Source organism: Glandiceps talaboti, chromosome 1 (genome assembly GCF_964340395.1).
Source record: "Glandiceps talaboti chromosome 1, keGlaTala1.1, whole genome shotgun sequence".
NCBI lineage: Eukaryota > Metazoa > Hemichordata > Enteropneusta > Spengelidae > Glandiceps > Glandiceps talaboti.
This window is the reverse complement of record NC_135549.1, coordinates 6206903-6351081: the sequence shown is the minus strand read 5'-3', so window position 1 is coordinate 6351081 and position 144179 is coordinate 6206903. Positions and strand designations below refer to the sequence as shown.

General features: G+C 35.3%; 13 protein-coding genes across 18 annotated transcripts; 8 read left to right on the top strand and 5 right to left on the bottom strand.

Moving 5' to 3' along the window:
• The first annotated feature begins 12 nt into the window (after positions 1-12).
• Positions 13-12626, top strand: LOC144441967 (interferon-related developmental regulator 1-like). Of its 2 annotated transcripts, none has more exons than XM_078131248.1 (11): positions 13-147; positions 4367-4474; positions 5332-5416; positions 6733-6857; positions 7378-7535; positions 8182-8232; positions 8742-8920; positions 9539-9647; positions 9849-9983; positions 10243-10461; positions 11003-12626. In XM_078131248.1, the coding sequence occupies exons 2-11, from the start codon at positions 4438-4440 to the stop codon at positions 11084-11086; spliced, it is 1182 nt and encodes a 393-aa protein (XP_077987374.1). In that variant the 5' UTR covers positions 13-147; positions 4367-4437; the 3' UTR covers positions 11087-12626. The 2 variants fall into 2 exon arrangements, with proteins under 2 accessions (XP_077987374.1, XP_077987364.1); XM_078131238.1 differs by lacking the exon at positions 13-147 and adding an exon at positions 941-1187.
• On the bottom strand, positions 12317-19443 carry LOC144436104 (MAM and LDL-receptor class A domain-containing protein 1-like). The gene is made up of 12 exons (XM_078124831.1): positions 19209-19443; positions 18801-18918; positions 18373-18626; positions 17461-17589; positions 16937-17287; positions 16515-16649; positions 15969-16231; positions 15424-15508; positions 15085-15144; positions 14755-14851; positions 14259-14295; positions 12317-13761 (listed from the first exon to the last, which is right to left on the bottom strand). Exons 1-12 carry the CDS (start codon positions 19441-19443, stop codon positions 13708-13710), a joined length of 1818 nt encoding a protein of 605 aa, XP_077980957.1. The 3' UTR covers positions 12317-13707.
• A 4161-nt stretch (positions 19444-23604) lies between these two features.
• Positions 23605-28438, top strand: LOC144438848 (neuronal acetylcholine receptor subunit beta-3-like). The gene is made up of 6 exons (XM_078128041.1): positions 23605-23779; positions 24176-24321; positions 25040-25084; positions 25789-25898; positions 26321-26847; positions 27135-28438. The coding sequence occupies exons 1-6, from the start codon at positions 23734-23736 to the stop codon at positions 27758-27760; spliced, it is 1500 nt and encodes a 499-aa protein (XP_077984167.1). The 5' UTR covers positions 23605-23733; the 3' UTR covers positions 27761-28438.
• Positions 28439-35254: 6816 nt separating this feature from the next.
• On the top strand, positions 35255-40983 carry LOC144437669 (neuronal acetylcholine receptor subunit non-alpha-2-like). Its single transcript, XM_078126677.1, has 6 exons — positions 35255-35352; positions 35699-35844; positions 36539-36583; positions 37464-37573; positions 37962-38488; positions 38856-40983. The coding sequence occupies exons 1-6, from the start codon at positions 35307-35309 to the stop codon at positions 39464-39466; spliced, it is 1485 nt and encodes a 494-aa protein (XP_077982803.1). The 5' UTR covers positions 35255-35306; the 3' UTR covers positions 39467-40983.
• Positions 40984-45185: 4202 nt separating this feature from the next.
• Positions 45186-49535, top strand: LOC144442225 (neuronal acetylcholine receptor subunit alpha-10-like). Its single transcript, XM_078131507.1, has 6 exons — positions 45186-45277; positions 45975-46120; positions 46760-46804; positions 47220-47329; positions 48002-48537; positions 48857-49535. Exons 1-6 carry the CDS (start codon positions 45220-45222, stop codon positions 49480-49482), a joined length of 1521 nt encoding a protein of 506 aa, XP_077987633.1. The 5' UTR covers positions 45186-45219; the 3' UTR covers positions 49483-49535.
• Positions 49536-51677: 2142 nt separating this feature from the next.
• On the top strand, positions 51678-59984 carry LOC144440534 (uncharacterized). The gene is made up of 9 exons (XM_078129913.1): positions 51678-51981; positions 53117-53337; positions 53822-53959; positions 54136-54472; positions 55779-56012; positions 56131-56239; positions 57690-57753; positions 59023-59073; positions 59467-59984. Exons 1-9 carry the CDS (start codon positions 51765-51767, stop codon positions 59893-59895), a joined length of 1800 nt encoding a protein of 599 aa, XP_077986039.1. The 5' UTR covers positions 51678-51764; the 3' UTR covers positions 59896-59984.
• Positions 59985-61935: 1951 nt separating this feature from the next.
• LOC144442428 (mitochondrial carnitine/acylcarnitine carrier protein-like) lies at positions 61936-73365 on the bottom strand. 3 transcript variants are annotated; one of them, XR_013481636.1, is made up of 9 exons: positions 72117-72481; positions 69669-69761; positions 69172-69299; positions 68241-68331; positions 67861-67981; positions 67387-67459; positions 65738-65847; positions 64472-65212; positions 61936-63090 (listed from the first exon to the last, which is right to left on the bottom strand). XR_013481636.1 is itself a non-coding variant. In XM_078131790.1 (9 exons), the coding sequence occupies exons 1-9, from the start codon at positions 73287-73289 to the stop codon at positions 63028-63030; spliced, it is 858 nt and encodes a 285-aa protein (XP_077987916.1). In that variant the 5' UTR covers positions 73290-73365; the 3' UTR covers positions 61936-63027. The 3 variants fall into 3 exon arrangements, 2 of the variants coding, with proteins under 2 accessions (XP_077987916.1, XP_077987903.1); XM_078131790.1 differs by lacking the exon at positions 72117-72481 and adding an exon at positions 73236-73365 and having other exon boundaries at positions 65088-65212; XM_078131777.1 differs by having other exon boundaries at positions 65088-65212; positions 72117-72478.
• LOC144442444 (glyoxalase domain-containing protein 5-like) lies at positions 73136-76780 on the bottom strand. 3 transcript variants are annotated; one of them, XM_078131810.1, is made up of 5 exons: positions 76637-76780; positions 76136-76197; positions 75238-75386; positions 74016-74299; positions 73136-73445 (listed from the first exon to the last, which is right to left on the bottom strand). In XM_078131810.1, the coding sequence occupies exons 4-5, from the start codon at positions 74289-74291 to the stop codon at positions 73329-73331; spliced, it is 393 nt and encodes a 130-aa protein (XP_077987936.1). In that variant the 5' UTR covers positions 74292-74299; positions 75238-75386; positions 76136-76197; positions 76637-76780; the 3' UTR covers positions 73136-73328. The 3 variants fall into 3 exon arrangements, with proteins under 3 accessions (XP_077987936.1, XP_077987945.1, XP_077987929.1); XM_078131819.1 differs by lacking the exon at positions 76136-76197 and having other exon boundaries at positions 76637-76764; XM_078131803.1 differs by lacking the exons at positions 75238-75386; positions 76136-76197 and having other exon boundaries at positions 73309-73445; positions 76637-76712.
• A 72-nt stretch (positions 76781-76852) lies between these two features.
• On the top strand, positions 76853-93379 carry LOC144442418 (ubiquitin carboxyl-terminal hydrolase 15-like). The gene is made up of 20 exons (XM_078131766.1): positions 76853-77007; positions 78706-78833; positions 79857-80114; positions 80480-80625; positions 81246-81379; positions 82850-83037; positions 83804-83937; positions 84722-84880; positions 85595-85825; positions 86258-86341; positions 87230-87324; positions 87764-87835; positions 88250-88378; positions 88894-88967; positions 89192-89470; positions 89925-89995; positions 90301-90416; positions 90817-90966; positions 91437-91629; positions 91988-93379. The coding sequence occupies exons 1-20, from the start codon at positions 76871-76873 to the stop codon at positions 92156-92158; spliced, it is 2949 nt and encodes a 982-aa protein (XP_077987892.1). The 5' UTR covers positions 76853-76870; the 3' UTR covers positions 92159-93379.
• Positions 93380-94726: 1347 nt separating this feature from the next.
• On the bottom strand, positions 94727-121417 carry LOC144439799 (leucine dehydrogenase-like). Its single transcript, XM_078129036.1, has 10 exons — positions 120878-121417; positions 119465-119571; positions 117024-117145; positions 102350-102475; positions 101569-101661; positions 101192-101298; positions 100355-100450; positions 99614-99757; positions 99094-99183; positions 94727-98705 (listed from the first exon to the last, which is right to left on the bottom strand). The coding sequence occupies exons 1-10, from the start codon at positions 121367-121369 to the stop codon at positions 98526-98528; spliced, it is 1557 nt and encodes a 518-aa protein (XP_077985162.1). The 5' UTR covers positions 121370-121417; the 3' UTR covers positions 94727-98525.
• On the top strand, positions 103258-109986 carry LOC144442507 (uncharacterized). Its single transcript, XM_078131871.1, has 8 exons — positions 103258-103652; positions 105552-106275; positions 106417-106609; positions 106944-107109; positions 107478-108302; positions 108567-108821; positions 109465-109530; positions 109785-109986. Exons 1-8 carry the CDS (start codon positions 103537-103539, stop codon positions 109984-109986), a joined length of 2547 nt encoding a protein of 848 aa, XP_077987997.1. The 5' UTR covers positions 103258-103536.
• On the bottom strand, positions 110117-112284 carry LOC144439810 (uncharacterized). The gene is made up of 6 exons (XM_078129045.1): positions 111814-112284; positions 111432-111521; positions 111174-111236; positions 110917-110991; positions 110485-110622; positions 110117-110245 (listed from the first exon to the last, which is right to left on the bottom strand). Exons 1-6 carry the CDS (start codon positions 111866-111868, stop codon positions 110193-110195), a joined length of 474 nt encoding a protein of 157 aa, XP_077985171.1. The 5' UTR covers positions 111869-112284; the 3' UTR covers positions 110117-110192.
• A 504-nt stretch (positions 121418-121921) lies between the features above and the next one.
• LOC144436223 (uncharacterized) lies at positions 121922-142197 on the top strand. The gene is made up of 13 exons (XM_078124962.1): positions 121922-122090; positions 124100-124288; positions 126333-126530; positions 129191-129583; positions 130076-130254; positions 131701-131774; positions 132135-132249; positions 132618-132736; positions 133416-133608; positions 134829-134897; positions 135530-135706; positions 136874-136940; positions 137432-142197. Exons 1-13 carry the CDS (start codon positions 121973-121975, stop codon positions 139381-139383), a joined length of 3843 nt encoding a protein of 1280 aa, XP_077981088.1. The 5' UTR covers positions 121922-121972; the 3' UTR covers positions 139384-142197.
• Positions 142198-144179: the final 1982 nt, after the last annotated feature.

Sequence of the window (144179 nt, the reverse complement as noted above, 5' to 3'; positions counted from 1 at the left end):
TTGGAGCCACGCAGAACCGATCTGGATTGTGGGCTATAAACACCGGCTCGTTGGGATATCTTTTCTACATGTCGATCTCGACAGGCTGTCGACTGCTATCTAGATACCCGTCTTGATATTCCAACTACGAAGACTTTAAAACTAAAGGTAAGCTTGTCTTTCCTATTCAGTACCTTGCTTTTCTCTGCCGATCCAGTATTTTTTATGTAATTGTAGAAAATGTCTTGGGAGAGGGAGAAATATCTCGAAATTGGTGTGAAAATTATTTATTTTGATAATACGACACAAAAATAAATGTCATGACCATTACAATTTTGCAAATATAAAAGCTGAACAAAACGAATTTAATTACCAACAGTTACAGTAAAGCTTACCTGTTTTGGAAGTTGTGTACTCGGCACCACATATGTTGCCCCGAGCTATAGGCTTTGTAATAACTTATGATTATAATAAAATAGATCTGAAAAAGAATTTAGGAATAGGCCTTTATTTCTCTCTAAATATGTATGGCTCGTTGATCAGTATGTTACAGTTCACCTCAAAATGACAAACGAATAAAAGGAAATTGACATTATGAAAACAATTCACGATAAGATGTCCGTATCCATCGCACGTTTCTTATTCCTATTTCGCCAAAAATAATTTGAAAAATTTAAAACAAGTCTTATTAAATTAAATGCCATAGTTTATTTTTTGCCAGTCAATGATCTTTCAAGTATTTTCATATGCTTCCGGACAAGTCGAGAACGTTCGGTTTTTTTCTTGTAAGTTGTAATCATGCGACGTCATAACAAACACTGAAGGTCTGGTTACGCGGCACGTGGATTTCCTGAAAGGTGACATTGCCTATATATGGAAACTCTACGTCATTGGTGATTGCAACATCTCACCATGTACCCAACAGCGGGAAACAAATGATCCCACAATGCATTAGAAAAGCAAAGAAAATCATGCCGCTTGAACCATTCATTCATCCGATACAGCTTGTGAGCGTGGTAAACGAAAATATGTATCATCAGCGGAAGCACTCTTTCTCACTACTCTCTGTAAATCAAAGGAATTTCTTGCGTATTCTTATACGAAACAACGTTAAATAACACGAACTATAGAAGGATAGATAGTGAAGAAGTGATCGGATCGCTTAAGACGAAAAATGCCGCGTAACAAGGGTAAAAAGAAAGGTAAAGGTACGTATCGGTTGTGTACGTGGTCTAGGAACGTTGTATTACTGGTGTGGCAACCTTCACAGATGGTTCAAACTTTACCACATTTTCCATCAAAACACGAATGTCCCCGCCCAAATTTCTCTTCTGGATTGATGTATACGATGCTCCTGTTGTTCTGATTGAGATGATTCACAGGATTACAGCTGTTATTGCTATAAAATGTGGAAAAGCCGGGTTTAGCAGGCCGCGGGTTTAGGGTGTGAAGGTCACTTGTCTTTACATGCTTTAGTCTTCAAACCGAGACTGTCACATTTCTTATTTCTATTACCGTGTAGTGCAGTGTGAACCCTGTTTTCTCCGTCAGAATCAGTTGATTACCGTGTTTTGATATATTGTAGGGCCTCGTTAGCAACACAACTTCCGGATAAAACAGGGTATTTTGATTATTTGTGATGTGTTGCCGCCCACAGGAGCCCGTCTCGTGTGGCCTGTTTAAATGAATAATACAAATAGTAGTAAAAGAAAACCACAAAAATTATAATATTATATCGACGCATTGTATGTGGGAGTTCACCGACAACAACCATCACGATGGCGCGGACCCGCAAATGTTATTGATTAGTATTTGTACGCGCCATTTCTTGTGTTGATTACGTAATATTGACCTCGTAATGTAATATGTAAATTTCAAAGAAATTATAAACATGAAATTGACAATATGCTACACCACCCTAAGCTGATGTATCTGATGTAGGAATATATCTTGATTCCTTTATTTCCTTCGTATGGTGTCGTCTGTTTTTTTATTATTTAGTTCTGGGTGTGACTGCCTTCTACAAACTGATGTATTGTAGGTATACAGCTCAACTGTGTAGAGGCAATCACACCCAGAACTACAAAGGTAAATAAAGGAACTGAGCCATATTCCTATATCACTTTTTTAATTAGATTGTACGCTATCCATATCGTGTATAAACATTGATACCCCATTTCTAATTTAAAAAAAAAAAAATTCTCCAAGTATTGTTTTCAATAGGATTGGTTGAAGAAACTTAAGACATTTAAGTTAATATTTATAAGCAACACTCCACTCCACCCCACCCCACCCCTGTGAAATTAGGTTAGGATAATGTGTTGTCAACATGTGTTTTAACCCATGCAACCGAGGAGTAAGATTATGAATATTGTGTAGCAGCCAATTCTTTTCATCAACATACCCCAACAGTTCAGTTGGGATGTTGCACCTTCTCTGAAATGTTGACAAGAAATGAAAGCCTTCCCCTTGTCTTAATGACAGCCATATAGATAATATATCAGCTTGAAAAAACCAACCTTCTGATTCATATTTTCATTCAGACTTGGTTGTTGTTTGTAAACCCTCATTGACTTTCAAAATATGTGCCATATGACAGAATGTGAATGCAGGACATCAACACTAAGGAATGAAAAGAAAATCTCCTAGTTGCAGAGGGGTATTGATGACGTGGCTATACTCACAATTAAGAATTTACTGAAATCCATAACGAGAAGAGACTGGTTTAATATCTGTAAATAGAGTAGGGATTATTGGGAATCTGATATGATATAATCTTATCTGACAATAATCCATTTATTGTCAAATCTTCCTTTTAGTAAGTCTGTTTAGAAATAGAACCCTTCGTACTGGAGAACCATATGCTGGTAAAACTTTAAAAAATGTATTTTGAGCACTGTTGGTAAATGGCATGGTCTGACCAAGTGTCCATGGAATAATAGAGGGTCATAGTCCATCATTTGATGGATTGGTCTCTGTATATACAGTAGTTAGTTATTCCCCGGATATAAGACTGAAGGTCAGTGTGACATATGATAAATTATAGTGTCATCAATTTCAATACACCTATTGTGAATCCAGGGGTACACTCTTGAAGTCCAGAGAACTAACATAGGTCAAAATGTGGTCTCACTCTTTACCGTACGCAGTCAACACTATTTCTTTGGGCTTCATGTATGTACAGCTAGACTGCAATAGATCTGGTATATAAGTACCCACCCTCATTTATGGTGTTGTCAGACAGTTTACAGAAGGTCACTTTCTAAATTAGTCTGTCTACTAGCATAATGTCGGGTGACTACAATGTTAGAATGATATTGTAGATGTGCTTTCACCTCACCAATAGACAGGCTAATTCTTATATAGAACCTTAGTAGTCTAGATCATTCACACTGGTGGATTTTGACAATTGAAATATCTCTTCCTCTGCAGATGTGTAGTCTTGTGCTGTCAATGTTTTACTTTAATGAAGTGTCGGTCACAAAACAGTGTAGATTCGTTACTGATTTTAAGACTACACACTGCATCAGATCATATCAGTGGTGTCACCACATGATCAGAATCAATGAGATTAGAGCTGTGCAACTAATCTGCATTGCTAGACATGATCAGCCAATCAGAAAGGAATAGGGATTTGATGATGGGGTTGAATCATCATTTTATGAAATCATAACTTTAGTTTGAATACAAAACTAGCTGTCACAGTGTCTGCGAAGGGACATTAGTTTAAATTCACTATTGCAAAGGATCTACGCTAGAACCTCGGTTGCTAATATTGAGAATGTTTATTGCTAAGACAGAAAAGTCAGAACTTGAAATTAGCAGTAGTGTAGGGCAACACAGACTATTGAACATCACATTGAAACTACCAAAGTTCTAAGTTGGTATCAGTAGTTTGTCACACCAGTGGAAATAAATAGGAAAGTGTAGCTGAAACATTTAATTACGAAATCTGACTACCAAGCCTAAACATTAATACAGTGATCCAAAAATATGTCATTGAATTTGAACTCTGCACTTCAGTGTCAAGGGTAGGTTAAAGTTGTGAAATAATAACCCTTTAATAGGAAGGATTTGCATACTTCGATATTGAATATTCATGAGTGTGAGAGCAAACAACATGAATTTGTGTTGTGTAATGATGATACATGTCCAGAAATAGAATATTTGTTCATAGTTAGAAAGTGGTTAGTTACGTAATACAGTGAAATTCATTTCCTTCTTTTAAAGTTTCATTGAAGCAATAACAGTGGTTTGGGATGTTCTACATTTCTCCTTTCTTTCGTTTTGTAATATTATTTGATGTCACTACTTTGGATAACTTGTATATATTCTGGAGAGTTACTATACGATACTAAAGTGCTCATAATTTTATATCAATATACAGGAGGGCGTCATAGTGCTGAAGTGAGTGAAGATGAGGCTTATGACGACAGAGCTAGTGTTGCAAGTAGCAAGATGTCAGACCATGAAAGTTTACCACCAATGGAAGATGGTAAGTGTACAGCTAGGAGTGTATCCCCTCTCTGTAAGGTCACGTGGTGGATTGTTCTATTTCACTGGGGTTGTCCAAAACCCAATGGAGGGTGAAAATGACAACATGCCAACATTGTACAAAGTGAAAGGTTATTTGTTTGTCAATTCTTCAAATATCTACAACCTGGACCAAACCCCATAGCAATGTACATTCGTTTAGTTAAGTTACAAAGTTTATATTCACACATTATGTACAAACCTCCAGACATTATTAAGGGTATGATGGCAGTGGTGCAGTGATGTTATCATTGGTGTTTAACTTAAAAGTTCACAGTACATCTCAGAGTTTATATCATTTTATCAATATGGAAAATGACTGACAGTGTATTTTATCGATATGTCACTAATGAGTTTGTTACCACTGAGATATGTCATCAAATCTTCAGATTTATCATTAATATCAAATAGTTATTTCTTTATCATCAAGTGTTTGTTACTGTCCTTGTCATCCTCCCACACTGGGAGACCCACATATCAGGTCACAGAGAACATACAACTTTTAATTACAAGGTCATGTATATTTAAGCTATTTAAAAGGTTTCCCTGTTGATGAAAGTTGTTGAATACATTAAAGAGTATTTGATACATGATAGAGAAGCCATCTTTCTATGCAGCATATTGCATAGAAAGTATAAAGAGGTATTTAGTTAATGGTTTTGTAGGCGTGGTTAATTTTTCACTTGTTTACTTGTTTAGGGTTACTGTTAAAAAACACCTAATCCTGTCACAGCCATTACCTCTGCAGTACTTGACGTGAAAAGGGTTTTAAGGTCACAGCTGTTTACTGATGTGTACATTTATCATGTTTGCCTGCAGGAGCAGAACTTGCAGAAGATGCAGAATTAACAGATGATTTTGAAGAGAAACTCAAAGATTACATAGATGGGACCACTCAAAAAAGGTGAGTTCAACTTGGAAATCAGTGTCAATTTTTGTGTATATATCAAATTACATATTTGTGTACTTCAAGTTCAATGTCAGCACTGTGTCCCTGTAAGTATTTAGTTATTTTAAATGTGAAATACTTAAACAATTGAATTGAAATGTATAAAAGTCATTATTAATAATTCTTATGTTATGAATAAATGAGTTTGATAAATACCATTGTTTACTACACTGGAAGGGTCAGCTAAACTGTTATTTTAGTCCTGTTACTTATTGAGTTAAAAATATTGGTCAGTCGGTGTCATAACTACATAAAAATATCTGAAAAAATATGAAAAGCTGGTGCCTGATTATGTCAACAAATGGAAATAGGATTATGTGTCAGTTGTGTTTGTGTAGACTCCATGTAAATACAACTAATACAATCACACTTACATAGACTAAGACATTACAATCTTCTACATCAGTAAAAGTGACCCCCCCCCCCCACACACACACACACTCACACCTCCTGTATGTTAAAGGGGCACAAACTGAGTTTGCAAGCTCTTTACTCAAGTGAAAATGTTTAAATAAAATTTCAAATCAATAATTCTAGTATAATGTTAATGCCAATACATGTCTTCTATGACATTACAATTGGCATTCATCTTCTGGCATTGTTAGAATACTTGATTGCATAGTAGGTATTTGCTAAACATTTTTTCATACATATAATAAATTACATCATCGGATCTTTTATCAGTTATATCTTAATACAAGGTTTGAGTTCAGTTAGTTGCAAGTGATGGTTAAGTATGGTTCAGTAAGTAGAATACCGTGCATACCTTTTAAGTATGCAGCAGAAATTATATCCCAAAATGTATAAACTCAGCTTGTGTCCCTTTAACAGTTGTATGAAATGATGAGAGTATTGTGAGATGAAGGATGTGAAACTGTTCATGTTGAGTCAAATGCTAATAAAACAATTTTGTTGTTATTGACCTTTGGTAATCCATTCAATTAGTCATGTGTATATCTGTATTGTCATGACTAATGTGACTTCCACTGTGGTTGAGAGTCAAAGTAGCACATGGGTTTTGTTGTGAGTCATTGTAAGAAAGGGTAGAGAACACCACATTGTGGGCCATCACAGTAATTTGAAGTGTTTTAGTTTCACTTCAAATTAGCCGAGAGGGCATGTTAGTTATTACATTCCTAGTACTCCCTTTAGTGTATTTCATTACCACAATAGTTGTGTTGTTATAATTACGATATGTCAATTTCATGTATGTAATATCTCTAGTTAATTGTTTGGATTGAATATTCTTCTTTATTTTTACACACCTGCAGTGCAAAAGGAAGACAAGTATGTCTTGAAGGAATCCAGCAGGCTCTATGTCGTCGGTATATCTATGATTTTGTGGTAGATAGGAAAGCCACTCTAGCAGACTGTTTTGAAAGGTGTTTGAAAAAAGGTATGTTTCTTCACTGGATTTAGGAAGGAAATCATCTGAAAACCGTTGTTATTGATGTGCTTGCCATAAATTCACCCCAAAAATGTAGAATCATGGAATTTAGGAGTGTCACAAAAAATTACTGAAAATTGTTGTCAATGAAGGAGGAAATTAACCATCATTGTTTGATTGTAAAAATGATTGTCTTGATTTCATGATTAATGAAAGCTATAAGACAAGTATGGAATATGTGTAGTGACTATGAAATCAACCAATATATCAGACAGACAGACAGACAGACAGACATGAAATACTTTACACAATTATCTAAGAATAGATTTCCTACACTTTCCTTAATATGTTTTCCTGAAAGAGTAAATATTGAAAGTAACAATCTTGATAACAATGGTGTAAGTTTCAGCCACATCTTTATATTGGCATATAGTTTATAGGATATCTCAAGCAATGTCTCATATCTACTTCTGAGCTATACTACCTCTGTTTTTAGCATACCTACATAATATAATATTGTAATTGGCAGGTAAAGGGGAAGAACAGTCTCTAGCAGCAATAGATGCCATTTTACTATGCTGTCAATTGGGCGCTGGGGAAGATAGTGAAGGGATATTCAATGAATTGAAACCAATACTAACAACAATATTACAAGATAAAAATGCAGGTGCCAAGGCCAGAGCAAATGTAAGTATAGTTTCTATAGAAATAAAGTTCTTTCACAGCCAACATAAGTACTCTACAGGTTCAAACAAACAATAAGGAATAAGTGTAGTATTTTGAAGACACCAGTTGTATCTTTTCTTCCCTTTTGTTTCTTCCTTCTTCAATCCCATTATACACAAATACCCTTGCCTCGGAGTCTCAAATATAGTCTCCTGCTCATTTCCTTACCATACACTGCTTTCCAGGTCATTTTTGCTCAAACACACATGCACACAGAGTTACATTCTTACACACACACACACACACACACACACACACACACACACACACACACACACACACACACACACACACACACCAGACATCTAAAAGTTGAGACAGAAGTTTCCAGCGAGTACCATCTGTGCTTTGTATCAGTGCATATGCTAACCCTCTATGGTAGCTTATTTTAGTAGCGTAGTGCATTAAGGAATTGACCAACTCATATTGTTCCAATATGCCGAAAAAAAATTGTAGAGGAGACCTATACATGTGTCTTGGCTTGTATATATCGATAAGGTTTGGGAGCGGACACATCGTTTGAATCTAACTTTTCTGAGTTGATAACTTTCAGCCATTCAATCCTCCTGTGTTTCTATGCTGATTGTCTGTATTATTTGTTTCACAGTGTTCAACAGCCCTTGGTTTATGTTGTTTTATTGCTGCTGGTGACATGCTGGTGAGTTGGACTTCCAAGTTTTCAACAATTTCAACCTTTCAATTGTCACTATATCTGTCATGTGTATGAATGTCTGATTGTTGGTTGGTTGACAACTCAGATTGTGTTGATGGACAGGTACTGTTATTTACAGAAAATATTTGCCTGTTTGGTCAGTAGGTTTGTCCGTGTCAAAGACTGAGATTTGAGTATGTTGTTGATATTTATTTAAAAAAGTAAATTGCAGATGAAAAGTCAGAATCACATTATTAGAAATGTTATGTCTGAAAGCGATAAATATTCCTGTAACAGTATGTTTTGCGATTAATGTCCAGTTATGTTCATGAAACATGATCATAAATTTTGCTCAACACACAAGGGAAACATTAGTAGTACCGGAAATATTGGACTAAAAAGTGCAGTCTTTGTCAACAGGTTTATGTATGTGATCCATCTTGTGACTTACTCTGACATGTCAAGTATCTCCAATATTAGGTATCTGATTTGTGTTAAATTATTCACCCCCACAGGTTGTCATAGAGATAATGAATTTATTGGAATCCACATTTAAAGCTTCATATCTGAAAGGAGATGGTAGTTCACCATCCCACTCGCCAAACATCTCAGCAATTCACACTGCAGCGTTGTCTGCATGGACATTACTACTATCAATATCACCACAGTCACACATACAGGCCATGATTCCAACGTGAGTATATTGCATTGTGTCTGTCTGTCTGTCTGTCTCTGTCTGTATGTCTTTCTGTCTGTATGTCTGTCTCTGTCTGTCTGTCTCTGTATGTCTTTCTGTCTATCGTTCTGTCTGTCTGTCTGTCTGTCTGTCTGTCTGTCTGTCTGTCTGTCTGTCTGACTGTCTGTCTGTCTGTATACATAAGTGTCACTAACCCATGTATACAAGGACTTGGCAACATTTTCGTTGTATGTAATATAAACTTTTCCCTCTCCTACTGGCACAAGTGTTCTCTAGTGAAAAGATCCAAGGTTGGAGACCTTTTTCTTTGGTGTCTGTTTACATTTACAAACACACACCACTATAGTCCCATTGAAAGATTGGATAAGATATGATTTGATGTCATATCCAAAACAATTAATTTGTGAAATTGAAATTACAGTTGAAAAGTTTTAACATCAGTCGATGTTAACTTGATTTGCTGCTTGTTGTATTTTTTTGCAAATTCATGCCATACAATTTGTATTTCTTTGGAAATTCATGCAACATCATGTAATGTAATCTGTAAAGAAAGAAACCACATTGTGACGATGGTTGGTAGAGATATGACACTGTGCGTCTTACATTCATTTTCAGTCATTTACCCAAATTAGCAGAATTACTAAGAAGTGATGATGTGAACCTAAGAATTGCAGCTGGTGAAGCTATAGCATTGTTTTATGAACTTTCAAGAGAACGTGATGAGGTAAGAAAACTATATCTTTATCAACTCATACATATTATTCTGAAATTCATGTTACAAATGAACCCATAAAAGCCTCGATGTTCAGGACTGCTTCTCTTTAAATGAATACAGATCATGAATGAATCTTTATAAGGCGATGACGTATTCATATTACAGGTAAATCGTCTGCAATACTTGACTTTCATTTGTTTTATATTTCAGAATTTTGAAGGTGAAGACATTGATACATTGAAGGTGACATTGAAAGAACTTGCCACTGACAGTAATAAGTATCGTGCTAAGAAAGACAGAAGACAACAAAGATCCAGTTTTAGAGACATACTGAGAACAGTTGAGGTGAGTTCTTCTATCAACATGGACAATTTAAATTAAAAACAAGAATAAAAACTGGATGGTTTCAACGAAAAGTTTCAAGAAACTGGCACGCTTTTGTCCTGTTGTCAGAGTATTGTCACGACTCAACAAATGGCAGAATAACTATAAGATATACAAAGAAAGAATGCATTTATACAAATATTTTCTGCACAAGCAGATTTCAGACTTGCTGGTGCAAGTCTAGCTTTGTTAGGCTAAAGATTTGATATTTGTGTTGCAGGATAATGATGTACCATATGAATTGATAAAGTTTGGATCAGAGGCACTAGAACTAGATAGCTGGATTAAACGAAGACAGTATGGAGCACTCAGGGAGGTTATTGGAGCTGGTATGAATCTACATCTGAAACAAAATGAACTTATGAGAGAAATCTTCGGTCTTGGTGCTCCATTGACTGTAGCTGATACTAAAGCACTCAAACTTAGTAAATATGAAAGGGTGAGTTGAGGTTTCATCAAAACTTGTTAACATCTATTTCTGCATTTCTTGTCAAATAAATATTGTGAAAATAGAACATCTGCACGTTCACTTATACACTTATAGCTCATATTCAAAACAGTGCTGATTTGTAATTATGTTCTTTTCTGTGCTAAGATTTTACCAGTGTTAGTTCTCAAACTCTGTACCAACTGATGTTCAGCATGACCAAACAGCTCTCTTGAAAGGGGGCTACCAGTAGTTTCAGAAGTGACCTGGGGTTGCAATATTTAGGTGTGACATATTTGTACCTATGTACTGTATTTCAAAGATATAGTGGCAGAGATGAGAAATATTCTTGAAACTGATTCAGATATTCAGTGAACTATTACTCAAAATGTGAATTTGTACTGTGAAGCTAGAGTCACTTTGTTCAATATGTGTGGAAATAATTGCCAGAAAAATAATGCCCGCTAACTCTCTCTCTCTCTGTCAACTGTATGTACTGACTTCTTGGTTTGATTGTAAACTTATAAATGTTTCTCTTTTTTGATTTTCACAGCATATGTACAACTCTGCCGCCTTCAAAGCTAGGACATTAACAAGAGGAAAACAGAGAGACACCAAACAAATCTCAACATATTAATCTGAGATTTTAAACATTGTCTTCTTGAAAACTTGACCATCATTCCTAACTCTTCTTTACAACACTTTTCTATTACATTTCATCACAGCCATTGTAAATCTTAAAATTCTACAATATCGCAAAAAGATATATCTACATAAGACAAATGTATTCAAGAAATTGTAAACAAAGAAAACTGACGAAAAGCCATATTTTCCTGTAATATATAGCATACAGGTACTTTTGAAACTTTTTTTTTTTTTTTTTTTGGCTTCAGCTGGCTTTGGGTGACTATATAGTCTGAAACCAATTTTTTTTTTTTTTTAAAAGTTGCTTGATTCTTCAGAACATTCAAATATGTGCATTTTAAATTATTTATTAACTATACACGAGAAATAACTATGCACCAAGTGAATGGGACTGAGAAAAAAGTGTAAAACTCCATGTCAGTAAAGTCTAAATTTTCTTTTATTTCTGTGGGGGTGAAACGAATATGTAATGAATACTGCGCAAACATTTACAGCATTGAGTTTTGGGAAAATATATTGGAAAAATCAAAATCGACCTTCAGCTGTTGGTAGTATACTTTCTTCAGTACATCTTTGGTATATCAAAACATCAGTAGTAATAGTGAGTGGAAAGTGAATGAAAGGATGGAAAGGTTAAACTCTTACTCTGATAATGAGTTGCTTTTTTAAAATGTGAATTTTTTTGTATTGATTTCAAATTTTTAGTCCTTCAAAATCCCTGAGAGTTTCAACAAGCAGTTTTTTGTGAAAATAAATTGTAATCATGTGTTTTTGAACTGACAACACCCAATGATAATGAATGCATTGAGCAGCATTACAGGGTTATGTGTGAAAATTTAATATTGTAATGATTTGATAGAAAATGATGAAATAGAAAGATCAGTGAACAATTGTAAATAATGGTTAAAACAGGGTTTAGTGGAATTGTGTTTTTGTTCCAAGCAGGTGAAACAACATGTCTCAGTTAGGGATATCCTTCAAATTATCAACAATGTCGTTCCAAAAGTATGGAACTACTGTCTACCCAGCTATGTAATCTCTACTTCATTGAGACAACAGCAGAAATGGATGACTCAGCCATTTTCTAAGATTTCTCGGCTGACAAATAGATGCCTGTGTCTGTTATCAGAACATGGTGTGTTCCTACTAACAAAAATATTCTGTCAAACAAGGTTCAAGAAGATTTTCAACATTTATTTTCACTTGATAAGGATTTATCAGAATACAATTCAGGGAAAGATACGTTTTGTGTAAGAAATACCACTACCAATATGTACCCTTTAGCCCATCCATACCATTTATACTTTGTACATGATACATCTAACAGTACAAAAAATGCCTTGAAACAGTTAGATTGGTGAAAAAGAAGTGTAATGTTTAATTTATTTATTAAAGAAAAATCTAATTTTAAATGACTATTATATTGCTGTCAGAACATAAACCAAGTGACGTACAAATATCCTGATTGCTGTATTTTTCTTTTTAAGAACAAATCAATAAATTACATAAAATCTTTCCTTTCAGTGAAGAAATTCTGTGAATTTTGTATTTTGTCTCTATGTAATGTGTGGATGGCACAGCGGTGGTATTGGAACCTCATGCTGATCAATGTAGTGAATGGGTGGATAAATGTATGCATAAATGATGTCCAATGAAAACATCAACTCAGAGGGCGCTATACTTGTGGCCAAAAGGCCACTATTCGTGTTTTGGTTGATGGTCTTTTGTATGTGTTCGCCAAAAACGTTCTTCGAATTTGTTAACAATCATCCCTTGAAACACTTCTTTATACAGTTCTCAATCAAGGACCACATTTTTACAAAAATGACTGCAAGGTTTCCATTTTGCCGGAAAGAAAGTAATTCGATGTTTTGCATTATACAGAATGTCATAAAGTGACTATAAATCACTGACTTGACTACACATGCTACATTCTTTGTCAAATTCTCATTATTCATAGACTTGTTTTACAACGTTTTGCTTACTCGTATGTCATTAGAATTTACCCGAAGATATTACATCAAACACGACATTGAACAAGTTCCCATATGTTTAACAATCTGAAATCTTCCATTAATCAGTATTGCTTTAAGAAAACATTCACATAGCTTTTCAATTTTCCAATACGAGTTGCTAACATGCTGTCATAACATATCTTGATTTACTAGTTCAAACTTCAACTCTACTTCACTGGAATTCAAAATCACACTGAAGGCATTAAATCATAAGTTTTCAAATGTAAAGCAACGTGTTTTTATCTGAACTATGAAAGATCATGGGATAGTTTGACACTGATTGGAGTGTTACATTTCAATGGGAATCGATAACCCAGACATACAAATATCTACCTATAGTATACAACAGTATGCATGAATCCTGTATCACTGTAACTCAATGTATCGTCTGATCATGATCTAGGGATGATTGTAATCTAGTCATGTGTATTAATGATTAAAGACTTGGGTATGGATTCCCGTTTATTTTCTCTTCTTTGTACGATCCCGAAAACTTTTCTCTTTACAATTTCGTGTCAGACAAAAGCACAGAATTGATGACGGTGTCGGATTTTTAGACAATTTTTCTATACACTATCAAGGCTCCTAAGTCTAGATTTTACTGGCTTCCAGCAGTCACTTCAAGTTGTGAAAGGTTCTTCGCTGACATACTCTGAAACAAGAGAAAAAAATGGCATGTGTAAAATATATATCTCCTATCTATATCCTCACTCCTGTCACATGGGTGGAGAATACATATACATTACATTATCTGCTTGGATGAATAATAATGTTATATACTGATCAATTAGATCTAGGTTTTTACATCTATACGAAGATCCGTTTAGAATCACTTTTCTTTGTGTTTCGAGTATGATATCAATTTCGTATATAAATATGTTAATTTAAACTGGGTCTCGGCAACTATCTTCCGAGTTCTTCCGAAGTGAATATTTACATTTTTTTCTCATTTGAGTAATCGCTTCTTTTTTGGATTAAACAAAATATTGTATTACCCTGAGATAATAGTATACTAAACTACCATCAATACGTCAGAAGTTGTACAATGTTTCAGTTGAAAAATTAATATAAAATAAGGTGCCTGTAAAGACCTGGATAACAAGTTTGACAGACGATGATGCATGTGCTTGTAAAAGCTGTTATTCTTACCTTGTCTTCGTGTTTGAAGGTATCATAACTTGAACCCCTACAGAGAGATTATAACCAACATTATTATCGGGTACAACTGTCTCTCTTCAACGATAGCATCTGAACGGAGGGGGGGGGGGCGACTTGCATGTGTTACAACTACACTATATATGAAGATTCGATAAAAGTCGAAAGTTACTGTAACTGACTGTCATGAATATGAAAAAGCGGACGTCATTCTACCAGATAAATGTATTATGTCTATATTCAACCAGTATGGCAAACTCAAGAAAGATTGGACACTCAGGTGCCACTCACACAGACCAACAAATTTAGTCTGTACGTGTCTTCTCTGTCGGTGGTCCAACAGTACCTGTTATTCTGTATGTATGATAATATCATATATCTGTATCTATATTTCAATGAACGAACGAATGTAAGCATTTGTTATCAATGATACAGGGAGTGTAACTAAACCAATAACTCTCAAGAGAGTAAAATAATTAAGTAAACTTACTGAGTTTTTCGATACCTGAACAGAAAGAATAAACCAGCAAAGACAACTGCAACTAAAACAGCAACTCCCACCAGTGTTCCTACGATGATCCCCACAACTGTTGACACCAAAGAGAGAATACTTTCATGTCTAGCATATTTATCTGAATCAATTGCAACAAGTCATATGGTTATAACCACAGCGTATTTCTTGTAATGAGAAAGATATGATCAATCAACTAATATATCAGTAATACCACAGATTCCAGATTCCGGACTTCAAGTGTGTTTAACTATATCAATAATACCACGGATTCCAGATTTGATGTGTGTTTTATTTTGCGTAACTTACCGTTTGTTTCTCCTCCCTCTTCTATTGGCTGTGGTGTGGGTTCGTGGAATTCTGGTATAGCTGTAAGGCACAATGAAATGCACAAAATGCTGATCAGCTGATGAAGAGAGAATCAATTTACTGTGAAAACAGTTTCTTTTTACGAATAAACGAAGTTCATTGAACTATTAAAATCAATGTCTGCATGTTCTACCTCTGTAAAATAATTTGAATGACGTCATGGAGTCACTCTTATGTAGTTGATTCACACGTCATGTACAGTTACTATTCCGACTACAAAAAGATGTGAACTCAGTCATCAACCATTACAAAGTTGTGACATTTTACGGAGATAATTACCTTCACAGAAACCAGAACTCAGTTGGATATCGTCTAAGGCAATATCGCCAGATGGACCGGTTCCTCGCACTGCAGTGAAGGTGACCTGAAAAGAAACGGTAAATAATTCTTGATGAGGGCAAAAGAATAATACGAAGATATTACCTGGAATCAAAATTCACTAAGTCTTGCTTTAGAATGATGCCTACTATAGATTGATGGCTGGATTGACAGCCAGACCAATTAATTTACAGTTGAGTCTACCTGTCGACAACTTATTCCCGGTTCCCAAAATAAAGAAATGCAGTCATAAAGATAAACCAGCCTCGCTTTTGTTCACCTAAAATGGCACCTGTGAAATGGCTAGATGATTCTACGTGTTTTAGTAGAAGATGAATAGCACAGGTAAGTTTCAATATGAAACACAGGTAACCATGGAAACCATAAAGTTAGACACTTTGTTCTTACAATGAGACATAGACATGCATGTATTGGTATTGGTAATTTAATAATTTGCATGTCACACACGTAAACAACACAATAAGTAATAAAATTACGTCTAATACCTGACAGTCCTTGCTACGTGGTACGCCAACTCTCCCATACAGCCACTCTTCGCCCTGGTCACCTTTGACTGACCAGAGCTCGGTAACTTTAACGTTTGTTTCGGTGACATGGTCAACACGTAATTCACCAATACCACCACCTCTCATGTGGTACCAGAATTCCAAACAGCTATCGTCAGTACTATCAGCTGGTACGATTTCACTGTAGATGCTACCATAACTATTTATGAGTGAGTTAGATGCCTCCACATACACATACGTACCTGTGAGGATACATAAGTGACACAAAACACATTTAGTAATGGTTCAATTTAGAAACACTGAATCAAATTTCTAAATAATGGATAGTTTCTAAGTAAGATTTGTCATTGAAGTTTTGCTAAACTTTAACTAATGCGGAAACTCATCAAAAGACAGTCACTTGTGTCGAGAGCTACGATATGACAAATGCGAATACATGTACATAAACTTAGATCAATTCTCAAGTTCTAAAGTTGTTTTCGATGTCTTTCCCACTTTAAGTTAATAATTCAAAAAAGCTCTTACCGTTTCCAATGGTATGATCATTTTTTGGCCCAGTGTTTCCAGTGCCGGTACCACCTTTATTCTGAACCCAGTCCAGATTATCAAATCTATATGTGTTTTCCCAGGTGCAAAGACCATCTTCAAAGGTACATGATGCTGTTCAAGACAAACGCACAGTGAAGGACCGGACAATAACAAAGACTACCAGCTCAAACATGACAGACAAAGAATAAATCTACCTTATCTCGTCGTCGTATGTATTGTTATGAGTGATATAAATTTATGGTAAGTTGACAAGGAAGTTGTCCATGTATATGTCGAGTGGTCAGCGACACATCGAATCGATAGTCAGATATTAATCATTTTAATCTTCAAATTCCTACATTTCATGTTTCCCAAATAAATCTATTTCAACGTGGATTATTGAATTATTGAATACTTACCGAGGGAAGCACATTGTTTATCCATCAACCTGATGTCGTCAACGCCGAGAAATCCTGCATTACCTTTTCCGCGTACAGCTTCAAAAATAAGCTGGTAGTTGGAGCTAACTGAGCCAATGTTAACCTGTGCTATCATCCAGCCTTCTCCCAACTGTGGAGTTCGAGACCAAATGGCATCCCCTTTAACTCCACCTTGACTAACGTATACATTCAATGTGGCTACCTTTTGACCTGTTACTTTAAAGAAGAACTCCAGACAATATCCACTTGTTGTGACGTCATAGGTTGACGTCATAAACCGTGCCGTTTTCTCTTTGGTGACGTCAGAAGCTTGCACATAAAGAAAGTAACCTGTGTAGGGAAAATAATTAAATTGAACTTATTCGGTATCAACGCTTACGTAGAGGTACTATTATTTTTAATGTATTCATATTTTAAAGATAGGAATGACAAGGCCAACATAAACACGACAAAATGCAATAACCGCTGAGAACCTTCTCCGCCAATAAAAGGTTTCGTCTTACCTTCAGCTGATCCATAGGTATGATCAACACCAGAGCCAAATGTGCCACCACTCATTGACCAATCAAAGTCGTCGTTACTGTCTTGACTACCACCACACCAAGCAGCGTCTTCAAAATTGCAAACTAGATCTGTTGAAATCAAAAGTCAACAATCTGATTGCAGATATCAATGACATCATTGTATTTACTTGGACATAGTTTCTGTAATCTAAGGTCATCTCTACTATACAAAGCTTATACAATGAGTTTTGTTTTATCTCAGTCAGCAAACACGCAGTTTTATAACTATCACTGTCAACTTTCTGTTGTTGGTACGAAAAAAGGTTTATTTTACTAACTTTAGACAGTAAGTCCTTCTTATCGTACATTTACATGTACAACTAGTCTCCATAAATTATTTGAACGCCTCCTGATAACTACGTTGATGATCTTCCTCTAGATTAGATCACTTAACCAAACCTGCAAACTTTTCCATATCTTTTAAAATCAATGATCCATTCCTTCAAAGTCACATATTTATGTAGTAAAATAGTTTTGGGAGTGTGTGTCATGTAACGGTGACCTGGGTCAAAACGAATTCAAACTTTAAAACTACTTTACCATGTTTATGGGAAAAAGCAGAGGCATTTTCGAACATCTAAAGTCACGGATCTAATTTAAGAGGATGGCAGTTGCGATATCTCTAGATCTCAAAATGAGATGTAATCAAAATAAGACTGAGTTGACTAGTGTCGAAAATCCTGAACCACTATAAGCACATGTAATTCAATGCATATCTCAACTACAAGCTTAGTTTCCGATCTAGTATCTTGATGGACAAAAGTCAACGTGTGAAGGTGTTTGGTTTCGTATCTCATTATATTAATACCTCTTTGGTCTCGTACAGATACATGTTTGCAATTCGCAAATTACCTTGAGGCAAACAAGCGCCATCTACAAGGCTGATGTCATCAATTGCAATATCTCCCTGGACAAGACCGCCATGGACTCCCTCAAAAATGATTCTTCTCATGCCCATCTCATCGCCAGTAACTATGGTAACCTGTGCCATTTTCCATTCATCCCCTTGTGTACCCTGTCTGAGCCAAAGTTGTCTGTTGTGTCTGTCATCATGTTCCAGTACATGAACACTGAGCTCTGCTATGTGGACACCATGCATGTGATACCTTGTAGTAAATGAAACGACAATCAGTTTTCAAATGTGACATGTACAAAGAAACAAAGACATATCTGGAAAAATAATCACAGGATAAATTTGACATCTCACCGTCGTTTTCCATGTGGTGAAGAAGACTTGCAAATAAAAAGTTAAATTTAAATATAATTTATTTGAGACTTACCAAAATTTTAGACATTTTGTTTGGTTGCTTTCAAACATAATTTCTTCACTAACTAACTTGGCTGTATCTCCCGTTGCCTGTGGACTGTTATTTTCGATATATACGTAATAGCCACCATCTGAAAAGACAACATTTCAGTCTTTAAATACCAGGACTTCGCACCCCGGTGTTTACTGTAATACTGAAAAGTGTCTGCCATTTGAAGGTTTTCGTTAAAATGGATTGTTATACATGTATAGCTTGCTGGTTTTTTTTTAATATTGAAATATTTGAGTATTGGGCATTATAGGATGGCCAGACACAATATATAACGTGTCTTGTTTACTCAGACTCTAGTGACTTCAGTCACAAATGTGGGCCATCAGCGGCGAGGCTGGATAACCAATTCCAGTCTGTGAAAATACTCGCCTCCAATGGTGTGGTCTTCACCGGGTCCCGTATGTGGAGTATTTGTTTCGCCTTTGTGTCGACTCCAATCGAATGCATCGTCCAATGCTTGTCTCCATCCACAAATTCCATTTTCAAAATCACAATTGACTTGAGCCTCTGCCCCTACAGAGATACTACTGGTTACTTTCACATGGTTCAATAGTGAATAACCTGGAACTTCAGGCTGACATTTATATGATAAAAGTAAAGACATAATAGTGGATGACAACCATACGAGTGATGACAGGCATACCATTTGAATGTAATACACATGTGAATACCAAAGTCATACAGAAAGCTTATCGTCATCGATAACGACCCCTCTGTAATTTAATGCATCAAAAATTTGTGTGAAGCAGGTATGATCTTGAACCAATGGTATACTGACACATTGTACTTCACCCTATACACAATGTTCTCTATAAAGACAAACTTTATCCCAGTTCTTCATCTTTAACCACATGTTAGGTACAATTACTTTTAAACATTGTTCATTATTCATTCGAGGTATTAAACACGTATGAGAAGATACTCGTATAAAGAAATGACAGAATATCATATTATATTTGGAAAAAGTACATAAGAATACATAAACCTTGATGGAGGTGTGTGTCCTCAGACCACACTACAGAAAATATACAGTGGTCTTTGGTTGACGACATTTTACATACACCACCGACAACCTAACAATAATGATTTCGGTTAATTGTAACTCAGACCATATAGTGGACTGAGCCAGTAACAAGTCATTCAATCATATGAGTGTTATAAAAGGGTATAAGAGTACTTACTTGATATGCAGAGAATGTGGAACACGATCACGGATATTCTACAGAACTTTGTCATCATGATAAAGTTTGTCTCCATTTGATGTACAGCAAAACAGGTAGTGTCAATTGAGAAGAATGTATTTTTCGGTGGGCGTTACAGACACACCCGTGACCGTCTCACCAATGTAATGTTATATTATGCCTTTATTGAATAATAAACCTTGAACATTGAACAGTGTATGTACATAACCATTCACATGATGCTTGTTTATAAGCAATTATTACTGCTTTATGTTTGTTATTGATATAAATACTTGCTATCGCCGTTATGAAAGGTTGTATATGATGATTACCTAATACTCGAACGAAACGTAGTTGGTACATGTAATCAGAAAATTTACATTTTACACTGTAATCTCAAATATCATAAAGAAAGTGTTACCTTGTGAGACCACGCAACTGGCTGATAATGTGACTTGTTTGTGTTAAATAACCATATTTCAATATCTTACTGACTGCACTATTAAGTGAAGTAAACTTAGTAGAAATAATGCATACGCATAGCCACTTCGGCTTTGCCAAATAGATCCAATCAAACATGGCAATTGCATACACTATTCACCAGTAGTTTGACCCATGTTTTTGAGGACCACCTTTTAGAAAGTGAAATCGGGAGGGTCACATTTTACGCAACACCCCGCGCTTGACTTTCCTGGCCCCTCCCCTTGTAAAGTACTGAAGGCGCCCATAGAAAAGTTCTTCAGTGTTTCATTCAAACAACATAATGCTTCAAAACATAGGCACTCGAATCAATCTGTATGATTTTTAAAAATGTATAGTGAATCATACAGATTGATTCGAGTGCCTATGCTTCAACACAACCACAATTTCCATTGGTAACGACACTGGTCTATCGCCAATCTATAATATCAAACACTAGTCTATCGCCAATCTATGATATTGCTTACTAACAGATATTATATTTTTGATTTATGGAAAAAACCAGAACACCAGCTTTTCAAATCATTACTTTATTACATGGCATCTTGTAGGGAAAATATATTTTTGGAAAGTAAAAAAAAAATGTAAACAATAAACAAAACATAATATTTGTAAAAAAAAAAAAAAAAAAAAAAAAAAAAACAGGGGGGGGGGATAATCTAAACAAATATGGCCCCTGTGGTCCAACTTGTGGCAGACATTTAACCCGTCGTTAAAAATATTACGTTTAGAACACAACTTTTAGTTTTGTTTGTTAATGGTAAGTCGGGTTATTAACCCAATCCGTCATTCATACAATCTGCCATTTGTTGTCCTCCACGCTGTTACACGCTGCATTTCCCTACGTTGATGTTAATTTATTCCGAATGGAGTTTACAGGTTAGACATCGGTGGAAAACTTGTAAACGACGGCCAATATGATACACACTTGCAAAGGAAAAATCGTACTCTATAAGCTTAGTGTATAACTTATTCAAGATATTTGAAAAAACTGAATACTTACAGGATGTCCACATGTACATCCAGCTAATAAATGGTTTAACGAGATATTGGAGTTTATTTTATCTAGATGATCATATCGCTTACTAACAGATACACGTATTATATTGGTCAGTGACTGTCTTTCTGATCAGCTCATTTTTTGTCAGTTGTCTCCGTAGGCGAAAAATATATGTGTGTGTGTTTCCAATAAACGTGCCCTCAGACAATAGAGTAGGTAGGTCGGGATTTAATTTGATCTCCTTTTATTTTTTAATTGTTTATATTTTCGAAAAATATTGCTTAGACCGAAAGAAAACGAACTGTCAGTCAGAATACCCCTTCTGTGATAGTTTGATGAAATACGTGCAGGTATCACTGATGCGGAAAGAAAACACGTACATGTACCTGAAGGTCAAGAAGACAAAGAAGTTGTCATCTTTTGTTTTCAAATGTTAAAAAATTGTTTTCATAGGGTCAGTCGAGTAATCGAAAACACAATTTAATTGTCTTTATTAAAATAGTATGCCCCGAATGTATTATCAACACCATATGGTACATTCATTAGCATATTATGTATTGCTGGTACTTTCATAAATTATTGGACTATTTTAGGATGCAGCGCGTTCAGAGAATTACAGTGAACAGTATTATTGATAAACTATCTTGCCCGCTGTTGAACCAGGATACTGAAATACTAAAATGTTAATCACCTCGACCATAACAAATAAAGAAGAGCTGATTCTTGGTATTTCATCATTGAATAAAGAGGCTTGTTGGGGGTCTTGAATGTTTGACATCACAAGTTAATATGATAAATAACGGAAGTTAAATCTATAAAAAAAATAATTAAAAAAAATAAAAAAATAAAAAGCAACCGAATGAAATATCCGAATCGATACTCATCTGAGGTTAAATTACAATGAAAGTGTAACCAGACAAGCAAATAATCTAACAGTTTCAAATTCGGTCATTGACATTTTTAGGAGATCAGGCTGATCATACGCTTCTTTTTACGAGACACAATAAATTTGAATTGATGTTAACTACGTACGTACTGATGAATGCGAGTAAATGAAAGCGTCACATGTTATTTTGTAAACAATCATGGTTTAATCACGTGATTTTACCAGGTGTCTGTATATCTCTTAAACCCACCCATAACCAACCTGGTTTCTACAGACATGCAAATGATTCCAAATAAGAGGGTACAGTGTGTTCCAGTCTGAATTTCCAAGCACCACTTTAACTTTCTCCTGTTTTCTCTGTCAGCCAACAATACTAACATTTCGAGGTCTATATATCTAGCATCTGCTTGCAAAAGAGAAGGTGTGTGTTGTATAGATGAACGATCATACTTATTTATTTATTTATTTATTTATTTATTTATTTATTTATTTATTTGTTTATTGACTAAAATCCAGCTGGTAAGTGTGGCTCCTGTATCACACGTAGATGTCATGTTTTATCTTTTTTAAATTTTCTAATGGCATACTCGGAATATCTCATGATCTCTAGCATCATTTGTTGACCTTGTTTGGCGATATTTACCTTACTGAAGATGCGGATTATTTCATTTTAGTTCAAATTATGTAAGTCGAAAGAAAACTAAGCAGGCCAGTTTGAACTTGCATATCATAATATTGGAATGTCTTCCCAGAATGTGAAAATGTATATTTAGATTTCGCCAAATAATGACGTATCTCTTCCATGTAATGGTTATTAATGCTGTCCATATAAGGAAATATACAGACAGTATTACAGAGGACAAGCTGTCACGTGACTTTCCCATTATGATGACACATGTTATCACACTGTAATGTGTAGATACGTAGCTTGAAAGAAAATATCAAAATAATGTATTTTTGTTTTCTTAGTTTATCTTGTCATATTTGAAGACATTATATACATGTTTATTACAGTGTCTGTGGGAATAAATTATAGCATTATGTTTTGTAGTCCATTGGCACACGTCTGGTCTATTCAAGCATGACATGTCTAGTCTATGACAAAATGACAATTGTATCATGTGACAATTGTATCACGTGACGAAAGAGTAACAGATGTCATGACTTATTTACTATATTTAGTTTTCACCATTCCTAGAAACAACTCTTTTATGTAAAAGATAGGGTACATAGCATCGAAACCGTTATATAAAGAACGACGGATGTATTTATCAGTGATAGAGAGAGCGCGAGAGACAAGAAGCAAAATCATTTAGTCACCTGAGCAAGAGGTTTTGGAAGTTCATCATGGCTTTGACTTTCATCGTTATCATTGTCTGCTTCGTACACATGGGTAAGGTTACGCTTGTATTCGTTGTGTGTGTCTCTTGAATGTGTTATCTTCCGTCAACACACTCTTCTCGTATTCTCCTATTTTGTTCTATTTTGTCTACTTTTGTGTTTTTTATCATCCATGGGTCTGTGTCTCTGGCGGGTTGTAATATCCTGAAATAACTAAATGCATATTATTGTCGTTCACCATATATCTGTATTGAAAAGTCATCAAACAACTGTCCTTCGTGTATCATATATCGTGCACTTATGAAGTTGGTTCAATGCTTTTAGTACATTTGACTGACGTGATATCAATGAATGGAAGAACCAACCAAGCAATCAAATAGGTTTCAACAGTACTTCGCCATCTGCTTCTACCATGGACTGATTATTTTATCTCTCATTTCTATTAAAGGTGATGGCATCCGTATAAACACTCCATACAGCAGTTTGACACAATTCTTATTAGATGGCTATGATAAACAAGTATTCCCAGTCAACCGTACTAATGATGTATTAAAAGTGGATTTCAGCATCAGTTTACACCAGATAGATGAACTGGTGAGTAACAAACGTGTGCACTAACTACGTATACTATTGTTTCATATTCTCGTTGCGTATATTGACTCAAGCTCTCAAAATACACATACATGTTAATGTGTGTGTGTGTGTGTGTGTGTGTGTGTGTGTGTGTGTGTGTGTGTACACAGGGGATGGATGTATACGTATAGACTACATCAAGAATGACCAAGACTGTTCATCAGCTTGGTAACCTACACGTAGCACTAGTCTTGAAGGGGGACTGACACTATATCAGCAATCACAACAGACACTTGTGTTTTTTGAATTTTATTCGTTGAGGACGGTGAGCGAAATCAAACAATTAACAATATCAGTTGTAATTGCTGAATCGATGTCAGCCGTCCCTCTAGACTACGGGTAGGCTATCAACTTGGTAGATCTAATGGGCTACACAGGTTATAACGCACTTTCAGTTATGATCCTCATCTGATCAGAATGACAAATTCCACAATTACAGCTGACGTAAGCTTCTGTGTGGCAAAAAAGATGGCATGGATTATCAATTTATACACATGCTTTATGTTCTTTGTGTCACTCTCATATTACGAGGATGAAGAAAATGCAGTAGAAACTGACGTGACTTCTGATTTTAAATTGTATGCCTTGAGACAATTTATATTTAAGGAGTTTGTTCTCTAATTAACAAAAGGTTTCAAATGATATTAATATATTATATGTGTTTCATTTAATTTGACAGGACGAAAGGCACCAGACAATCTCATTAACTGCACATATTCAACAGGTAATTGTTGAAATTTTATTCATGAGAACATGCTTTCCACTGAATGGCTATAGCCTACTTCGACGTCAACGTATATTATAAACTTTGATACTCCAAAAAACCCAACATTTTGTTAGAAGAAGTGTGATACATAAGCTATTTTGAAGCAATTTCTGCAGGCAATATGAATTTTTGCACGTGCAATGTCCCTTATTAACATGGAAGTACCCCCACCCCATGCTATTAGCTAGTGTTGACGCATATGTTTCTTAAATATGAAGATATTACAGCCCGCGGGGAAAACACCAGAGCGTTTGCTTGTATAAAGTGAGACAAGGAAAGACTTCACCTAAAGACAACATTGAGATAAAAACATAGACCCTCGAGGAAAGGAAGGTCTAGCTAGTGTTGACGCATATGTTTCTTAAACATGGAGATATTATAGCCCGCGGGAAAAAACACTAGAGCGTTTGCTTGAATAAAGTGAGACAAGGAAAGACTTCACCTAAAAACAGACCCTCCAGGAAAGGAAGGTGAATGGTGTTATAAAAATGTAACAGTAACAGTCGGACTTGTTCGTTATATGTAGAGTGTTCTATCCATAGCTTGACATGAATGAGACTGAAGCGATAAACAAACCGCCTGGTGGCTATGGCATAAAAAAGTATCCAATTCATTATAGTTTTTAGATTAAAAGAATTTCTTTAATTATGGTTTATCCATAGAGCTGGTACAATCTACATTTGAGTTGGAATCCGTCAGATTACGATGATATTACGGACATACGTTTACCAGCTGATAAAGTCTGGCTACCAGACACGGTTTTATATCAAAAGTAAGTAGAGGATTTACTTGAGAGATTAACTTTAGTGATCTTAGCTTTGAAAATATTATTTTAACAATAGACATTGAAGAGAAAGTATGTTATAGTCTATTACACCAACATTAGGTTATTGAGTGAGTGAGTGAGTGAGTGAGTGAGTCAGTGGGTGGGTGGGTGACTGACTGACTGACTGACTGACTGACTGAGTGGGCGAGCGAGTGAGTTCAGGTCGTTGAAATGACAGTCACCCACTATACAGTTTATCACGAGAAGATAAATATTTGATTTTAATATGTCCGACTTTATCAAAATTTCTTATATTACCCAAACTTCCAACTGAGCATGATCACGTTGTATGGTTGGAACACCAATCTAAAATCTTGATAACGTTATTGAGTATCTTACTATATAAAATTGTGATTTTTCCATTTTAGTGTCGATGAGAAGAACGGACTTATCGCAAGTGATCTTAATGTTGTTGTGTCATATAATGGTTATGTGACTTTGGTTGTGCCATCCATGTTACGATCCAGCTGTCAAGTCAACGTTGCGTATGTACCATTTGATACACAGCGTTGTTTTTTACATTTTGCCTCCTGGTCGTACAACAAAGATCTGCTAACCTTTGCTAACAACACGGTACTACGTGACAATTATAAAGACAATGGAGAATGGGGGTTAGTTAGTACAAGTATGGTACCATTCGTCGCCAGATGGACACTGAGTAATCATGAAATGGAGGGTGCTTCCTTGGTTCTGGTTTTAAAACGTCACTCACACTATTGTGTTCTGTTCAAGGTAGTCCCTTTCATCTTAGTTGCCGCTGTTAGCCTGCTTGTATTTCTACTACCTGTGGACTCTGGTGAGAAAATATCACTGGTCATTACCAATCTACTAACCTTGGTTCTCTTTTACGTTGAGGTTTCACAGTATTTTCCCGGCAAAGACTTTCCTTACTTAGGTGAGTAGAAATCCAATACTTCACTAGGTTTGAGACCAGTAGCCTATGAAGAGATACGCAATCTATGTGGGTATGCTAACGTAAAAAACAATGTCATTTGTTTGAGTTGAACTGCACGCAAAACATAAAAAGGGGTCCAGAAATGGAGAGAGAGAGAGAGAGAGAGAGAGAGAGAGAGAGAGAGAGAGAGAGAGAGAGAGAGAGAGAGAGAGAGAATTGTCTAACCAATCATTATTCGACGCTGTTTTATAAGGTTAATGTTGATTTGCATTATTTTTATTTTACAGGTGTATATTTCTTTGTAATTGTCTGTGTGGTAGTATTGTCCTGTGTGATGACAGTCTGGGTGATTAATACATATCATAGTCAGCGACCAGTACCATATTACATACACAATCTTTTCTTCGGTCACTGGGGTATACACCGCTTTGTATGGTACGTTCCAACAAAGAAGGAACCATCCAGTCGCCGTCGAAGTAGTTCACGTGGTTCACATGGCAAACTAGCCAAACTGCCACCTTTGGAACTAGGAATCAATCGTCGTGATTTGCCGGGTAACTATTCCATGTCGTGTTCCAGCCCCAAATCGCCATTACTTACGACGATGAAGAACTCTGAGGAAAAGGACAAAATCTTCGAAAGTGTACTCAACATGCAATATGACATTTCCCTGACATTACATCGAATTGAACGCATGGAAAGTCATTTGGGCACCGGTCGCAATGAACGAGAAAATGAACTGAACGATGGCTTCGAAACACTCTCAGAATGGAAGATCATTGCAATTATCATGGACCAACTATTCTTTCTCATTACGACAGTCGTCACCCTTTCTACTTGCACTAGTTTCATCCTAACGTTGATGTGTGAACAGGACATGAAGGAAATGTATAATGTTACCATGGCTATGTAATTGTCCTCAGCGTCCACCCAAGTCAATTGACATTGTCACTGACTTCTGACTGACTTGTATTTATCAGTAACCAGAAACAAAATAAGTCTGTAGGTAAATACAGGAAACTATTTGAATGGTATGATGAAATGGAACTTTGAGATTTAGATCTCCTGGTAGTGATTAACAAGTAGTATAGACAAAGGATATAGGAGATTTGAGAGATTAGCAGCATGTCTGGAGTGTCTCGAGTGATACCACAAGTTTGACCCACCAACTAGGAATACACTGCAGTTGGTAACAGTCATGAAAGAGGGACAATTGTCACTACATATACATGTAATAGACTCAGGAGAGAACTTTAGAGGTGTGGGTGGAACAGTGAGTATTAATGACAATATTACTGCAAGTTCAACACGTGAATGAAAACTAAAATTCACGAACAAACATCAGATGAAGTCTAGGTGGAGTAGATAGTAGGTCAGGATAGTATGAATGTTATCATGAGGACAATGTTTGGTGAAGTGTGAATGCTAACTATCAAACTATCAATCCCTGGACTGTTTCGTATACTTAGGATCAGACAAAAACACAATATTATAAGCTTATAAGGTGTACAAAACCACATACATTTGTTATAATGAAGAATACACTATATTTTCACCGATATTCTAGAACTAATTAGTATATTTATTTATTTATTTATTTATTTATTTATTTATTTATTTATTTATTTATTTATTTATTTATTTATTTATTTTTATTTATTCACTCACTCACTCACTCACTCACTCACTCACTCACTCACTCACTCACTCACTCACTCACTCACTCACTCACTCACTCACTCACTCACTCATTTATTTACCTATTTATTAATTAATTAATTAATTTATTTATTTATTTATTTATTTATTTCCAAATATGATCAACCTGGCCATTAACAGGCTAGGCTAGTCTTAAAACATGACATAGCGCTAAAAATTTAAAACGATGAGATTCAGAATTAATTTGCTAAAAGAATTGAAAGGAATATGAACATATTTACACCATTTAATGAACTTTCACGGTAAATTAGACAATGTAATGATTTGGGTTTTAGGTCTTGATGTGCAAGAATTACCATCAACGATACATGTTTTTGTTTAGCTTTCAACCCTTTTTTATAATTTGTATAATATTTTATGTGTAGTTGCATTAAAATGAATTGAGTATATACTTTCATGATAAATCGAGTGATGTGTAAATTAGTCCTATTTTTAGTACTAATTTAAAATAAATCTACCATGAGAAAACGACGATTCTATTGGCAAGGAATTGAGTCTTACACTCCGATAATGTGATACATTTGTACACAGTCCATTTATACTAGTTTTGTTTTAGCATCAAACACTTATTGCAGAACACCCAATGAGGAAATAGAGTTTTCTTAACGGATACAATATTCTATTCTATTAAGGACTTTGATTTGTATTGTATTGTAATGTGTTTGTATTTGAATAGTGATTTTAAATGTTTGCAAATAAATGTTTGTCGGTCGCCATGTGAAATCCGATACATGACACGACGTCATGATCCCGGGATATCAAAAAACGACTAAGATAAATGATTCCTAACTGAGGAATCATTCTATTTAACCTTCACTTGTAAAATGTTTTTATGAATTGTATTATTTTAAATTTACTTTATGGTATAAATTATTGTATATTGTATATAGGCATTAATAACGTTACATTACAGGTATATCATGTCGGTTTGTTAATGTGACGTAAACTTTTGATCTATCATTTTTCCTACTATTGTAGGGAATTGCACATTGAATATTGGAAAGACAAAATCTTTTTAGTTTTTACAATAAACTAAATGAAAAACAATTATTATATTACAAATCCTTTTTGTCGAGTAGTTTGTGAATATTGATTATGATGGGAAGGATCATTACAGCCATTTTCAAAAGAAAATATACGTTCTACGTGAGTCTGTCTGTCTGTCTGTCTGTGTATGTATGTATGTATGTATGTATGTATGTATGTATGTATGTATGTCTCTGTAAGCACGATCTCAAAAACGATGGCTGAAATGAAATAACAATTTGTTACACATAATTACTTGACGTGCAATGACAAGAGCTGATTAGTTTTTCGTTTTGACGTTTTTCTTTCATAGGCAATAGTTTGGGAATTACTGTTTCTGATTACACATTTTAAGATATAACACATAAGTGATACCCGAACGACACATTATTTCTTAACTTGCCTGCTGCCAATTTCCTGTACAGGCCATGCGTGTAGCCACATGTACAAGGATCACATGATTTTAATGTCTTGTCGTTAATGGGGGGGGGGGGGTTCTGTTTATATGTACATGTAGTTATTTGACGACATACATGCAATTTACATCACGTACATTGACGCATTGAAACAATGTCCATGTATTGAGTTCAGAGAGAGGGCAGATTATTTTGGTATATGTCGACGATTTTTATCAAGGTAGTACTAGCATATTTCAATTAATGTATTTCTTTACCAACAATGCATAACTTTTGTTGTTGGCACTCCCATCTGTCACTTTCAGGTTTTAATGAAAGAACCCCACCCCCACCCCCTCCCTGCAAAACACCCCAAAAACCTAACAAATAAACAAGCAATCCCCCAAAATACGAAAATGTACGGAATGAGCCGAAATTACGGTGTGCTGATCAGTGAGAAAATATTTCTTTAATTTATAAGTGGTCTATTTACCCAAGCGTATAAAATGATTACAAAATAATGGTAACAAAAATCAAAAGAGAGAAGGGTAAATGGGGAGTCAAGAAATAGCTTACAGCTAGTCTAGCCTGATCCCCGACATTGTATATTGCGAGTGAAAACAATACGAGGGTTCAGTCATTAAGATGACTGAAAACATAACTGGGAGAAAAAAAAATATCACACATACATATACATATACATATACATATACATATACACACAAAAAACAATTTTTACTACATGAAAAAGTCTAATACAATAAACGAAAAGTCAATACATCTGTAAGTTTACAATTTAATCACCTGTACTGCTCTACTAAATATTGTTTCAGAGATTTCCTAAAAATATGTTGGGAATTTTTCGATCTGATTTGAATAGTAATATCCATATTTTTGCACCTACGAATAAAATAGCAAACTGACCAGAATTAATGAAATACTATCTTATATTCATATACGATAAGTTGACTGGAATGTGAACCCTATCAACAAACCGTATACTGATAGTTACATGAGTAACTTGTGTTTTCTTTATTTACAATACCACGCCCTTTCACCGTGCTGAGTGCTGACATGGAAAACGGAGTTTTATTAATTCTAATATAGTTGAGGGCGCTAGTTTAAGCTCAATGTGGGCAATACTTCTGTGTATTAAAGACAAGAACCTTGTCAACTCATTTGTTTAGTAACTACATAAATTCACATTTCTGAGGATCGAAAAATATCATATGTAGCCTTAGAGTATTGAAATAATGTAGAGTGTGCTAACAGTTTTTTTATGATTGATTTCATGATGATATTTTTCGATCCACAGAAATTTGAATGCAATATATTCTGCTTTGTAGAGTTGTATGTCTATATCTAATGAAACGTCGAATTTGAATTCCCGGATTGACATCCACTCTAATTTAGGTGATTTTACAGATCTTTTTCTTAATTTTCAGTATGTTCAATTTATCCTTTCTATGTATGTCTAATATTACAGTGTGGTAGCTTCACTTGTATGTGTCGTGCGTGGTGTACTGCTATGTATATTTGCTGTACTTTACTAACTCCTAATCCCAATGGTCTCTGCTGGGACAAAAAGTTGAATGTGCTTTTTAGGAGCCTAAGATTTTATGTGGGATTTCTCCAGTTGGTTATCCTGGAATAACATTTTTGAGAAAAAAAAATTAGAAATAAATAACAAGTTGTAGTTTCGAGGAAATCATTAGCATCTGTTTTAAATAAACAGGTAAATAAACACCAAACACAGTAATTCGATTGAATCGTTCATAGTACGGGATTTCGAAAAATATACTATGTTTACATTTCTACGAATATGAAAAGGTTGATCAACTATTAAAGGAGTTATATTCAGCAGTGTTTTCATTGAGCTCTGGTCGGCTTTATACCACGCATTAAACAATACAACTGTGTTGATGTAACTGTAACAAAAACTCAAAGTGTGTTTGTTGTACAATAATTGAAACAAGAAAAGTGTACATGTTGACAGTAACATTCCAGATTCTGCTGTTTGTTTGTTTGTTTGTCTTGTTTATTACATTGTGGTGGACCTATCAAAATTGCAAGTACAGTGTTTAGTAGAGTGTACAAAAAAACAGACCCATTCCCACTGGCTTGCAGGACACTACATATACTAAATTCAATACATGTAAATAAATAGTTGTCATATGTCTCAATTGCAAAATTTATATTTCCCTCCCTCGTGAAAGGATAATAAAATCTCTCATAAATTAAACAAGGTAAAACACAAGCCAAGTTCCCTATTTCTCATATATCAAATTTATACGTGAAGCAAAGTCATGTTTGAATGAACTTGAAACATTTCGTACTTTCAAAGAAAATCTCGATTAGCAATGATCCTTACTTACCTGCTAACCACATCTCACAAATTCCTCCTGTATAATTTTCCAGGTAAAACGCTTGGCGACAATTCAATATACTGGGAAGCGTATATTGATGAGTTTGTTCATGATTAATTGGTACATATGATGACTAATTTGAAGGGAAATGATGTGTTATTTTAAGAACTACCCTGTGGCTAATAGGCGTGCACGTGGTGGATATGTAACAACAAAATGGTAGAGACTCACGTTCCGTACTTAAGGATAGTTGTGTGTCAAATTGATAAATCTCAGGAAAGTTCCTTAACATACCATTGTAATATAAACCTTTTATCACCAAATTGACTTATACCTTAAAACATCTCTGACTTTGTAGGAAAATTTATCACAGTTCTTTGATTTTTGACAGCTATTTGATTTCTCATAAAACGATTGTTACAACAATTTCGTTATGATCAAGAATATGGACAACTAAAATGTGCATATAGAATTCAGACATTATACCACATTATGAAGTAATAAGGTTATTGAGTTGATCACCAAATTAGTAAAATTGAAATTATACAGGTACTCGTCTAGTTCTGTTTCCCTGATATGCATGTTAATTACTTTTACTGCACAGTTATAGGGTATTGTAGTTCGAACCAAGCATCAATTTATCAAATTCTAATAAGAGTCTGTGATTAAAACACATTAGCGTGATCGTTTTACAGAAAGTTGAACTCGTAGCAATTTGAAAATATGGTTTCTACATTATTGTAGAATGTACGGTAAAAGACATTGTGAATCATTTTCCATTCTAGTTATATACAGTCAAGTTTTATCCCTCACTCCCCAAGTTGTGTAAATTGGTGTGAAAATAACGAATTACATCATCGCTTCTCAAAATTTCTCCTGAAACTTATCACTTGCATTTCCGTTCATTAATTTGTCCATTTTCATGTGTTGATGTATTTTAGTAGAAAAAGGAATTTTGTATTAAACTCGAGAATGTAAACATTCAAAGTTTGGTATGTCAAACTGATTCGATTCGTAATGTACTGTACTTATGATAGTCAAATAACAGAAAGTGTCTATAGCTTTGCAAAGTATACATGAATTAACCGTAATGTGTATTGACCAATTACATTACGTCTATCTGGTCGATGAAAGAAGGTGTTCCCCTGAATATATATATATATATCAGTAAAAACATACGTTTCAGACCTGTGTTGTGTTGAAGGACCTATTTACTGTAGTCAGACCTTTCAGTTCAACCAACGTTGGAATAATTTTCTGTCTTTACAATATTATTTTCCTTATTCACAGACGATATACATGTAATTTTTGTGTGTGATTTAACAAAACGATTCAAAGGACGCTGACCTTTCTCTTTTATGCAAATAAGTTCTTAATTTGGAACAAACAGCAATAGAGCAGGTACTTCCAGTATAGGAACGATGCAACGTATGAGTAGGCCATGTCATAGATCTGACCTTGGTAGTTTTATACCAGAGACTGTTAATTCTTTATCTATATTGTTCGTTTATATGACTATGTTTCTATACAAGATGGAAAATGAATTGATTATGGGCAAAAGATGCAAAGGAAGACTTTACTTGGTAATTAAAATGTAATAAATACAAGGTTGGTTATCTACATTGAATGGTGATATAATTGAAAAGACAAACTAAAGGACTACATACAGGTGGGATTTGTAAGAGTGGGTTACTTTAAAGTATTTCACTACTGCTGATTGTAGAATTTGCATTCAGAAAAATTCATGGAATCTCAAGAAAAACTATATAGTATATTGCATAATGTACTGTAAACCTTGTTGCAGTCATTTGAACAGGACACACCAGTGCAAGTTTTAAGTGGAACATATGTAATAATTGTCTTAACTAGCTTGTCATGATCATTTCTAGACTGAGAGAGAATTTTATGAAATCAAGAATTAGGCACACAACATGCGATGTATGCTATATATAATCAATTAACACAATTAATGCACGATTATTTAGATGAAATCGTTATCTAAAGATGAACCATTTCTCATGTAATTCTAGTGTTTGTTAGTAACAGAAAACAATAAAGATTTGAAAGTTAAATTGCGACCTATTTGGGGAATTAATCCCTTTTATTAATTAAGCTCTTTTAAACTGACGTAAGTAGGTAGGTAGGTAGGTAGGTAAGTAAGTAAGTAAGTAAGTAAGTAAGTACGTAAGTAAGTAAGTAAGTAAGTAAGTAAGCATGCAAGCAATCCGTCAATAATGCATGTAAAATATGAAACGATCCATATCTGATGTGGAATTCTTCAGACTTCAACGGTATCACAGAAGTAAGAGTACCGGCTAATAAGATATGGCTTCCTGATACAGCGATATTCAACACGTAAGTTTAACCACGGTAACGCTTCAGTCTGTCACTCCATCATCGTCTTCACCCATCTGTCATATTTGAGCACATTACATGTATATGTATATTTATTACAGTCTCTGTGGGAATAAATTGTAACTGAATAAACTACCTATTCTGTTCTGTTCTGTTCTATTCTATTCTATTCTATTCTATTCTATTCTATTCTATTCTATTCTATTCTATTCTATTCTATTCTATTCTATTCTATTCTATTCTACTCTATTCTATTCTATTCTATTCTATTATATTCTTGAATAAGTTATAGCAATATGTTTTGTTGTCCATTGGCACACGACTGGTCTATTCAAGCATGACATGTCAAGTCCATGACAAAGTGACAATTGTATCATGTGACAATTGTATAACGTGACGAAAGCGTAACAGATGCCTTGTTTCCTATATTTAGTTTTCACCATTATTAGAATCAACCATTTTATTTAAAAGATGGGGGACATAGCATCGAAACCGTTATATAAAGAACGACAGAAGTATTTATCAGTGATAGAGAGAGCGCGAGAGACAAGGAGCAAAATCAGTTAGTCACTTGAGAAAGAGGCTTGCGAAGTTCATTATGGCTTTGACTTCTATCGTTATCATTGTCTGCTTCGTACACATCAGTAAGGTTACACTTGTATTCATCGTGTGTGTCTCTTGAATGTGTTATCTTCCGTCAACACACTCTTCGCGTATTGTTATTTTCTTCTATTTTGTAAAGTTCTTGATTGTACTGTTTTTTATCCATGAAATACAAATGTATGAAATATTTTGAATGTAAGCTACAAGCTATTGTCGTTCACCAAATATCTGTATTGAAAAGCCATCAAATAATTCACTGCATGTCCTTCGTGTATCATATTTCGTACGTTTATGAAGTTGGTTCAATGCAATCAAATAGGTTTCAACAGTAATTCGCCATCTGCTTCTACCACAGACAGATTATTTTATCTCTCATTTCTATTAAAGGTGATGGCATCCGTATAAACACTCCATACAGCAGTTTGACACAATTCTTATTAGATGGCTATGATAAACAAGTATTCCCAGTCAACCGTACTAATGATGTATTAAAAGTGGATTTCAGCATCAGTTTATATCAGATTGATGAACTGGTGAGTAACAACGTGTGCACTAACTACGTATTCTATTGTCTCAGATTCTCGTTGCGTATATTAACCCATGCTCTCAAAATATACATGCATGTAAATTTGTGTGAGTACAGAGGATGGATGTATACGTATAGACTACATCAAGAATGACCAAGACTGTTCATCAGCTTGGTAACCTACACGTGGCACTAGTTTTGAAGGGTGACTGACACTGTCTCAGCAATCACAAGTACAGACATTTGTATTTTTTTGAATTTTACTCGTTGAGGACGGTGAGCGAAATCAAACAATTAACAATATCAGTTGTAATTGCTGAATCGATGCCAGCCGTCCCTCTAGACTACGAGTAGGCTATCAGCTTGGTAGATCTAATGGGCTACGCAGGTTATAACGCACATGCAGGTCAAGTGTTTAGCATTGGGCTTTCAATCTGTCGTGGTCGATGATCCTCATCAGAATGACACAGTTACAGCTTCTGTGTGACAGAAACAGATGGCAAGGGTTATCAATTTATACACATGCTTTATGCCATTTGTTTCACTCGCATTACGAGGATGAAAAAAGTGCAGTAGAAACTGACTTGACTTCTGATTTTAAATTGTATGCTTTCAGACAATTTATATCGAAGATGTTTGTTCTCTAACAAAAGGTTTCAAATGATATTTATTTATTATCTGTGTTTCATTTAATTTGACAGGACGAAAGGCACCAGACAATCTCATTAACTGCACATATTCAACAGGTAATTGTTGAAATCAATTGTTTATTCATGAGAATATGCTGTCCACTGAATGGCTATATCCTACGTCAACGCCAACATATATGATAAATTTTGATACTCCAAAAAGGATTTCGTAGAAGAAGCGTGGTGCATAGACGGCTATTTTGAAGCAGTATCTGCAGGCAATATTTTTGTACTTGCAATGACTATAGGTCCATTGCTTTTCCTTTAAACATTTGGCCCATATTAGCATGGCAGTACCCGTGATATTAGCTAGTGTTGAAGCATACGTTTCTTACTGTAAACATGGAGATATTACAACCCGCGAAAAAGCCACCAGAGCGTATTTGCTTGAATGAATTGAGCCAAGGAAATGCTCCACCTAAAGACAACATGAGACAAAAACATAACCCCTCCAGGAAAGGAGGGTTATGGTAAAAACAATAATACAATTAATACAAAAACAACAGCGGGTGCCTCTGATATAGGTTCACACAATGCTTTTATAAGTGTCTTTATATATGTGGAAGTTATAATGTAACTGTAACAGTCGGACTTGATCGTTACAAAATGTAGTGTTCTATCCTCAAATTTATGGGATCCGGGCTCATGTGATGTTTATACTTTGATAAGTTACCGCCACTAATTACATTGCATGTCTTATCTCATTTCCGCTTACCATGACTAAGCAAACGCATGTGTTTTTTCGCGGGTTGCAGTTGGTTACGAAGGTATGGTTTAAAATGGTCGAAATAATATGGCTTGAAATGGTCAGAAACATCCAAACAATTCGAGTCTCTATTTTAAGCACATGAATGAGAGTGAAATGATAAACAAACTCCAATTCACTCATGATAGGTTTTAGATTAAAAGAGTCTCTATAATTATGGTTTATCCACAGAGCTGGTATAATCTACATTTGAGTTGGAATCCGTCAGATTACGATGGTATTACGGACATACGTTTACCAGCTGATAAAGTCTGGCTACCAGATACGGTTTTATATCACAAGTAAGTAGAGGATTTACTTGAGAGATTAACTTTAGTTATCTTAGCTTTGAAAATGCTACTTTGACAATAGACATTGAAGAGAAAGTGTGTTACAATCTATTACATCAACATTAAAATATTATTGAGTAAGTGAATGAATGAGTGAGTGAGTGAGTGAGTGAGTGAGTGAGTGAGTGAGTAAATAAATAAATAAATAAATAAATAAATAAATACAGTTATCTCAGGTCGTTGAAATGACAGTTACCCACTATGCAGTTCACCACGACAAAATAAATATTTGATTTTAATATGCCTAACTTCATCAAAATTTCTTATGGTTGGAACACCAATCTAAAGTCTTGGTTGGTGGATATATTTCTACTTTATAACACTGCTTTTTCCATTTTAGTGTCGATGAGGAGAACAGACTTATCGCAAGTGATCTTAATGTTCTTGTGTCATATGATGGTTATGTGACTTTAGTTGTGCCATCCATGTTACGGTCCAGCTGTCAAGTCAACGTTGCGTATGTACCATTTGATACACAGCGTTGTTTTTTACATTTTGCCTCCTGGTCGTACAACAAAGATCTGCTAACCTTTGTTAACAATACGGTACTCCGTGACAATTATAAAGACAATGGAGAATGGGGGTTAGTTAGTACAAGTATGGTACCATTCGTCGCCAGATGGACACTGAGTAACCATGAAATGGAGGGTGCTTCCTTGGTTCTGGTTTTAAAACGGCACTCACACTATTGTGTTCTGTTCAAGGTAGTCCCTTTCATCTTAGTTGCCGCTGTCAGCTTGCTTGTATTTCTACTACCTGTGGACTCTGGTGAGAAAATATCACTGGTCATTACCAATTTACTAACCTTGGTTCTCTTTTACGTTGAGATTTCACAGTATTTTCCCGGTAAAGACTTTCCTTACTTAGGTGAGTAGAAATCCAATACTAGGCTAGGTTTGAGACCACCAGCTTATGAAGAGATACGCAATCTATGTGGGTATCCTAACGTAAGACCAATGCCATTTCAGTTAGTGATACAAAATATGTCTTACATAGCACGCAGAGCATAAAAGGGTACAGAAATTGAGAGAGAGAGAGAGAGAGAGAGAGAGAGAGAGAGAGAGAGAGAGAGAGAGAGAGAGAGAGAGAGAGAGAGAGAGAGAGAGAGAGAGAGAGAGAGAGAGAGAGAGAGAGAGAGAATCTTCTAACCCACCAATCATTATTTGACACTGTTTTATAAGGCGAGATTTAGTGAAATTGTTTCCAGTTGATTTACATTATTTTTATTTTACAGGTGGGTATTTCTTTGTAATTGTCTGTGTGGTAGTATTGTCCTGTGTGATGACAGTCTGGGTAATAACTACATATCATAGTCAGCGACCAGTACCATATTACATACACAATCTTTTCTTCGGTCACTGTGGTCTACACCGATTTGTATGGTACGTTCCAACAAAGAAGGACGCATCCTGTCGCCGTCGAAGTAGTTCACGTGGTTCACATGGCAAACTAGCTAAACTGCCACCTTTGGAACTAGGAGTCAATCAGCGTGATTTACCGGGTAACTATTCCATGTCGTGTTCCAGCCCCAAATCGGAATTACCCATGACAATGAAGGACAAAATCTTCCAACGTTTACTCAACATGCAATATGACATTTCCCTGACATTACATCGAATTGAACGCATGGAAAGTCATTTGGGCACCGGTCGCAATGAACGAGAAAATGCACTGAACGATGGCTTCGAAACACTCTCAGAATGGAAGATCATTGCAATTATCATGGACCAACTATTCTTTCTCATTACGACAGTCGTCACTCTTTCTACTTGCACTAGTTTCATCCTAACGTTGGTGTACGAACAGGACATGGAGGAAATGTATAATGTTACCATGGATATGTGATTATAACCACCAAAGTTGATTGACACTGTCACTGACCTATCAGAAACCAGAAACAAAATAAGTATGTGAGTCAACACAGGAAAATATTTGAATGGTATGATAAAATGGAGATTTAGATCTCCTGGTAGTGATATTTGATTAACAAGTAGTATAGACAAAGGATATAGGAGGTGTGAGACCTGGTTTACCAATACCATATAAATATATATTATATTATATTACATTCAATATTAACAAGTAGTGTAGACAAAGGAAATAGGTCTGGAGTGATACCACAAGTTTGACTCACCAACTAGGAATACATTGCATTTGGTGACAGTCATGAAACAGGGACAGTTGTCACTGATATACATGTAATAGACTCCGGAGAGAACTTTAGAGGTGTGAAGCAGTGAGTATTAATGACAATATTTCTGCAAGTTCAAAACATGTGAATGAAAACTAAAATTCACGAACTTGAACTTAGTAAACAAACATCACAAGAAGTCTAGGTCGAGTAGATAGTAGGTCAAATATAACAGTATCTTTCAGTGAATGTTATCACGAGGAAAATGTTTGGTGGAGTGTGAATGCTAACTATCAATCCCTGGACTGTTTCGGATCAGACAAAATTACAATTTCAATAAGCTTATAAGGTGTACAAAGCGAAGACTTAGATTATATCATGATTACATTCATTTGGTTACAATTATAATGAAGAACACATTAATTCGTATGTTTTCACCGATATTCTAGAGCTAATTGGAATATTTAAAACAGTGGATTTAATGAACTTTCATGGCAGATTAGATAGTTTAATGATTTTTGTTTTAGTTCTTGATGTGCAAGAATAAGCATAAATGAAACATGTTTTTATTTGTAGTTTAACCCGTTTTATAATTTGTAATCTTTTGAGTGTAGTTGCATTAAAAAGAACCGGGTATATACTTTCATGTTAAATCATAGACCCTCCATCAACTATTGGGTCTATGGATAAATCGAATATGTAAATTAGACCTATTTTCAATACTAATTTAAAAGTAATCTACCGTGAGAAAACTACGGCATGGGATCGAGTCTCACACTCGATGTTAGCCCCGATAATGTGATACCTTTGTACACATTCCATTTATACTAGTTTTTTTTTAGCATCAAACACTTATTACAGATCATCCAATGAGGAAATAGAGTTTTCTTAACGGATACAATATTCTATTCTATTAGGGACTTTGATTTGTATTGTAATGTGTTTGTATTTGAATTCCGGGATATCAATTGACTCTTTAAGTGAAAAGTCAATGCTTTAAGTTGACCAAGATAACTGATCCCAAACTGAGGAACCCTACCATTTAACCTTCTCTTGTAAAATATTTTTATGAATTGTATTATTTTAAATTTACTTTATGGTATAAATTATTGTATATTGTATATAGGCATTAATAACGTTATATTACAGGTATATCATGTCGGTTTGTTAATGTGACGTAAACTTTTGATCTATCCGTTTTCCTACTATTGTAGGGAATTGCACATTGAATATTGGAAAGACAAAATCTTTTTAGTTTTTACAATAAACTAAATGAAATAAAATTACACGTATTGTATTACAAATCCTTTTTGTCGAGTAGTTCATGAATATTGATTACAAAAAACAAACAAACAAACAAACAAACAAACAAACAAAAACAACAACCAAAAACAAAAAAAACTTGATTCTTATGTTATGTATATGGAAAAAATGAAAATCTTATAGATAATAAATTATACATTTTCATTAACTAGCCATGGGACAATTTGTGTTCATAATATATTCACGAATTACTGTAAAGTGGTTAATTATAGTAGTATGTATGACTAATTTACAGATTTTACGGAGAGTTATTTCTTTGAAGATATTACTATTTTATATTCATTTACAATAAGTTGACTGCAATATGAACCGTATAAAATAACCTTATGTTAATAGTTACATGAGTAACTCGTGATTTTTTTAAATTTTTTACAATACCATGCCCTTTCATAGACACATATAGCAAATGTGTGTTTTTAGAACTAAAATTTTAAGACTGTTCTTGCAATGTATTGTACGTCTATATTTAATGAAAAGTTGAATTTGAGTCCCCAGATTGACATCCTTTCTAATTTAGGTAATTTTAGAGATCTTTTTTGGTCCTTCTTCTTAATTTTCAGTATGTTCAATTTATCCTTTCTTTGTATGTTTAATAGTAGTAACTTCACTTGTATGTGTCGTGCATGGTGTACTGCTATGTATATTAGCTGTACTTTACTAAACTCCTAATCCCAATGGTCTCTGCTGGGACACAATGCTGTGCTTTTTAGGAGCCTCGGAATTTAATCGGGATTTCTCAACTTGGTTGTCCTGAAATAAAATTAGAAATAAAAAGTAAGTTGTAGTTTCGAGGAAATAATTAGCTGCATCACTGTATGTGCAATTAAATTACTTTCAGGTAAATAAACATCAAACACAGCAATTTGATTGCATCGTTCATAGTACGGGATTTCGAGAAATTTAATGTGTTCACATTTCCACGAATATGAAAAGGTTGATCACCTAAGAAGTTGTATTTAGAAAAGTTTTCACTGAGCTCTGGTCGGCTTTATAAGTCTGAGATACCACACAATAAACGGTAACATTGTGTTTGATGTAACTGTAACAAAACACTCATAGAAAATTGTACACGTGTTCCAAATACCATCATTGAATATATCGCTATTATATGAACAAGACAACAGTTTGTTGTGTGACATTCAAACTATACAAGTTACCAGACTGTTTTCCCCGTAATGGTCTCTCCTCTAAATGACCTCTCTCGCTCTAATACCCGCTTCATTATTAGCATATACATGTAACATTCCTAATTCTACTGTTTGTTTGTCTGTCTTGTTTATTAAATTGTCAAGGACCTATCAAAATTGCAAGTACAGTGTTTAGTAGAGTGTACAAAAAAGAAACAGACCCATTCCTACAATACATATACTAAATTCAATACATGTAAATAAATAAATAGTCATATGTCTCAATTGTAGATAGTATATTTCCCTGCCTAACCACATCTCACAAATTCACAAAATCCTCCTGTATAATTTTCCAGGTAAAACACTTGGCGATAATTCAATATACTGGGAAGCGTATATTGATAAGTTTGTTCATGATTAATTGGTACATATGATGAATAATTTGAAGGGTAATGATGTGTTATTTTAAGAACTACCCTGTAGCTAATAGGCGTGGTGGATATGTAACAACAAATTGGTAGAGACTCACGTTCCGTACTTATTAAGGATAGTTGTGTGTAAAATTGACAAATCTCGGGAAAATTCATTAACATACCATTGTAATATAAACCTTTTATCCCCAAATTGACATACCTTAAACCATCTCTGACTTTGTAGGAACATTTATCACACAGTTATTTGATTTTCTGACAGCTATTTGATTTCTCATAAAACAATTGTTACAACAATTTCGTTATGATCAAGAATATGGACAACTAAAATGTAGATTTCAGACATTATACCAAATTTATGAAGTAATAAGGTTATTGAGTTGATCACCAAATTAGTAAAATTGAAATTATACAGGTACTCGTCTAGTTCTGTTTCCCTAATATGCATGTTAATTACTTTTACTGAACAGTTATAGGGTATTGAAGTTCGAACCAAGCATCAATTTCTCAAATTCTAATAAGAGTCTGTGATTAAAACACATTAGCGTGACCGTTTTACAGAAAGTTGAACTCGTAGCAATTTGAAAATATGGTTTCTACATTATTGACAAGTACATAGTGTGAGCTTTAGGGTCTACATGAGATTAAAGGTGATCTCTTCATGTATACAGTTTTATGTGATGAGCATTTTGAAATAGTGTTTCCTTTAATTCATAATATAAAGCCTTGGTTGGACAATGAGAACCAAAATGTTTGACTTAGGTAGTTTTGTTTAATGCTACTGTGTCCATTCTACATTTCACAGGAATATGGACGAAATTGGTGAGCGAACGAAAATTCATTTAATATCATCAGCGTAAGTGTTACCAGTGAAATGTGTACACTGATCAATCCCACTTCATTACCATTCTGAGATATCCATTAAACAAAACTGATACAGTAGCTACGTATGATTTCAAAATAGTAGTAAATATTACTTTATTTCAAAGAGGATCAGACATACTTCTCCACCAAAAAATCACATTTAGTATATAAAAGTAGTTGGTTGGCAAATATATTGGTAAAGAATCACTGTCCGACTCGGTTCCATGTGTAATACCGTACCGTGGGTTAGACACGGTAAATCTATTACAATATCTCCTATACTAGTGATTAATGAATATAATTTGTAAGTTAGGGTTCAATGTACGGTAATTGACATTGTTAATCATTTTCCATTCTAGTTACATACAGTCAAGCTTTATCCCTCACTCCCCAAGTTGTGCAATTTGGTGTGAAATAACGAATTACATCATCGATTCTCAAAATTTCTCCTGCAACTTATCACTGGCATTTCCGTTCATTAATTTGTCCATTTTCATGTGTTGATGTATTCTTTGAGATTTACAATATTTTAGTAGAAAACAAAATTTTGTATCAAACTCGAGAATGTAAACATTCAAGGTTTAACATGTCAAAATGATTCGGTTCGTAATGTGTTTTCGTATAAAAATTCCCATATTTTCAAAAGGTGTTCACCTGAATATATATATGAGTAAAAACATACGTTTCAGACCTTTTTTGAGTTGAAGGACTTTACCTGCTATTTACTGTCGTCAGACCTTTCAGTTCAACCAACGTTGGAATAATTTTCTGTCTTTACAATATTATTTTCCTTATTCACAGACGATATACATGTAAATGTTTTGTGTGATTTAACAAAACGATTCAAAGGACGCCGACCTTTCTCTTTTATGCAAATAAGTGCTTAATTTGGAACAAACAGCAAGAGAGCAGGTACTTCCAGCAACGTATGAGTAGGCCATGTCATAGATCTGACCTTTGTAGTTTTATACCAGAGACTGTTAATTCTTTATCTATATTGTTCGTTTATATGACTATGATTCTATACAAGACGATTTTTGTTGTGTTTTTCTGATGGAAAATGAATTGATTATGGGCAAACGATGCGAAGGAAGAATTTACTTGGGAATTCATAAATACAAGGTTGGTTACCAACATTGAATGATGATATAATTGAAAAGAAGACAAACTTTGGCTCGAATGTAAAAACAACTATTTGTCACCTGAACGACAAATTCATTTGCTTGAAATCAATCAACATAAAGTATCCTATCCAAACGCAACCTCAATGAGTCAACGATCGTCAAAGAACATGTCAGGCCATATCTTCACGAGATCAATCTCCGAAATACATGTATAAGCTTATAACTAAAGTCAGTTCAGATAGATGCTTATGGCTTTTGTCTTACAAAAAATAAACTTCACAAAAGGATCACATTACAAATTTGAGCGTGTTTTATTGCGATAAAAGTGTCTTCTAAGTGGTGACTATTTTTTCCCATCATGGATTCACATACCAGTCATAATATAACAGCAATTTTTCAAGGTGAAACATTGTAAATCATTAACATAATTAATGCAAATTCTGCAAAAAATTCTCCGAAGTGTTTGGAAAGTTGTGTTACTGGAATTCAGGATGGGTAACAACACCTTCAGTTATAAAAGGGTGAGTAGAGATAGAAGGACTACATAACATGAACATCAGATAAGACGATCGAAGCAGTGACAGTATCCGTTGTAACCATGTCAATGCGCAGTGTTCTGATCGCGATACTTCTGTTCGTCTGCTTGATGCATACAGGTGATGAAACTTTGCTATTGTTGTATCAATATTTTTGTTATTGAAGTATAATGTATTGATTTGAAAGAGTGGGTTACTTTAAATTATTTTTACTACTGCTAAATGTACAATTTGCATTCAGAAAAATTCATGTGATCTCAAGAAAATTATGGGCTGTAAACCTTGTTGCAGTCATTTGAACAGGGCACACTAGTGCAAGTGTTCACTGGAACATATGTAATAATTGTCTTAGTTTGAATGTAGCTTGTCACAATCATGTCTAGAATCAGAGAGAATGTTTTGAAACCAAGAATTAGGCAAACAACATGCAATGTATGCTATATATAATCAATTTAAACTAAGAACAATTCTGTTTTTCATTATTTAGATGAAATCTTTATTTAAAGATGAATCATTTCTCATATAATCCTAGTGTTTGTAAGTAACAGAAACCAATACAGGTTTGAAAGTTACATTGCGACCTATTTGGGAACTCAATCCTTTCATTAATTACATGTAAGCTCTTTTCAACTGAAGTAAGTAAGCGTTGGTGTTTGGTCACCTACATAGTGGTGTCTATCGAACTAATTTGCTGACGTTTCTCACCCCAACACTTTTGTTTTTTTTATTTTTTAACGCTATCGAATTGTCTGGGATTTTCAAGGTTTTCCATGAAGGCATTATCGTTAATTGCTGGTTGGTCTGTTTTATCTTATAGGGTTATGCTCAAAACAGAGTAATCCATACAGCGCTTTGATTCATGATTTGTTGGATGGTTATGATAACTTAGCATTACCTGTCAACAACACCGATGAGATTGTGGAAATAGAACTCAGTGTATGTTTGCATCAAGTCGAAGAAATAGTAAGTTTTGCAATCACTGTTTATGCCTTGCAATCATTGAAGAAGTGTTTCAAATATAGTGAGATTCCATATTTTTCACTCTACAGTGTATTTAACAAATGGAGCGTTTGTAAATGAATTTTGTTGTTCTTGTTGCATTTTTGCCTGTTATATGTATATTAACTGAAGGTTTCCTATTTGTTCCTTTATGTCTCTTTCTTCCTCCTGTGTGTGTGTGTGTGTGTGTGTGTGTGTGTGTGTGTGTGTGTGTGTCTATCTATCTATCTGTCTGTCTGTCGCCATTCCTGAATCTATCTAGCTATACTCACTGGTGAAAATTGAGTGGAAATATTCGATTACACACAAAAGCTTATCAATAATGCATGTAAAATATGACACTATTAAAGCTGAACAATGTCACTGACACACGTGTAACTATCGTGAGATACCCCTAGTAATTAGTTATATCAGTCACACAGTGTTAAACACAAAAAAGCTCCATCAAGGATATGAAATCCATTTATTCGACAGTCACCTTGTAGTACTTAAATGCTTTAATTTGACATACGAAATGCAGTTACTGCAATTTTTATTCCATATATTCCTTGGGGTGTGTAGTCACCTTTTTCTAACCTCTGTATACTTTATTTCTATTTCTAGAATGAGAAGCATCAACAGATCATCCTGACAGCATATATTCAACAGGTAATGACAGATGTTATCAATTTATAGATGTGGTGTTTGTTTAAGACTTAAACATCTCTCGTTAGTAGTCAATATGATCAAGGTTTTCATATTCTCTGTTCATATCAATACGTACCAGATGATGTAAGTGAATAGTTGCCTTTGGAAGTTGCTTGACTTGAAACTTGCTAAAGTGACTGTACCTCTGTTTTCGCCTCCAATACCATTCTTGTCATCTGCATCGTCGTCGCTATCAATATTAACGAGGACAACAACAACAACAACAACAACAACAACAACAACAACAACAACAACAGCAACAACAACAACAACAACAACAACAACAAAACCAAATAAATATATTAACAGCTTTAGCGACAATATAGGTACATATATATGTAAATAAAACCGTCGCCTTTTGCTCCATATTATTCAGGCATGGTACGATCCATATCTGACGTGGAATTCTTCAGACTTCAACGGTATCACAGAAGTAAGAGTACCGGCTAATAAGATATGGCTTCCTGATACAGCGATATTCAACACGTAAGTTTAACCACGGTAACGCTTCAGTCTGTCTCTCCATCCGCGTCTTCACATTCAAACACTTTACGTAGATTCATATATATCTATGTTGCGACCGAAAGACCAAATCAATGATTATATTATAGAGGGCGATAAAACAGAGTGATGAAGTATGGTCTATTTGAAAATACTATATATTGTTATGAAGTACAGGTAGCTAATGACGAGAAAGGGGACACAATAGACCACTTAATGGTTGTTGTACATGTACTTATTGAATTTGTTATAAATGTACATGTGCCATATATTATATATAATAATTCACACACAGTATACGGGAAAACATACCAGTCAGACTTATTTCCTGTATTTAGTATACTGTTCCTTGTAATAGTTATAGAAAACCTCTGGTGATGGCATACGAATACCAGTGCATCTTTGTTTCCACACTCTCTATATTCGAGGTTTTCTCATAAACCCTTGTAGGGAATCCCCAAAACAAGATTAAGTAAGTAACCGAGGTGCTATTTTATCACCGAAAACCATGTGTTAGTTGATAGCAGTAATCAATACTAGAGTACTGAAAGCAGAAAGTAGTTTGACTGGACTTTTCTGGTGCAGCTAACTACATGTATTACATGTTGTATAAAACCCACTTATGTTTTTTCTCTCACTTTCAATTCCTACATTTAGTGTAGATGACACTTACGGTCGTCTAATGACAGAAACCAATGCGATTATATCTCACGATGGTCACGTGGTGTGGGTTGCGCCAGCCTTGATGCAAAACAGTTGTAAATTTGATGGCACTTATTGGCCATTCGATAAACAACGATGTGAAATACTCTTTGCGTCTTGGACCTATGAAAAAACCCAGGTGAAGATTACAAACTCATCAATTGTACATCTTGAGAATTATCAAGAGCAGGAAGATTGGACATTAATTGAAGCGTTTATGTCACCTTGTGTCACCCTGCTCACACACTATCGTTATGAAATGTCAGGCAGTGTATTGAGTATGGTGTTACAGCGCCACCCACGGTTCTGTATATTATTTAAGATGGTTCCTTTCGCTCTGGTTAGTGGTATCAGTGTGCTGGTATTCCTATTACCCGTTGAGTCTGGAGAAAAAATGTCTCTTGGAATTACGAACCTGTTGACATTGATCCTCTTCTATGTGGAAATATCTCACAACTTCCCATCTACCGAGGCAAAGTTTCCTATTATCGGTGAGTTTACATAGTATAAATATCACAAGAATTTCTCCATTTAATATCTGTCCATTCCATTGGTTTACTTGCTGTACAATTATTTGTATACATACTTTGCTGTAAATGACAAAAGACGTTCCGTATGAGCTGACACTGTATACACGACTTTGAGTACAATATCACCACCTGTTGATTCATCAAAGTATATGTTTCGCCTAAAGTTCAAAGTTCAAAGTTCATTATCTGAACCGAAACAAGTTATTCATGAATATCATACAAACACTCATTCTGTTAAATTTTTGTGATTTGTCTTATTTTTTTCCCTTGTCCTTTGCAGGTACATTTTATTTTGCTATTATATGCCTGGTGTCGGCATCGTGTATACTAACAGTTATGGTCCTCAATATATACCATCGGAAAAACTGCCAGCGTCCAGTTCCATGGTACATAAAACGTCTTTTCTTTGGTCGTTTTGGATTGCACAACTTTGTATGGTACGTTCCAGGCAGAGAGAAGAAAGTTCCAAGCCACCTAACTTTCCGCAGAAAACACAAAGGTCAATTATGGCGGTCACGGTCAGATGTTGTCAAACAGAACATCCTGATTGGTAACTCGCTGCTGTCGTCATCCAATTCCAATTCGCCGTTACTTTCACGGAAACAGTACGAAGAAAGTGATAAGGTGTTTCAAACACTAACAGACATGCGCTGTGACATATCTCAAACTTTACGCCGCGTTCAACGAATGGAAAGTCGGTTACATATCGACGACCAAGAAGACTTAGTCGACAACAGAGATGATTTTTTCGTTTGCACAGATTGGCAGAAAATTGCTGTCATTATGGACCAGCTCTTTTTCATCATTTTGTCGACCGTGGCTTTCTGTACTTCACTTGTATTTGTAATTTCCTTGACGAATGGTAGCGATATTACTGACGACATAGGCATTTTAGATGAATGTTGATGTGTTCTAAATTCAATGTAATGTCTGGGCATCGAGATGACTCAAACTACTACTGGTGGTATGATGTGTGTGTGTGTGTGGGGGGGGGTGGTGTATGTGTGTATGTATGTATGTATGTATGTATGTATGTATGTATGTATGTATGTATGTGTGTGTGTGTGTATGTGTGTGGTGTCTGGGGAGGGAATGTAGTATCGTGGACTATGATGTTGGCATCCAGGAACTAGTCTATCAACATATATTCCATACACCAGTAATAAAAACAAGTAACTGATCGATTGGTGTAGTATACCAAAAGTATACGTTTGAGCAGATAAACGGTAAAACGCGTTAACGGTTTGGTGAGATTCCAATGTGAAAGATCTGACTCAAATATTAACAGTCGTTACGCTAAGAATGGTAATTCAATAGTTTGGAGTTTAAGGTCACCCAGAGTTAGAGGAGAAATGATATGCAGTGGTCAATATGCTATATCATGAAGTTTAACAACAACAACAACAACAACAACAACAACAACAACAACAACAATAATAACAACAATAACAACAACGACAACACCGTCCTGAAAAGTACAATAATTTTGGAGAACTGTCGAAAATGTATTACTTTTATTTAGGAAACCGAAACAAACAATCTTGTCTCTAAAGTATCAAATTGAGAAATGTTATTTTCTATCAGCAAGTTATATGCGTTAGAAATGTTTACACCTTTGATATTTGTTGACAGTTTTTGACTACTTTGTTTCAGATATCATTTTAATTGTAATTATGATACGTTGCATTGACATACAGCTAAAACAGGGAGTGTTCACCAGAAGACTGTACATAATAGCACATTTAATGATCAAAGTTGATCATTTCGCAAGATTAGGTTGTTATTCTGATGGTCATAAATGCTTAGCATTTGGGACTTAATGTCAACTATTTACTCTGTTCGACAGACCAGAAGTTAATGTGTCTTAGACACCACACGAAATTGTAACAGTGTGTAAAGCAGGATGCTTTGAAGAAGTCACCTCCGACTCACGCATCTTTTGATGTGTTATGTGTTAGAGTAAATTGTAGCATAAAACGTCAAATGCTAAGGTCTTATGACCAGGATTCAGTGTGTCTCAAACAAACAAGGATTGTGTGTGTCTCAAACAAGAATTCTGTGTGTCTCACACACCCAAATGCTAAGGTTTTATGACAAAAAGTGTATAATATTTTACTTGATAGACTTAGAGCACTTTTATTACTGAATCCAGCAGGATTGTGAGTGAAGAGAGTTTTGTTTACGTTCATTTCTTTTTTAAACTTCCCTCAATAACAACCATGCTGTGTTCAGCAGTAAAAGAGTTACACATGTATTATCTATCAAGTAAAACAACACCCTAAACTTGTAAAATGGTCGACGCTAACTGCAAATCATGCAAGCTTATATGTTTGGGTCTAGAGTGATTTCATGTCAGGGTGTAAATATATATTTCCACATATCCAGCTATCAATCACAAATGTAAGTGTTTGTCATTGTTCAATATTCATACAGATATTCATTGAATAAATGTTGAAGAATCAGAATACATTGATTCCACATTCTTTCATTCTAAATGTGACTGAACTCGGGAAAACAAAGCCCAGAGACTTGGCAATGTAGTTCGCCAGAACAAAAATGAAATCTAGTAAGCTGTCACGTGAGATAGACAAATCGCTGGGCTAGGAAAAACGAAACGGTGTGTTTTCTGCCCCCCCCCCAATCAGAAATTACTAATACAGATATTAAAGGATGATCTGAAAAAGTAATGAGCTCACTTTAATACTATGTTTCTTCTTTCTGCATTATTATGCATGTACGTGTATCGACTTCCAGAAGAAGAAAAACTTTGTACTTTACTTATTACATGTATATGGCTACATCAACATATCTCAAACATTATGCTCAGTTGTAATATGCAAAGCATAAACTGCATTTTTCAGATACCATCTCACTATCGTAAACATTTCAAGGTAGTGTTTGTGACTGCAAGCTTTTTTGAAACTGTTAAACAGGGTACTTTGTTTTTACTGATATGAGAGACACAGGCTCTTTAAAAAATATCAGATGACGCAATAGACCGGAGTGGAGTGGAGTGGAGTGGTGCACCGGGGTCACTATGATAACGCCCTCACTCGACCGAAAGAAAGACAATGCTTTCACTTCACAGGTGAATATATCCAGTTACCTGGACCAAGGTAATGCGGTAGGCTTGTACTTTTCGCAGATACTTTTCCCTTTCAATTTCCTTGTACAAAGACGACATTATCATGACGACACCTCTACGAAAGTTACTTTCATTGGTACCATTGCCGTGTGTTGTTCAAGTTAATGGTAGGGACACATTACCTGACGAGTTTGAAGACAAGGATGTCCTACTGTTCCATAAGACAATCACTGTACACAAAGTGCGAGCCACAGACGAAGAAGGACGAGATTTGTTGTTACCATTGACTGGCCAACAGGTATACGAAATATTGCCGATCGGTAAGTGATTGTGCTATGTCTTGTGAATTCTGAAACTGTGTCACAGGTAAACAGACTAATTGAGTACTTTGTTTTTACTGAGGTATGGGAGACAGAGGCTCTTTTTAAAAAATGACGCTGTAGAGTGGAGTGGAGTGGAGTGGAGTGGAGTGCAGTGGAGTGGAGTGGCCAAGATGTTGACAAAATATCAACCATCATTAATATATTTGTCACGTCCGTACATGTACAATGAATTGTTAGGGACATGATTTGTAGTTAACAGGAAGTAGAAATGCTTTTGATTTATTAGATTGTTGGGTAAAAACTCAAACTTAACATAAAGGATGTGATTTTCCCATGTCGTGACTATAGAAAAACACGGTCCGAAGAAAACAGTGCCGATCGTCTCTTCATGAGAACCGTGTCCAACTTCCCAGTGTACACGTACTGATACGCTACGCCGCGTAGTACATGTATTACCTTTATTCCTTCCGGTTTGAAAATACACTCCATGACTTTCAACTACCTCAAAATTCAAAATGAAAGAATCATGATTGTTTCGAGCGGCAATGCACCGAACTCACCCAAGTGATAATTTAAGATGGTCAGACTAGATACTTTAAAAAATATGTGATACTTGCAATAAATACTAAGTTTGATTATCGACGGTTGTTGTTGATTGTGTTGTTTTACACCAAATCCTTAGATTTTATTTCATTACTAAGGCAGGCCATGTGTTGTAATATTCAACAAAACATATTTTCGTTCATAAAATCATATTTGTATTCGTAAAATTCAATGTTTTAAATGGTTAATTCACGCATTTATACTCCTAAATATCGTTATTTTCAGGTTAAAAATCAATGTTTGTTTTCGTAAATTTCATGCGTTTCCATAGACAAATATAGTGACTGTGTGTTTTAATGTATATGTGTATTTTGTTTCTGCCTCTGCTTACTTCATACCTATTTTTGTAACTTCTCTCCACGTCAGCATTAAGGCACCCTTTTAACCCATCCACACTTCAAATGTTATAATTTCCTATACCTTTAATATGTTTATGAAAAAACTGAAGTCTTTCTCTTCAATATTTGCTGTATTTCATTGTTATTTGGTCATCGTGACTTGATATAATTTGCATTTACTATAATTCCAGATCCATGTCATGATGATAAGATATTCATAGGAATAAATCAAATTGTACAACATAAAGTACTACCAAAGTTTCTACGTGTACTTGGAGGACTTTACTTTGGTGGACCCGTCTCATTCATCGAAGAGGGCGATGTTATAGAAATTCTGGGCACAGACGTAGATGATATTAACGACGTTGACAATGGCGCTGGCAATGACTATGCTCTGCCTGGCACGGATAAGGTTGGTGATTCAAAGAAGACTAAATATAACACATCACCACCTAGATTATTCCCTGCTGATCGACAAATGTGATCGCGAAGATTTCCTCGAGAAAAAAATTCAAAGTTGAGAAAGTGTAAATAATATCATGATAGTAGTACCATGATTGAATATGTAAATTACTTTCACAGTTACTATCATGGTCGATTGTCATTTGGAGGTTAATGAACTCAAATTACCAGCAAACTACTGGAAAAGGGCACAAGGCACACGGGGGATAATGGCTGTCACCAAAAAACGGTTAAAGACAGCTCGATATCATCATTGTCAAAGCATATACAATGCAATATACAATGCTTTTGTAAATACTTTGAACATATATTGTAATGGCATTGGAGGACTGTATCTATATGCAATAATCTGTGTTATTCCAAAAAGAGTCTTTCTTCCACACACGGATTACCTTAGTAATACAGAAATCTTTCTTCATATTTCTTCCCCTCAGTTAAAGGTTCTATTGGTTCGTTACATGGATGAAACCATACGGATATCTTCAGACAACCACTCCATGTCAATGTTCAGTACGATGATTCAGCCCCAACCACAGCCATTGTACAAGTTGATCAAAGAGCAATTGCCAATGGTAAGAGGCCATTTATATCTCAGTCTGTCTTCACAAGAAAATGCATACATACATAGATTAGTAAACATGACATCGATCTTATCCCAACCCATCCACTCGCGTATGCATGCATTGATATACTTCATTTGTCTGCCTGCCTGTCTGTTACACTTCTCTTTCATATTATATTTTGACAGAGAGTTCGAATACCAGTAGAATCTGGAACCCCCAACGTACAACAGAGGGGAATCCTTCGTCTCGAGTCCTTAGTTACAGAGGAGCATATCCTAGCGACGCATCCTAGAAAGAAGGAAATTCTTTCCATTCCAGTTGACCTACCGTTGCACGTTTTCAAGATAGCAAATAATAAAGTTGACATAGCGACAGTGTTAGGTGCCCTTGAAGGTCTGTACCCATCTATTAATACATCGTGGAATGTTCATGAACTTGGCAATGAGGTCTTACCTAGCCGTTTTGTTGCAAAACCAAGGCCACTTGATGTTGTTTTTGAAAGCTGGTCAAATTCATATGAAGGTATATATATATGTATTTGCAATCTTATCTATATTTGGAATCTAATCTATACATAGCAATTTTTTAGTGTTTTCTATCTGGCAAAGCAGTCCCCAGTTTCAAGCTTAATTGTCAGTATAGGTTCCTCCCTAACATGCCAAAGAATATGTAATTTAATTTGCAAGTACAAAATAAGTGATTATGTTAGATTAGGCTAACTAATGTTTCAACTAAAGAGATGGGTGTCATGCGTTGATGGGCGTGTTTCTTTAGAATTTCATCTTTACTAGTACATATTACCTTATGTCACTTCAGGTCTGTGATGCTAATAGTCTTCTACATATTCACTACACATTGTTGAATAAAGGCGACGTTACATACTTTCTTTAATTGACATACCAAGGAGTTTTGAACAAAAGAGGTTTTTTTTTATGGTTTTGGCTACTTACGGCATTCACCATAACAAACACATGTAGTTGTTAAATATTCCTCTCATGTCTGACCTCAGAACACAATAGGGAACGAGAATTGCAATTACTCAATTCCTTTGTGGGAGAGGACTAGTCTGTGAACTGTGCTTCAAAGGGCAGTCACTCCATCGGGTTACATGACATCGGGTGACCGAAGGAGTGCCTCGCTATATATATAGCATACACTGCTACAGGCTCTTACTGTTTCAGCGATTCAGTTGTACATATACATGTTTTACATCTTCAAAATTAATGACAGTCTAATCCAACCTAGAGTTGACCTTTTCGCTTATACAGCAACCACACATTCGTAACAAGGAGGTGTGATACCACAAAGGATTCTGAAAAAAAAATATTGTTGTTGTTTTCCGAAACATTAAATTGTTCACGGAAACATAAATTGAACGAGAGAAAAAGTGCACAAATGCATAGTAAACTAAAGCAAAGCCACACCGGACTGTCTAAAACATTGTAAATTATTACACAAACTGAGTCGCAGACGTTACCCTTTGCAATCATTACAACCCAACTTCTAGATAAGTGTTATCACCATTGACTTAAAACTATCTATCGGACAATTAATACATACATGTGCTACCGACTTGTCTTTGGTGTTGATAGTTATTGACCAAATTCAAGTTGTAACTTCAGACACACACAGTCTATCTCAGAGGTTCCAGAATCTCAGGACACGTATTCAGGGGATAAACTCACAAGCACACAGAATATTACTTTTGGTGAAGTAGGTGTATGCTTTAACCAACAATACGATAGCTCTGCCAAACAACTGTTTTGCATACCTAAATGTATAATCGCTATCCGAACTGGGTCTTTAATACGTACGCTTTTTAAAACAGGGAAAGAAAAAGCTAAGGAGGTGTTAAAAGATTTACTGGACCATTATCAAACGAAGATAAGTACATTAGAACAAGAACGCGATCTATTCCAGTGGTATAGAAGATCTTCAAAAGCGAAGCAAGGTCCTAGTGAATGTTCTTTAGAAGAGCCCCGTCGCAATCTGCCGGACCTGCCGCTACGAAATCCAAACCCCCCTTCAGTTCTGCCAAACACGACTCAGGCAGAGAAAGCAGGTAAGAACTTTCCATATTTTGACAAGAATATAAAGAAGTTTGAGATGAAATTCAACAGTATTTATGAAACAGAAGAGAATAGAATGCTAATTTATCTATTGTTTTTGTTCCCATGTAGATTACTGTGCACCAGCTAATGAACATAGCGACCAAGAATTCTATGACAGTGACAATGACAATGACTACGATACTTTGTATGATACTATTGAATCAGATACTCGTAATAGGTAAGTAGTGACTGTTAAGAGAAAGACAAATATTATGGCGGACGGTCTGAGAGTGTTACAGACAGAATGGAGGACGGTCTGAGAGTGTTACAGACAGAATGGAGGACGGTCTGAGAGTGTTACAGACAGAATGGAGGGCGGCCTGAGAGTGTTACAGACAGAATGGAGGACGGCCTGAGAGTGTTACAGACAGAATGGAGGACGGTCTGAGAGAGTTACAGACAGAATGGAGGACGGTCTGAGAGTGTTACAGACAGAATGGAGGACGGTCTGAGAGTGTTACAGACAGAATGGAGGGCGGCCTGAGAGTGTTACAGACAGAATGGAGGACGGTCTGAGAGTGTTACAGACAGAATGGAGGACGGCCTGAGAGTGTTACAGACAGAATGGAGGACGGTCTGAGAGAGTTACAGACAGAATGGAGGACGGTTTGAGAGTGTTACAGACAGAATGGAGGACGGTCTGGGAGTGTTACAGACAGAATGGAGGACGGTTTGACAGTGTTACAGACAGAATGGAGGACGGCCTGAGAGTGTTACAGACAGAATGGAGGACGGTCTGAGAGAGTTACAGACAGAATGGAGGACGGTTTGAGAGTGTTACAGACAGAATGGAGGACGGTCTGGGAGTGTTACAGACAGAATGGAGGACGGTTTGACAGTGTTACAGACAGAATGGAGGACGGTCTGAGAGTGTTACAGACAGAATGGAGGACGGCCTGAGAGTGTTACAGACAGAATGGAGGACGGTCTGGGAGTGCTACAGACAGAATGGAGGACGGTTTGAGAGTGTTACAGACAGAATGGAGGACGGTTTGAGAGTGTTACAGACAGAATGGAGGACGGTCTGACAGTGTTACAGACAGAATGGAGGACGGTCTGAGAGTGTTACAGACAGAATGGAGGACGGTATGAGTGTTACAGACAGTTATGAAGGACGGTCTAAATAAGTGTTACAGACACTCATGGAGGACGGTCTGAGTGTGTTACAGACAGTTATGAAGGACGGTCTGAGAGTGTTACAGACAGAATGGAGGACGGCCTGAGAGTGTTACAGACAGTTATGAAGGGCGGTCTAAATAAGTGTTACAGACACTCATGGAGGACGGTCTGAGTGTGTTACAGACAGTTATGAAGGACGGTCTAAGTGTTACAGACACTTTAAATGGAGGACGGTCTGAGAGTGTTACAGACAGTTATGAAGAACGGTCTGAGAGTGTTACAGAGTGTGTGCATACATTTAGGTTGATTTTGTCAAAGTTATTAAGAAAACTTGTCATATTTGAAAGTGAAACATTCCGTTTTTTTAATAGATAAAGCTTAACAGGGTAAGTGTTTCAGAAAATAATGGCAATGACACCAAGGATAGAGGGCGAGATTGCAGTACTAAAACACCACGCGGGTTCCATCCTCCCAATTCATTCAACATTATACATTTTTTTCTTTAATAGATGCTATCATGATTACAAACTTATGTGTGATAGTCTTAAGGAAACACTCGTTGAAAGAGAGAAGGTAAGTCTCAGACCATTCTGGTCAGTAATTAAAATGATGTACAACTACGTCATAACAAGATTTAAGGACATAGGGGGTGTCAGGCCCTGACTCTTAGTTAAAATTTGACCTCCCCAATGCCGTCTTGCAAAAAAAAAGTGTCCCTCCCACAATGTCCTTTCTCTAAAACCCCTTCCCCTGTTCAAAACAAATGTTCTCAGACATGGAAAAGGAGACGAGTCCCAGAATCAATGGTAATGGTTTAATTCCACCGCTGCCACCAATGTTGAAAGTTTTAAAGGTATTGGTTATTTCCCATTATTAATACCACAGTGAATTTGTGTGATCAAGGCAATACACTAATCAATATCTGAGCTGAAGGTCAGAACTCACAAGGTCTAGATGTTACCGGGGTCAATATCACCATTTTAACCCTAATATCTTACCCAACTGTTCTAATTTTACTCTTGTGTAAGACGCACTCTTAAAGCTTCTTCTTACATCACAACTGACAATTAATTCACTACCTGGTTGTCAGCAGAGATTTGATTGATATGGTGTGGTACAACGGTACCTAACCCTAGCAAATGTAGTAAGTAAACCGATGTGTCAACAGGTGGGTTTTTAGAAATTGTGACAGCGATGGGATGCCAAAATAACAAAATAACGAAAAGTTAGATAAACTAAAACGTGACCTCCCCTGGTCCCAATTTTTTAAAATATACCCCCCCCCCCAACTGATTTGTAAAAAGTGACCAGTCACCCCCCCCCCCTGCAATTACTGACTGCCCCCCTTTCTGACTAATAAGATGATGGCGGTGAGATGTGGTTGTCACCGTTGCGCGGACTGGAACGACAATTGTTGTAATCATTACTGTGTGGGATACAAATACATTATACCGTCATCTTATTGGTCAGACCACAATATGTAAATTAATGTGCCATATGTGATCCTATGTGACCAAAAAGGCACATTACTTTTTCTCTTATAGAGTCCTTCAAAATTTACTCAAACAATAGCATTTTCGAAGTATTTATTTGCCAAAATAAAGCCGTAGCTTGAACCAATTGTGCAATTAAAGAAGCCGAGAAAAATGTATCGTATCCCGTCTACGTTTACTAGGGAAGTTAAAAATCTACATCCGTTATGGTGTTTTTCCTCTGTGGGTTGACAACAGAATTTAGTCACACAACAGCACCTTATCAATTTACGGCGTAGTAAATGATGACGACCTCAATTGGTAGTTCAATCTTTATAAAAATAATTTATCTCTTTCATGTCTTGTGTAGAGAATCCTAAAGTTAAGTGAAGAATTGAGAGAACAGACAACTATGCAAAAGGTGAGAAAAGACAATTCTTTACATGTAAACAGTATAATTCTATTCATTGGTCCTGAAGGCTACTGGCCCAAAATCGCACACTAAAAGACTATTGTTGTACCTGGAGTGTCTGTGTACACCTTAGACTTGTTCGTCTTTTTTTTCATGTTTCATTTGAATAACATATTTAAAAAACACAACTGTGTTTGAAATGATAACTTGAAATTATAACAGTTCAATGTTTGTTCAACTAAAAAAACCCAGATTAATATCACTAACTGCTCGTGCAAATGACCTCAAAGATAGTTAGAAATAGTAAAAGTGAGTCTTCATGGGGTATTTTCTTTGTCTTCAAATTTAATTTGTGTTTTTGAACGTTCACAATTTAATCATGTATCGCGTTTCTTTCTGAAGGAGATAGCTGAGGATAAGAGGCGGCTTATAGCTGAGAATGAGAAATTGCTAAGTGAGAATAAGAAGTTATCAAAAGGTGGACAAGATTCAAGACTTTCATCAAGAAGTTTCAGATTCTTCAAAAGAAGATCCCATAGTACGTCATCATGCATAGATGATCTCAGAAAGCAGGCGGGGGTAGCAGATCTCACAAAGCGGGAGGAGGAAACAGATCTCAGAAGGCAGGAGGGGGTAGCAAATATGTCAACGCAAGAAGTATGTGAACTGTTGGTAAATTTGAATCTACCACAGTATCGGGGGCAATTCCAAAAGGAGACAATTGACGGATATTTACTGTCTCATTTAGGAGAAGACATTCTTGTAAATGATTTAAATATGACAAGACTGCATGCAAGGAAACTGACATTACACATTGAAAAACGTATGTAAACAAGGAAAATGCAAGGAAACAACCAATATGATTTAAAATATGATGTTGTGAAAGCGGATAGATGTCTTTATTTACCTCTATTTCCATCATTTTGTGTCATTTATTTTGTTCTGGGTGATCGCCGACATCCCATTCGGAACAAAACAAACCACACAAAACGATGGAAATAGAGGTAAATAAAGACATCTAGCCGCTTTCACAACATCAGATTTTAATCAGATTGGGAAACAACGTTTTTGGTTGCATATTATGTGTAAAACTGTACATAACATTGCTTGTCAACCTTTTTTGAGGTGATAACTGGTAGATTTATGCACTTCTGAATGATGTGGAACTGTCCTTATGGAACAAGGTTATCAAATAATACCTTTATATATGGATTCGTTGTAGTCCTTTCTATCATCATGCAATTTAGGATGTTTTGGACCCAAATATTTTGAGCATCAGAAAACAATAAATGCATTTTATAGTTACATACAACAACCAAGTTCAAAATTTCACATTACCATTTCAAACTTATAAAGTATATGTGGCACATGATAGTAATTATTAACATTTATAACACATCCTTTTTATACAGCCTTCAGTGATTGGCTTAGCCATGTCATGTGATATGGACAAGTAACCCATAGTGTCCTGAATTTGGATACAAACGGTAATTCGTGTTCTATTTTCCATAGGCACTATATACGAGTTCTAGCCCCCCCCCCCCCCACTGATTTGCTTTGACTCTGGAAAAAATATGTGCCTACGAATGTGATGCGTTAAAATATTATTGCCTGGCCTTATTCAGGTAGGCATCTAGTGGGCATCATATTACCCCTAGTGCTGTTTAATATGTAGCAACCATTTTCCTTGGATTTCAGCCTTGGGTAATAGTTGTTGCATGACATCCCTAGGGGTACTATGTATCTACTAGTGTCCTCATTGCCAGGCAATAAAGTGTATATTGTGTAGTACTGCTGTAGTTATATATTTCAATGACACAAAACATCCTCATTGAACAATCTCTTGGGGGGAAGTGTATGAAATGGAAGCTCTAAAATTATACAACACTTTGTGAAAAGATTTTATTGTACTTTCACTTACTACCAAAATTAAGAGACCTTTAACTTCCTTTTCAACAGAGAATATGTATTGTAAAGCTGTAAAAAATTATTGTCAAGGACAAATATTACTTTTTATTTGTATGTCCAACTTACAAAGAACTTAGAACCATTTATATACCACTCTATTGGAGAGCTAATCCTAGCGATTACAATCTCATCACAAGACCAGGACTTAGTCTTGAAATTGCCTCTGTATTTATCAAATGCATTCAAAAGATGCAAAATTTATGTGTTATCAAGATTATAACTTGGTTAGTTTGTTATCTTTATGGATTCTAACTTTTATATCGTAAAGACACTGACCTTTCTACATGGTTTGTGTTACAGTGTATATTGATCTGTATGCTGGGCTGAGGCCTAGTACTGAAAGAAACTGAACTTGAACATTTTGCAAAAAGACATCATTGGACTATTAGTATTACGGTAACGTACTACCAAATTAAGAGAGTATTGAGTTTCAATTAGCTTTTTACACCTCCTAAAAGTTTTGTTGTTGTTACAAATTGCACACACACACACACACGCACACACACAGATCTGATCGCACACAAGCACATACAATGTTACACTTGATCTCACTGTGTACACAAATCAACAGCACTGAGAAGGAAGATTAAAAAACAAAACTGTTTCCACTTTAATATTTTATGTGCATGCATCGGTGTCTGTATTTTGTTTATGCAATTTGTAACAATGTGTGAGACATAAAAATCATGGTGAAACCTAACTCTATACTCCCTCTCTTCTCTGTCTCTTTCTCTCTTTTGGTAGTACATTGTAAATGCTAAAAGCCACTCTGCGCATTTTATAAAATATATTCTTAGAGCTGTATTTTTAATAAACACCCAACATATCACAATTCTAGTTGTAGAGATTACAGCTAAGGACTAGGATTATAAAGAGACACAACACATGGTTTAACAATACCCATTGGAAATTTATTTCAATTCAATTTGTTTTAATTTTAATTGTACATGGAAATAAACAGAAATAACATGAAGTTTCATTTGTTCTTGATATATACAACTTGACATGAAATATTACTCAGAGAACCAGGCAGTTTTGCTAGGTAACTTAGAGAACCAGGCAGTTTTGCTAGGTAACTTAGAGAAACAGACAGTTTTGCTAGGTAACTTAGAGAAACAGACAGTTTTGCTAGGTAACTTACACATGTTTAATATGTTGAACACTGCATGTTTCAACCCCAGATGGCAAGGATTACTTTATTTCATCCATATTGATCTGATTCTAAGAGTTACTTAGGGATGAAGCATTAACTTTAGGATTATTTCACATGACATATTTTGTGGAACTGGTTTATGTCCATGGGGCCTAATAATACCCTATTATATGGGTTTCACTAATTAGACTTTCTTGAAATTATAGACATACAGGTCAAGGCCAGGAGACAGTTAACACCCCCTCCCCTCCCCATGGCCTTGATACCCGTACCTTGTTCTGGAAGAACCATGGGGACACATGCAAAATGAGCGTACTTTCACTTCAACTAATTTCAAGACTTTGTTGCCAATCGTCATAAGACATATATGATATCCATAATACTACATCTGAGAAAGTAGCATAACATCTGTCTTTTTGTACTTACTGCACCAGAACCTTTCATTTATCTGAATGGCATGTATACCTTAAAATGTGAAAAGCTATCCCAGCAAATCTAACCGATAATCTGATGCGAATACTATGAACAAGTTACATGAAACACCAAAGAACTTCTAAAGTTGGTGCAACTATAAGTTTACCCTGATAAACACACCTGGACAATTTGACATTTCATTCAAATTACATTCAACATTAAAACCAATTCAGATATAATCAAATGACACAAATCTACATGCATGTGTAAATACAAAATACAACGTTTTTCCCAACCACCAGTATTGGGTAAATACCTAGTAGGTAGAAAATAATTATAAAATGCAATACTTTTAGAGGTTAAACGTCCAACAAGTTTCTACCCATGTGCATTGAGCTGGTTCTAACATTCTAATATACTTTGCTGTGTTACAAATTTGGGGCAACACTATTCAGGAATTTCATAGCTACTTCAAATCCCAAGAAACACGCCTGCAAATAAAAGGAAAGTACACAGACACAATCATTAATAGGTGCTGACTTGTGAAAACAATGTTACTGGTAATAGTCATGGCTTTCATAAGACAAAATAAAAAAACTGTGTGTTTCTGATAACCCGACCGACTAGTTTAAACCACCCTAAACATTTTCGAAACATTTAAAAGAGAAAGATAATTTTTTTTGTCTTTTTGACCTTCATGCATGTCTGTTTTCTTTCCCCAGTGATGTCTGTACATATTTCATCAAACTATCCCAGAAGGGGTATTCTGACTAACATTTCGTTTGTTTTTTTTGTCAAAGCAATATTTTTTTTCAAAAATAAACAAATTAAAAAAAAATAAAATAAAATCCTGACCAACCTACCCTATTCTCTGAGGCCATGTTATTGGAAATATACAATTATTTTTAAGTACATGAGTATTCGTCTTACAAAAATATCATCAGATAGATATGTAATCTCCTAAATACATCTCACTGTTTGAAACAGATATCGATAATATTTGAATGCCATGCAATGATGATTGATTTCTGAGTTATTTAACATGAATGATAACCTGCCAATTCCAAACCTGGGTCCAAAGTAAACCTCTCAATTAGTCAGCACAATTTATGCAATTCAAAACATGGAATTCTGTGCCAATGGCAATAAGAAAAACAGACAAAAAGAAAGCAGTATCTTTTGAGGGAATGATCTCTATATTTCTGCTTTTGTAATTGTTTTGTATATATACTTTTTATCTAGTTTTAGTTATATTTCTTTTTGTTGCTAGATTCAGAGTGCTTCCATATATTTATATAATTCTGCCACCAACATATTACAATCTCATTATTTAGAAAGAGATGTATTTTTGTAGTTATTAACTCATGCTTCAAATTTGTCTTCCTGTAATTTACATGTAAGTCTGGTCCATGGACTTTGATTAGTTCCTTGGGCACTATTGTCATGGTCTTCATCAAAATGTTTTTCTTTCACTTTCAAAGTTTGTATACTTGGTTTTCTCTTTTTGGTGGAATGAATTTCAATTGCAGTTCAATTTATAGGTTTTCCAAAGCGAAAGCACTGTTCGCATATGAGATGAATTATTGCCAAGAGGTTTGATACGACTCTGACGTGCTGCAAGGGTACTCTCACCTACTTCTATTCAGTGCAACTGTAACTGTCAAAATACTTATTCTGTTAATAGTTAGGCAGCAATTTGTTTAACAAAGTGAAATGATAGTTTTGAATAACTTACTATGTGGATCTGATTTTGATGAAATGTTGTCCTAGGTTTAACACTCTCTAGGTTACACTACAGTGAACTCTAAACATTGGCGTAATATGGCATTCATGCCCTGAGTATGACTGGTTTGATAACTTAGTACTACTTACTGCATTAGCTGGGAATGCCCTGAGCATGACTGGTTTGATAACTTAGTACTACCTCCTGCATTAGCTGGGAATGCACTGAGTATGACTGGTTTGATAACTTAGTACTACCTCCTGCATTAGCTGGGAATGCCCTGAGCATGACTGGTTTGATAACTTAGTACTACCTCCTGCATTAGCTGGGAATGCACTGAGTATGACTGGTTTGATAACTTAGTACTACCTCCTGCATTAGCTGGGAATGCCCTGAGCATGACTGGTTTGATAACTTAGTACTACCTCCTGCATTAGCTGGGAATGTCCTGAGTATGACTGGTTTGATAACTTAGTACTACTTACTGCATTAGCTGGGAATGTCCTGAGTATGACTGGTTTGAATACTTAGTACTACTTACTGCATTAGCTGGGAATGTCCTGAGTATGACTGGTTTGATAACTTAGTACTACTTACTGCATTAGCTGGGAATGTCCTGAGTATGACTGGTTTGAATACTTAGTACTACTTACTGCATTAGCTGGGAATGTCCTGAGTATGACTGGTTTGATAACTTAGTACTACTTACTGCATTAGCTGGGAATGCCCTGAGTATGACTGGTTTGATAACTTAGTACTACTTACTGCATTAGCTGGGAATGCCCTGAGCATGACTGGTGTGACACCCTTATAGATGGCTAGAACGCCTTCATTCCTAACCAGATCCATGAACACACTACGGATACCATTTGGATACTTTCCTTCTGGAGCTATGTCGGATGAAAAAAATGACATGAAAACGTTTATAGAAGAAAGAGGACTGGACAGAAAGTTTTTACAAACCTATTGCTGGAATACAGTGAAGTGTTTTCTAGTGTTTACACAAGGGAAACTTTTACATTACTTACAAATATCATGGTATACTGATATCAGTACATGTACCTTTGTGTTTTTGAATTGTATGAAACAACATTCAATTCGTCTTTATGTCATAATTGTGTTTTTTTTGTATAAATGAGAATATTTTTATATTTGTAGTGTCAATTTCTCTTTGGTATGGCTACATTTCTGTTTCTTATACTATTGTGATATCTCTACATGCATGTTTTTGTTTGTAAAAGAATAAAACTGCAAGGTTGGCACCATTAAATAATTATATTGTTATTTTCAACATGTCCAATATTTTTACTACTGACAGCCTTCTTCATCTGGAAATGAGGCCATGTAATATCCATGTCTTTAAAGTCCTATGTCTTTGATGAAGAAGATTTCCTTTAGCATTTGATTTGACTTACCAGTCTGGAGTCTTGATTTGAGAGTATCTGGTGGAATAGCTACCAACCAATTAAAGACACCTGCCATACCACCAGCAAATAATGTACTTCCTACACTCAGGTCATTGGGGCTGTAGTAAAGAAAACATGACTTATTATCTTCAATATCATAGACATCATATTCTTTATCAACAATAATGATATTTGTAATGACCTCAGTCCTGGCATTGAGTCTAGTTTTATTATAAATGTACAAACACACAACTTCAAACACCAAAGCTTACTTGAAAAGGTAGTGGTTTACAATTTTTGATTTAACATGAAACAAGATATTATCTGCAAGAATGAATATTCATGGCCCTCGGTTCTAGTACAACCCTGATGATGTGTTGGCGAAAATATGGGATTTGCTTCCAAGAATTGTTTTGACTCTGAGTAGAAATTTCATTATTCAGATAATATTTGATGGACATATCATAAAATGAATATAATTTTTTTTAAAATTTAAATTAAAAAAAGTAAAAAATTAAGAAATTGAATATGAAATAAAATTGGGGATATCATTTTGTAGACTGTCGACAGTCGTTTGTGCCTTTTTTTGCTACATTTCATATAAATCAAAGTCGTCGCCTCGCTTTGTACCACTGGTTAATGCATACTGATAGGAACTGCAATTGCCGAAGCTCGTGCCTCCGGCACTTGCTGATCAGTACATGGTTATAGTATTGCTCCGGATCGGAGTGAGGCAACGACTTTAGTTTTAGATAAAACGTAGCAAAAAGGCACGAACGACTGTCGACAGTCTAATCATTTTGTTGAGCTTATAATACCTAACCTCTGACCTCTCAACTTGTACAGTTAAAACTGGTTTCATTTGTAAAGAATGTAGTAAATACAAAAGTTTTCTTTATCTATGACTGCAATATCTGATCACAGTATGTTTCTTACCCCTAGTCACAACTATGGAGGCTTTGCTGTGAGAAATGATCATGGTTTATCCTAGTCTGCAAGGTACACCATGACATGGTGGCATCACATATTGGCCAACCCCTATGAGGAGCAGGCTGGTGAGGCTGGCGCAACGCAATGTATCTTACAATATAGGTTCATGTAAATACATCAAAATACGACTTCAAACAATCATCGGAGTACCTTAAACTCTACCTCTGTGTATACTTGTCAGAAGTTATACATCAAAACTGAAAAGTAGGCTTTACAATGTTTGCATTTTGACAAACTGTTTAACCCCTTTCACTTTTAGAAACTAAACATCATAATATATAATATACACAATGAGATAGTGGTTGATGGGGGAAGGAGAACCAATGTTGTGGTGCAAGTTGAAAAATATATGATTAACAGACATTCAGGTGAATAATCTAATCAATGCAATTGTGTCACAGTGCTGTAACATGCAAAGAAAGCATTCCAGAGTTCAGACACTGAGAAACTTTAAACTTGTAATACTAATATCTATATTCTTTCTTTTACATTTATTTGCTTAAAAGCCTGTAAAAATATGTAGGGAACGTCTTAAAAAAAACATATACAAGTATGTATAAACATACAGGTAGGTATCTTGATAAACTAGCAAAAAAAATGGCATTGTCCCAAGAAATATTAATCAAAGACAAAATCAAGAAAATGTTCAATAAAATGTTGAGTCTAACCCTTTCCCTGCAGGGGCCAGAGATTTCTTCAGCCACTCATACACCATAAAATACATGCCGCTAGCTGGTACATCTAACAGGGTAGGGACAAATAAAATGAAAGAAAATTTACACTCACGAATGTGCAAAAAATTACACAGTGCCATCTAATAATTTCTAGAATTTCAACTGCCAGCATGAAATATGGAGTGTATGTATGCATAGATACACAATGTAGTTGAAGGAATAAACAACACATTATCATCTCCATGTGTCATCTGTAGGGGCTTATAAAGCTGCCTGAATCAAAATTTGAAACTCTCAGCTTTTTTACAATAAAGAGTGTAATCAGTCACACACTGCTTCAAATAATCATCATTACCATTTATACAGACTTCTGCTGCTTATGTATCATAATATATGTACAAGAACAAAGGTCTAATTACAAAAAAACCCCCATCAATATCGGACAAAAGTGATCTGTTGGTATCGTACCTCTGAGGAGAGTTGCTATGGTGCCCTTGTAAACTCCTCTGAATAAGCCAGCTTCTCTGTACAACTGTCTGGCACAGTCAGCTGGACCTGCGTATTTAGCAGTACCCTGAGATTGTTGGATCTGCAATACAGCGTAATATAATATTAAGGTCAGAGGTGAAATGATATCTATTTGGCACAGCTCATTTTACCTCCAACAACCATCATATTAGTCTGTAAGGTATGCCGTGATGGGGCGCCCTCACACATCGTATGTACATTGTACCAATCATGTACAAATAAAATACTGGTTAGGTCTATTGACAAATGATGACAGAAAACACTATTCTGTTGAAATTATTTGGGTTTGGAAATTACCATGTGATAATATTTTGACTTACCTGAAGAAGGCACTTAATTCTTTCACCAGGAGCCATGATAACAGTTGTAAAAACACCAGCTAACATTCCAGCTTTAAATAACTGTGGATACCTGGATATTGAAATAAGGTCAGACAACTATATCAAAACTGGCACCAAGGTAATGCAGAACTTTTACTAATGCACAGCTGATCTACATTGTATTATAAAACTTTCTTTAGAAGACTAGATGCATGTAGATCTGTGCATGAGTAGTATACTGGCAAGGATACATGGATACACTTGCAAGCTTCATAAGTAAAGTTGGTAGTCATATAATGGGTACAAAGCAGTTTCTCTAAATTGTGAACTGCCGTATTTCTTAAGACCCACATACCTTTTTTTTTTTGGGGGGGGGAAGGGCTTATTACATGGTAAAGTTACATCTCTTTTTAGCAAATAGAAATTTCACAGAAACTTTTCTTATTAATGTTATCAATTTACTTGACTTTTTCTAACTACAATATGAAACTCTACACTCTGCAAGTATTTTTTGTATGCCAACAAATCCATTTGTTTGTTTTCTACACTTTGAAATATAAATATAATGTACAAGTACACAGACCTGCATGCTTTGTCTATATCTGCTGACTCTCTACAAAGGCATTGTCTCAATAAATGGTAGCAGCATTCAAAAGAGTACATGTTCTTGACTGAGTACACACTGTTGTCTTAGAATGATTCATATACCAGTATTTGCATCATAAACCAATGCATCTATTTGGAAATGATTATCTTTCACTTTCTAGAATCATAATATGATGGTATGACACTATGGCATCTGGTCTACAAAAAACACCACTTATAAGTGACTAAGAGGTGCATCTTTCTGACATTAAAATTCAGCTTTTGTGCTGAAGCTAAAAATCAGTATTTATCATATATTTATGATTTACTGGTGAAATAAACTTACGTGAGTTCTTCATTTGGATTCTTCTGTTGAAGTTTTTTACCAACTCCAAAACCAAAGAAACAGATTGCAAATATAGGAGCAACTCCAAGTAATGGAGCTGTCATGCCTTTATACAGACCTAAAAATCCCTGCCAAAAAAATAACAACTCAGCAAAATTAATACTTGAAGGACAAATTTAATAATTACTAGTAAACATTCTCTTTAGTATATTGCATAATCCACAGTCCCATAACTACGACTAGTACTAGGGAGCAAATGCATGTAGTATATAAGTATATAATGATTACAGATATGTTATTTATATGCAAATACATGTAAATGAATACAGACATGTTCCACATTGGGGTTATTTATATACAAATACATGTAAATGAGGACAGACATGTTATTCACATGCAAATACATGTAAACAAGTACAAACATGTTAATATTGTCACTATATCTTTAAATATGTACTGGCAAACGAAAAATGGTTCTCAATAAAACAACAACTTACTTCATTTCGCACTGTTTTGAGAGCACAGTCAAATGTTCCTTTGAACATAGGAGATTGTCCTGGAGCAGGCAACGGCTGGGTTTGAAGCCTGACCTGAAAAGTGATACCAACAAAACACAGTTAAATTTAGAATACTTCATGATTTCATTAGTTGCTTAACATATTCATATAAACAAGACCTTGTAGTATAGATATCTGATACCAAAAAACACAAGTTTTAGACATAAAATACATTACTTTAAATACTTTAAATTATTTGTTGTCTTCTCGAATGTTGTCAGTCACTGTCAAGTGAACTTGATTGCAGGATAACTTGGTCAGTATCCAAGGGAACAGGTCAATGAGAAATGTCATATCATGTATTTTAACATATTAAACTTGTGATTTTGCAAAAGAGCTATCCTTCCAAGTTCCTGTCAGACCTGGTATCATCAGAACAACCAAATATTATGTCATTTAAAATTTGAGGAAAATAACAACTATTATTACACTTCAACATTCTTTCACAAGCTGTCATTGGTCTGAATCAAATCACATGACTTTAAATAGACTACAACAATGACATTTTCTCATTCTCATGGTGACAAGGTTACAATGAGACTACATGCCAATTTCTTGCAGAGGTTGAACAAATAAAATTACAAATGAGTGGCAGGGGTACTTGAGTTCTTACAAATAATGTCATGTCTGCATTCAATAGTTATCTACAAGTACAATTTGGAAATCCACCATGAAAGGGAAATCTTTATATCAATGATGAATGATGAGTGGACATGTGAGTGATTGGATGAAAAGTGTACGTCACAGTGTAATAAAATTAATAACACATGCCCTCTGGCAATATCACAATTTAGTGCGTGCCCTCAGGCTGGCACTCTTTACCAATATTTTGATGATGCACCATCCTTTGCTTGGTCATCATCAACATTTTGGTAAAAGGGTGCCAACCCTTGTGCAGACACTAAGTTGTGACACTGAAATCACTGGCATTTGTTATTATTTAATTAAAATGTCAAACATTCACAGAGGTCAACTACAGTGTGTATTTACTCAATGAATGTTACTATTGTTGTTGATTGGGTGATGAGATTTCTGTTTTCACACTCCTGCTTTAATAACTTAAGGCAATATTGAATACTTAATTTATTGAAAAACATGTATAAAATTTTAGAGGCAAAAGTTCACCTGGCAGATTGCTATACACTTTTCTAAATCTGTCAGATTATGTTTTTTGATACGAGAGCTAGCCATGATGATATGCTATACACTTCTCGAAATCTGTCTATGTTTCTTGATACAAGAGCCATGATGGAAATAGAATTAATCTTCTTCAATTCATTTATACGACAGACTAATAATTGTCGATGTGGCCACAGACATTTTTTTACTTGTCTGTGATGTGGACATACAAAATAATATTATATAATTATAATATTAATAATAATCGGTCATAATCAGTAATACAATCACTAGTTCAATGGTAGGTTGGTTGGCAGACTTGGTTGCCGACGGACCAAGTCAGGACTCCATTTTGACAATATCCATCTCCCAAGCTTCCAAAGACACAGAACGATGTTTTATTATAGGGACATTGTCAGAATCACGTTCATTACACCGTTTGAAAGCAGGACAATGGTTGGCAACCTTCAGCGGGCTATCCCCAACAACACATTTTGCAAATGATTTGGACTAATTTTATTGGCCGAGTCTGCTGACAAGCGCTTGTCACCAGAACAATATGCTGCTGACAAGCGTGACCTTTGACACCCATTATGATGTGTTTTGGCGTCAAGTGTAAAACGTTCTTATTACCCTTGAAATTGATTGCACTTTATCACTTTATCAATCACCATCAGTTCTTAAAACTTTTAATTTACGTGTAATAGCTCCTGTTTTTTCCAACAACCGCGAAGTCCGCCGCGTACACACATGTACACTTCACCGCCTATAATGCTCCATGGCCATGGCCGCGTATGTGATGTAGTACTACGTGCAACGTGTAAACAGTAAAGGTAATTAATCTAAAACAACTAAAGTTTGTTGCATCAATAACATTCATTACACACACGTACGCTCGGCGCTTGTCACGAGAACAATATGCTGCTGACAAGCGCTTGTCACCAGACACTCCGAATTTTATTTGAAGACAGGTACAAAGGTTGAACTAAATTTTACTGGACTATGAACTTTTGGTGTACTGGCAACATCAATAGCCACATGTTAGCTTGATTACCGTCAATTAAGGTGTTAACGACAGCAAACTGTGCGTGAATGTGTGCTGGGTATGTAACATTACAACTTCTGTGTCATCGATAGTGAGGTCAACTTCAAGGGTGTACTCCTCCGGTGTAGTTGAATAATTTTGGGTGAACATCCCTCACCTACTTGGACGAACACGGTTTCTTTTTTTAAGAACATGATCATGATATATATATAAGTAATATTTACCTTAATTGTGTCTAGGGGGTGCCCAGTTATAACTAGGCATATCCCACCAAAGCCACCGGCGAGGAAATTTTTCGCCGGACTGATCTCCGCCATGTTGAATTGAAAGAAGTGATATGAATCTCGCCCTCAACGACTATAGGTGTCGTGCGACACACATGACACAAGCGCGAACAAGTGCGTTGACCCGTCGACCTTCGCTTCGCGATGCGATGCCCGCCTGGGCCAGATGCTGCACTCTACTGATCTCATCTGATCGCAAAATGATAGCTTTCAACGACTATTCCATTCTCTGGTTTTATAGTTGTAAAATGATTCACGATTAACAACGAAAATTGATATCATTAATGACATTATAATATTATTGTTGATGATGTTAACTTTTTATCTCTATACCTTCATTACAAGAAAGGGTCATCTGGTTAACACACACACACACACACACACACACACACACACGTAGGTACACGTAGGTAGAGAGAATGTGAGAGAGGCAGACGGAGACAGAGGGACACACGGAGAGACATACAGAGAGACTGGGGAGAGAAAGACGGGTCTAGACAGAAAGACTGAGATAAAATTGGGTGACCCTAAAACGAATGACAACCCGAATGACGGAAAACGAATGACAGTATTTCCAGTATGTAAACAATGGAATGACACCCTTTTCTACATTCAGTTAGTTGAATGACACCCTCTTCACAGAACGTAAATCGGTCGGTAAACGTAAATGCAAATGATAAAACGTTAGGACGAATTTGAGTACTAGTACTAGTATCCTATTTCATAACAGATTAATCACTATGTTGTCCCCAGAACAATCTCGCGTTTACATGTAAAGATTTTTTGGTTTGAAAAGGCCAATTATCATGACGTCATGAAAAAAAACCCCGGCCCATATACTGCATTGCCTTGTATTCTTCTTGAAGTGGACTGCAATGCGAAAGAAAACATAAATGTAAACCCACAAAGATGGTGAATGATGGTTTTTATAAGTACAAAGTAATGAATATAAATAAGTAAAATCATAGTGTCACAGTTTCTATTTTTAATTTCTGATTACGGAAAAATAGGTATTTTCAAAAATATTCGACGAAAGTACATGACAAGTCTTTAGCTTACATTTTGTAAAAATGATATCACTACTCCATGGCTCACTGTACGTCCTTTGCACATGCATGTCAGATTGTGTTATCGTTTTTATGCAAGTAACAATTAATAAGTTGAAATCTCGACCAGATTCTGATCAGGGTCTCTGATATACACTGACTGAATTGGTCCTAATGCTCCAGTTCTCATCACTGGACCTTCCTCAATTACTACATCACACTTCTAAAAGCAAAAAAGGAGAAATTAAACGTCAACGTTAGCCACGAAACTAGTTACAAAAAGTATAGGACTGTGTAAACGAATAAAAAAGAGGTTTCTCTCGTATCTCAGACCACAAAAAGATTTCTTAGTGGTCTGAGTAGTCTCGGAAGAGGCGCCTAAACTGGCAAACAAACAAACAAACAAACAAACAAACAAACAAACAAACAATGGAAGGTTATTGAGTCACTTTTGACAAGTACAAATACTTAAAACTTGTGACGACAATTCTTGTATAAGCTTTATTGACCACGATGAAGTATTCAAATTAAATGTGTTATGTGCGACAAATCTACTTATTATTAATGTCAATTATAAATTAACTGTCCAAATGTTTAATATAGTAAATCCACATCTTTCAAATATGGCACTATAGCAACACACATCTTCTGAAAGTTTCAAGTTGCAATCCACAACTTCCAAACATTTGCTATATAGAAAGTTACAACACACATTTTCCAAATAGTTACTATAGCAACCCATACAGAAAGAAAGAAGAATAACAAACCAGACACAAAGGTAATAAGATTTTACCTTAAGATGTTCAATAACTTCACTGATAGTATTTGATGTGATAAGACAAATATCAATCGCTCCCGGAATTGGTCTCTTGGCTTTCGGTTCAAATTCTTTTCCTTGTTCATGTAAGTTGAATTTTTGATTTCCGAATTTAAGAGCTTTTCTGTTGCCTTTAAAAGTAAGAGTTTCCATTCCAAGTACTGCGGTATAGAATGTTATAGTGTCTTCGATACTTTTGACAGTCAAAACTATGTGATCAATACGATCGATTTTAATTCCTGGTGTCGCCATCGTTGTATCTAAAATATAGGAAATGTTAAACACAATAATGCATTTGTGTGGAAAAACTATAACAGTACGGTGAATCTGAAAGGGGCTTCATACGCAGAGGGTTTGCTAAACCTGAGACCACAAGGTTGAACGACGGACATATATAATTGTAGCGTTAGTTTTGAATTTTATTTTATTCTTATTTTGAGTTTTTCAGTTCTGGGGTTTTAGTGTTACGAAAAAAAGCTCAAAAATAAAAAAGAAAACACTAAAATTCAAAACTAACGTTAAAATGTAAAGTCATGAAGATGTACTGAGGGTGAGGTGAAGCACATGCACAGCGCCACCATGAGGTCAGTTTTACAAAATTATTCACAGTACTACCATACACTACAACTACGCAAAATGGACTTGTGCATTTTGACTTTATACATAGTGACCCTACTACAGCTATATATAATGTGAGTTATCAGGACACATTGAAAATGTAAGAATATTGGTACTACATATCATATGTATGTGGTATAATACGGCATAGGGGTGTAGTATTTCTTAGAGTGCTGTTTTCTTTTACATTTTCCCTACCTTTATGGAAAGATCACTAAGTTATCTTCTGCTAGTATAAAACGTATATTGATACATTTGTAGTAGCAGGATTCAAAAGCAATAATACGTGCCCCTGTGCAATACCGGTACATTTGGGGTTAAATGTGTGAAGATATAGTGTACCATATGCATATCATGACACAGTTCTCGTCCCTTTGGAATACCCCTGGTCACCATATATCATAATGTGCGTACAGTGATTATTTAAAAGTGTGAAACCCACCACAGCTGATACCATTACATGTATTAATGTAAGTATTACTATATAGTATAAAATTTTGTTTTTGTGTGGTGTCCGGGTGAGGTGTAAACCCCTATGCTAAATCTATAGGCATCTAGGACAGTGTTTAAAATAGTTTACCGTCGTTTTGATGTACACCAATGATTTTTAAGGCACCGTCTTCATCGATTTCAGAGCGAACGTTCTGAAGTATACCGCATACAAGTATAGTGTGTCATAATAACTCTTCTTGTGTACTATAGCACAGCAAAAGCTCTGAGCAAATGCGTCTGTAAAGAAGACAAATCACTTGTCACAAATAAAGGTCAGGTGACCTGTTAGGTCGTACTTGCAGGTCAAAGGTTGGTGAGACAGATATCTACATAAAGCCAGGTAGGCTTGCATTGTATCTCCAAATAGAATCATGCTCTCTGTATCTGCATCTGTAGCTGTACATGTGTTATTCACTCATATGAAAAAAATGTTTCCTTTCATATTTTATATTCTTTTTAAATCAATATTTTAATGACGTATGTCATCACCAGTGGTCATGATGGTTAGATTCCTGATTTTATAGGGTTATAAATACCTAGTCATATTAGAGTTGTATATAGGCTATGGGCCTATATCTTAGAATCTTATTTCAAGTAGGGCGGTTATTCGTTCTACCGGCTATTTCCTGGTGGAAAAATATTAAGCTTTATATTTCAGATAAATTAATACCGTGAGTGGTTAATATTGTGTCTCGTGCACCGTGTGTACATTTAGATAACATGCAAACATAATATAACTAACGGGTTCATGTCACGTCCTGCCTGTTACAACTGTCCGGGTGATTTGTCGCTGAATGCAACACCGGTGATTTGCAAGCATTGCACTAAGACCGGTCAGCCTTGGGGTCTCAAAATATACCATTGTATACATTGGCAATATAGCTAGGCTTATTGTGTATGAACTTTTGCTGACGACGGTCGTTGCTTTGTTGAATAGCGGACTTTTGTATAAGGTAAGTATCACAGTACAGACAAACAACTCTTACTTTAATGACGTCATGCAACTTTCGTATACAATGTTTGATCTGTCAAAGTTTCCTGCATTCACCTGCGGGATCGGGAAAAGGCATAATGTACTCGTAAATGTGAATGTAATACACAAGCTACAGCTGTAATGTCCCAACAACAAGAACAAACTAATTGAAAGAAATAAACATTTCTTTAAAAAGCAGTACAACATTTACATATAAAATATACTGGTATGAAAATAACAGACCATGGTGCATTACATGTGAATAAATAAAGTAATCAACAGTGTCAGTGATGAATTTCAAAGATTTATGAATGAATGAATGAATGAATGAATGAATGAATGAACGAACGAACGAACGAACGAACGAACGAACGAACGAATCAATCAATCAATCAATCAATCAATCAATCAATCAATCAATCAATCAATCAATCAATCAATCAATCAATCAATCAATCAATCAATCAATCAATCAATCAATCAATCAATCAATCAATCAAAACGTGTTTCTTACTGTAGGCTAAACAGGATATCATATTTTCATTGCACCAATCTCTTCCATATTGGCAAATGAATTAATAAACCATCATTTCCATACATGTTTTTTCCACTAGGTACATTACCCTGTAATACATTGCGACGTTTCGAGAAATACCGCTGACGCATTTCCTTTTACGTAGAACACTCCCGTGTAGGGATAGGAAGGATTGACCATCCACCAATCAATGACAGGAGGTTTCCTCGGAGCATGCCTGACGTCATTACCCATAATTCTATAGCACGGAGAACGTTCAAGATGGCGGAAGGTGGCCCTCCTGAGCTCGAGACTCAAAAACAAGAAATTAGTGAACTTCTGAAAACGACGTTGAAAAAAGGTGACACATGGTGAGTATATTAGTGTCTTCTGCGATCATTAGGATAAATCCGTTGCCACTCTTTAGCCAATTTATAAGATATTTAGGTCACATACCATGCCGGCAATATCATTCGTGTTTTTTGTCAAGGCGAGGTTCATGTAAGATCAACGTACCGGCATACCGGCGAGTTCCTTCGCCGGATGATCAACATATTCTTTCAATAATCCCCATTGTAACAACGTGATATTTTGATGATCCACGCATACCTGATCTTGCACTACTCGACGAATAAATTCTTTCTAAAGGTTGGAAACGATCCACTGTCTGTGTATAAAGAGATGATGACAAAACTGATTTGGATGTGAATTATGATTTGCTGACACGATATTTAACGAGTCAAGTCATCGCTGTGTTTCCGGGTGACAAGTGCGACGATAGAGATGAATCTACCTGCCTAAAGTCGTGCTATCAGTATCATTCTCTAGCCTATGATAAATATTACAACGTAAGAAATGGTCCATGTATGAAATTTATTTCAATATCACAAGAACACCGGAGGAACCGTACAGATTTCACTAACTCATTGACATTGGGTATAACTTATAACTATGTTGCTTGAATGAATGAATGAATGAATAACAAAGTCAACAAGTAATCCCCCCCCCCCTCCCCAAATGAAGAGCTAAATGAATAACTTTCAAAGTAATAGTGAATGGATATTCTTTTCAAGTGTGAATGGAGTTAGTTTCACTTTCATACATTGACATCATCAAAGTTGACATGAATGGCAGGCAAAAGGGTGATTTTAAATATAGAATTCTAGAAAGTCCCAGTGTAGTTGAAGTGTTTTTTGTGTGTGATATTTTTCATAATATCACGAAAAAAGTGTCCAAGCAATACATCTAAAAAAATATCTTTGACCCTCCTTGACCTTCTCATCAAATTGTTCATTATCTACTTTCTGCTGATGATGTAATACTGACATTGACAATAACTCAGACAGTGTATTTTACACAAAGCTAGACAAGGCCTCCTATCCCTGCCGTGCCGGTGAATGATCTCCTTCAGCGATCCCGTGTCAGTCACAACACCAACACAGCAACTGTTATCAAATTATACCAGCCAACAAAGACTGTTTCAAATTCAGCTTTTTCCCACAAACTGTAAAAGACTGGAACTCCATACCATATTCAACAACTATGATCCGAAAGAATTCAAGTCAGCCATCATCGAGCACATCAGTCAGCAAGAATAGCTAACTTAGGCACACACCATTTCCTGCATGTTTTACTCCACCTGGAGTGTTACGTAGTATTTATCCAGATCCAGACAATCTGTATCTGCATTTCTTTGACATGTCATATGGGTACAGCAAATGGAACTGAGTCATGTTAGGATATTGTTTACTTTTTTTTATCAACTGATCATATCTGTCTGTCATGTTATCTTTTCATGTTGTATTGTGGACCCATGGCTTTGAAGTAGCAAATAAAAGGCCCAATATAAGACTGAACAGAACTGATATTACATGTCACATGATTTCTTCATAGTTGTACAGTAACTGAATAGCACACCTAGTTCAATCAATTTACTTGTTGGCTCAGACAATTGAGTCTTCCTGTAGTTGCATTCCAAACACAAATCATTGTAGTACATTTGTGTTTGTACTAAATTTGAATTCTAGTTTTACAACTGACAGTATTTTATTTTGTGTGTGTGTCTGTAGGTATCTGGTTGATAGCAGATGGTTTAAGCAATGGAAGAAATATGTAGGATACGATAGTTGGGATATGTATGGAATGGGAGAACAATCTTCCTATCCTGGTCCTATTGATAATTCCGGACTTTTTAAAGGTGAGCGTCACTTTGACCTTCAATCTAAGGAATATCCAAGTTAATTTTAAAAAACTCATTAAAAGACTTCAATTGAAAGATTGATCATTTTCGGTATCCTTTTAATTGTGTGTGGGTGTGAAAAGAAGATTGCCCACCTTGACAAATCTGTTAATCTAACAAAGGATACGTTATATACTCATCAAGTCCAAATGTAAGCATTTACCAGTGCCTACTACTGACATTAGTTGGACTGATGATGATAATCACAAAGTATTATAATGGTATACTTGAAGTGTTATTTGTCTACACACACCACAGATTCAACTAGAAGTTACATTATGCAAGCATGAGAGGTGATTCAGTGTTTTTATTATCAAGGGCAATTTGTAGGCAAATAGCTGAGTTCCCAAGTCATTTTGTCACTATTTGCCACCAAAATTGTGGATTAGTGAATGGCACACTATATATCTGGGTTTGGTCAACACTGCCACAATATTGGTGGCAAATGATCATAAAATGACTTAGGAAGTGTCAACAATTCCCAAATGTCTCTGATTGGGATTCCAGTACCTAGCTAAAAGTACTAGTCATAAAAATGAAACGTACATGCACAAAAATATGAATATAGACATCATTTCTGTTATAACTATATAAGTATTATCACATTTCAATTTAGAAACCATGTCGTAAATGAATGGCAGCAAGTGTTGCAGTGTCAAGAAACTCAATTTAGATGTTATTACTTTAACTTAGCATGTAGTTACTACAAAGTGTGTATTGTAGATCAGTGAACTGTGTCCATTTAGGAGCGTCAAAACAATGTGTTGTATCGAGATGTGTATGAATATACTGAATCATTGCCATGCTTGAAAATTCTGTCATGAGAGCATGTGCATAAATTTGCATATCAATTTAAATGCAACAGTAGACAAATTTGTTTGTTTCACTTTCAAGAAATCAGAGAGTGGAACTGAAAGAAACATCATTGTTGAGTATCTGCATGTACTAACTTGTGATGTCATTCTTTCTTTGTTTTGACAGAGAATGCAGCAAACATTTTAAAAGAACACCTCATAGATGAATTAGATTACATTTTAGTACCCACAGAAGCTTGGAATAAGTTAGTATCTTGGTATGGCACTGCAGAGGCACAGGACCCTATTGCTAGGAAAGTAATAGAAAATGGAATGTTTGTCAAGCATTGTAAAGTTGAAGTGTATTTAATGGAATTCAAACTTTGTGAAAATAGCCAGCTTGATAAGCCTGTCAGCAAACAATTCAGTAAAGCTGATACTATAGGTAAGTTTATCACATTGTGGTCATACGTACGTATGTGTATACTGCTAACATGATATAAATGATACTTCTAATCATTACAGTATCGATATTAGTAATTTTATGAAATACCTGACATTGAAGAGATGCAAAACTTGCTGTTAGAAAACTTAACAATGAAAGTAATTATATTTGCAGTCACATGGCATATTATATGCATTCAGAATAAAATGTAATATAATGGGCCGGCGTCTCTCTAGAGATTTAAGTCAGTAAAATTGCATGTACATAATTCATAGAGCAATTCTGAAAATGTTGATAGTGTTGTGATGCTGAGTCATAGTTTATGGTAATGGTAACCACCTATCTATCTTGTATTCATTCCCTAGAAACAATTGAAAAAGAAATGAGAAAATTATTTAATATAGGTGAAGAAAGAGAGACAAGGTTGTGGAATAAATACATGAGTAATACGTATGAACACCTGAATAAAAAAGACAACACAGTACAAGATGCTAATCTCTACCAGGGTCAGGTATGTATGATATGGTTGTCTTTATTTGACACTTGTTTGTGTATTCTGTAAGAGCACGGAGATCAGGTCTAGACTTACCGAGTAGGATTTAAATTGTGGTGACAAAAACAGTTGTCTGACAGAGATGAAGCAAAAAGTTGAAAAAAATGAATTGTCCTGTCAAATCCTTATGGTTGTATTAATGAGAGAGAATGTTATTATGTCATTAAAACATTGGGCTTTACAGTGTACCACTGGAAAACAATGTCATCCTGTATGCATTAATACACTACTGTAGTATTTTATGTAAACAGTGAATCAATTATTGAAATGTGAGTCAAAATGTTTAAAGTTTTATAATCGTGATCAAATTATGAGATATTCTGAGCCAGTACATTTTCTATAGAGATTCCATCTTACATGATATCAATGCTCTGCCAAAATTACATTTGCTTAGCAAGGTAATACTTTCTTAGGTAAATTTGCCATTTAAAAAAAAGACACACGATGTTCCTAAAATGGAATCCACTAATCCATAAAATCTGGGAAGTAATCTGAAGTCTACACTGTCAGTGTTGTGAGAAAGCCCAACAATAATTATCTTTAGTACATGTGATAATAATGTTTATGTTCATCTGTAGGTGCTTGTTATAGAACAGAAAAATGAAGATGGTTCATGGCCAAGACAAACTAAATCTACAAGTAGTTATACTTCAACAGCATCATCTAGCAGTAATATGGAAATTAATAGCTACTCATCACCATCAACTAGAAGGTTGGTAATATCTACAATACATGTATGATATGAATAATTGTTAGTTTTACACACCCCCCCCCCCCCCCACCCATGATTATATATTGTACAAGGTCAATTAGTCACATGAATATTTTGTGATTGGATAACTTATATCACATATCTTACATTGTATTTTGTGATTGGATGACATAGATCACATGTTATTTTGCTAAGGTTTGGGAAACCTATGCATGGTCTGTAGCTTGTATGATACAGTGCACAAGTGGTAGCTGCTGGCACTGCACGATACTTTATTACACATGATGTATCTTACAGACAAGGAAGCTGATAATATGGGAGGGTGGGTGGGTATATGGATTTCTATACTTTGCTCCATAGGAATAATGGTAAATACCTAGGGAACTCGGGTAGATGTTATGGACTTGCTTTGTTTGGCAATAGCATAGTTGTTTTGTAACCAATCTGCAGTTAATTGTTCAATCAATGTTAAACTTTGTAAGCACTGTCTGTGTACCAGGCAAGTAGTGTATAGTAATATATCATGTAATAAGTAACCAAGTTAGTTTATTATAATCTAATCGTTATATGTTGGTGTTAACTTCATTACTTTCATATTATATTAGTGATTGCAATGTAGTAGTATAGTAGTATTGTATTATTCAATCTGATTAAATCTGATGTGGTGAAAGTGACTAGATGTCTTTATTTACCTCTATTTCCATCGTTTTGTGTCGTTTGTTTTGTTCTGTGTTTGCCTTGGGAAGGTGCATGGCTATCATCCGGAACAAAACAAACGACACAAAATGATGGAAATAGAGGTAAATAAAGACGTCTAGCCACTTTCACCACATCAGATTTTAATCAGATTATGTATTTTATTACATAGAAGTTATCAGCACTTCTATTATTCAAGCATACAGTGTAACACTTATCAGAGCTGCAACAATTTTTAAAATTAAAAACTTACAGCTCTAATGAGAACAATTTGATGTTTGCTAAATTTTACAGAGTGTTACAGTGGAAAATAACACTGGGTAGGCTATAGAAGTTTGAACTGGAAAGGGTATACTGATAAGGAAGCAAAGTTTTATACTAGAGCTAATAAGATCGTAGAAAACTGAGAGAAAAAATAGACCTGCATTCGATCTCCAGTTTTATATTGATTGACAGTATGTTGGAATATTGGAATTGTTGCAATCTGTTAGTTATGTCATATTTTGAAATCTTGAAATGCTTACATACTTCAAATGCATTAGATTAGATTATCATAGTAACCATGTATAATACCTCCACCCCCACCCCGCCTCTGACAGAATAAGAACTTTTAAATGTGATTTTATGTGTCTTATTTGCTTCACTTGAATGATTATTAAAATGACAGCATGTAAAATAACGAAAGATTTAAGGGTTATAATTGATATATTTGTACAGGATTATTATGCATACCATTATGTAATATGATTGCTGTCTATATTATTTACCTGACAGTGCCAGTAATTCCTACAGCTATTCTACATCCAGTGGTTATAGTTCTAACTACTATAACTATGGATCCTCCAGTCATCGTACATCTCAACCTGGTCTATGTGGTCTCAGTAACTTGGGCAATACCTGCTTTATGAATTCAGCATTGCAGTGTATGAGCAATGTCAAGTCAGTCACTCGCTATTTTCTTGGTAAGCCATCTAATATGTGTATTTATCAGAGCCAGTGTGTGAGTAATGTCATGTCGCTCACTCTGACACCTATTATATCAAGGTAAACCATCATATATACACATGTCAGAGGCATTAACATGAAAGTTGTACAGTTTAATACTTCAAAGTAGTCTGTTAGATATGCCATGATGGGGCGCCCTCACACATTGGTCAACCCCTCTCATGGGATCGGGAGTTACACGACATATCTTACAGTGTATATATGAGAGCAGAATTACACTTTAATACAGAGATTAATTTTTACATTTAAAAACTAATACATTTCTTTTCAAGTCATACACAAAAGAAATTATAATATTATGGACATGAATGCTTTGGTGTGAGTGGGTGTAATCTGTTGGTCTTATTGATATACTATATTTGTATGAATAGCAGACATGTGATATGTTTTAGTGTATTGTTAGTAATGTAACAATTAATCACTTCACTGTCAAAAGCTGACCTTGGCAGCTGACTCGTGAATAACAAAGTTTGATGAATGTAGTACCATTGTTATTAATGTTGTAGGCTCAAATGAAAGGAATGCCAGGTGTAGTTGACAGGATTTAGAAAATTTAGAATCTTTGAGAATTTCACATCTGAAACAAGTGATATTGTGAACAGAGATTATATATTATAGGAAACATATGACGCTAATTGTGGTGAATTAGACAAAACAAATAATATAACTGATCTATATCAAAACTTACTTACATAAAATATCTTGTTATGTATTCAATATTAGATAATCAGTATCAGGCTGAACTGAACTATGACAACCCACTTGGTATGAGGGGAGAGATTGCTAAGGCATATGCAGAGTTAATTAAAATCATGTGGTCTGGTAACTATAGTTACACAATGCCACGTCAGTTTAAGGTAAGTGGAGCAGTGACTTGTAATTAGAATTCTAGACAGCAAGGCTTATCATATCCTCTCTCTTAATTTATCATCTGGCCTGAAAGTTTATAAAAATATTTTTAATGATACCAAAAATGAGATTTTTGTTCAGAGCACTTGTACAGATCGAGATATCTTATAAAAACATTTGATAATTTCATAAAATACCAGAAGTTGAAAAAAAATGAAAAGAATTAAAGATGTTCTTGACAAATTTTCCGTTTGCTGTTCATTTCATGGATTGTAGGAGAAAGTACTACAAAAACTTATGTAAAGTGAATGTGAAAGATGACATTATTTCAAAGACATAGGAAAAAATAATTAATATGTTGGATTAGAGAAATAGGGTAGATAAAAAAAAGGTCATTTGATTTACCCATTGAAGCTGCTGACAATTGTAGTGTCAACTTTCCTGTATGGTAGTGATAAACCAATATATTTAACAGGATGAATCTTTGTGATATAGAGCCAGTGAGGTTTATGCTTTGAGTTGTAACTTGAATTTCAATTCTCGTAATGTAAGAAATAGAATATTACACCTTATAGGCATGTCATGAAAATGTCAATCATTTGATTTCCTGGTAGACACAGTAACTCCTATTCTAAATACTACACATGTATTACTATAGGTGTATATGAGAATAAGTCAACCTTGTTCTATTCTCACTCTCTTAGCATGAGGTAAAATGCTATTGCAGGAGAATTGAAATTCCTAGAAACTTTCAAAGTGATACATTTTTTGCTTGACTTTTTTTGTGTTTAGATGCAAGTTGGTCGATTTGCTCCCCAGTTTTCTGGCTACCAACAACAAGATTCACAGGAACTGCTTGCTTTCTTGATTGATGGTTTACATGAAGATTTAAACAGGATAAGGAAAAAACCATATATAGAATTGAAAGATGCTGATGGTAGACCAGATGATGTAAGTTATCCAAATAACTAGTGAATATTCTACAAGTTGTACAAATAAGTAGTAAATATTCTACAAGTTGTACAAATAACTAGTGAATATTCTACATATAATAATAACTAGTGAATATTCTACAAGTTGTACAAATAACTAGTGAATATTCTACATGTTGTAATAATAACTAGTGAATATTCTACAAGTTGTACAAATAACTAAGAATATTCTATTCCTAGATATTATCTTTGGGTTAGAGAGCGTATCTTGGCCATTCATTATGTAACTGTGACTGCTGTCAAGTTATAGCTTCAAATATATGTTAGTATAGAGAATGATTTTCCTAGGATACAAGGATGAAGAATTACCCCAATGTCAGCTGATACAATTACCAAGTAACAGCTGTAACTATACAAAGACAGCTTACTGACACTGAACAGTAGTGTACATGGTTGCAAATAAAATGTACCTATGCTACTCATGGAGCAGACACTTTCATTGCACATGTCCTCCACTACAAACTGAAACAATAACATTTTTGACAAATTTTAAAATGTCTCTTAATTTTGATATTTTTGTAAATGATGTTTGAGAACCTCATTATAATACATTTCTGCACTCACATAATTAATGTTGTCATTTATAAAACTCCAAACTTGCACCCTTCATTTTCTTGAAAACATCAACACTGCCATTGTCACTAATAATTGTCCCTCTATTCTTGACTTCCAGGTCGTTGCCGAAGAATCCTGGCAGAATCATCTGAAGCGGAATGATTCCGTCATTGTAGATAATTTCCATGGTTTATTTAAATCCACCGTAGTATGTCCAGAACCTAGTTGTAGAAAGAAATCCATAACCTTTGACCCTTTCTGCTTTCTTAGTTTACCATTACCTATCAAAAAGGAGAGAAGCATTGAAGTGTTTGTTATTTACGAGAAGCCAGACAAGAAACCAGTGCAGGTAAACACATTATTATGGACCACTGATTACTTGCAGATAATCACATACCTGTATGCAGATGAGCACACAACCCTTCCAAATACCCAAAATCAGTTGAACGCATGGTGGTATTCGTTGTGAAATTTGACGTTTTGGATAAATATGTGTAGTAATAACAACCATGTTGATGATACATGAATACCAGTGCAGGTACTGGAGGGTATTTTCGCTTGACTATTTGGGTGTCTCTTTTTGATAATGTACATTTTGAAATGTCATTATGGAAATTTTGTCAAATCAGAGAGTTGATTTAGTATTACACCTTGAGTGTTCTGTTCTCAAAGAATACCTCGTGATATATTTGATTGTGATGATTGTGTTGACTTCATTACAGTGAATTTCTATCATTGTGTTATAGAAAATAATATTATTGATTGTGTTTTGTGTTTCTAGATGAAAGTGATAGTGCCAAAGATGGGATGTGTCCAAGATTTGTGCAATGCTGTGTCTAAAATGACTGGAATAGCAGCAGAAAAGGTAAGTCTTTGATTTGAAAGACTGACACAACTTCTTACAGTAATCTTTCCATCTCTAATTACATTATCTAGTTTTGAAGAACTCACTGTATAGAGCTAGGAAGGATATTTGATATTATGAGGTTGTTATTACCCGATATCACCTCTTTGTTCGTCGTATCATCATGAATGCCATTTCGGCATGTCGGCATCGTGACACGAGTCGTTAGATGAGTGTCACATTGCTGAAACGGCATGAACAGTGCTACGATGAATGAAGAGGTGATATCACCAGGTAATAACTGATTAATCATATGCCTATGCCCAGGAATTCAATGGAAATACACGAAAAATAAAAAAGAGCGCGGCCTGTAGGGCTTTGTGCATCGAGCAACTCTATTGTCAGGTGACGTTCACATGTATGTTCTGTTAACCCTGTCAACCTGTTTCGAGTGATCATCAATTTTCATCACATTTTGGACTAAAATGTCATTAGTGTCCTTATTATTTCGATAGTAGAGTAGGTTCCCTTTAAAATTTCAGTTAATATGTTAATAAAACTAGATGGTTGGGCGCGATCGCAATCGTAACTTTCTTACGGCAGTATGTTTAGTGTGGTACTGTGTGTAGCGTAATCACAGTGTGCGGTAGGAACTCTCCACACAAACAGCAGTCCTGGACAACAGCAATAACCTAATGAATATTCATAATAATTAACATAACATGACAGTTTAGTTCTGCTGGCTTATTTCTGTATTCCCACAGAAGTGAATGTGTAGCAGATTTTTGTCCATTGAAATTGCTGAGTCTGAAATGACTGGAGGAACTTTGTGAGCAAAGTCCACATGAAGTCATTGCTTGAGATCACTATTTTACATTTTTAACCATGATGACTAATTCTCTGTTACAGATGGTTGTCACTGATGTCTACACCCATAGATTTCATAAAGTCTTTACATACGATGAAGCATTGAGTCATATACTAGATAGAGATGATATATTTGTGTAAGTAATCCTATAAACACTGAATTTGTACTACTTTTTGTGTCAATCGTGTTTTACTTGTACATTGCTAGCTTCCCTTTTATCCGTGATTAAGCCAAAGGTACATTTAAAAGAGAAACCATTTTAATATACTGATGTCTAAATTAGCAACAACTTGTGTAGATGGTTTGGCAACCCATTGCTTGAATAAGCAGATTTATCATTTATCACATAGCAAGATGTGAATAGTTTAAGACATTTTGCTAAAAGGCAAAAGTCATCACTGTGGTCTCCATCTCCATATTATGTGCCATGTAAATCATTCTATAGACATACATTTGTAGGCTTTAAATGATATGTTTATGGTTTTTGGGGTTAAAAGTTTGTCAAGAAGGGATATGTTATCAGAACAAAGGTCAAGTATCTGGTTTGAAACTAGAGTGATTATTTTGTCATGTAGATATGAAGTACCAACAAACAGAGGTGATGACCCAGAAACAGCCATTATACCAGTCTACATGAGAGAGAAGAAGTGAGTATTAATTGATGTAATTACACCACTTGTTTGCATAAAAATGGTGAAATTGTTACCCTTGTGAAAACCTTTCTGTCGCAATCTGTGTTTGCAGAGGCTTTCCTTCATTTTGTAACTGTTTGGTGGTTGAAGGACTCAACATATCTTTTAGTATTCATGATTTTGATTTAATTTTGATAGATTTTGCACAATTTTACAAAATTAAAATGCTTCTAAGTTTTGACACAGTTCTTGGGTAAATCTTGTATAAGGAAGGCAAGTTCCTCTTGTACTCAGCAGGCAATTAGGCAGTATATACTTCATTATACAATTAATAATATACATGTATATCAGATTAGTAACTGACTGTGTAAGTCGAACTCAAATTTCTGTACAATCAACTAACTTTTTGTGTCTTATTTTTCACCTTAGAGTACGACAGTCCAATTACAATTACAACACAGTGAGTTTTACTCTGTTTGGACAACCACTGCTTATACCAGTATCAAGAAAAAATACCACCTATGACGATCTCTATGACACCGTTCTACATCGAATGTCGTAAGTATTACACAGGGTGCAGTGTTATAGTGTTTGTGTACACTTACTGTAGGATAAACCCATTATGATATTCCAAAGACTGGACAATATTAACAATGTGATGGAAACTGTATTCACTGTTGAGAAACAATCATTTGAACATATGTTGACCTTCAGCTTGAGTTTGACCTTTGTGCATCTCCCCTATAATCATTAGGAGTGTTGAGATATAGATGCTTGTTTGGTTTGTAAGTGTTTACATGTAACCATGTCCTGAAAAGACAATTTATCCAGAATACAACTGAATATAACTTCAAATATGATAAGAATAAATTTCGGTGCAATGCGAAGTTAAATCCACTAATTTAGATAAGAATATCTTTAGTACAGCAAAGTTGCTATTTCCTCCTAAGTTAGACAAGTTTTGTGGCTGCATTTGTTATGTCTAATACTTGTATGTCTCAACATGGTGAATAACACCAGTACCATGACACATTCCAGTGTATTTATTTATATGTTTCATTTCTCTTTTCTAGGCGGTATGTGAAAACTGACGATGACAACTGGGTGGATGAAGATGAAGAAAATGAAAATGTCACTGAAAATGGAGGTACATATATTTAGCCAGTTTGTTCCTTTACAGTAAAAAAGTAAAAGTGTTGGTCGTATTTAGGCATTGTAGTGTGTGTGCATACTTAAAACAGTGACTATACTGTGTGGATTATGCTTCATTGGATGAAAAACTGCCATAAACGACTTCAGTTATGAAATTATTTCCATTATTCATCGAAAAGTGTACGAATTGTTGTAATAATATTGTGTTTATCTTTGTAGAAATTGAAATGAATGAAGAATCAGACAAAGAAAATGAAGAGACTGACAAGAAATCAGGAGACTCGATAGTACCAGACAGTAAAGATGAGAACACATCAGATGGCGAATGTAAGGAATCTGATGGAGATTGTAATTCATCTAATACTAGTACATCAAATAGTGAGGAGAAGAAATCAACAGAGAAACGGAAACGATTGTTTACATTTACCATGGTCAATTCCTATGGAAGTGCTGACCTTGTCAAACTCAAAGATGACGGAAGTCCAATCAAATTTACAGGTGAGAGAGAGATGCTATCTGCGTTGTCTTGTATTGTGTTTGTTGATGTGTTGATGATGATGTAAGCTTTGTGTGTTATAGATTTATAGTGTCTCAGTTAAGAAGGAGACAATCTGTTGTAAGGAGGGTGATGGGTCTGGTCCCATAAGTATGAATATTTCTCCACAAAATTGTACAAGGTTATGAATCAGTATTTTGTGTATCATACTTTTATATACAGTGAAGAAGAAGGGGGTGGGGTTACCAAAAACAAAGACATAGTTGTCTTGCGTAATCACAATAACAGCCTGGAGTCAGATTATGATAACATGAGTTAAATTCTGTTCATGTCCAACATAGTAAATGTGTCTGAAGTTAGCAGGTACAAATGAAGATAAGACGAGATGAGACAAAAAAAAACAATCATGGGTTTTGATTTGTAAGTACATGATTTGTGTTTTGTATATTTCTACAGCCCGTACATACATAGCACTTGACTGGAACATGAAAGCCAAAGAGAAATGCTATGATGACAAGAATGCAGAGGTATGTACCAGTTTATCTTATTTTTCAGCACAAGTGGTATAACTTGTATGAACAAGTGATAATTTCTAATTTGCCAATTGTACTGTGGCAACAGTTAAGATTTCTTACTAGACGAAAAGGATCACTATCAAAGTATTTGATGTACTCTGTTATCAGACATTGACATAATTTCAAATAAACTGTATTATTGAGATGAGTCTCTCAAAACTGGAGTAATAAATTTGAACATATTGTGCTTATGGTGTTGAAGATGTGGATTTCTGTTTGAGTGATATGTGTTGATATTGATGTTACATTGTTTGCAGGAATATGACAGTCATAACAGTATGAACCAAAGACCACAGAGAAAGACCGGTGTCAAACTGAGTGATTGCATTGACCTTTTCCTTACAAAAGAAAAACTGGGTGCAGATGATCCATGGTAAGTGTGTCTCTACTGATTCTGAGGATTCTCCCCTTGCTTCACTTACCACCTCAGAAATACTTACCTTTGCAAGATAACATAAGAGATATTTCATTATAGATGTAGCACATATCTTAACAGTGTGAAAGCATTGTTATGTGCATATGTGAATAAGAAACATTTCCTTTACTGTTCATTCATTTCAATAACATACTTAGTTTTGTTGTGTGATAATCAACATATGTTTCAAGTATGTGTTTTGTGGAAGCTGGTGATTAGGAATGGCTAGCAACAGCCTTACTGGTAAATATAATTTCTTGAAAATGCCAGTAGTTGTGTATTTCTGTACATTGGTAGGTGAGACAGTCTTTCAAATTTAACACATACAGAATAAGTCATGTATTCTTTCCAACTCTAGGTATTGTCCAGACTGTCGGAAACACCAACAAGCCAGTAAGAAGTTTGATCTGTGGAAGCTACCAAACGTTCTTGTTATACACCTGAAGAGATTTTCATATAACAGATATTGGAGAGATAAACTTGACACTCTAGTGTCTTTCCCTACAAAGTAAGTTTTTTGGTGTTTCTTTCTTTGCATAAAATATATCACAGACTTGCTAAAAGTCTTATTCAATTTCAGTTTATCTTTTGAGTTTACACAATTTGATAGAATCTTGTTTAAATCTTTGTTTAATTATTGTGTTATTGTCTTGTGTGTATAGGTGAATATATTGGCCTCACTGTTTTTTCAAAATGTCAGTCAATTACTGGTAGACTATAGGAGTTTTGAGAGATATATAAACTAATACTCCATACTGTTTTATTTACTGGTATATTGCTCTTTGTTGAGTATGTGAGCATTGTCATTTGTTTATAGAAAAACTAATTAATCAGAAGAAAAGTGATATCCTTGTTTAATGCCATTGGTCCTCCAGCAGATAGCTTTGTCTTTTTTCATAATATATTTCTTTGAGACGACACCCTGTAGTCATGTGATTGTCCCTGTGTATCCAACATCCTTTGCTATCTGTGTTGCAGGGATCTAGATATGCAGGAGTATTTGATCAACAGTAAGGCCGGTCCAGCATTCTATGATTTGATGGCCGTGTCCAACCACTATGGTGGTATGGGTGGTGGTCACTATACTGCTTATGCTAAGAACTATGATGATGGCCAGTGGTATAGCTTTGACGATAGTAGTGTATCAGGTGTTGGTGAAGATGATGTACAGGTAGGTGATACAAGCCATTTTGTGTATCTAATCTAGCCATCTGTCCATCCATCTATTTCCCCATTCATCTTTCCATCAATCCGTCTGTCCGTCCATCCGTCCATCCATCTGTCTTCCATTCATCCATTCATTCATCCATCCATCCATCCATCCATCCATCTATCCTTCCATTCACCCATCCATCCATCCATCCATCCATCCATCCATCCATCCAACCATTTCGTTCAAACCTGGCATAAAGGTAAGATTGTGTGTAGACATATACAACCAGCCCACTTTGTACCTTATGTACAAACTTGATATCTAAAGACAGTGCCACAGTATACATTTACTAATATTGATGTCCTTCTCATTTCAGTCCAAGGCAGCATATGTATTATTCTATGTCCGTCGTGGTAGTGAGAATGATGTGAATGAAGAGAATTCAAAGTCCCACAACAAAACCAGCCACAATGACGAAGAACCAGAAAAGACAGACGAAGAAGTCGCTATGATGAGTGAGGATGATTCCTCTATGGATACAAACTGAAAACACTCCCTGACGTTATGGTACATCACGTCTTGTAATGATGACATTGTGTATATACTGTATATTAAATCTACGCACAGGCTGAACACTGTAACCATGGCAATGTTAGACAGTGGTGTCAGAACTCAACCAGGCAATTTATATCCAGTATCCATGATATGTGTGTAAATCTTCTAAACTACACTCAAATACCTTACTACTCTCAGTTTTTTCATGAACTTAAGTGGTTCCTCATGTTTATGTTGGTGCTTCTCCTACAAATTTGTTTGCAGTGTTATCACAGATTTCCAAGACTCTAAAACGTACACAATGTAACTGAAAGACATATGGTTTATGAAATATAGCTGATAATTAGGATATGTGATTTCAAAAAAATTTAGGTTCTCTGATGATAGGTCTGCAACTATGGAACTAAAAACTGCCTTTGTGTGGATTCAGAAAGAAGATGAATATAATAACCAACCTCTGCTCAAACATTCAAAATTCCGACTTTAACAGAAACAATACTTTGAGCAACTGATGACAGAATGGCTACCCCCCTCCCTTTGAATGACTAGCCCCTCCTCACTATCCCAATGCACCTCCAAACTTCTATAATGATTTTATCTGATTTTATCTGTTTCTTTTTAATGAAACTCATTTTATACATTGTCATTTTTTTCCAACAATATGAGTGTGTTACGAATTATATTGCTAGGAATTTAAGAAACACAAATCAATATTTGTCTTCAGTAACACATTGTGACACTCATGCCTTTATTGGGGGATGAAAAGTAAAGTGTGTATACTCACCATTATAAACATCAGTCTCTGTAATTAATGTCACATGTTCTTGGTTACTGTGTAATTTTTCCTCCCATTCCTAAAGTCTAAAGCTCCAATATGATCAGCAGCACTTTGGATAACAGGACTGAGTTGTTGACACTAGAGGGCACTAGATACCCCTAAGTTATCAATATAGTCGGTGTGCACTCACTCACACAGTATACACTATAGATATCCAGGTACCATAATTTATTGTATGATTTGAATGATAGTATAGTGACCTCTCATGCTAAGATGTGAATTATGTTAGACAAGGAATTACATGTGGAATTCAATCCGACCATTTGTACTGGTCTAAATGTAGATTTTTTTTTTTGTATTAAATTCTGATGTATGCGAGTTTCCAGCTTGAAGAGTTACAACTTCATTGATAAAAATAAAAGTGAATTAACTGTATTGGACTGCAGTGTTGTGGAGTTTCATGGAAGATGATTGTGTAGGAATAAACTGTACTAGTGTACAGTGTTGTGAGAGTTTGATGGAGTATGACTGATTAGGCCAAAAAAATAGAGAAGTTTCTGCCTAGATGCCTACAAATCCTTGCTGTTATCTTCACACTTTCCACTATACTTTCAGTTGCTATGGGCGTGGCCTTGTTACTAAGCATATTTGCATACAAATTTCAGCCCTATCCACCAAGTAGTTGACGACAAGTTTTTTTTATCAAACTGCACATTTTTCTAGACCTAATATGCATATCATTGATGACATGTGTTGAATACCTTTTTTTTAAAAGTGTACATACAAAGTGTGATACTTTTTTTCGTCATTATGTTCATTTTGCCATAAAAATAAAGGACATTGGGTTTTGTGACAGTATAGAATAGCTCTACAAATCCCCAGCTAATTTCAGCTCAATGTGAGTAGTTTCTGAATTAAAAGATTTTTGGCCAAAAAGACATTGTCATGAACAAATTCTTTATCTACACATTCCTAAGAACATTTCCACAAAATTTCTGACCATTCTGCTCTGTAGTTTTGGGTTTAATTTTCACCAACAATCATATCATAATCTTTGGCAAACTGAACCGTACTGATTTGAATAGGGAAATCGGGGATCATGATTTTAATACATAATTTGACATCTATTGTTTTCATCAAATCACAACTTAATGAGCGATCGTTTTGATTTGAACATTTTTTGAAAGTAGACACCCTGAGTCCCAGAGTAACATCCCAGTTGACGATCAACTAATACTGATGATGAAACAAGTAATTTCTGAAGAGTTCATGGCAAATATTAAAGATTAACAAATCTATGCAGATCTGTTGACAGAAAAGACAAGATATTGGTATTACTCATGTAAGGACCAAGTCACAATTTACAGACATCAACACATCAGACATCAACACATTACATACATCAACACATCACATACATCAACACATCAGACATCAACACATCACATACATCAACACATCAGACATCAACACATCAGACATCACATACATCAACACATAAGACATCAACACATCACAGACATCAACACATCAGACATCAACACATCACATATCAACACATCACATACATCAACACATCAGACATCAACACATCACAGATCAACACATCACAGCCATCAACACATCAGACATTAACACATCACAGCCATCAACACATCACAGATCAACACATTATAGACAACCACAGACAATTAAGAACAACACATCACAGACATCAACACATCACAGACATCAACACATTACATAGAAACAAGTTTTCATGTTTTAATTGTTTTATTTCCGTTACACAGTTGACACAGTTCAACTTTCAAAACAAAAAAAAATAACCTAAATAATAGCAAAAATAGAAACCTGGCAAACATACAAATAAGTAGTTAATTAACTTAAAACAGGGTACACAAAAACACCCTATAAATACTGCATAAATAGAAGACATGGCTGTCACAATATCTAGTTTATTGCTGTTCTACTGACATAGCTCTAACTGACAATTACAACTTTAATAACAGTTTGATTTGGTTTTTTTATTTGTTTGAATACATTGAGTTTTATCATTTTTCTTAACAGAGTCATTGACTTCAGTGGGCATGGGACATCTTTGGCAAACTGAACAGTATGGATTTGAATAGAATGGGGAATCATGGATCATTATTTACTTTATTCAACATCTACTATTGTTTTCATCTTTGTGTGTTCTGTTATATATGAACATTAATACCTCCCTCAACCTGGCTCTTGATGAGGGGGTTTCATCTGATGTCTAAATATTCTGAAAGTAGTACATTTCAAATATCAAATTTGCACTTGTTTGACTGACACATAAAAGTACAAAAAGTTATGCAATTCATTATTTTTTGTGGCTGGGAGATATCGTTTGATAGCAATATACACTTGCTGAACCTATAAAAAGCACACCACGTTGTTTCACACATTACAATTGAAATGTAATGAAATATAGATGAGAAGAGATAGTATATATATAATGCTGATTATAACTCAATACTTTCAAACAAAGTGAAATTGTTCTATGAAATGACACTACTCTGTTGAGTACACAAAAAACTGTTTAGCCATCAATACAGACATGCAATTCTGTCATGCATTTAACAGCAGTTAGTCACATAATTACTTTAAACAAATTATAAATCAATGTCTAGAAATCCTTTACAAATAAGACTTTGCTGATAATATTTCAGAGATCCAGATACTGTCATTCATTGACTTATTTCTATTGCTTTTCAGCATTCATATACTATAGCTGAGCTTTGAATCGATGACCCATCAACTCCTAGGTCAAAGGTTAAATTTTCGTCTTACAAATTAACATATGTTGGTACATAAATATTCCATTTATATACAGAGTACTTGGTACACAATGAATATACAATTACAAACTATAGAAACGTCAACATTAAGTTAACTCAAATATGAATGAGAAATATTTCCTGTTTGATCTGGTTCCAAGTTGTCAATTTGTGTACTGCTAAAGATACCCCATCATGCATATATATTACCCCATTTCAATGGAATGAACATTACGCATGAAAATAAAACATTAATGAATGAATGAAACCGATTGAGGTATTTTGGGTATTCCTCTGTTTTGGTTATGTATCAAAAGTCATTTTCTCTGTTGCTACATGCTTTTTCAAAATGTTACATTTTTTCTGTTGCTACATGACTTTTTTACAATGTTACATTTTTTCTGTTGCTACTTCACTTTTTTTCAATGTTGCATTTTTTCTGTTGCTACATGACCTTTTTCAATGTTGCATTTTTTCTGTTGCTACATGACTTTTTTCAATGTTGCATTTTTTCTGTTGCTACATGATTTTTTCCAATGTTACATTTCATTTGTTGCAAAGAAAAAGATTTTGCATTGTTTTGATAGGTTCGATACATTGTAGTCTCTTACTGATAAACTCAGTTAAAGTCAACATTCTGTTCTAACACACACCCTTTTATGTCCCCAAATTTCAACTTCAAATTGAGTACATCTTTCTTGCAAACCTTTTCCCATATCACCCAATAGGTTTATTATAATGAGGCTACAGTGTTAACTAACATAAACACCAATACACTTTATCTGATGCCTCATTTTCTATAAAAATATACATGTGCTATGTTACATGAGACAATTGTGGCAACTTGTTAGAACAGCTACAAAAATTGTCAGTTTACAACATCTCATTTATTTATTGACTACTTCCACCTTTCTGTCATTTCTGTCTAATAACTAACTCTATCCAGCGTACTATGAAAAGAACAGATCTCCAAATAATTTTGAAAGCACCAAAAACACTCTTAAACATCTTATTAATACAATTATAACTACTTCAAAGTGAATTCATTCCCTTGTTTTCTTTGAACCTCAACAGGGGAAACTTCCAATTTCTACAACTGTATTAAAGTGCTAGAAATAAACACATGCATACAAAAACACATGTACATGCTTTTCAATGTTGCTTTAAGTTAGATATCACCATATAATAAGGCATCAAAATAAAAAAAAATGTATATCAAAGTTAATATGCTGGTTTATTATTACTCTTTGTCTAACAAGACATTTTCAGTACTGTTCACCTAAGTCACCATATACCGGTACTTTCATTTTAAAAACTCACTCACTAGACCTCCATTCATACCATGTGGATATACTGTATAGTAGTTCACACAGTACATTCTTTCCTTGTAACAAATTACATATACATATTCATGAGTCACTTTGTAACCCATTTGACCATTTCCATCATATTCTGTCATGACTGTAATAAAACCATTACCAAAAATATACCTTAAATACTTGTCATAAAAGAAACTTATCATTATGAATTATGAAGCACTGTACATTTTAAAGCTTTCATACCAATATGTTAGACTTAAAAGATTCATCAATGTGTACACTTCCCTTCAATTATTTGTTACAAACTAATAAATGTCAAACAAGTTTCAATTTGGTGTCTTGGCAATTGTTTGATATTTACGTGATGTAAAATCATGGAAAGGCTCTCCAGATCCTAAAGTTTACAAAAAAAAAATGCTGTTTCTTTCCTTGTGTGGTGTTCCCCTTTAACACTAGCGCCACCAATGGTGAATCTTTCAGTTTAACAAATAAGACATATCTGTTCATCTTGCTATATATCATGCAGCAAAAAGAATTATATCTAAACCTAGTTTTCAATATGTTAGTGTCATAATTTTTAGTGAACAAGGTGTGTGTTATCTTTAACACCAGAATACTTTAACTACAATTTAGAAAGTACACGCAAGGTTACAAGTTCTTACCAGTTTTTAGACTTGCTAAACATAGTAAGTTTTATGCTTGTGTTCTGCAAAGAGGCCCAAGGAAACAGCTATTTACAAGTACTGGAAACAGAACGTGGATGGATTCAAATGTGGTAAGTAAAATGGTATTATTACAGATTTACACTTGACAACTCTTATCTTTCTGAATTAAAATACATAATTTTACTTCAAGTTTGTTCTACCATAGATACCTCAAATTCAGAGAGTTTGATGTCTCTATTTATCGTATGTTGTTTTTTGATATTTTTCACAATCATGGTTAGTCTTCTTGTATCTTCTGTACATACCTTGGTAATATTTAAACTACTTGTAATTGCATGTCACGGAAATACAAACTGGGAATATTACACTTTGTTGACCAGCGTAACCATTATTTCAGAACGGTAGAGTTATTGAGTCTGTAAATATTGAATACCACCATGATCAAAAACAGTGGAGAAAAACTAGTACACAGAAAGACTGTAGGTTATTTTTTTAAAGATAGAATTATCACGAAATCATTTGAGGGAATTCTTCCATTACACTAGTTTCTATTAAAAGATGAAATAAAGGATTATAAAGATTATCACCGTACTCTACTGCAAACTACCTCCTCCCCTTCCTAAATATTCAAAATAAATGTCAATTAAGATTTCAAAAGAAAACGTGATTCGTTAATTAAATGTTACAATTAATTCAGTTTGCTGCTTTACATGTTTCATTTATTTCATTAAAACTTTTGAATCATTTTGCTTATTAATTTTTGTCTTTATATAATTCCACCAGTATGATTACTCTAGAGAGGTAATGTATGCCATTCAGATTCAACTAATGCATCAATAATTTGCTGAGATCTGTTTGGCCATAATGGATGTAGTTCCCTACTCAGCTTATCGGCAATTGCATTAGCAGCTTGGACTGGGGTGATGTTATCATCCCTTGCTTTCTCTAGGATCTTCTTTGTCATCTTTATAATCTAAGGAAAGGAGAAAACATAGTGTTAGTCTAATATAGGGAATGTCAGGCTTTAAACTGCGCCAACAACATGCCACGTCGACACTCATTTATTGTGTGCATTTGATTCTTTTTAAGATTCTATATGATCACAACTCATTTACATACAGATTAACTATCAAAATAACAACACTTGTCACATTTATCATTCAAACTTGTTACTATGTCTAATTCATACTGCCAATTGTAAACTTTCACCTATCTTGAAAGGAAGAGAACCAGATGATTTCCGGAACAAGTTGCTTTCACCCCATAACAAGTGCATCATTCATAATTTACACTACACATAAAAGATGACATACAATTTACAATTCTATCAAAACACTTGAACAGAGTGACTTAATACTTACTGAGTTTTCCCACTCTGTACCAAAGTGCCTTTCAATGGCTGGGTCATTAGGAAGTCTGCCATATGTCTCATTGGCACAATTTACAATACCCTGCAAAAAGTCAACACAAACAAGTTACAGTTGTGATACACTAACGTTGTAGTTATGACCAATTACTTCTATTTTCTACTCATCTTACACAGGTGAAAAACATCTGACAATTAGTGTTGAACAATGTTGTGACTATTCTAGATACACCTGTGTAATCAGGCTAGGGAGCTAAAGTATAGGGCTAGCATTAGACTAATGTTGACACGCTTCTACACTTGCTATGATGTCATCCATGATTACATTTCTATGGTATTTAGATTTCATTATCAGTTGATGAAGTCAATCATGTTGAACATCAAGTTCATCCCTAAGCACTTAGGACAAGATTTGTTTGTACAAAATGAATACAAAGTGGGGGCTAAGTTTCTCTGAAGAAGTCCAAAACAAACAAGAAAACTCTATTACCCATTGTCATGTACTTCAAACTTACCATTCTATTTGCCAGGTAATCTACAACATATGTTATTCCCCTTTCTTTCAAAAGTTCATTGTCTTCAGGACTTCCAAGTTGGTTGTTTGCAGCACCACACACGATTTCAGCCTGAATACTTGGGATTGTTTCCTGGTTCAAAACCTGGCAGCAACAATGGGAAAGATGAGTATATATCACTGGAGATGAAATCAACACTTTCACTCACAAAATAATGTACATTTCTATATCCTACTGATGATGATATAGTAAAACCAAGAAGCACTGGGTGGACAGTAGTGGTACATTTCCCCAAGACAACATGGTTTACTTAATTAGCAGTGAAATACACATTTACTAATAGCAAATTTCACTGCATGTAACTTGCCAGTGTAGAGTGCATATGGAGGTGCAAGCATTGTTGTTTATTTGAAAGTAAAGGTTGTTTTTAATTGATTTTCAATTCTATGTTTATCTACCATTCCAGCATGAATTCACTATCAAATGACATTGCCTTCTTTTTGTTATTATTCTCAATGCTTTATTTTCAGGCTAGACTAGCTGCAAGCTATTTCCTGTCTCCCCATTTATCATTTTCTCTATTTATTATCAATCCCTTTATCCAACCATAGTTCGCAATCATTTCTATTTGGGTAACTAAACCACTTATTCATAATATATCGTAGAATTATTTTATGTGAGGTGAGAAACTACTCCTGGCTCACAAAAATGCCCCTATTGCACAAACAAATTCATACTTACATTTCCTAATGCACAAGGTGAAAGGATATCACATGGACGAGACATCACACTAACATCATCTATTGGTACTTTTTTAATTGTGAGTCTACCATCATGCTGTGGAAAGAAAAGAGATTTCAAAAACTAGTTTCCTCCTTACTTGTGACTTGCTATTGATTTTAATAAGGTTTGCAAGTCTGAACCTCTCCAAGTGAAATGACTCGGATTTAGTCAATTTATCCGATCAATCTCAGAACTTTGCATTACTAAAGCATTGTCTTGTTATAGTGAATTACTTGTCTGATTGTATTACATAGGATAGCATCATCTCAGTGTCACTGTCAACCAGTAATTTAGTCCTCTCCATATGCTGACTAGTTTTCTGATAATGATTAGCCCAAGCCAAGACTCAGAATTGATATATGGCACAGGCCCCCCCCCCCCCCCCCCCCCCCCCCCCTCCTCCCCAAGACTGCCAACCATTACCCATTTAAATGGCATGATGTGATGTCTGTCTACATGGAAAACACCTATTGTAAACATTTATTTTGGCAGACGAAATATTTGGTGGAATGGCAATTTAGGATGTGTGAGGCACACTTTAATTTGGACAGTGCAGGATGAAAGTAGATGCACGGCTTGTATTAAATACCAGTTAGCCCACTAACAACTGTAGATGCAACTTTCATATTATTAAGTTAATTTAGCAATATGACAACTCGTGAAATATGTTGGCGGGACTTATTTCCATGGATAAAGCTTTTGTGCATCTGCAGTTAAATTAAATCCATCGCCAATTAAATCCATTGCCAAGACGACTGGTCTATGGTGTGAACAAATTGATGAATGGGTGCATACCTTGCCATGAAATAAATGCTTCATATCATCAACTCTATTTTGATGACAGTCAGTGACATAGATTGAAGACACACCTTTCTGTAGAAGTTCCTCCACTATCACAGTAGCTGTCAAGGATGAATATCATATACTTTAACATATAATCCATCAAATTTATAATATCTTAAATGGTACAAAAACAGTGCTTGTTCAGGTGCAGTGTTTTAAATATCAAAACATAAAATTTGACAATTTGTTCATACTCCATAACTATATGACATACAATTTAAATAATTAGATAAACAATACACATACATGTATATGAAATACAGAAGGAGAATTTCCTTATCTTCTGAATTTTTACAAATCCTGAATGTTACAGCCACTTCAATACTTACCTACATTACCTGCACCTTGGATGACTACTGACTTGCCAGCCAGTGTACCATGATGTAAAAAGTCTAAGGCTCCCTCCATGGCACACACAACACCTGAATGATGAATGGGACAAGACAATCCAATATTACCCTACAATGGAGGTATGGGTGGGATTTTGAGTAATTGACTGCCAATTTATAATTGAACTGCACAACGCAGTTGTAGGTGAAGGGCCAGTACTTTATATTACCCAATTATATGTAAGTTATATGTCTCTACACGACTATGAGAGCTCCATCCATAATTATTGTATTTTGCAGTCCAATTTACTATCTAAAACTTACATTTTGAGACAATACTGAGAATGGCATAGGATAACAAATAAATAATCAGGAGCAATTTTCATCCAAAACAGATAATATACACAAACTGTCCCTGTTCTCATTTGGCAATGACTATGGTAAAGTTTTAAGTTTGACCTTATCAGTTCTGGAATTTAAAATTCAATCAATTTCATATAAATGGTTGGATAACATTTCCTACATGGTAGTCCTGTCTTCTTCTCATTTGTTTAAATTTCCTTCAAGATCCACTTTGGGTAAGGATTAAAAACTAGGTGTGAAAAACAGTTATTTGATAGACCTATTAATAAAAAGTTGAATGAAATCCTTATTAAGATAACACTAATGGAATGACCCAGTATTGAAACATACCCCTTTAACCCTTGCCGTATCATGTGATTGAAATTATTAGATAAGTAATCATAGCTGCAATGTTGGATAATTATTATCAATGCAGTACCTTTTCCTGTGGTAATTGATGGATTTCCAGAACCACCTTTTTCTTCAGGAATGCATGTTGCATATCTTGTACGGATGTGGACATGATCTAAATCATTGACATTTACACCGACATCTTCAGCTGTCACTGTGATTACAAGATAGTAGAACAGAATCAACATCTATCAGGATCAACTTTGACCCCTGTCATCAACTTTGACCCCATGATAAGATACTAATGCTTCATACTTCATCACTACATCATTTAAAGCATGTCTATTTTTTTTTTTAAATTACAACTTTTCGTCAGGTCATGTGTTGTTATTCCTTTCCTCATAATTTCATTCAGTTTATATGCTCTAACATGCCATATACAAAATAGTTTATTGTTCATTTGATTACAAGACATTCATACACATTCTATTACTTAACCAATGGCGTTTCCATTAAAACAGCTAGATCAACAAATACATGTATCCATGGCTACACTTTACAAAACTATTAGTCTCAGTATTTGAAAATAACAAGTCAAAAACAGAACAGACTAAGAAAGAAGTTAGTACTTTGTAAAATATGAAACATGGTGTTAGTAAATTATCATTAGTAATCAATTTAAAGATACGGTGCAGTTGATACAAAAAAACAAGGAATAGGGATACATTCTGTAAATGAATATAACTTCAAACATGCAAGGGTCACTGTTAAAGTGATGTATCAAATAAAAGTAACACAAAAAGCAACACAATCTATCTTTTTTTTTCTTCGCTTTCTTAACTTGTAATTGCACAAATCAATTGTCATCCAGTGGGTTTGCCTACCATAACACCCATTAAGTGAAGTCACAAAATCTCCATAGTCATAAAATATATCGGCTCGGAAGTCTGGAAGAATGTGTTTCTTTGCGATAGGTTCAGCAACTATGCCAGTTCCGAGGTATGTATGACCCCTTCAACTGGGTGAATGCGACTACAACAGAGACTCTCATTTTGAAGTAAACACTAATTGCGATCGTCTTTGCGAATGTTTTTGAGACTCTCAGAGGGGTTGTAAACAGTGAATGAGAGTGAATCTGAGACCGTATTTGGGACTCTCAACGTGCCCATAAACAGTAAATGCGAATCAATCTGAGAGTGCTAGTGGGACTATAAAAACTGTCACTCGCGTAAATAACAGCATCTCGTGTCAAAGTTGTGAACGTCACGTCACGTCATGGAGTACAGAAAGAAGCGACTTATAGCGGAATTGTCAGCACACGAAATTCTAAGAACGAGCCGAAAGCGAAAAGTTGAAAATACCAATCGTGGAGATACAAAGAGAATAAAATGGTAAGTGTATTTCAATGTTTAAAACAAAGTTCACCATGTGAATATTTGAACGGGGTTCATCCTTCGTTTCCTGCCCGAGATATCCCATATGCGTTGGTTTGGCCCGAACACAAGTCAACACACCGATGTGCACGATCGTTTATACGGGCCATATTGTTATACATAGTATTGCGTGGCAATGGTAAGTGTTCGACTTCGAATCTGAACACTATGGCATGAATGCATGTTTTATTTCTGAACAACATCCTACTACTATTGATGAAAGTTTGAGAGAGTAGTGTGTGCGTATATCCGTACGGGACGATTCAAAATGGCCGCCGATGCCACGCCATCTGTGAATACTTTTCTTGAAAATGCTACAACTTGTACAAGGACGGTACGAAGTTCCTTGAGATAAGTTTATAAATGCTGTTTTGTAATGTGGTTTTAGGGTTATATTGTAGGCTTTACCGTGATTTGACTTCACGTAGCTCACGTCTTGACGGATACGCGCTTGGAACTCAATCATGACACTTTGGTAGCCTACCGTCATTCGTAGACTTGAGAACAGCTATCAGTGTCACTACACTGTTCCACTATCCGAATTGACATTTTGAATTTTTTGAGTTTTCGCTCTGTTCCGTGCTCAACAGTTGTAGTACGAGTTGTTCTCAGTAATTCATATGATCCATGGTCCATCATCAGAGAACACACACTTGTTGAAGTGCATAGGCACACACCACGTCCCATTTCAGGAGTATACCGAAGCTCTCCTTGTAACATGTGTAAAAGTTGTTTGTACCAACTCATGACGAGGACAACTTATCTACAATATTACTGTGCAATTGCATATGAAGAAGTTAACCTAGTGAACGTACAATCTTGTATCTTAGAGCCTATAATTATGTCTTTGAATAATTAGATAATTAATAAACAAGGATAGACATTTGAAGATTTCACTGGAATTTAGAGTGTGTTTAAATAAATTTTCTAATAATAAGTTTGATAATAATCAACTTTATCTGAATATTAACCTCCTACCTAAGATACTCTTTTATGCTGAGTTCCAAAAGAGGGTCATATTACTAACATCTGTTTCTATGGTAACCAAAATCACCATAATATGTGGATGATTTTTCCAAAATTTGACATAAAACATGGAAAAATGAAAATGTTTCCCTGTTTTTGACATGTATGAGATGGGGGCTATCTGTTGTAACACAAATTAACTAAAATAGGACAGCTGTTTCCATTGAAACAGTAGACTAAAAATGTTGTTTTGGTTAAACATTACATATCTGGAAAATAACTTGATAAATTTAATTATAACATAGTTTATTTGCATATTGACCACCCTATGTTGGGTAGTTTGTTATGTTGAGTTCAAAAATAGTTATCATTTTAGGAACATCTGTTGCCATGGTAACCTAAATCACCATATTATGCATTATTTGGCAAAATTTATGTAAAGAATTTTTTTTCCCTACAAAATTCCTTACTTTTGGCATATATGCACTAGTGCTATCCATTGTAAGACAGATTATCAAAAATTGGGTAGTGGCTTTCATGGAAATGCTATCAACAGGTCAGCGATATGTGTTCCAAGGACACTCACCACAGTCAGTACTACTGTGCTCATGTCAGAAAAACTTGAATAAACTTTGCAACATTATTTTATGACAACTAAACTTCGCTCAGCTCATGTTCAACTTTTTCAAATGCACACCAATCTGTCTGAAAAATCGTAAGTAGAGACCAAAGGGGTTTTGTGAAAATCTGAGTCATCATTACCGTAGATGTCAATCAAATATTGGTGCCTAAATGCTTCGCGGAATACTGGACAAACTGGTAACTTGTGGATAGAAATTGTAAGATAACATTATAACTTATTATGGTCTTAAATCATTTATTCTCTTCTAGCACATCATCAAGTTCTGGTTCAATGGATGTCGATATTGATTCTGCATACTTATATCAGCTGAAAAGACACAAGATGACATGGGAGCTCTCATCTGGTGATGTCTATGTTGTTGCAGACTGTGACCCTTCTTCAGCTAAACTCAAGTCTCAGTATTGCATAGTAAAAAGGACTTTGCTATTTCACAATGCTGAAAACACGTTGCAGACTCGTCTTTTGACATGTTCATGCAAGATGGGTATGCAAAATGAGGAGAGACTACAGGCCACTCGTCCATCCAGCAGTAGTGACTGTAACTTTCGTAGATTTATCAAGGATGAAGAGTCAAACTATTGCCTCCATGCCAAAGCAGTCAATGCCATTTATACACCACATCCAGTTGTTACTCAACAACCATTAGATGAATCTCAAATTGTTGTGGATCAGCTTACGGAAGATCCTTTCCTCGCTGCAGTTACCATCAACAGAGATGTTCATGTTTTGTCTGTAGTACACAGAAACAGAGCAAGACAACTCTGCTGCACAAGCTGTAGATTTGGTAGGTCATCATGTGACCATGTGGAAGTGTACAGGACCTGGTCCCAGCAGCACAGCAGAACCATTCCAGAAGATGATGAGTCTGCTGCTTCAAGTACCAGTACATTTTCATGCATGTCCTATAAACCAATTCCATACAGTCTTCCAGATGAAGCAAAGGAGAATTTTGATCAGCTAAGGAGTGGTGAGGTGAGTTCATTTTGTGTTGTTTATTATATTTTGTTAATAGACATGGCCTGACTAAATGTTTGACTTGTTAGTATAACAATACCTATTATGGTAGTGCTCAGTGAATTTTGACTTAGTAATATTTTATTAATTTGTTCACAGATTTCTATACCACCTGTACTCATTCCTGAAATGCCAGCAGATGATGGACCCTATGCATTGTGTTGCCATGGTAACAAATGGGATGATGGAGATGCAGTAGAGCATAAATGGTGTGTAGGGGAAGCTACTATATATTTTGAAAGTTTTTCATTGAAGACAACCAAGGGAAATATTGGAAGTCAAAACATTAAAGGTGAGCTTTAAATAAAAACTACCATGATATTACAGTTTGTAATTATAGACAGTTTGCATTCAGAAACTTTAAATAATGAAAATTTCACTCTTGTTTTCAATTCTATAATGTGGGTTCAAATTGTTCTGCTATTTACATTATTACAATTTTTATTTGTAATATTGTGACTCTCGTAGCCACAATTCTCATCAGAAATTTGTCTGTGTCCCAGTGATATTTATATGGAAGTTTACATTTCAGTATCTGTTCATTTTCTACTGATGTGGCCAATTCAAATTTGCAAACTTGTATACCCTGTAAGGTGTTAATCGTACTATGTTATTTTGTCTTTCAGTGTTCTATAGACCAAGTGTTGGTACCTGTGCTTGTAAACTGTATTATGATGGTAGAGATGATCTGCTGTTTAATTTAAACAACAAAGACATCATCCATCACAGCCTCCTCCAGTCTTACCTGCATCTCATGTGTGAGGGAAGAAACCCACTTGCTACATTTCACAGGTATGGAGCTTTGATTTCTATTTAATCCATGAACCAGAGTGATTATTGGTATCATTTTGGGGGACAGATTTCGCCATAATTTTTCTGAACTATTCCACAGGATGTATCCATTGTTACACTGTAGCTAGCTAGATACAACATTCGTCAGCATAGGGTTTACAAACTTAACCTGTTATACTGTATGTGATCAATTCTAAATATAGAACACAGACCACGCCAATACCAAGAAAATATTGGAAATTGCACTCTTGCTATTAATTTTATGATAAGGGTAACATTCTACCAATTAAAATACTCTTTAAAAGTCATTATGTTTTTATTGTGGATATGCATGATTTGTAATACTTTTGTTTCATGTCTTTTTACAGGGCATATGTGAAATTACACGCCACTTATTCCACAACTGTACCTCTTCCTTTACACAAGCTACGAATAGCATGGAATGGATACAGTCGGCTTCTCAGTATAAACTACACAGATTCCTTCACCTGTGTCAAATGTGGGGAAACACCACCTGTCATTATTTGTGATGGTACTAGCCTTGGAGTTAACAAGGTTCTCCTTAAACAGTTTCTCTCTGAAGAAGATTCAACTGCCACTGATGAATATCCTGCTATGGTCGGAAGTAAACATGAAGACAGAGTCTACATACCACATGCCAAGGCCAGAAAACTACTTTTAAAGTTTGCAGATCAAACTTCTACTGTTCCCTTATCTTCAGAAGACTTTACCCACCTTATCCACTTACTGAAACAGTATGAACATTTGCAGTCTCTAGTCAGTGTACTGTTGCTGATCTCAACAAATGGAACACTTCTCAAAGCACCACAACAGTTTTCATCATTTTTTTCTGATATTGCAAAGAATTCGCCAGTTTGTTCCTTGATACAGATACCCTCAAATTCAATTGCTAGAAATATCATTAAGGAAGTAATTCGAGGTCTCAATATATTCAATGTTAGTAATTCTGCAAAACTAAAGAGCCTACAGCATGATGCACCACTCATCTTCAAGTTCTTGGTTGCAATAGCATCTAGAAGTCAGCAAGTACCAATCCAAGCACGACAACTGTTGTTCGATATCCTGATCAGAGCAAAGCAATGTTATGTGTCACAAGATAACAACAGACAATATCCATCAGTGTCTTCCAATGATAGCCTGTCCTTTTTCCCATCGCTTCCACATATTAGAGGGTAAGTTTTCATGATTTATTTCCTATTACAGCTGATTAGTCAAAATATTAAATAACAATAACAATTAATGTTTACATAGATATTGTTAGATTACTAGAATTGGTTTCCAACTTTGTCTGTTCACTTGCTAAAACAGTGACAGACATTGTTGAAGTTACATTAAAATCACACATAACATGTAGGCTTTGATGTGATTACAGTATCACATACACTTGCAACTAAGGATAAAATACTTATTTGTGTCATCTTTTTTTTCCTTTACAGCAAAGGCAGGTACAAACAGGACAAAACAAGTCAAGTTGAAAGTGGTTGTCGTAAATTTCATGGCGGCCATCCCACATTGTCCCCAGGAATCTTCACAGTCTGCTGTCCCCATAAAGTCTGCTATGGATTTCAACTGATGAAACAAGTGGAATCCCCAGCAGTTCCATTTTCGATCATCATGACAAGATTCCCAACCGCGCCACAGATTATAATATATGACAATTGTTGTAAGCTGCATCAGTATTCCTTAAACCGGTGAGTCAAAAATTAATGTAAACTTTGAAATTCTCTCCCATGTATCTGGATGTAATTTTGTCTAATATTTTGTTAGGCCAGAAAAAATAAAAAAATCTGTTCAATGGGCCCGACCTACCCATATTTTTGGCATTTCAATTTTTTTTTTTGGTGATGGCCAATATATCCTCTAGTGGGCTTTGTCAGTTAAATGACCAATTTGTTTCAAAATTAAGGCGGTTCCTTTATAGCTTCTGAATATATTTATTATTAATATATATTAAATATGATACACATAATAATATCCATTTGAGTCAATTCCAAATTATTTAATATCTTATACAGTGGTTTACTTAGCTCTGATGATGCATACAAGAGTGAATTGAGATTAAACTAAGCTGTTGCATATCCAATGTACACTAAATGGAATGAGCAAAAATTTACAACCCGTTATAGTTGCTATAGAAAACCTACTTGCATCAGAAGATTTCTAGGAAATGAACCACAATTCTTGGCTGATGTAAATATATAAGATGCAAACATTGAACAATCAGAGAGTTGAAATTGGGACAAGTTGAATGGGTGAAGTTGAAATCGGGACAAAGTGATTCGTCTCCTTACAGATTGCATATGGTAACATTTCAATTTCTTTGGTTTCTTGCAGGGAGCCCGAGTTTTTCAAAAACACACTGTTTCTTGTTGACCGACTTCACTGGAAGAATCATACAGGGTAAATCATATCCTAGGTGTTTTGTTTGACACTATAATAGCTGGATTGCATGTAGCATATGTTACTAATTTCATGCTAAGAAAGACTTAAAAACATTTGAATGGTGTATAGATGTTCATATTTTAATATAACTAAACCTGTTTTACTCAATGTGTTGCTTATGTAAGAGCACTCAATATTATTATTTTTCATCGAGAAACCCACAACTCAACTACTGTATCCACTGCTAATGACTTTCCTGTCTTTTGTTGTAGGTGTTCTTCTGGTTACAACATGAACGTGTACAAATATAATGCTGACATAAATAAGTTAAACTCTCAAGTCTGTGAACAAAGCAATGCTGACTTAGCAAGAATTAAAGCTCAAGTTTCGTACATGCTGCCAGATAATTTTATGTTTCATGTATCATTATTTTTAGCAGTAATGAACAGGGAAAGTGGAAATTGTGTTATGTAGATTTGAGACTGTAAGCAGTTTGTTTCATGTGTCATGTTAAATTTCCATCTTCTAGGTGTGAGAAACCACATACTGTTTAACTAGGACAGGATTTTAGAGAAATGACCATTACAGACCTTATTATCAAAAGTGTAAAATTATTTATTAACTTAATGTACATATGAAAAGTGTCAGAAATGAAACAAAATACATATCATTATCATGAATTATGATGAAAATCTTGGGTTGTTCTTCCTTGGTCGCTTGGATCGTCTTGGTTCTGTAAAACAATGTTAAATTAACATTATTTTAAACTGAAAAATGGTTTCAACAATTAATTATTCATAGAATACAAATAGTACCGTAATAACTGTGTATAGATATTTGAGTATTATGTGACAATATTCAGTGATTATCCAAATCTTTATACTTCATCAGATTAATGTTTCACTACAAGTTATTCAATATCAGGCCAAGCTTACAACTGTACTAATTTTGATATGTGAAATGTAAACCTACCATTTTCATCTGGTTTGTTCTGTGCTCTTGTATTCTTCCTTGTCCTCTGTTCATTGCTTACTGCAATCACTGACATGGAGAGTGATGCCGGCTCAATTTCGGAAACATTTGGTGTACTGCTGGTTTGAGTTAGTGTTACTGTAAATTTGAAAAGAAATTGCTATTGTCACATGATATATTTTTGCCATTTATATGAATTGATTATGATGGGTCTGGATATTACCAATACCAAAAATGTAGGAAAATGTTTAAAAAACGAGAGTGGACTTCTACAATGTTGACTGTATACAAGTACTTTTGTATGTACAATACCAAAAATGTAAGAAATGTTTCAAAATGAGACAGTGGACTTCTACAATGTTGACAATATACTTTTCAAACAAATGGGGCTATTAATTTGAGTGTGCAATAAGGAACAATCTTTATACTTACCAAGATCATCTTCATTAATTGTAGGAAAGGGCTGACATATACTGGGACAGTCATCTAGTGGGCGTTCTAAGTCATCTAAAACAAAGCAATGACAAAAGAAGTTTTAGGTATACAGGCAAAATATTTTGACACAATAAATGAACAATGACATAATTGTACAATGTATGGCTCACTTTGATTAGTTTGTATCCAATCGTGCAATACTTGCAAACTTAGTATACATTTTTACTGAATTATTTTGAATAGTGTTAACTTACCTGTATCATTGCCTGTGATAGTGTATGTACCATTCCCGATACCTAGTAGCAAGTCATCTATATCTGTTGAAAGAAAAGAGGCAACTGATTTCAGATCTGTATTAGATGAATCACCGATTGTGTATATTTTTCTATTGAAACTGACAAATGGAGCTGTTTTCCTTGATCCAATTAGAACTTGGTATTGTTAATAAAATATTGATATTATAAATTAGTTTGTGTTGGCTCAATTGATGTGTTGATAGAGACATTACTCACCTATATTAGTGGCATTTACAAGTTGGGTCGGTGGATTGGGAGCTGGGATAACTGGTGGATCTTGTGATGGAGTGTTACTGGTAACATTGCCTGCAAAGTATATAAAGTACAAGAATAAGTGAATGAACAGACATGTGGCAATATGCGGTGGTAAAAAAAATTGACAAGAATGACAATTATCCAGCATAAATAAAGGAATCAGCAGTAAAGCTACTCAAATTTAATATTTGTTAGCATGTTTATTCCACTGTTGAGATATATTGTTACCAGGTTGTATATACTAACCCTTTGAGAAGGGCTGGAAGGCACTACCATCTAACAATGTATCTCAGCAATGCAGTAAACATGCCAAGTATTGGTGTGATTGCTAATAACAACTCACCTAGGTCTTCTAATTGTGACAATTCTTCGACATCACCTAAAAGGAAAAGTAACATTAGTAAATTGAAATTAGTAATAGAAGAGAAGATAACAGGTGATTTTTTAAAAAATTTTAAAAGTGACAAAATTAGATGGAATTTAAAAAAAAATCATGGTAAAAACAGGCATTCCAGGGTGACCACAATTGACTGGTGGCTGGGTTACAAACCTACACTGTAAGAATAAAAGAATGGACCTAACAGTAATTTTGTTTGAATTTGTTGGCAATACTGAGCCTACCATACAAACCCCATGCTTTGTACTGTGCTTATATTAAGCTGAACCATCTAAACTGGAACACTGTCTATTCTAAACATGGATCTCAGTCACTCGCAAATAGACACAATTAAAATAAAACCTCTATAAACCAAACACCTCTCTAAACCGAACAACTTTTTCAGTCCCATAGGTGTTTGGTTTAGACAAGTTTTTCTGTATACATTTTCAGATACACACACACACATACATACATACATACATACATACATACATACATACATACATACATACATACATATGAATATATATACAAGTAAATACTATATAAAGTGTACTCTATATATAGTATTTTAACTGAGCAATCTGTGGATCCAATCCTTTAAAAACAATTACACTGGCATGTTAGATTGCATAGTCATTCATAGATCTTGATAAACATTGACATTTGGTAAAGTGCTAGTATAAAGGGGTTTAAAAGTTTTCGGAAGATTGTGAATTTCATCGAGATGGATCTACATATTCCTTAGACTATAGCCAGTATTGTTGTCCAAGTTAAAATTACAAATTAAAAGGGAAGTGGATAAGAAGTTGAACTCACCAGTTAAATGCACTGCACCATAGTGCTTGTAACAACACATTGCTGCACGTCGCAACATTTCTTTCCAGGACTCGTTGCCAGTTAATTTCGGGGGACGGCTGGGGTTTACAAATGGGACATCATGCGGCCACCACACCGGCCTACGGTCATCAGTTCCCCACCCAGGCTGACGCCTGTCATCTGGTAAACTATTATTCACCAACAGGGGAACGAGTTTCCGTAGGCCAAGAAACCGCATTTCTGACAGTTTACGATTTGGCAACTCTCTGATATCTAGGAGACCAGCTTGCATAGTTTGTGTAGTGTTGCCGTTACTGGAAGATGACTCTGGATGTGATGATACTAATGTAGAGATGTTTTCTTTGACAGTGGCTCGTAAGCGATCAGTACCGTGGATGAGATGATTTCTTCGTGTAGAGAATTTGCTTTGAAATGTTGAGAGGACGACGACTTCAAAATTTGTCTTTTTTACAAACATGTCAATCTGACGCTGGATAACTTGCCAGCTTTGCAGCTCACTCTTGTTTAGTTCAATTGCCATGACATTAGAATACTAGCAGTACCGGTAGTGGTTGATACGTGTTGCTGGAAGGATGTACCGTGTTGAACTGAGAAATCCAAAATTCTCGTCAGATTTTATAGAAAAGCTTAAGCCATTCATATTTATTTCAATTTCACACATATAGTTACAAAGCGGTATCTTGAGAAGCAAATTTTGTCAGGGCAAAAAATCAAATTGACACCTTCTATTGTGCACTTCATTCAATGTAGTCGCACGAGCGGTATGGTGTTACACGGACAACACACCGTGATAACAAAGACACAAGCAAATTAGAAACCTGTTGTTCGACAATTAGCGGGGCGGCGTTTTTGTAAACCCATTACATGTAACCGACAAAGAAGGTCATTGACTGTTTTTGGACGCAACGTACGACAAACTGACGTACTCATCCCACAGTCACTTTTACTAGTATTTTAGTCACCATGCTCATCCGAAATTACTAGAATCATAGAAGTATAACCCCGATTTGACAAGATTTAAATTAAACAAACGTGAAACAAGGACAGTAGACGTCGTTCCATCTATTAGAGTGACGTATTTGCGTATCAACAATTCTCGATCTCACATGGTCAAATTCAAGATGTCATTTACAACATAAGGAAAAATATCGCTACGTTTTCAATTTTAATCAAAGACGTGTATATTTAAAGTTGTTTACATTCATTCCATTTCATAATCATAGTAAGAAAGGCCAGCTTCAATTTCCACGGATAGCCGCACATTGACAGTGTGAAATGAAGGCAGACTTTGATGTTCTAAACAAAGCGCGGTACAACGATAGCGACGAAAGGTGATTTGCACCGCGTTGTCAAACATTTATTGGTCTATCTTTATATACAAACGATGCGAAAAAGGTTGGCTTTGACGGTATAACGGGTGTGAAACTGGTCAATGATCGGCTGCTGCTTGTTTGTACACAGCGGTAATAAACCGATAAACGTAATCCATTGTTTATGATCTTCTACTGTAACATATGCAAATCACAAGCGTAGTGGTTGTCAATCATTCAAGTTCAATATGTATTCCGCGCTTGAGAGGGGTCGACGACAAATTTACAGGGAGCTCCTTTATACCGAGGATTTTTCAGTCATATTCTTAGATCGTCTTTATATGCTTATATTGTGTACCAGAACTATCCCAGTTGAGTGTATCTGTCAACTTGTATGGCTATTTTGAAACATAATAATATATTTACTAACATTGGCTTTGTGAGATGCAGTTTGTTGTATTAGCAAAGTGTAACTTCTAAGTAACAACATGGATGTCACTAATACATCCATGGTAACAATAACAATTTTGCAGAGAAATCTGAACATATCCTGGTCTCCGTATTAGAATTAATCACCGTTTATATCTTTCCTGTAAAATTGCACCCCGGGACTATAGTGCACTCGCTGACGATGTCAACACCCCGGGACTATAGTGCACTCGCTGAGCCGGATGTACGGGCTCACAACTTGTCCTCGTGCGTTGTTGCCGACGCCGTTGTTGGAGAATCAGCGAAATCCCCACCAATATGTCAAAAATCAAACTTGAATTCCAAATTTGAAGATGAAATAAAACAGAACTGAACCGACTATGTGATTTTTTCAATACCTTATAGTAAGCCCACAGATAATATTTTTACATTTAAAGTGGATGCTACGCGTGTTATCATGCCATTTGACTTGTGTATGTGATGGTGAAATCCGAGTCGTATTTAGATCAGATTGTGTTTAGTCCTGCTGGCAGACAGCGCTTTCATCAACTTTCTAAAAATTACTTTGTCAATAAAACTTGTAAAGGTAACGTAAATTTGACACGTCGAGGTTAGACGTGCACACCGCGACATAAGGGGGGGGGGGTACTACTCCAAAACATTCTGCATTCTTGTTTAGATGGCTTTTTTCGTAAGGCGCTATAATTAAAAATGTATCAATATGTACTCCATACAATGCCCCCATCGTATTCAAGTCAAAGCGTTCTCATATTTAGACCGTAGCTAGACAAGGAAAACAACAATCTAACTAACATTACACATCCCCTATGCGCCAAGAGCACGTTTATATTTTCACTTGCAGACGGAGCTGACTCGATTCTGTCAAGGTAGAAAGGGGACAGTGTCTGCCTGAGAATCGAGTCCCAATTTACACCGTCTGTAAAGCAGGACCATATTTCAGCGTGTTCTCGCCGTACTACTAGGCGTACCCGATTCAGTATTCGAATTTTTCGGTGCGTCGCTACTTTTGTCGGATTTTAAAATGTGGGGTTCGTAATTAATGTTGATGTAGGAAATGTCCGACATAATACACGAGAATCCACTAATGGCCACATTATACAATGCAGACCTTTCACATAAAGACGTATAGTTGAGATTATAAAGTTGGAATATTCATATTACTACCAATACTAGATCGTAGGTATCAAATTACGATCATCGACCGTGCGTCGGAAGATCATACGTTACCACACCCATCCATGCCACGTGACACCGTACGCCACTCGTCACTTCGTCTATATTCATATAAATTCAAAATGACTCTGTGAACACACTCGCCATGAGGCTGGGTGGCTCATTTGACTTTACTTCAAGTTATAACTCCATGATTTGTGACCATGATTGCCGACGCATGTATGTGTATATTGTTGCGTAGATATTCATCATGGCGAAATTTCAACAGTTACTCACTGTGATCTTTATACAGTTAGATGTGAATGATAAAGTCATACGGTACGTAGTAGCTGGATGGTCTCAGATTGATTCGCATTTACTGTTTATGGGCACGTTGAGAGTCCCAAATACGGTCTCAGATTCACTCTCATTCACTGTTTACAACCCCTCTGAGAGTCTCAAAAACATTCGCAAAGACGATCGCAATTAGTGTTTACTTCAAAATGAGAGTCTCTGTTGTAGTCGCATTCACCCAGTTGAAGGGGTCATACATACCTGCAGTTCCTCCACCAACCCTCAAAATTGAGATGAAATAAAGCCAGATCTATGTCAGTATGGCAGTTCGTATACTTGGTTTCTCTCTGACACTAGAGGAGACTTTAGTCATCAATAGTGTAGCCATCTTTCTGATTTTTGTGTGTTTGTGTCAATTTTGTGATTGAAATTAATGACAGAGTTGTGCAATTATTACAACATGCTGCAAAGAAATCATAGGAGAGTTGCTACCCTTGTCAATGACATGGAAGAAAGATGGCATACATGTACATACATACATGTACAGTAACAAAGAAGAGAAAGAAATACAAAAATCCAGTGACAAGAGGGAAGACAAGTAAAAGAGGACAGCCTAATACAAAGTTCAACAGCTACAAGAAGACAGAGGAAAGGAGCACATTAAGTGATGGCATGTTGATTTTCTGCAGCAACCTCTTTTTGGTAAACAAATGGCAGCAAGTTATAGGGCAATATTATAAGCCTCATATGACACACTTTCTTAGTGTATAAACTAGTGACATTGACATTTTTCTGGTGAACTAGTGACAGCCAGCTGTTTTCTACATGTAAGTTATAAATTTGAATTGTATCATCCATCCCCGGATACTCAAGTAAATTTCTTCTCAGCTGCAAAGCTGTAATTGGGTAGAAATAGAAGGACTGTAGGGTCAAAGGTTACCTGAAGTGCAGAGTAGTGCAAGAGAAATTAATGGTTATTGACAGGTATGGCAATTCATATTACTAACGTGATGTGGTGAGACAGTGAGAATGTGATTGAAATGAAAGATAGGCTACACTGTTGATTAGTCTGACAATACTGGGAGGAGTCTGTATGAAGATTTAGAACAAAATAAAAATTTCAGTTACCATAACAACCATTCAAAGAGGACAAGAAATCGCCGTAATCATAGAAGATCTGAGCACGGTAATCTTGGTGGAAGTGTTTGTTTGCAGAAGGTACTTGAATGACGCCTTTGCCACCGCCAGCCCTACATGACAGACAAAGGCAAAATGATATGGAGAGAAAACAGTTTCAACGGAAGTCAGCCTGACATGGCTGATGTTTAGCATGAAGCATGTGACGGCATATGTCTTGTCATGATCTTTAATATGTACAGGGTTCAAAATAAACTTACTGAATTACACAATTTTACAGTTTTATGTTCACATCTGTAGAGTTTAATTGACACAAACTTTTAAGTTTTCAGTCTCATGTTGTCAATGTCCATGTACAGTGTACAGTTTATTGGCTTCAAAGTGTATAATTTTTTGTTGTACATGATGCCAGTAATGTGTGCATGTCATGGTGTCTTCAACTTACTCAGTGTCTAAAATATTACAATACAGAATATACATTTGTTGTGAAATCATCCAAACAACATGTCCTGATAGTATACAGTAAAGTCCACCATCATCCATGCTAACCTTCAAAATGTCTTAGCTCTTAGCTTTCTTTGGACTTTGTCAGGATATGCACTCATTGGGTGAAAAATGGACTTGAGAAGAAACACAATACAATTTTTTACGGAATGAAATAATCAACCACATCAAGACATCTGTACTTAATACATGTGGGGTTATAGACAACTAAAGTACAATCATCAATGTTCCTTATTTTGAATGTGTTCATTTTGAACCCTGTATATTGTGACTTTCATAAAGCTTTAATTGTTTAGTAAGATGTCTTGAACATTCTGTACTTCTTGCAAGCAGACAAAGAGTATCTTTGTGAAATATTCCGATATATAGCAAACTGGTTGAATGCCTACATTCATGAAATGTAAACATCACAGGGGTGGGGGACAGGGGGGTGGGGAGAAACAGGAGAATACATTTCATATTGCCTGGAGGGGTACTGGTACATGTACATGTACAATATAGGTGTTATATGAAAACATCCTCTATAGCAGCTAAGCTATGTGAGATTATGACAATACTGTCATACAATGTGTATCTTCACAATCACATGACTAGACCGAGTCTGTGATCATATGACTAGAGTCTGTGTAATCACATGACTAGGCTGAGTGTGATCATGACTAGACCGAGCCTGTGTTCACACAACTAGACTATGATCACATAACTAGACTGAATCTGTGATCACATGACCAGACTGTGAGTGTGATCATATGACTAGACTGAGTCCGATCACATGACTAGACTGAGTGTGATCATATGACTAGACTGAGTCTGATCACATGACTAGACTGTGATCACATGACTAGACTGAGTCTGTGTTCAAATGAAAGACCGAGTCTGATCACAACTAGCGTGAGTGTGATCACATGACTAAACTGAATCAGTGTTCACATGACAAGACTGCGTCTGTGATCACATGACTAGACTCTGAGACCTTTTCTAAAAGTTTATGCAAAAGACAAGTCTATAACTCCTGTTACAGTGGTCCTTTTAGCTTTCTTAATAGTAACAATGATAACATTGTCAAACTTTCATCTTTGGCCAACGAAATAAATCATGTGTTTTGCATCTCTTTCAAATTTTGAAGGCAATATGAATATCTGGAAATTCACAAAATTAGGGGAGTAACTCAAGCATATATATGTGGATGAAAATAGGTCTCAGCAGTCTTCTAGTCTTAATTGTCCAAGTACATTACCTGTGTGTGCACAATAATCAATTTTGTGTCTGTATCATTTTTTACTATCAAACCTTTTACATTCCTTGACTCACACTGATACATGTATAATACTGACATGTATTTCCTTCTTTGTTCCCCAGCTGCTACATGTACATATATTTTATATGATGCGATATGGTAAGATATGAAAGTTCCCTTACCATATACTATCATAATCATATAAACAAATTTCACTACAATATACATAAGGCACATCAAACATATTTTTTCACTGCCACAAGTTGCTAAAACTGCAAGAAGTACAGACTAGTCAAATTTTTTATAATTTCACTGTTCTTGGCCTGCCAGCATTTCTGTGACAATTACATATACATTTGTGTACACATGGCTGAAGCACAAACTAGATGTCAAAGTATAATCCTTAGCACTGAATACAGAATTGGTTATGACACCTCTTACAATAAAACTGCTACTTTACCAAAATCTTTGTATAATTAAGTATAACGAGACTAACCCTTCCAATTTCTATTTTTGTAGGTCTTAGTAATTTTTTTTCACATTGAACATCTTGACAAAGTTGCCCAATTTTGTATTACACTAATTACAGTATTAGTAAGGTGTTCATCACAGGAATACTAGCAAGCCAATAAAGCAATAGTTTGCAAGATGTATGCACTGTTAGGAATGCAGGTGAAATGATTACACCTACCACAAGCCAGCCAATGCTGACTTTACTCCCATGCCTTGAGCAAGACGTAAACCATCCCTCATGTACTGTTCTGTAGTAGCATAGTCCCAAAGTCGAACACCACCACACTTTATAAAAGACAAAAACAACAGTTTCACATTTAAACTCAGCTTTCATAACCCCCTGTAAATACTATAATACCTTGTCTTAAACTGAGCTATATATTTAGTACATATACATTGTATGATATCCAAAGCAAGATTGTATTTTCTTCTTGCTTTGGATATCATACAAGATTCAAATACATCATCAGATATTTTATCTTGAAAAATGTTGCATCAACTTCTAAATTACTAGGGTCAACAATATTTTACAGAGATTAATTAGCTTAGTTCATCTTTTATCATTTTCTACTCATGCATAGACTAACTTGCTGAAGTCCCTGGGCTTTTGTTATTCTTTAGTTGAATAAATTATTGTTTTAACATAAGTGTGTTCTTGTGTCACCTGTGTGAACAATGACCTGCATGAGTGATTGTGAAACAGAATGTAAAAGAAATCTTTTAGTGGTCTGAGGGTGAATGCATGTAGCCCTGGGAGAGTACTTAGTAGAAAGTCTACTAGTAGCTGGGGAAAATTATAAAAAAAAGTTGAGGACATATACTTTTCTTTACAAAACTGAAAGCATTTGAAGAATACAGAAACATACACTTTCAACAAATGTTAAATTAATTTGCATATATGTAGTTTTTATACAGAAACTTCAAAGTCTATACACATGCAGTGTACAAAAACAACCTATATGTACAGGTTGTTTCAAAACCCAATGAATTACATGTAGATGCCTTCATTACTCCATGGAGGTGTATTTCTACCTTCTGAGTACTCTGAGTAGTCACTACATGTATATTATACTCAATGCTGCACACAGACACTTGTGTCCCAAGATATGTTTCAGAATATGATAAAATAATGATAATGATACATTTTATCATATTCTGAAACATATCTCGGGACACAGGTGTCTGTGGTGCTGCATAGGTCATTATGGGCCATCGTGGTGCCATCATTTAATACAGGTTTAATATATTCAAAACGTACCTGCCCACCCGTTTTCAAATACCATTGGTCAGACAGTGGGTGTGAATCAAATGCAGAATTTGATTGGTTTGACAATGACACTACACCGTACATTGTTGTCTTTCTGTTTACAAAAGTCGTCGAAACATAACTTGATTCCCGAGTCATTTTGAGAACACGTGTGACATGGAATTGTAGTAAAAGAAAATATGAATACGCGAACGAGTGACCAATTTCTCTCGTCGACTGCCGTGCACACATTATAACCATGGTGGAGGTGCAAGGATCACGTTTACACAGGCGGTCCATACAAAAGAAGAGTGAAATTATGCAAATACAGGTAAAATCACTTACCGCCTGACCACGTTTAGTTCTCCAAATAAAAGCACCGAGTAAACACCCAGTTCGTTTGCCAATTTGGAGGAACATGCCTTCGTGTTGGTCAAAATCGATCTTGTCCTCGCTAAAATATTTCCCAAGCGGTTCAAGTTCTTCGTGTGACAATTTAACCTCACCAGCCTTTTGATCCCAGACCATATAACACCTCTTGATATTTTTTTCACGGAGGAAATCGGCAAACGCATGTGGAGTCCATTTTAGCATATCACTTTGTGAACTGTAGGACGATCGCTGCACAAAATTATGATCTCTCTGTGGTTTGACCATTTTGTCAGCAGCCAGACATGTCCCGCCTTTTCCACTCCGATCATGTTGTATTGCTGTTATGGCAGATATATACCTTACATTTGGTAAAATCCTTATTTTTCTAGCTCTTAGACATCCACTGTGCTTGACCAATACATTTGTGACAATTCTTGGAGGATATTTCGAGCAAATAAAGGCCATTTTTACTGTAAATAACTTGCTAGCACTAGCACTTAGAGGTCCACAGAAAAGTGCTACGTGATGACCGAGACGACCGGTGTACCTAATTATATCAATACCCAGGTAAAAGGTAAACAAAATAGTACCACACTAAATTTTGTGTACTAACATTTATGACTTTGATCTAATACTATTGAGAAATTTAAACTCGTCTAGATTTTATTATCAACTTACAGTTGATAACATGTCCCTCTCAAATCATGGTAAGATATACGAGCGACCTGATTCATAGTGTGTATTGAAGTAATGCGGCTTGAGGTCGCCTCTCGTCGCGATGTCTGCGTCTCTTTTAAACATACGTAATGTTTACGATGGGGACTAGGGATAAATTTAAAAGAGCCTGAGAGCAAACTGAAATAGTAGCGGACCGTCATTCATAACAAAATTCTACCCTACATCACTGAACAAGCCCGTGCCTCATCAACATGCATGGTGGTACTTTTTATGACGTTTGGCTAAGGCAGTATGGTGACGTCACGTGAGGGGATTTCCCCAAATAAGTCCCAACAACGCCACACACGTACATCTACGTCTGCTGCTGAGCATTCGTAGATTTTCTCCATCATGGCGTCTTCGCGTAGAAAAAAGAAGGTAGAATATGTCTATGACATCCCACCCCTTGCGCTAGACGAACTTGCTAAAATGTTAGATCCACCGGGGCCGAGCAACTGGCAACGTTTAGGTGAGTTTGAAGTGTAACAGATGATCATATCATATTTGAAAAGATCTTGAGTAGTTTTTCAACCCGGAAATAAGATAAAATTTTAAAATGTCTACCGTTTTCTCCAGCTTTGCAGTGCCGTATTCTAAATTGTTTTGTGAAATTTTCATGTATAATCATCATTTTGGTTATTGAACTTCAACCTAAAGCAACCAAAACAATGTAACACCCTATGATACTTAGTTAGACTCTGTGTGATTTATTTTTTGTTAGGTTGTCAAAGGACAATATTATGTCTACATTCCATGTAAACAATAATTTTCCATCGTTTGTTCTAAATACTTGTAACAATGTTATCACAGTAACTACGCCAGTATTGAATCCATCTGTGTAAAACTGATAAGATAGTCCACTGTTCAGAGGATACATACATCCACAATGGTATGAAAAAAACCCAATATCAAACTTTTAGTACTGTTTGCTATGTAACTTTTGTCAAACCAAATCTATGATCAAAGTCTATGATCTAATCATAATGTACTATCATATATAACATTTTCACACTGTCGTTGGACATGTAAATATGTGAAAGGTAGAATGTATTTTGGACATACAATTATGCAACGATATTGTCCAGTTTAATTAGAATATTGCTCCTTCATTTGTTATTCTGTTCAATTTGCATTGATATTTTCAGGACTGTATATATTCCATTATGATACAATAAGATATTCCATCATGGTGTATTGTAGTAAAGCACAGCAAATGAAATTCTGTGTGATTTGCATAGCTTCCAACTATCCAAGAAGTAGATAAACCCTATGAAATTACATATATTTCCACAAGTCAAACTTCCAAAACTCTTGTGAATTAAGTTTGACTGTTTAAAGGTACGACTGCCTGGGCCTGGGACCCTATTTTGCAAATGACTGACTGTATGTTTAGGGGTGGAGAACTTGTGATGACTCACCAAATCACCAAAATATAAACATTCCCTATCTGGGTTGTTCACATGCAAATACCGCATATTTGAATAATCCTGTGTTTGCAGGGGAGTTTGTCTCATTTTGAAAGTTTTTTTCATTCTATGAAACGAACAGATTGCTTTTCAACTAATTTGTGTATCAGGTTACCATCCTACAACATTCACAAACAATTTTTACATGATACATGACCTGTGTGTTTCTCAGAGCATAGAAAAAATGCTGAAAACAAGACCCAGAAGCTAGTGCTCTGTACAGCAGTTTGAATTTCCTGCATTTGCATAGATTAGCCATAATCTTCTTTATATAGGGCAGTTCTGTGTATACATTCAAGGTAGACATAATTATTGAAAGGTATACATTAGTATAGTATTTTACCATGGATGTTCATAGCTAATGCATCCATGGTAGTATAATGGTGTTTTTCAATTCACAGTAATATCAGCTAGCATATGAGGTGCAAATTGTGGGTAATGTTCAAGATCATGTGCAGGATTTGCAAAGCCTAATCCTGCCACAGCCACTGTCTTTTACATGAACTTAGCCTGAAGAGGGTTCTGTTTCATGGATTAAGAATAAAATTATATAGGCATTAATTGTTTGACAAGACATAGAAAAACTTGGTACAGAGCAAAAGAATGATCCCATGTCATCCTATTAAGGCCAGGTTGTCAATCCCAGGTTCTCACATTAGTGTTATCTTATCAGTCACCATCACAGTAGCCATGAGGCTTACATAGGGTTATTCTTTTGTGCTGGACCAACTTTTTCTATAACTTTTGTCAGGTTTTTCACACCTACTGTTTAATCCTTTTTGAGAGTTGGCCTTTAAGATAACACTAATGTGATGACCCAGGAATGAAACATAGCCCTTAAATTAAAATGGGTGATAAACAAGGTGAAGTCTTATTAGTAATGGATAACATGAGATGAAGAAGGATTTCAAAGGTGTGAATGTAAATTAGCAAACCACATGTCTGAAGGTCACTCAAATACAAGAGCCTGCCACTCTGTGTTAACTTAGCATCATTTGTTTTGATGTTACAGCAAGTTTGATGGAATTTACTGAAGACAAAGTACGTGTATTTGGTCTGGCTTTAAACCGAATGAATGGAGGAGGCCCATTTAGAGAAATGCTGCAAGTATGGGGATATGAAAATCACACAGTGACTGATCTGTTTCTTCTCTTCAGTAACATGAATCATGTGAGATGTATGGAAGTCCTTAAACCATATGGTAATTAGAACCTCAGGAAATTAACTTATGATATTGATAAAGTGGTCTAATAAGTTGTTTATGTCTTTGACCTCTATCAACAGTAAAAGATGATGATGATGATGATGATGATGATGATGATTGATGATGATGATGATGATGATGATGATGATGATGATTGATGATTGATGATGATGATTATGATGATGATGATAATGATGATGATGATGATGATGATGATTGATGATGATGATGATTGATGATGATGATGATGATGATGATGATGATGATGATGATGATGATGATGATGATTGAACGGTCAACTCCAGATTGATTACAGTAACTGTTCACTTACAACTTAAAGATTTTTTTTTTGATACTACATGTACCGTTTTCACCTATGTATTTGCAATTATAGAATCTTTCGAGACATTATAATCGCACTGTGTACTCTACTAGAGTATGTTCGCCCTGCTACCCTAGCTTGTATGTATTTTTAGCCTTTTTTAATTGTAACAGGGTTAAATAGGAATAAATGTTCCTCATTCCTTTAAAAGATGATGATGATGATGATGATGATAATGTACAATTATAAATGTTTTGTGTTTGTCACAAGCTAGGAGGATTACCGTTCATGTTGCGATTGTCAGTCAGAGTTTAAAACTTGTAACCCAACCTCCGCATTCCTGACTTTTCCAGGAAATGTTAATAATTGTCACAAGAATTTGTTTATCAATAGAACACGTACATGTAGTTATATTATTGTTCAAGAAATGATATATAACCTATGGAGTACTCTTGATCCAATACAATGAGTAACATATTATTAAAGGAAATGTCCAGTCAGATCTACTTCTGACTTTCAATGTAGGATTTTTGGTGATAAAATTAAACCTTGGTATGTTGTTATTCAACTTTCTTGGAATCATATACATTTGTAAAGAACATCTACTGCTTTTGACATATGTTCCGCTATTTTAGGAATGAGAAACCCTCTTGCGAAGACAGGTTTCCTTTGTTTTTCTTGAAATGCAAACCAACCAACAGTAGAATGGTACAAATGTATGTCATGTCATGCTTGCATATCTTGAAAGCTGATAAGGTCAAAGGTCAGGCCATGAACATTTGTTAATAAGGTCAGAGGTCAATCCATGAACATTTGTTATGTGTCAGTTTACAAAAATCAAACTGTATGTTGTCATTCAAATGAATTATTCTCATAGACATTTCCATCTGAGCTAATCTAAGGATCTCGACAGTATGGCACAATTTAAAAATTCAATTTTTCAAATAATGATTTCATAAATGACCCTGGAAAATTAAAGGATTATAATGAGTGTAGAGTTTCCATTACAATATTTTAGAAAAAATGTACTTCACTTTATCTTATCTTAAAAAAATAAATAAAATAAAATATAGAAATAAAAAATTAACATGAGCATGTCTAAATATAGACCTGGCATGAAAGAGTAGGGTCTATGCTCTAAATCACACATACCGGCTAGGGGGCCAGGCTCCCACCTCTTCCAGTCGAAATCATTAGTCAGTTACTGGGACAGTTGGTTAATGTGTCTTGTTTGTAATTGTAGTGTGTTTATCCCCCCCCCTCCCCCTCCCCCTCCCCCATCAACTAGGGTAGATGAAAAGAGTAATGGTCGGTCTTTTACTAAGTTGAACTAATTGTGTGTTGTAACATTTGACTTGTCACGGTTGATGAATATTTTTGCTTGTACTTCTTTACTTCTTTTGCACTCCAAAATATTGGATCTATGAGGTTGAGTGTAAATTTCATGTACTGGAATTAACATCTCTGCCATTGCTATGTACAAGATTTTCATAGATTCTTTCATAGACAGACAAAATGGTTTGTTTATACTTTCATGCCTTTTGCAAACACTAGTGCAGTACATTAGCTGCAGACCTTGAGCTGAGGAAAAAACCCACTCAGTTTATGGTTCAGCACTGTTGTATTCCTGCAGGTTTATGATTGTAAATTACTTTGCGAATAAATATGTTACTATGACTACGTGTTCATTTTGTACGTTTATTTACTGGTTTCTTACAGTGGACTCCCGTTATCACAGTATGATACCTAACTACCAAGAACCCACCATTCCAAGTAGTTCAATGTCATCAGCACACAGTTCTTTTTCAAGTTCAAGTTCAAGTTCAAGTTCAAACTGGTCATGTTCATATCAACTACAAATGTCAACTCAACTGTCAAAAGGACCCTTTGTTAACAAGCGAGGAATAGACCCTGAAAGTAAGTATACAGCATAAAGTGGCATGTGTACGTAGCAACATAATATGAACTGAGAAACTTATTCAGTTGTAATTTAATTTGTATTTTTGTGACTTTTCTAGCCAACGCAAATAATATTTAGATGTATGAATTGAATTGAATTGAATTGAATTGAATTGAAATTTATTCCACCAGAAGAGAAAAATATATACATAAACTCTGAAAGCAACGGATAGAACATTTCTGGTGAGGGCCATGGAAATAGTTCGTAGGAACTAATCAATGTCCATGGACCGTACATGTAGATAATAAATACAAATTTGGGCTGGTACGAGTTTCACAATAACAACAAAAATACAATTCTTAGTAAATAAAGAGAAGTGTTGGTGGCAAAATTAAATGGAAGCTTATAAACATAACGGAAAAAAATAGTAAAATAAGAACAGGAAACAAGCACAAGTTCTAATACAATGTATACAGAAATAAAATTACAGTGGCAAATTGAAAGAGACAACAGATAAAGGTTATTCCCTCAGAAGATACTGCAATGAATCCAATTTGCTTTATTACTATGGAAAAATAAACATCATTATGAAGAAAATTATAATACTAACTTTTTGCATGTACACTTTAAGTTGCATGTTTATGTGTTGTGAAGAAAGACAGAGATTGCAAGTCTTAGAAATTACAATGTTACTGTACATATATTTGTCTATTCACCTACTTTTACCATACTAGAGTTGTGAATTTAGTTACTGTTTGGTTTGTTAATTCAGATTTCAATAATAATAATATCACTCAAAGATTTTACCCTTTGAGTCAAGGTCACAGCATGGTTTGCATGTGTAGCATATTCAGTACAACCCATAACATCAAAGTAAAGCATTTTCTGTATGCACCACAGTCGTTTATAGCATCCATATCAAGTGTAAAGTACACTGTTTCATTTGCTAATTGACCACATTAGAAAGGCCAAATGCTAGGCTTGTAAATAAACCAATTGAAACAGTACACATTTTAACACTTGATGTGAATGCTATAAACAAGTGTAGCACATAGAGAAAGTGCTTTACTTCAATGTTATCCCTTGTATGTATGTGCATGAGTGTAAGTTGTGTTTCTTTTATGCGTATGTGTACATATATATGTTTATGTGTGTATGTTTTAATATGCATGTATATGTAAATAATTATGTAACAGTTATGAATTATTTTCAGCTGTGTACTTGAGTATGATAATCAAACACAGAGAAGAACAATTTTCATTGAGCACATTTGATCAGAGTTCAGTTCATACTATTATATAGGGATTATAAGGTTTTCGCCAGTCGGTGTGTGTGGACGACAGATTGTAAAGTGTCTGTCTGTTTATCTGTAGATGACAGATTGTCAGGTGTCCGTCTGTCTGTGTGTAGATGACAAATTGTCAGGTGTCCGTCTGTCTGTGTGTAGATGACAAATTGTCAGGTGTCCATCTGTCTGTGTGTAGATGACAAATTGTCAGGTGTCCATCTGTCTGTGTGTGTGGATGACAGATTATCAGGTGTCCATCTGTCTGTGTGTGTAGATGACAAATTGTCAGGTGTCCATCTGTCTGTGTGTAGATGACAAATTGTCAGGTGTCCGTCTGTCTGTGTGTAGATGACAAATTGTCAGGTGTCCATCTGTCTGTGTGTGTGGATGACAGATTGTCAGGTGTCTGTCTGTCTGTGTGAAGATGACAGATTGTCAGACAGACAGATTTAAAAGAATGTTCCAGTTGCAGGCAGCGTGCCATATTTGAAACCTCTCCCAAAAAAGCCTTGTATGGTATACTATACAGTTGTACTTATAAACGCTATTTGTCCCATCATTCAAGAATAATTTTTAGCAAATTTTAAACTAGAGAAAAAGTGGATACTATGTATTTCATACTTCTCCCACTTTCAGTTTAGAAGCCATGTTCAATATATAGATGCATCTTGCAGTCTCCAGGAAAATAATTTTTGCATGTCTTCAGAATCCTGGAACATTTTTGAGAAGGAAAGTTTCCATGTTCTGTTGAAATGTCGTGATACACAGTATTTATGTTGTTATTGTAGTAGGTACATTGCACCATGACCCTTCCCCCCTCCGTGCACCTTAAAATAGGGAAGTGTCTGTCAAGTATATGTGTACACAAATACATCGTAATATATCCAAACATAGTCAGTAAAGTACGACTGATTATTACATGATGAATGGAATTTCCTAGATCCTTGTAATATGCACACCAAGCTCAAACGTAGGTCACGACATCTCAGATTTCCAACTTAACAATCTAGTTTTGCTCTCTATAATGGTGACTGTCACTGTTGTGTCCCATCAGCAAGATGTAACAAAAATGAGAACATGTACCATTGGTGTATTCTGTATTACCAAGCAATTCAAATCCAAACATTGAGAATGAACTATATATACACAGATATTGAAAGAGACCTAAAAATGGTACAAACATTAAAAGTAGATATTTTCATAACCCATAGTTTTAAGATTGATAAATTATTAATTTGATGAATCAGAGTATATGTCATGACATTTATAGACATTACTTCAAGCCCACTCACTGGTCACCTTATGAGACTTGCTCATCAAATTCAAAGTTCTACCCACATACTGTACTTTTAAACTTGATGCTGAATTGTGTTTTTGTACTATTTCTAGCATTGCCAGAGCCGGTACCACCACCACTGACTTGTACATGTGGTAGATGTGACGGTGATTCTCATTCAATGTCCATTCCGACGTCCAGTTCTCGACTCAACACATCATTCCACAAAGGACATCGATTTCCCAAACAACCATCCGGTGCAAACCAGAAAACTTCGCAGAGCTCACCACTACCAGCAAACACAGTTAATAGCCGTGTCAACTACAACACAGATCCAAAGTCAGCATACTCCTTTGATAGCACATCTACAACATCTTGTAATTTGTCCACCACAGAGATATCAGAGAGTGACTTTCCTTCGATTGGAAGCATCGACAAGGACTTGTTGCATACATTAAAATCTTATGACAACGACATGAAAGAAACAAAAGTTCAGTCTCCAGAAGGTAAAGTGATTCCCAGATTGTCATAGCAACCAGTCATACTTCAGGTCTAATCCCATGTTTCATGCTCATTCAACAAAAGTTTATGCCAAAAACATGAATATCAATTTACGAGTTTTTTTTGTAATTTTGCAAACTGAAAGTTGAAATAGTTTGATTGAGGTCATTCACTCCAATACCTTTAATATTGATCGTTCACAACACAGGTATTTATTTAGTTTAGAGTGTTGTTAAAAACACTCCATTTTACTTCCTGTTTGATGCAAATCTTAGTAAGGTAAAGGTTACCACAATACACAGTCTTGCAGTCCATACCAGATATTATTTCATTAAAAAATCAGAGATTGTCCTGACTGTGACAGTAAAAAAAATGAAAGTTTATAGCAATCTTGTAATTTTAAGTCCAAAGTCTACTGAATTTGTTTGCATCTGAAGGGTGCAACTTTTAGTGTTTTTTAGTGATCTTAAGTTTGTCGTATTTCATTTCTGTTTCAGAACTACGAGAACGGATGCATTTGTATGCACTTATCGCCATGAATCACAAGAAATACAAAGAGATTGTCCATGGAACAGATGATTTCAGTAAAGAAAATGTACTTGGAGAAGGAGCATTTGGGGTTGTCTTTAAAGCTGTGTTAAATGAAACGATCTTTGCTGTCAAGAGATTGTCACAGGTATGGTACATACAAACCATGTCGGCCATTTCATTGTTTGACTGTGCTTCTACAAATTAACAAAATGTCAGAAGTCTACATCATTCAATAGTACTACACTACAACTGTTAGTTTGATCTGTGAAGTGTTGGATTTACCCAGGAACCCTAAAATTCATCGAGTACATGCTAACTCAGTCTGTCTTGTCACCGAGTCAGATAGCAAAAAGACCCCTGCGAGTATTATTGGTCATCAGACTTGTATTAAAACCAGTGACTATACATAATAGGGGTTCTATAGACATACCAGTAACTTAACCTAAAAAGTTATGTGATAAAAAATATTAAGTGATTGTAAGTGATTGGTGAGCTATAATAATCCAACATATATATTCATTAATTCTTGAAAATATGAAAGGCAAAGAGATATTTTGATATGTAAGAAATTTCAAAAGTATTTAACTATGACATATTTTGATTGTATGGCGGCCATATTTATGACCATTCCCATTCTTCATTCTACCATAAATCTTTCTCACCAAACTGGTTATACAGAGAATCTCTTTAATATCTGAAACTGAGAATAGCTACTTAGCTACTAAACTTTATGTGTTCGAAATAAATCTGAAAAAAGGTCTGCAATTTAGTATTACCAGTAACCTACAAAAATGTGTGACCCAGTTAGCAAGTGTCACCTTCGAATATAGAGTGGGACTACGCTTGTGTGGGTGGGGTAATACAGTGTTGTTAGAGGGGGTTTCAAGTTTAGTATCGGGGAAACACATTTTGTTGGTAAGTCCATGAGATTGCTATACCCGTTGTTTAGTAGTTTCAGTTTCTGTTTCAATTTGCGGACAAATTTTATTGGCAATTTTATTGCATAGAACATAACGTCTGTTCAGACTAGAACAGACGTTATGTTCTATGCAATAAAATTGCCAATTTATTCTCAATGAAAGAACACAAAGCTATTGAACTCTGCTATGTCTGATAGGAGGATTTTTTACCCCAGCTATTGTAGCTCATTATCTCTGTAATGATTTCAAATTGACTCATTCTTTGGACTAAACTTTCAATAAAGAAGAGAAAAGTCAAGTTACTGATACTTGTCAAATCTAAAAGGAAAATGTATCAATGTGCCAGGTTACTAGCTATGTGCCAGGTAGCTTTGTGCCAAGTATCAAAACATTAACACTAAATCTATGGAAAGTCAATGGTTAAGTATCATGATGATAATTCATTTCTTTTTGTTTTACATGTAATGAGAGAGGGATGTCATGTCAGTTGTGGTAATCAAAGTATAGATTATAATGATTTTTCCATGTGGAATTATGAAGTACAAATCATATAAAGCTTATATCATTTTACCATTTTCATGCTGACTGTTAACAACATTTTAACCTTATATCATATTGTAAAGTGAATTCTCCTAATATACAATCTATAAATACTATATCTTATTTTTCAGAATGAAGAGACTGGGTTTGAAGGTGAAAAATATGCACGAAAGTACCAGTTGAATGAAATTCGTGCTTTACTCAAGTAAGTTAAAAAAAAATACTACTATATCTGTGTAATTGTATGTAAGTGGGTCTTCCTTATTAAATTTAAGATTATTTTTTTCACAAACTTTTTCATCTTTTTTTAAACTATAGACATAGACATACTCATCACAATGAGCCCAGTCAATATCTATTGATAAAAGTTCATCATGAGAAAGTCAAAAATTCAGATGTCTACAGTCTTGTCTTGAGAATGGGGTGGGGGGTGGGGTCGGGGTTGGGGGCTAATAAATATGATAAATTTTTGAGATGGCATTGTCTTTGGAAACTGCATACATAAATCAAAAAAGTTCAAAATTCAAAATAAACTTTATATTTTTTTATTATTTTTGTTTTCCAGATATCGACATATTAACATTGTGCCTTTGTCATTTTATTCACTTGATGGACCAGAACCATGTTTAGTCTATGAATACATGCACAATGGTTCACTTCAGGATAGACTCAATGGCAAGGTATTTATTCATTTATTTGCAGTTCATTTGATAAATTCTCTCTAGGCCAAAAGTGTCTATGGTGGAAATTGTTTTCTCTCTATCGAAAAATCAAGAAAGATGAAGAAAACCATCACCAGGTGGATAGTTGTCTTGTGGTAAACAATTTGATTTCACATGATATGAAGTATCTCTACCATAACAAACAGGATTACCAATGTGAACTCAGATGCTTCAAAATTTGAAGAAGAAAAGTTATCCATCCATAAATTTAAAAAAAATGGATGTAACGTTGATATACCCTGTCCAGTGTATCAATCCAATGCAGTAAATCATTACTTGGTTAAAAGAAAGTCTTCACATTCCTTTATTTCTGTCAATATTTGTAGAAACGGAAATCAACCCTTCATTGGCAATTGAGATTAAGAATAGCCACAGGATCAGCACGTGGAATACAGTTCTTGCACACAGCTAAGGAAAAACCATTGATTCATGGAGACATCAAAAGGTTAGACCCTTTACACTTCACAGTACAGTGCAATGCAGTGCCCCACGTAGACAGATCAATAATAACGTGTTTACTTTTTTTAATTTGTTGCTCACACTCACAGTAATGATTTTATTTAGATATTCTGTTTATTCATTTATTTGTTGCATTGTAGTGTAATGTTTTTTCTGAGCTATCCTTTGATGTACCAGTGATGCTTGTTGTAGAAATTCATTTTGTACAGCATACCGCTTGAAATGATTGGTGATGGGAAGGGGGTGAAAGTGGGGATGGGGTTTGTGTTGGGATGGGGGAGTTTAAATAACAGAGTAGTCTAGAGTGAGGAAATATTACTGCAATTATTAGGGGAGACATGATGTGTCAGATTAAAGGAAACACATGTAAAGGAGCAAATGTTCCATTTCATTGTACAATGCTAGCATCAACACTATTTCTTGACTTACAATGTACAAGGCTAGATTTTGTATAAGTCATTAATTTAAACTATGTAGCTTGATGTTTGCTTTTGTGGTTACTTATTTTTAATTTTAAATATTTTATGTTACTCCAATTATTGAGTCATGCTGAATCTTGTTACCAGCTGGTAGAACTCTCATTAGGAATTTAGATGTACTATCAAAGTGACATTGTCTATGTATACCTTGGAACACCTGACTTTAATTTGTCCTTTCAATTTCAGTGCAAATATCTTGCTGGACAAACATGATGAACCCAAAATTGGTGACTTTGGTTTGGCTAGAGAAGGACCAAACAATAAAGGGTACACCGTGTTGAAAACTGAGACAGTCCATGGAACAATACATTACTTACCTCCAGAGTTTCTTAGAAATTGGAAGTTGTCTACCAAAGTAGACACATTCAGTTTTGGAGTGGTAGGTGTCAGTCTTAGTTTTGGAGTGGTAGGTGTCAGTCTTATTCAGTGTTCCCACTAAGGCTTATTAGTGGCTACTTGCTCAAGGTCTCTGTCAGCTCTTGCTATCTAATTTCATGTTTTGTGCAAACTTATATTCAATTTCAACCATCAAGAATGAAACAGAAAATATATACAAATGAAGTGATGTTGTCATAGAGTTTTATTTCTCTCTATTCAGCATCCTACAGCAGGTAAAAAGTGTTAGCTTCATATTATAAATAAACATAGGATATTGCTCCAGGCCTTTGGCCAGAAGGGGGTACACACACCTTCCAGCCCATCCCCCTGCGCAAATGCGACCACAATGTCACCTTCCCCATTTTTGGCCTTCTCCTTAAGTTGCTCAGTCTCAAAAACTTAGAGGGAACACTGGTCTTATCTATGGTTTTGTATATGTCTAGTTTTTATTGGGTAATTGGAGAGATGTCCAAGGAGTAGGTCTTGATACAAGTGTAAAATGAGCTTAGAACAGCAAACTTTCAGAATTTTTGCTAAGGTTAATGGGGAACCAACAGAATGGGGGAATATGATAAAACTGGCATAGTTTGCATTACATTATATCATAATTTGGGTTGAGAACACTGGTAAAATGACAGGGGAACTCGAATTACCATTTCACCTGCTTACCACCCTTAACACTGACTGTGCCAATGAATATATATTACATTTACATGCAAGCTAGGGAGTTAGGGTCACAGACTGGCAAGGGGTAGCAATTGGTTAGACCCCCTAGCATAATATGACTTTTATCATCAACCATGATTGATAGCTATTCTATACTTGTCTTACAGTTCCTACTCTCAGCATCATGAAGTTCAAATAATGTGTAAATTTTCACAATCGATGAACTTGACATTTTAGTCGGTGGTTGGCTTTCTGTGCTTTGAGGCCAACAACAAATAGAGATCACCTGGGCCGAATATCATTTTTAATGTTTGGTATTTGAGATCTTGTCTTGAAACTCTTGCATAGTCATGGCAACAACATTCTTAAAAATTAACAAAAAACTCTTATCTTCATTAGAATTGTTTACCATACTAGAGTCACCTGTACATAATCATAGAGTTCGAACCACTGCTCATAATGAAGCCAGTTTGATTTTTAAAAATTTATCACATGTGGTCTGTGGTCTGGCCGTCAAGTAATTAGCAATTTACTTTTTTATCATTCTCTCTCTAGGTATTATTTGAGATATTGAATGGTAGGATGGCCTATGAGCCTGGCAGAGAACGTCCACATAGATTGCTGGTGAGTTACTACAAAATTTAAATCATTCTGTACTCATAAATCATAATGTTATTTCATATTATTGAAGTAATGTAATGTAATGCAATGTGATGTAGTGTGATACATTGGAGATGAAGTAAAGACAACTGTACTATAAAGTTGTAAAACAAGAGTGGTTAACCACCAGCATTGAGATTTTTCTTTAGAGATTTTAAACACTGAAATACATATCTATAATTATAATGTACTGTTCTTGGTTCATGATGGTCATTTCTCAGTATGAATAGCTCCCTCTATAAGTAAACATTAGGAAACCTTTGTTTATTGTATATTTGGCAATAAAGTAAAACATTTACATATCTAGAGAAACACCATCACAAAAATAATCTAAGTATAAAAAAACAAATCCTACAGCAATAAATTCGATCAGATTCCTTTTTTACCATCTGCAACAATTTAAAACTTGTTCATGTATAAAACAAAAAAGATGAATTTGAATGTCCATTACCAGCTGAGTTGGTCTTTGTTTACATTGTAAGTTCATAATTTTTGTCAGTCAAGAACTTTTTGTTTTGTCACTGAATCTTTTCTTGTGTGCAAATTTACATGTCTTGTATGCGTGTTAACCTGTGATTTTGAATGTCTGTTACCAGATGGAAGATGTTGCAGAGCTATTTGATGATGACACAAATATAATCCCTGCATCAATTGTGAGGAAACTACGAGATATAAGATGTCCAGATTGGCCTGATGAAATAGTTATGGATTTCATTAATATCAGTAGGAAGTGTACAGCTGAAAAACCAAAAGACAGACCAGAAGTCGTAATGGTAAATTCTACATTAAGTATAACTTTATCTGATACCTATTAATTGGGCTAATGATAGCGTGAATGTATGCTTACATTGTAAAGGGCCAGGATTCAATCCCAGATTCTTGCATAGTGTTGTCTTAGGAGTAGAGTGGAACCTCAAGAATTACATAGGATCGTTCAGGACCAACTTTTTTTATAGCTCTGCCAGACTAACGTTTTTTTTTCAAATCTGAATTTTAATCTGACTCCAAACTGGGTCTTTGAGGCTGTACGTGCCCATTGAATTCCTTGCCAAAAACAAGTCCACTGAGATGTTAGTGAAACTAGTCCAAAATTCAAGGACTCACTTTCTGCTGTACAGAAATTTACCTTTTTCTATATCATCCTGAAAGTGTGAATGATAATGATGATGAACTTTGATGATGTTTAGAGTTTTTGTTTCAAATATCATGGGGTTGCCAGTGGCTAGGTGGTTAAATCATTTGCCTCTTACCACTGCAGTCATTGTTCAAACCCAGTCAGGGTTTAATTAAATTTACCACGCTGTAAGTAAGAAGAGTGTCATTTAGTTTGACTGCTGAACAACACAGGTTTTTTCCCGGGTACTCCGGTTTCCTCCTGCATTAATACTGAACTCATGAGGGATGGTCCTCACTGGACTTCTTGGGAGACAAGTGTTTATATACTTAAAGAACTATCCAGTATAAATAAAATATTATTATTATCATGACATGTACAACCTACATCAGGTATGAAACTAAATTTTTATCTGACATCACTAGTATATATATATATACTTAAAATCTGCAACAACTGCAACTTGTCTCTAGATTTCATAAATTTTACCCCCATGGAATCCTACTAATGAGCTGTGTTATGTGTCCCCTAGTCTTTGATGCTACTGTATACACTGACTTGGTGTCCTTGTGTAAACACTACCAATAAACAGTCCCAACCATTTCACAACATACTGCAGATTTGTGAGTTGCTGATGGGGTTTGTTCACTAAATGACCATGTATGCTTGAGTAAGCACAACAGCGTAGAAGTAATACCAAGTCGAGCTACTGGGTTTTCAATTTTCACAAACAGAAGTCGTTGTGAAGATTGTGTGTAGTATAGTTCATGAAATTACTATGTTTTGGTAACAAATCGCTTAAAGGTCTTTTCTTTTTCCAATGCAGGTGTTGAAGGACCTTGAAAAGTTACAACTCAAAGTACAAGAGTGGAGAGACAATCGTATAGGAAATCGTAAGACACTCTTCTCTTCTGTTTTAAACAAAAGTTTACATCCATATTCAATATTTTCACTTATTGTTATACAGTTAATAGAAAGAGGATGTTTTTCCACTGCTCACTAATTATAACAAAACTGCATTTGTTATGTTATGTTATGTTATGTTATGCTATGCTATGTTATGTTATGCTATGCTATGTTATGTTATGCTATGCTATGTTATGTTATCCTATGCTATGCTATGTTATGTTATGTTTTGTTATGTTATGTTGTTATGCTATGCTATGTTATGTTATGTTATGCTATGTTATGTTATTCTATGTTATGCTATGTTATGTTATGTTATGTTATGTTATGTTATGTTATTGTTTATTAATTTGTCCTATGTGGACTTACATGTACTTAAATTATACAATGCTTAAATAAAATTTACAAACAATTACTGTATGTCAATATTCAATGAATTGTATCAAGTTGTTAAAGACTTTATGTTGTCCGTTTCCAGAACCAGTTCAAAATACAGAACCGTATCAACTAGTGGAGAAAGTTGAAAATGAAACTGGTGCTCAGCCACCAAAAGCAGCAACACCAGATGTGCCTGCAAGAGTCCCAGAAGAATACAGTGATGATTCCTGTAAACCTGCCACTAGCAGTGAACTTGAGACTAGTTCCGAACAACATTATCAAAGTGAAGAGTGCAAAGAAAAACAAGCGGCAGAGCAACAAGAACAAGTTGATGATAAACATGTTTCTGATCTGACTCTTGAAGAGAAAGCTGCCATTAAACAAAGAGAAATTGAAGGTGAAGTGGCAAGTGAAATAGCACAGAAGGTTGAAGAATTACATATTAAAAATGTTGCCATGGAAGAGTGTGAAATTCCTGACATGAAGCTGGCAGAAAATCCAGAAGATAGCGGTCGATACAGTGCCAGCAGTTGCGAGAAAAGTAAATCTGAAAGTGGTGAATATGCTGGTCATGTGACTGATAATGTCAACAAACCAGTTGCTATGGAGATACATTATCAACCACCTATTTTACATGAGCAACAAAACCATGGTGACAGAAGTCCAGATAGATATGGCCAGATGCATAGGATGAGCCGTGAACCATGCGAGTCAAGCGACTGTAGTATTACAAGAACACAACATGACCGGTTTGAGGGACAGAATGGACACCCCCATAGCAGGGTTGAGGGAGAGAATAGACATCCCCAGAGCCGGTTTGAGGAAGGGCATGGACCATCCGAGATCAGATATGTAGAAGAGAATGGACACCCCAAGATGAGCCAAGGACAAATCCACAGTATATCACAAGGTGGTCATAGGATGCCTGAAAACTACCCACTGGCAGGTCACTTATACCATGACCCTAGACATGGAAGCCCATCTGGACAGTATCCTGATATGTCACGTCATCAAATGGTGATGAAACCAAGCTACCATCCTCCGACTGATTCCCCCGATGTAAGCTACCATCAATATCCAACAATGCAACATACATTGCACCACTCTAATTCAAGAACAGATGGTTCATCCAATTCTTTACCATGTTATCCACCAGGTCAAAGCCAATTCAGGCAAGGAGTGTACCCTGCAAACCAAATGGGACCCCATGTGTACCAAGGGAGACCACAATACTTCCCACCTTATAGTAATCCATACTATGAGAATCCTACGCAACGACTGCCCCCTGATATGTATGCCTATAACTTGACACCACATGATATGTATCAACAACCAACCAACCGCTACTCAAATGATCAGTATCGGTATGACGATGGAGGTATGATAGATGAATACAGACCTGGTGATCCAGTATACAAGTATTATAAACCTCAAAAAAATAGTGACCCACTCTGGCCAAACCCTATGGCTACCCAGGGGGCATGGCAGGGTGACTATAGGCATCACCCTAGGTACCTGCCAGTGAGGCCACCATCAATGGCAGATGAAAGTCACATTAAACCTCAAGATCATCCCAAAAAGAAAAATTGGCCCTACACACCTTCTAGCCCTCCATCAGCAGCAAATGTTGGCCAAGAGCATTGCCAAAATAGACTACCACCAACTTCACCAGATCACAGACCAAGTAGTTTTATTCAGGATAATTGGCCACAAGAGAACTACCAACAGAGTTATCAACTCGCGCAAAGCAGGGTCAATGCACCTGGCAACATCTACTCACAAAGACACCAAGAGCCAGTTGAGCGAATGGAAACTAATGCATGTAGGAATTTCAATGGCAGACCGGAGACACATAATATGCCAATCGGCAATGAAGACCAGCAGCATCATCGTAGTCCTCAGAGAGCGTATCTTACTCAGAGAAGTGCTTCAAGTGAGGGAGCTTCTGACACTAGTCTTCCACAGGATGCTGAAGTCTCTGCACTGAGTGATGAAAGTCACAATCCTAGAAATGATCCAGGGGAAGGCAATGATCATGCAAGTCAGTGTTAAAAGTTGAACACTGCATACAGAGCTCAGTTACAAGTTTCTGGACTCCTCAAATCTTGTATATAATCTGAACACACCTCTGTTTATTGTCAGTGTGACACGACAAGTAATAAACACTAAGTGACAGTGAAACATTCATTACGGTACAAAATTTGTCACTTGAGTATTAGTAATGTATGATTGCGTACACATACCATATTCATTCATCAACAATACAGGGCCTGGTTAGGCTAACAAGAAGCAAGGTTATTATTTCTTGCTAATTCTGAACTTTTGTAGGCAATTCATATTCAAAAACAAAATATATCTTTTTGAAAAGTTAATTGCATGCTTTCACAGAAATGATAATATTTTAAACTTTTTTTTCTTTCAAACCACTGGAAAAGATTATTGTAAGTTGTATGAGTTGTAAACTAAAAATATTTGTAGCCTTATATACTGAGCACAGTTAAAAATATATACTAATGTGCATAGATATCTCAACTTACTAACTCCATGTTCTGAAGACATATTCACAGAATTGTCTATAGCTTCAATTAGTCCGAGTAAGAATCAATGCAATGATTTATTTTGCATGAAATTTGATAGTGTCCATAGTATGTATCACATGTGTGAAAAAATTCCAAATTATTTACACGTCTCTCCATAATGCTGTTAGTGTCATGATAAGTTAAAACATCGTAATTTGTGTAAATTATATACTGGTTGCAGGTTGCACCCAATTCATTCTGCCAGGCAGACATCAAATTTAGATGGTTCATAGTTTTTTTTAATTCTAAGTACTGATTTGAAAATTCTAAGTACTGATTTGAAAATTGTATAAGCTTAATTTTTTGTTTCAAATATATATCTTTATATACATTATAAAAAATTTATAAACTATTTTCAGAGTATCCATTCAGTAATTTGACAGGTACGTTGATAAATAAGAATGTCAACATTCAAATCAGACTATTTGATGACGGTTATGTTGTATGGACCGTGGATTCTTAACTTACTGGACAAATCTTGTACTACAACAGAACTATAGCAGTTACTTTGAACACACAATCATCCAACCAGTAAAAGGAAAAGAGACAAATTTTAGGGGATCGAGAAAAAAGTGTCTTCAAAGTTATTTACATACAAATTCAAAATGGCTTCCCAACTCCCAACATTATAGATAAATAAGGGACTGTCATGTTTTTTGAAAACAAATTACTGACACCAACAATTCTGTTTGGTCTCTGTGTAAATGTTCATGAAATCAAGTAAACAAGTGTTGAAGGTTGTGCAAAAGGCCTTGTAATAGTATAGCAACCATGTTTGGGCATTCACTACACTATAGTCAGACCTTGATCATCTTATCTTGTGTGAGAATTAGTGACCATTTATATGGCCAAAAATATTTGACCAAGTTTTAAATTCAAGATCCTTCATGAAAAAACTGCTAGAAAAAGCTTACTACTATAAACAACGATGTACAAGAATGAGATCCAAATGTGCATTCACAAAATATTTACAATTTTCTTTTATATCTTACGTAAATTTTGAAATTTAGATATTTTGTACAAAACTCAAACTTTGAAGTAAAATGATACTGCTGTCATAACAGAACATATGTCCCAGCTGACTCTGTGAAAAAGTAAAATAGTGCTGCCATAAAGGGGGAAGTGTATGATACAAAAATACGAAAATGATGAAAAGGCAATAAAGTAACATTGAAATTACACAAAAGAAAAGGATTCATGTAGTAGGAGGTGTTTTATTTGTTTATTGCAGAAAAGGTTCTTCGATGAATACTTTTCTGCAAAAATAGTTGCGATCGGATCATTTTATGTTTATTGTTGCTAGTATTTCATAATTAGCCTGTCCCATTTACATTCTGAACTGGTTTTTAACTGAATTGAATTGAATTCTCCTATCCGCGTATGTATTTAAATTGGTTTAACTACATTGGTTCAGTTTGAATCGGTTTTGAACCGAATCGAATTCAGTTCTCGTTTCCCCATATGTACTTAAATTGGTTTCAAACTGGTTTAACGGCATCAGTTCAGTTTGAATCGGTTTTGAAGCGATTCAGATGAGGACAGGGCTAATCCTACTGACTCTAATGTTCTCATTACATATTAGATATTATACATGTATGTACACATGTGGTCAGTGGTATATTTTGGCCAAAACATGTATTTTCACCACAGTGTGTGTTTTCTTTCATATATTGTGTGTGTGTAGTATGGTATATGTTCATGATGATACTATTTCAGAAGGATAGAGTTTTTTATGTTCCCATTACATGTATTCAGAGCAATAGTGAATTTTAAGTCTTCCAGCATGTTTTCAATATGCAGCATAAACATTTCTCAGATATTGTAATTACTATATGCTAAAATTGTACACAAAGCTGCACTATGTACAACCAAAGCCAGTTTTGTTAGATATAAATGTAATACCATTATACACGTAATATTGTACTGAAATCCAATTTTAGGCCCACACCTTACAATCGGTGGCCCCAACGTTATAACGATTTCAGCCTTTTACTTTACTACACATTTTGTATTCTAGCTAGGGAGTTAGGACTACTGCTATGTCAGTGTCCATGGTTCTCCACAATTGATGTATAACAAAAAAATATGTTATTTTTATTTCATATAAATTGACGAAATTTTTCAGATTTGTAACAGTTGTTCGATATTAAATGTTTCATGTTGACGATCAGGTCATGTGATAAACAGATACACTCTAGACTTTCTTAGTAGCAGATGCTGTATTGTGTAAACATAGTGTGTTACATGTAAATCATGGAAGAGACTACACAAAATAAATACTACATATTGAACATAATAATATCGAATAACATAGCATAATTTGCATATTTGATTGTGTGTTTCTTTGAGAGTCAAGGACACATATCACAGATGCTAAGAAGGGATAGTATGTTTACAGTGTAATATTCTTTATTCTCTTCTATTATATGCATGGTGGTGGGTGGGTGGGGGGGGGGGGTTATGTAGGATTCACCACCACAAAGTTCATGGGTTCTATACCTGACGTAAAGTTGATTTGTATTTTATCATCAGCCACAAATGCTCATTGTTTAGGGTGCCTTCAGTAATTACAAGGGGGAGGGCCGGGGGAAGTCAAGCCTTTTCTGTGGCATACAAATGTGACCCTCCTCTACTCCATTTTCTAAAAAGATTATTTCTCTTTCTAAAATATGACCTGTACAAGTATTTCAAAAACATTGGTTAAAATGCTGTCAGACATGGAAATGGACACAAGTCTCAGAACTAATGGCTCTCTCCCACTTCTGCCACCACATGGATAATTTTTGAATTTTAAATTGTAATTTAAAAGTGCTTTGAGTACAATGTAGGAAAGTGCTATATGAAAAACTAAAATTATGATAGGTATTTGTTGCTTCCCACTACTAACACACAGTGGATTTGTGTGAAGGCACAGTATTAATTAATTTCTGTGTTTGGATCTTATTGGCATAGCTGAAGGTCTGAACTCTCAAAGACTCGAAAGGTGTGCTTTTGAGTTTGTCAGGACCAATGTCAGCATCCCCACTCCACAACACTCATCACCAATAATACCACACTGTTACCCAGCTCTTTTCTTCAAGACCCACTCCGCTTGATCATCATCACATGTACACCACAACTAAGAATCAATTCACTGCATGGTTGCCAGCAGTGGTTTAACTGATATTATGGTACAATGGTGGCAGTGGTGGGATGTTGCGGCATTGGAATATGACAGCATGGCAGTGGTTGGATAATGCAAGTGAGATAATACAATGTGTCAAAAGTAAAATATGACCTTCCCCAATTCTATTTTCTAAAATATCCCCACGAACCAATGTATCAAATCTGTTCCCCTCCCCCTTACTCCCCGGCCCTCCCCTTGGTAATTACTGAAGATTCCCTTACTATGCACTTTAAATAAGTAGGAAGAGACTTATCACTGTGACTTGAACTTGTGTTTTTGTTCGATTATATTCAGTATAGCAGTATCTCCTTATTTGACCAGAAGTGATCAAATAATTTATGTTAATTGGAATGAAATAATAACATATTTGATTTCAAACCACAAAAATGACTTTTTAATAAAGTTTCATTATATATAAGACAGTTTCATGGTGAAGTTTCCAAAATTGACACAATTTTGACAAAATATCAGATAACGTAGTGAGTAACCCCACAAATGGAATGTAACAATAAAAAACCTCTAATAATATGAAAGTACAGTAAAGACTATTTAACACAAAAGATAAGTAATAACATTTTAATACATTCCACAAAGCCAATACTTTTAGCTGGCTACATATCTTTCTTTGCCGTTGAGGGCGTTGTTGAAACCTACGGTGTAATAAAAAATAGGAATGGAGGTTAGGAATGGGATATTAATTTTGGAAAACAGCGTCCTCTTTAGGACAACTTAATGTTAAATTCACATTCACCCATGTTTTCAAAGCAATGCGTCAACTCCATGAATTTCGAAAAATAAAATTGCAGTAAAACGAAGATTTATCATTATGTATGTATGTATGTATGTATGTATGTATGTATGTATGTATGTATGTATGTATGTATGTATGTATGTATGTATGTATGTATGTACAAGAAATCCAGTTTTGTCAATATTTTCTTACAGTAGTATGTGATTTTGTGATCACAACATCTTTTCTTCCCTCAAGAAAAGTGGTTTGAGCCATATAATTTTGGCGGAAAAGTTTTTGGCAGCGAAAGTTTCAATTGTCAAATTATTATTGAAGAAAGAATACAATAGAAGACAGCGTCTTCTGGCTACAT

Bases quoted from the DNA above. Each gene is read 5' to 3' on its own strand.
- LOC144441967 (XM_078131238.1), top strand. From the start codon at position 1,154: ATGCCGCGTAACAAGGGTAAAAAGAAAGGTAAAG. The intron at 5,417-6,732 runs GTGAGTTCAACT...ACACACCTGCAG, and splicing joins GATGGGACCACTCAAAAAAG to TGCAAAAGGAAGACAAGTAT. The intron at 7,536-8,181 runs GTAAGTATAGTT...TTTGTTTCACAG, and splicing joins GTGCCAAGGCCAGAGCAAAT to TGTTCAACAGCCCTTGGTTT.
- LOC144436104 (XM_078124831.1), bottom strand. From the start codon at position 19,443: ATGTCTTTACTTTTATCATATAAATGTCAGCCTGAAGTTCCAGGTTAT. The intron at 17,288-17,460 runs GTAAGACGAAAC...TTCCCTACACAG, and splicing joins TACCTATGGATCAGCTGAAG to GTTACTTTCTTTATGTGCAA. The intron at 15,509-15,968 runs GTATTAGACGTA...GTTTCTTTTCAG, and splicing joins CACGTAGCAAGGACTGTCAG to GTCACCTTCACTGCAGTGCG.
- LOC144438848 (XM_078128041.1), top strand. From the start codon at position 23,734: ATGGCTTTGACTTTCATCGTTATCATTGTCTGCTTCGTACACATGG. The intron at 25,085-25,788 runs GTAATTGTTGAA...GTTTATCCATAG, and splicing joins TAACTGCACATATTCAACAG to AGCTGGTACAATCTACATTT. The intron at 26,848-27,134 runs GTGAGTAGAAAT...TTTATTTTACAG, and splicing joins CAAAGACTTTCCTTACTTAG to GTGTATATTTCTTTGTAATT.
- LOC144437669 (XM_078126677.1), top strand. From the start codon at position 35,307: ATGGCTTTGACTTCTATCGTTATCATTGTCTGCTTCGTACACATCA. The intron at 37,574-37,961 runs GTAAGTAGAGGA...TTTCCATTTTAG, and splicing joins GATACGGTTTTATATCACAA to TGTCGATGAGGAGAACAGAC. The intron at 38,489-38,855 runs GTGAGTAGAAAT...TTTATTTTACAG, and splicing joins TAAAGACTTTCCTTACTTAG to GTGGGTATTTCTTTGTAATT.
- LOC144442225 (XM_078131507.1), top strand. From the start codon at position 45,220: ATGTCAATGCGCAGTGTTCTGATCGCGATACTTCTGTTCGTCTGCTTG. The intron at 45,278-45,974 runs GTGATGAAACTT...TTTATCTTATAG, and splicing joins CGTCTGCTTGATGCATACAG to GGTTATGCTCAAAACAGAGT. The intron at 47,330-48,001 runs GTAAGTTTAACC...TCCTACATTTAG, and splicing joins GATACAGCGATATTCAACAC to TGTAGATGACACTTACGGTC.
- LOC144440534 (XM_078129913.1), top strand. From the start codon at position 51,765: ATGACGACACCTCTACGAAAGTTACTTTCATTGGTACCATTGCCGTGT. The intron at 56,013-56,130 runs GTAAGAACTTTC...GTTCCCATGTAG, and splicing joins GACTCAGGCAGAGAAAGCAG to ATTACTGTGCACCAGCTAAT. The intron at 59,074-59,466 runs GTGAGAAAAGAC...TTCTTTCTGAAG, and splicing joins AACAGACAACTATGCAAAAG to GAGATAGCTGAGGATAAGAG.
- LOC144442428 (XM_078131777.1), bottom strand. From the start codon at position 72,209: ATGGCGGAGATCAGTCCGGCGAAAAATTTCCTCGCCGGTGGCTTTGGT. The intron at 68,332-69,171 runs GTAAGTTTATTT...TTCAATATCCAG, and splicing joins AATCCAAATGAAGAACTCAC to GTATCCACAGTTATTTAAAG. The intron at 67,982-68,240 runs GTAAGTCAAAAT...GCTGTATTGCAG, and splicing joins GAATTAAGTGCCTTCTTCAG to ATCCAACAATCTCAGGGTAC.
- LOC144442444 (XM_078131803.1), bottom strand. From the start codon at position 76,658: ATGATATCCTGTTTAGCCTACA. The intron at 74,300-76,636 runs GTAAGAAACACG...CCTATATTTTAG, and splicing joins GATATCCTGTTTAGCCTACA to ATACAACGATGGCGACACCA. The intron at 73,446-74,015 runs GTAAAATCTTAT...TTTTGCTTTTAG, and splicing joins AAGTTATTGAACATCTTAAG to AAGTGTGATGTAGTAATTGA.
- LOC144442418 (XM_078131766.1), top strand. From the start codon at position 76,871: ATGCCTGACGTCATTACCCATAATTCTATAGCACGGAGAACGTTCAAG. The intron at 88,968-89,191 runs GTACATATATTT...TTATCTTTGTAG, and splicing joins AAATGTCACTGAAAATGGAG to AAATTGAAATGAATGAAGAA. The intron at 89,996-90,300 runs GTATGTACCAGT...CATTGTTTGCAG, and splicing joins ATGATGACAAGAATGCAGAG to GAATATGACAGTCATAACAG.
- LOC144442507 (XM_078131871.1), top strand. From the start codon at position 103,537: ATGGAGTACAGAAAGAAGCGACTTATAGCGGAATTGTCAGCACACGAA. The intron at 106,276-106,416 runs GTGAGTTCATTT...ATTTGTTCACAG, and splicing joins ATCAGCTAAGGAGTGGTGAG to ATTTCTATACCACCTGTACT. The intron at 106,610-106,943 runs GTGAGCTTTAAA...TTTGTCTTTCAG, and splicing joins TGGAAGTCAAAACATTAAAG to TGTTCTATAGACCAAGTGTT.
- LOC144439810 (XM_078129045.1), bottom strand. From the start codon at position 111,868: ATGTTACTTTTCCTTTTAGGTGATGTCGAAGAATTGTCACAATTAGAA. The intron at 111,237-111,431 runs GTGAGTAATGTC...TTCTTTCAACAG, and splicing joins TGTAAATGCCACTAATATAG to ATATAGATGACTTGCTACTA. The intron at 110,992-111,173 runs GTAAGTTAACAC...GCTTTGTTTTAG, and splicing joins TATCACAGGCAATGATACAG to ATGACTTAGAACGCCCACTA.
- LOC144439799 (XM_078129036.1), bottom strand. From the start codon at position 121,369: ATGGCCTTTATTTGCTCGAAATATCCTCCAAGAATTGTCACAAATGTA. The intron at 102,476-117,023 runs GTAACTGAAATT...TTGTAATCACAG, and splicing joins CTCTTTGAATGGTTGTTATG to TGACAGCTGAAGATGTCGGT. The intron at 98,706-99,093 runs GTAAGTATTAAG...TCCTTTCCTTAG, and splicing joins GTACAGAGTGGGAAAACTCA to ATTATAAAGATGACAAAGAA.
- LOC144436223 (XM_078124962.1), top strand. From the start codon at position 121,973: ATGGCGTCTTCGCGTAGAAAAAAGAAGGTAGAATATGTCTATGACATC. The intron at 129,584-130,075 runs GTAAAGTGATTC...TTTCTGTTTCAG, and splicing joins AAAAGTTCAGTCTCCAGAAG to AACTACGAGAACGGATGCAT. The intron at 131,775-132,134 runs GTAAGTTAAAAA...TTTGTTTTCCAG, and splicing joins GAAATTCGTGCTTTACTCAA to ATATCGACATATTAACATTG.